We start from the raw sequence: 144,179 nt of genomic DNA on the forward strand, positions 1-144,179 counted from the left end.
CTGACACTCTCACTGACACTCTCACTGACACTGACACTCTCACTGACACTCTCACTTACACTGACACTGACACTCTCACTGACACTCTCACTGACACTACCAGTGACACTCTCACTGACACTTTTACTGACACTCTCACTGACTCTCACTGACACTGACACTCTCACTGACACACTAACACACTGACTGACACTCTCACTGACACTCTCACTGACACTCTCACTCACACTCTCATTCACACTCACTGACACTCTCACTGACACTCTCACTGACACACTGAAACTGACACTCACTGACACTGACACTCTCACAGACACTCTCACCGATGATGACACTGCCACTCTCACTGACACTGACACTCTCACTGACACTGAAACTCTCACTGACACTCTCACTGACACTCACTGACACTCTCACTGACACTCCCACTGACACTCTCACTGACACTCTCACTGACACTCTCACTGACAATCACTGACACTCTCACTGACAATCACTGACACTCTCACTGACACTCTCACTGACACTCTCACTGACACTCTCACTGAAAATCACTGACACTCTGACACTACCACTGACACTTTCACTGACACTCTCACTGACACTCTCACTGACACTTACACTCTCACTGACACTCTCACTGACACTCTCACTGACACTCTCACTGACACACTGAAACTGACACTCTCACTGACACTCTCACTGACACTCACACTGACACTCTCACTGACACTCTCACTGACACTGACACTGACGCTGACACTCTCACTGTTACTGGCACTCTCACTGACACTGACACTCACTGACACTCTCACTAACACTCTCACTCTCATTGACACTCACTGACACCATCACTGACACTCTCACTGACACTCACTGACACACTCACTGACACTCACTGACACTGACACTCTCACTGACACTCTCACTGGCACTGCCACTGACACTCTCACTGACACTAAATGACACTCTCACTGACACTAAATGACACTCTCACTGAAACTGACACTCCCACTGACAGTCTCACTGACACTGACACTCTCACTGACACTCACTGACACTCTCACTGACACTCTCACTGACACTTTCACTGACACTCTCACTGACACACTCACTGACACTCTCACTGACACTCTCACTGACACACTGAAACTGACACTCTCACTGACACTGACACTGACACTCTCACTGACACTCTCACTGACACTCTCACTGAAACTCTCACTGACACTCTCACTGACACTCTCACTGGCACTTTCACTGACACTGACACTCTCACTGACACTTTCATGGACACACTTACTGACACTCTCATTGACACTGACACTCTCACTGACACTCACTGACACACTCACTGACACTCTCACTGACACTGACACTCTCACTGACACTCTCTCTGACACTGACACTCTCACTGACACTCTCACTGACACTGACACTGACACTCTCACTGACACTAAATGACACTCTCACTGTCACTCACTGACACTCACACTGAAACTGACACTCCCACTGACAGTCTCACTGACACTGACACTCTCACTGACACTCTCACTGACACTCACTGACACTCTCACTGACACTCTCACTGACACTGACACTGACACTCTCACTGACACTAAATGACACTCTCACTGACACTCACTGACACTCACACTGAAACTGACACTCCCACTGACAGTCTCACTGACACTGACACTCTCACTGACACTCTCACTGACACTCACTGACACTCTCACTGACACTCTCACTGACACTCTCACTGACACTTTCACTGACACTCTCACTGACACACTCACTGGCACACTCACTGACACTCTCACTGACACTGACACTCTCACTCACACTCACTGACACTCTCACTCACACTGACACTCTCACTGACACTCTCACTGACACACTGAAACTGACACTTTCACTGACACTGACACTCTCACTGACACTGACACTCTCACTCACACTGACACTCTCACTGACACTCTCACTGACACTCACTGATACTCACTGACACTCTCACTGACACTCTCACTGCCACTGCCACTCTCACTGACACTCTCCCTGGCACTCTCACCGACACTCTCACTTACACTGACACTGACACTCTCACTGACGCTCTCACTCACACTCACTGACACTCTCACTGACACTGACACTCTCACTGACACACTAACACACTCACTGACACTCTCACTGACACTCTCACTGACACTGACACTCTCACTGACACTCTCACTGACACACTGAAACTGACACTCTCACTGACACACTCACTGGCACACTCACTGACACTCTCACTGACACTCTCACTGATACTCACTGACACTCACTGACACTCTCACTGACACTCACTGACACTCTCACTGACACTCTCACTGATACTTTCACTGACTCTCACTGACACTGACACTCTCACTGACACACTCACTGACACACTTACTGACACCCTCACTGACACTCACTGACACTCTCACTGACACTGATACTCTCACTCACACTCACAGACAATCTCACTGACACTGACACTCTCACTGACACCCTCAGTGACACTCTCACTGACACTCTCACTGACACTCTCACTGACACTCTCACTTTCACTGACACTCTCACTGACACTCTCACTGACACACTCACTGACACACTCACTGACACTCTCACTGACACTGACACTCTCACTCACACTCTCACTCACTGACACTCTCACTGACACTGAAACTCTCAGTGACACTCTCAGTGACACTCTCACTGACATTCTCACTGACAATCACTGACACTCACTGACACTCTCACTGACACTCTCACTGACACTCTCACTGACACTCTCACTAACACTGACACTCTCACTGACACTCTCACTGACACTCTCACTGACACTCTCACTCTCACTGACACTCTCACTGACACTCTCCCTGATACTCACTGACACTCTCACTGACACTCTCACTGTCACTGACACTCTCACTGACACTCTCACTGACACTGACACTCTCACTGACACTCTCACTTACACTGACACTGACACTCTCACTGACATTCTCACTGACAATCACTGACACTCTCACTGACACTGACACTCTGCCTGATACTCACTGACACTCTCACTGACACTATCACTGCCACTGACACTCTCACTGACACTCTCACTGACACTGACACTCTCACTGACACTCTCACTTACACTGACACTGACACTCTCACTGACACTCTCACTGACACTACCAGTGACACTCTCACTGACACTTTTACTGACACTCTCACTGACTCTCACTGACACTGACACTCTCACTGACACACTAACACACTGACTGACACTCTCACTGACACTCTCACTGACACTCTCACTCACACTCTCATTCACACTCACTGACACTCTCACTGACACTCTCACTGACACACTGAAACTGACACTCACTGACACTGACACTCTCACAGACACTCTCACCGATGATGACACTGCCACTCTCACTGACACTGACACTCTCACTGACACTGAAACTCTCACTGACACTCTCACTGACACTCACTGACACTCTCACTGACACTCCCACTGACACTCTCACTGACACTCACTGACACTCTCACTGACAATCACTGACACTCTCACTGACACTCTCACTGACACTCTCACTGACACTCACTGAAAATCACTGACACTCTGACACTACCACTGACACTTTCACTGACACTCTCACTGACACTCTCACTGACACTTACACTCTCACTGACACTCTCACTGACACTCTCACTGACACTCTCACTGACACACTGAAACTGACACTCTCACTGACACTCTCACTGACACTCACACTGACACTCTCACTGACACTCTCACTGACACTGACACTGACGCTGACACTCTCACTGTTACTGGCACTCTCACTGACACTGACACTCACTGACACTCTCACTAACACTCTCACTCTCATTGACACTCACTGACACCATCACTGACACTCTCACTGACACTCACTGACACACTCACTGACACTCACTGACACTGACACTCTCACTGACACTCTCACTGGCACTGCCACTGACACTCTCACTGACACTAAATGACACTCTCACTGACACTAAATGACACTCTCACTGAAACTGACACTCCCACTGACAGTCTCACTGACACTGACACTCTCACTGACACTCACTGACACTCTCACTGACACTCTCACTGACACTTTCACTGACACTCTCACTGACACACTCACTGACACTCTCACTGACACTCTCACTGACACACTGAAACTGACACTCTCACTGACACTGACACTGACACTCTCACTGACACTCTCACTGACACTCTCACTGAAACTCTCACTGACACTCTCACTGACACTCTCACTGGCACTTTCACTGACACTGACACTCTCACTGACACTTTCATGGACACACTTACTGACACTCTCATTGACACTGACACTCTCACTGACACTCACTGACACACTCACTGACACTCTCACTGACACTGACACTCTCACTGACACTCTCTCTGACACTGACACTCTCACTGACACTCTCACTGACACTGACACTGACACTCTCACTGACACTAAATGACACTCTCACTGACACTCACTGACACTCACACTGAAACTGACACTCCCACTGACAGTCTCACTGACACTGACACTCTCACTGACACTCTCACTGACACTCACTGACACTCTCACTGACACTCTCACTGACACTGACACTGACACTCTCACTGACACTAAATGACACTCTCACTGACACTCACTGACACTCACACTGAAACTGACACTCCCACTGACAGTCTCACTGACACTGACACTCTCACTGACACTCTCACTGACACTCTCACTGACACTCTCACTGACACTCTCACTGACACTTTCACTGACACTCTCACTGACACACTCACTGGCACACTCACTGACACTCTCACTGACACTGACACTCTCACTCACACTCACTGACACTCTCACTCACACTGACACTCTCACTGACACTCTCACTGACACACTGAAACTGACACTCTCACTGACACTGACACTCTCACTGACACTGACACTCTCACTCACACTGACACTCTCACTGACACTCTCACTGACACTCACTGATACTCACTGACACTCTCACTGACACTCTCACTGCCACTGCCACTCTCACTGACACTCTCCCTGGCACTCTCACCGACACTCTCACTTACACTGACACTGACACTCTCACTGACGCTCTCACTCACACTCACTGACACTCTCACTGACACTGACACTCTCACTGACACACTAACACACTCACTGACACTCTCACTGACACTCTCACTGACACTGACACTCTCACTGACACACTGAAACTGACACTCTCACTGACACACTCACTGGCACACTCACTGACACTCTCACTGACACTCTCACTGACACTCTCACTCACACTCACTGACACTCACTCACACTGACACTCTCACTGACACTCTCACTGACACACTGAAACTGACACTCTCACTGACACTGACACTCTCACTGACACTGACACTCTCACTCACACTGACACTCTCACTGACACTCTCACTGACACTCTCACTGATACTCACTGACACTCTCACTGACACTCTCACTGCCACTGCCACTCTCACTGACACTCTCCCTGGCACTCTCACCGACACTCTCACTTACACTGACACTGACACTCTCACTGACGCTCTCACTCACACTCACTGACACTCTCACTGACACTGACACTCTCACTGACACACTAACACACTCACTGACACTCTCACTGACACTCTCACTGACACTGACACTCTCACTGACACTCTCACTGACACACTGAAACTGACACTCTCACTGACACTCTCACAGACAATCTCACTGATGATGACACTGACACTCTCACTGACACTCTCACTCTTACTGACACTCTCACTGACAATCTCATCGACACTCGGTGTGGGTGGGGTTGTGTGTGGGGGGTTGTGTGTTTGGGGGGGGTTGTGTAGAGGGGTTGTGTGTGGAGGGGTTGTGTGGGGGGTATTGTGTGTGGGGGGTTTTGTACATGGGGTCGTGTGTGTGGGGGTTGTGTGCATGTGGATTAGTGTGTGTGTGGTGATGTGTGTGTGGGGGTTGTGTATGTGTGGTTTTGTGTATGTGGGGTGTTGTGTGTGTGGGGGGTTGTGTGTGAGGGGTTGTGTGTGGGGTTGCATTTGTGTGGGATTGTGTTAGGGGTTGTGTGTTAATGGATGTGTGTGTGGGTTGTGTGTTTGTGTGTGGGGGGTTGTATGTGTCGTGTGTGGGATTGTGTGTGGCATTGTGGGGGGGTGTATTTGTATGTATGTGTGGGGGTAGTGTGTGTGGAGTTATGTGTGTGGTTGTGTGGGTTTGTGTGCATGGGGTTGTGGTGTTGCTTGTGGGGATTGTGTGTGACTGTACTAAAAGCATCTCAAAATAAAGGAACACAAACATCGAGTTTGTGGGAAGAAAGTGTATGTGGTTGTGTGTTGTGTGTGTGTGGTTTTTTTGTGGTTGTGTGTGTGTGGGTTTTTGTGTGTGTGGGGGTAGTGTGTGTGGGGTAGTGTGTGTGTGTGGGGTGGGGGTGGGGTTGCGTGTGTGTGGGGTTGTGTGTGTGGGGGGTTGTGTGTTTGTGGGGGTTGTGTGTTTGTGGGGGTTGTGTGTGTGTGGGGTTGTGTGTGTGGGGGTGTGGGGTTGCATGTGTGCAGGTTTGTGTGTGGAGGATTGTGTGTGGGGTTCTGTGTGTGTGCGGGTTGTGTGTGTTAGGGGTCTTGTGTGTGTGGGGTTGTCTCTGTGTGGGGCTGTGTGTGTGTGGGGGGGGTGTGTGTGGGGGTGGTTGGGTGTGTGTGGGGGGGGTTTGTGTGTGTGTTGGTTGCCTGTGTGTGGGTTTGTGTGTGGGGGGATTGTGTGTGTGGGGTTGTGTGTGGGAGGTTGTGTGTGGGGGTTGTGTGTGTTAGGGGTTGTGTGTGGGGGGTTGTGTGTTTGTGTGTGTGAGGGGAGGTTGTGTGTGGGGGGTTGTGTGTGTGGTGGGTTGTGTGTGAGTGGGGTGGTGTGTGTGGTTGTGTGTGGTGTGTGTGGTTGTGTGTGGAGTGTGGGGTGTGTGTGGTGTGTGGAGTTGTATGTGGGTGTGGGTTTGTGTGTGGGGGGTAGCATGTGTGTGGGGTTGTGCGTGTGGGGGGGGGGTGTGGGGTTGTGTGTGGGGTAACAGAATGGGATGGGAGGGGAGGGGGAGTGACAGAAGGGGAGAGGATTAAAGAGGTAAAGAAGAAAGTAATGGAAATAAAGGGGGGGACATGGAGGGAGAGGGGTAGTTGGAGGGTGGGGTAAAGGGAAAGAAGGGATGGGTTTGGGAAGGGCGGGGGCAGGGAATGGAAAGGAAAGGAAGAATGATGGGAAGAAGGCGGAAAAGAGAAAGGAGGAGAAAGGCAGGGATAGGAAAGGAGAATGGAGGGGAGAGGGCAAATGAGAGAGAGGGAGGTGAGGGGAAGGGTAATGAGGGGAAGGGATGGGTGAGGGGAAAGGGGAGGGAATGGTGAAGAGGAAGAATAAAGAAGAAAGGATGGGTAAGTGAAAGGGGAGCAGAAAAGGAGCAGAGGCGATGGGAACAGATTGGAAGGGAAAGAGGCTGTGAATGGGAGGGAATGGAGGGGAAGAGAAGGGAAGGGGTGGAGATGGAGATGGAAAAGGAGATAGGAGAGTGCACTATGGGACCGGAATGGGTTGAATGGGAAGGGGAGGGGAGTGACAGAAGGGGAGAGGATTAAAGAGTGATGGAGAAAAGGGGAACTTAAAAGAAAGGGCGACATGGGGATATGAGAGGAGAGATGGGAATGTAAGGCAGAGAATGAAAAACGGGAAAAAGAAAGGAAGAGGGAAGGGAAGTTTCAAGTCAGTATCAAGTCAGTATCAAGCCAGTATCAAGTCAGTATCAAGCCAGTATCAAGTCAGTATCAAGTCAGTTTAAAGTTTGGATTCAAGTTCGGTTTCAGTTTGGTTTCAAGTTCGGTTTTCATTTGCTTTCTATACTCACCGTGTTCCTTTCACCCAGCCCCGTCCAGTTCTTTTTGGAGCCTGTGAGGCCCCGGCCCCCTGGCCTTTCGGGGGCCTCGGCTCCGGCCGCCAGCAGTGGTCCTCTCCGTCCGGTGCTCATGAGTGCAATGCCGCGGCTGCCTGGTTACCAGCCTTGTATACCACGTACACGTCACAATAGACATTCAACCTGTCATCATGCATCACAGGCTTATGGGCGATGACAAGTGTTGCAGTGTAAGGGGGGGGGAGGCAGCCGAGACACGGATATTAATTCAATTACCTAAAAAAAAAAAAAGCAAACCTATTCAGTCACAAAAGGATCCTGCGATGAACCTCAAAGACGATCTAATCCTGCCCGACCTTCTGCCCCCTCAGGGGCCTCTCCTTGTCTCTGCTCCGGCGGAGGCCTCCCCTCTGCACTTAGCCTCGACCTCGTGACATCACAGTGCAGGGCCTGGCACGTCACAGAGGTTCCATCCACAGGATTCCCCTGCTGCTGCTAGCCTCGACCTCGTGACGTCACAGTGCAGGGCCCGGCACGTCACAGGTGTTCCATCCACAGGATTCCCCCTGCTGTTTCTAACCTCGACCTCGTGACGTCACAGTGGAGGGCCTGGTACGTCACAGGTGTTCCATCCACACTATTCCCCTGCTGGTGCTAGCCTGGACCTCGTGACATCACAGTGCAGGGCCTGGCACGTCACAGGTGTTCCATCCACAGGATGCCCCTGCAGGTGCCAGCCTGGACCTCGTGACATCACAGTGCAGGACCTGGGACGTCACAGGTGTTCCATCCACAGGATACCCCTGCAGGTGCAACCTGGACCTCGTGACATCACAGTGCAGGGCCTGGCACGTCACAGGTGTTCCATCCACAGGATTCCCCTGCTGGTGCTAGCATGGACCTCGTGATATCACAGTGCAGGACCTGGCACGTCACAGGTGTTCCATCTACAGGATTCCCCTGCTGGTGCTAGCCTGGACCGTGTGACGTCACAGTGCAGGGCCTGGCACGTCACAGGTGTTCCATCCACAGGATTCCCCTGCTGGTGCTAGCCTGGACCTCGTGACATCACAGTGCAGGGCCTGGCACGTCACAGGTGTTCCATCCACAGGATTCCCCTGCTGGTGCTAGCCTGGACCTCGTGACATCACAGTGCAGGGCCTGGCACGTCACAGGTGTTCCATCCACAGGATTCTGCTGCTGGGAAGGCGGGGCCCTAAGGCTGTCACAACTTGCACACACACAGACATCCATACAAGCACGTGCGAAGACACTCACACAGGGGGGTCATACGCTACAATTTATTATGAATTTTAACAAGAGAGCCCTATAGGGCCACTCTTCATTGGTCACAGTGAGATAACTTCGAACCAATCACACCCGGGAGCAGTTGTTGCGTCCCTGCTGATAGATGGGTCACCCCTCGTGGACGGTATATCATTCACAGCAGGAGCTCTCATTCTTCACCAGGCTCGTGACGGGTCTCACTTGTGTGAATTTCTAGAACAATCTTTACTGTGTGTTGCTCCGGGGTGCTTCTACTTGTGAGTCTTATCATAACTGCCAAGTTTCTTCGGCCGTTGTGTGGTGTGCGGCTCCAGTCCAGGTTTTTCCCTCTGAATTATGGGACATGTAGTCCTGTTTTATAATGAAATAAACAAGACTACAAGTCCAAGAATTCAAGGAAAAAACGTAGACCGGAGCAGCACACCACGGATGGACCTGAAAAACTTGGCAACCCTGCAAAAAACTTGTGCTCAGGAGAGCAACTAGACCCAATCTTTTTTTTTTGGGGTGGGGGGGGGGCTCGGTAGGGGAAGGGGGGGGGGGCTTACACTTGCAGCAAGTGGAGCGGGCCAAACATTTCAGGCAATGCGTGCAGACCCACCTTGATAGCCAATATGAGGGAAAGAAGTGACACATTTAGCAGTTTAGGCACATTGGACAAACATAATCTGATTATGATTGAAAGATTGGAGTCCATGTTTACCCCTATATTCCTCCCTAGGGTTGAGTTACGTGGGGGGCTAGGTACTAAGGCCAAATTGTTCATAGCAGTATTTGATCCTTTTGCTGCACATACATATTTTGATTTGTGACATGTTAATTTATTGTTAGAAATGGGGTTCTCTACTTGGCAGAGGTAGGTACCTTTGTCCAAATTGGGACCGTTGCTTCTAGTCAGGGTAAGGGGGATACACACCTAAGATAACCCCTGAGCACCCCCTGGGTAGCTAGGCACGACAGACATCCCAAAGGCAAGCGTTTTCAGCATTGATGAATTCTTCTATGGTTAGGAAGGTTAAAGGTGATTTCATGTTTTGTTTTATGGTGAACTGGGCTGTGCTGCTAGAATTGTGGTTGAGCAGTGGGAAGGCAAGGAGGAAGACTGACACAGGTGAGTGGGAATTATTTCAGGTGTGTCCTGCAGACCGCCAGGGTCAGGGGTGTGAAGGCCTTTTTAGTGTGTTGCGAAGGAACCAAAACGTCTTTAGATACTACCACCTCAGGTATTGCGGTTGAAGGAACCTTTCTGCTCTGAACTCTTCTAGAGGGGCTGTTGCTTTTGACTTACAGGCCCCTTGTCAGGTTTACAGGCCACTCAGCAGCTCTCTCTATTCAGATTTCCTTTCTTGTGTTCTGGGCTCTCGGCTGCTGTCCACTCTCCAAGCTGCAGCTCACCTCCCCAGGTCAAAGGGCAGGTCTCCTTGAAGCAAGGAAGTCCTCAGGTATCGCTTCAGACAGCTTTCTTCACGACCTTCTTCAGAAGGAAATAACATAAAACATCCTCATTGTTTACCATTTACAGGCTGAAGAGCAGCTATTACCGCATGTGTGCATGGAAATAATGTATGTTTATAACAGTGACTATACACTGAGCCACACATGGGCACTTGTTTAGTATCCACAAAACATCAGATTTACACCTGCAGAGTGGAAAGACCATAAGGGAAGCCATATTAACTTAGGAAAACATAATATTGCCTGAACATGCTATTGGGATGGGAATATTCCCTGTGAGGTACAAGTCATGATGCCCTATTTATTTATTTATTTATTTATTTATTAAGAGTTTTGTATAGCGCGAACAAGACCCTTGGGAATCAGAGCGCTTCACATTACATGAGGTAGTTAAAGTCCTGTATTGTTATCGTAACTTTACAATATTATGAGGTAGGTACATATATGATACATAAAGCGACTATATCAATAACATTTCTACAAAGAGTAATAGCATATAGTATGACACAGGTTTAGTATATAGTAAAATATAATGTGCAATAGAATCAATCGATCCTAATGGTCTATTTCCTGTGTATGTTTCAGCTCCAGTCATTAAACATGAATTCTGACTTCCCGTGTCTCGTCTATTAATTAATTAATTAATTAATTAATTAATTAATTATGGAAGGAATTTACTCATTAGGAAGATCTTAGTTTCCCCCTTAAAGGATGCTGTATCTTCAATCTTTCTAATGTTTGACGGAAGTGAATTCCAGATTCTAGGGTCTGCTCCTGAGAAAGCCCTGTCGTCAGTTTTCTTCTTCTGGAAGATGGCAGGTCTCAGCATTAGCTCATTTGTGCTCCTGGCTGGTCTGTTACCTCCAGATAACTTGATTTCCTGAGCAAGGTATTTGGGTGTATTGTGGTGGAGCGCCTTGTGGGTTATGCATGCCATTCTGGCTTTGTACGGAAGCCAGTTTAATGCCTTCAAAAGTGGCGAGATATGGTCAAATTTCCTTGATCCGGTGATCAGTCGTGCGGCTGCATTGAGACATGTTTTCAGAGGTGCTGTTGAAATTTTTGGTAGACCTGCTAGTGTTGTGCATCCATATTCAATCCTCACGATAACGAGACTGAACTGCCAGTTTGAGGTCTGCTTTGGATATGAATGGTTTGAATTTTCTGATGTAGTTCAGATGGTAGCGGGCGCTTTTTGCCATTGCGTTGATATGGGCTTTCATGTTTAGTTTCTCATCTAGAGTGATTCCTAGAGATTTCGCTGAGCCAACTAGGGTAGGGGTGCAATTTAATGCTGTGATCATATTGGACCATTCCTTCACTTCTGTGTGTTTCTTTGGTGGAGATATTAGTAAGAATTCAGTTTTAAAACACAGCATCCAAATCTCTTTAATAACTTTATTCATAGAGAGATGAATGACTGCAATTGAGATTAAAAAGGCTGGTAGCTATTCATGCATACCATTACCTATTGTTTTAAGCACTTGTTTATGTTATTTGTTTGTCACTAGCAGATTGCCTCTGCTTCCACTGTTCGTTGCACTGTTTTGTTTGTTGTTTTGTTCCTCCTGTTTCTTTGAGAATCGGATGACAACCGATGATGAGACAGGGGCCTGTCTGGAGATTACATACCAGTTACCCTGTTGGTGGTGTTTCCGTGAGGTGTCATTCGTTTCTCGCACATTTTTTTCTAAGTAGAACTTGGTCTAACACTGATGGTGTGGATGCTTGGTATTGATTAGAAGTATCAGACATTTCTGTATGGTGTTCTGTGTAGCTGTCAAAGAGGTCTGGCCTTTGTTTTTTATTCCTAATTGTAAGAAAACTATGGACGAGGTGCAGTGAAATGTCCCCTTATCAGAACAAAAGTATGTAGGGGAGGATAATAGTTATCAGTACGTTTAGACTGTCCTATTATATAAGTAACTGACACAAGTGGCGTCCTTTGGACAGGGTCTTTTGTTGTTGGCCCATTATGTCAATGCCAATCCTTTCCCATGGCATGGATGGACATTGTATTGGATGCAAAGGTGGTTTAAAAGTTACTTGTGCCTTGTCAGAGTTCATGCACAACTTACAACATCTAACCTTTCTTTCTACATCCAGGCTGACACCAGGCCACCAATACATGTTTTTCACTCTGTTTTTGCTTTTAGTGATGCCCAGGTGTCCTTCATGGGGAGTTTGCAAAAACAACAGGTGATGGACCGAATGAGGATCAATGTCACACATTCAACCCAGTCAAAGGATCTGGGTCCTAATCCATCGTTTTTTTGCACTCCACACCACCCTGGGTTAGACAATGGCGATATGCAAATCAGCTCTGACCCTGTGCCCCATGGGAACAGTCCAGTCCGAACTACAAAAGCCATGTCCTTCCCAGAACGGAATCAAGCATCCGAGGACCGGACCGGTTTCGAGGTAACACCTCTCATCAGCCCGTCTAGCTTGACTCCAGTGGTGTGGAGTGCCTGGGACCCACGTCTGGGCATCCCCAGTACACTTATAGCGAGTTTGCAAAAACAACAGGTGATGGACCGAATGAGGATCAATGTCACACATTCAACCCAGTCAAAAGATCTGGGTCCTAATCCATCGTTTTTTTGCACTCCACACCACCCTGGGTTAGACAATGGCGATATGCAAATCAGCTCTGACCCTGTGCCCCATGGGAACAGTCCAGTCCGAACTACAAAAGCCATGTCCTTCCCAGAACGGAATCAAGCATCCGAGGACCGGACCGGTTTCGAGGTAACACCTCTCATCAGCCCGGCTAGCTTGACTCCAGTGGTGTGGAGTGCCTGGGACCCACGTCTGGGCATCCCCAGTACACTTATAGCGAGTTTGCAAAAACAACAGGTGATGGACCGAATGAGGATCAATGTCACACATTCAACCCAGTCAAAAGATCTGGGTCCTAATCCATCGTTTTTTTGCACTCCACACCACCCTGGGTTAGACAATGGCGATATGCAAATCAGCTCTGACCCTGTGCCCCATGGGAACAGTCCAGTCCGAACTACAAAAGCCATGTCCTTCCCAGAACGGAATCAAGCATCCGAGGACCGGACCGGTTTCGAGGTAACACCTCTCATCAGCCCGGCTAGCTTGACTCCAGTGGTGTGGAGTGCCTGGGACCCACGTCTGGGCATCCCCAGTACACTTATAGCGAGTTTGCAAAAACAACAGGTGATGGACCGAATGAGGATCAATGTCACACATTCAACCCAGTCAAAAGATCTGGGTCCTAATCCATCGTTTTTTTGCACTCCACACCACCCTGGGTTAGACAATGGCGATATGCAAATCAGCTCTGACCCTGTGCCCCATGGGAACAGTCCAGTCCGAACTACAAAAGCCATGTCCTTCCCAGAACGGAATCAAGCATCCGAGGACCGGACCGGTTTCGAGGTAACACCTCTCATCAGCCCGGCTAGCTTGACTCCAGTGGTGTGGAGTGCCTGGGACCCACGTCTGGGCATCCCCAGTACACTTATAGCGAGTTTGCAAAAACAACAGGTGATGGACCGAATGAGGATCAATGTCACACATTCAACCCAGTCAAAAGATCTGGGTCCTAATCCATCGTTTTTTTGCACTCCACACCACCCTGGGTTAGACAATGGCGATATGCAAATCAGCTCTGACCCTGTGCCCCATGGGAACAGTCCAGTCCGAACTACAAAAGCCATGTCCTTCCCAGAACGGAATCAAGCATCCGAGGACCGGACCGGTTTCGAGGTAACACCTCTCATCAGCCCGGCTAGCTTGACTCCAGTGGTGTGGAGTGCCTGGGACCCACGTCTGGGCATCCCCAGTACACTTATAGCGAGTTTGCAAAAACAACAGGTGATGGACCGAATGAGGATCAATGTCACACATTCAACCCAGTCAAAAGATCTGGGTCCTAATCCATCGTTTTTTTGCACTCCACACCACCCTGGGTTAGACAATGGCGATATGCAAATCAGCTCTGACCCTGTGCCCCATGGGAACAGTCCAGTCCGAACTACAAAAGCCATGTCCTTCCCAGAACGGAATCAAGCATCCGAGGACCGGACCGGTTTCGAGGTAACACCTCTCATCAGCCCGGCTAGCTTGACTCCAGTGGTGTGGAGTGCCTGGGACCCACGTCTGGGCATCCCCAGTACACTTATAGCGAGTTTGCAAAAACAACAGGTGATGGACCGAATGAGGATCAATGTCACACATTCAACCCAGTCAAAAGATCTGGGTCCTAATCCATCGTTTTTTTGCACTCCACACCACCCTGGGTTAGACAATGGCGATATGCAAATCAGCTCTGACCCTGTGCCCCATGGGAACAGTCCAGTCCGAACTACAAAAGCCATGTCCTTCCCAGAACGGAATCAAGCATCCGAGGACCGGACCGGTTTCGAGGTAACACCTCTCATCAGCCCGGCTAGCTTGACGATGGATTTGGGCCCAGATCTTTGGACTGGGTTGAATGTGTGACATTGATCCACATTCGGTCCATCACCTGTTTTGTTTGCAAATTCCGCCCTAAGTGCGCTGGGGATGCTCAGACGTGGGTCCCAGGCACTCCACACCACTGGAGTCAAGCTAGCCGGGCTGATGAGAGGTGTTACCTCGAAACCGGTCCGGTCCTCGGATGCTTGATTCCGTTCTGGGAAGGACATGGCTTTTGTAGTTCGGACTGGACTGTTCCCATGGGGCACAGGGTCAGAGCTGATTTGCATATCGCCATTGTCTAACCCAGGGTGGTGTGGAGTGCAAAAAAACGATGGATTTGGGCCCAGATCTTTGGACTGGGTTGAATGTGTGACATTGATCCACATTCGGTCCATCACCTGTTTTGTTTGCAAATTCCGCCCTAAGTGCGCTGGGGATGCTCAGACGTGGGTCCCAGGCACTCCACACCACTGGAGTCAAGCTAGCCGGGCTGATGAGAGGTGTTACCTCGAAACCGGTCCGGTCCTCGGATGCTTGATTCCGTTCTGGGAAGGACATGGCTTTTGTAGTTCGGACTGGACTGTTCCCATGGGGCACAGGGTCAGAGCTGATTTGCATATCGCCATTGTCTAACCCAGGGTGGTGTGGAGTGCAAAAAAACGATGGATTTGGGCCCAGATCTTTGGACTGGGTTGAATGTGTGACATTGATCCACATTCGGTCCATCACCTGTTTTGTTTGCAAATTCCGCCCTAAGTGCGCTGGGGATGCTCAGACGTGGGTCCCAGGCACTCCACACCACTGGAGTCAAGCTAGCCGGGCTGATGAGAGGTGTTACCTCGAAACCGGTCCGGTCCTCGGATGCTTGATTCCGTTCTGGGAAGGACATGGCTTTTGTAGTTCGGACTGGACTGTTCCCATGGGGCACAGGGTCAGAGCTGATTTGCATATCGCCATTGTCTAACCCAGGGTGGTGTGGAGTGCAAAAAAACGATGGATTTGGGCCCAGATCTTTGGACTGGGTTGAATGTGTGACATTGATCCACATTCGGTCCATCACCTGTTTTGTTTGCAAATTCCGCCCTAAGTGCGCTGGGGATGCTCAGACGTGGGTCCCAGGCACTCCACACCACTGGAGTCAAGCTAGCCGGGCTGATGAGAGGTGTTACCTCGAAACCGGTCCGGTCCTCGGATGCTTGATTCCGTTCTGGGAAGGACATGGCTTTTGTAGTTCGGACTGGACTGTTCCCATGGGGCACAGGGTCAGAGCTGATTTGCATATCGCCATTGTCTAACCCAGGGTGGTGTGGAGTGCAAAAAAACGATGGATTTGGGCCCAGATCTTTGGACTGGGTTGAATGTGTGACATTGATCCACATTCGGTCCATCACCTGTTTTGTTTGCAGGTGTCCTTCATGGCATATTTCCAAAATTTTCTCCCTGATAACTGTCGGCGGTACATATCTTCCGCTTCTCATAAGTAGTCCATCCTCCATTGATAATTTGTTTCTAACTTCCCAGAAGGGTTTTGCTTGATAATTTAACTTGTTTTTGCTGGACCAACCTTCTTTGGTCATTTCTATTACCAATTCCATGTCTTTGTCCTGGTAAATTAAACTTTTCACTATCCAGCACCTCTAAGCGCTATGCGTTGTAATGGATTGCGATGTAAAAACCGCGTTGTAAAGACATGCGTGGTAAATGCATGCGTTGTAACGTCATACATCCCTTTGTCCTTGAAAATCAACAAAAGAAGCAGCAGCGGACCCTACAACGCCGCACCTAAAATCCAGTTCCAAAATAAGTCCTCTTTAACACTTTGTGCTGCCAACCCCAACGTCAGCTGCTGTTTGACTTTGCTGTGTTTTCCAGATCAAATAGATATTTTGTTCAATGTTTATGGGGGCGCACCAAATAGAAGTCCAAAGAGAGTTTCGTTTAAGTATGTAGAAAAGCTCTTTATTTGTTTTTGTCCATTCTTAAAATACAAAGCACCAGATATTTTACAAAAAGGTCAGCCAACGCGTTTCACTCCCTTCCAGGGAGTTTCTTCAGGGCTGAAAACAGAATAGATAAAAGAAAGCAAACATCAGTTTCATATGTCGACGGTCTTGTACATATTTCCCATTTCACAATTCATTTTAAAAAGGAAAGGCATATGATTAGATTGTTAGCTTTTCAAAAGAACGACACAGTATCCAGATTTAGGGAAAGACTGTTAAAAAACACAACAGCAAATTACATTGTGTGGATGTAGTCCAAAACAAAACACCTTGTGGTTATCTATAAACCACCTCTCTAAAATGTGCCGCCGCGGAAGGGGGATGAAATCAATTTTTACGCGGCAACACATAAAGAGAAATGGAAAATTGGCGATCGATTATCAAAACCACAGACAGATCTTATTTAGGCTTCAATTGACACACTTTAAAACAAACAAACATCAGACAGGTTTCAAATCATATACTACATTGTCACTGATAATACATTATTCCCTATCTGTTCAGGGTCATTTCACAGCTTCATAGTATATTTTCAATAGATTTCATACATATTGTGGTTTCCCATCATATTCCTGTCTTTTAGAGTACAGATTCCACATTAATCGTCAATGGATAGGCAATGCCCCAATTAAGATTTATTTTTGTGTGTATATTTTGGGCATTTTGGGACTTTTCAAAGTGAGAGGAAGAGAGAGAGAGGAAGGAGGGGTAGGCAGAGGCAGACAAAGAGTATTGTCAAAAGAACTTGAGAGAGAAACAGTTGTAGTAATAGAAGCCAGTTTTTTTGCATGGGATACCAAACGGTACTATTTCTTCAAAGAAAGGGGAGTATTTCCTATTTGCGCATTCTTATAGATACCTAAGGATCGCTCAAGTTACACCTTAAGGTATCCAAATCCTATTTACATATATGGGGACAGTATAGTGATTTGGTGCAAATTATTACCACAACGATCTTTTTCCGCTAGTATACTAATTCATCTTGCATATACCTCACAGTGCTTCTTGAATTATCCAAGTCCTATTCGCATATGTTTATTTTTTTTTTTTTTTTTTTTTTTGCGCAAGACTTTTATTGAAAATCAAGCATTTGACACAGCATGAGCCTACAACCCGGAGGCCGGCTCGCTACGTTTATTCCATTAACCATCATTGTGATCGAATGTTACACACGTCTCAGAATATTGCAGGGTATCGTATGCATGGTTAATAGCTGGCATTAGAACTGAGTCTCACTTTTTCTCTTTTAATAACAAGAACAATAAAACAACATACCCCAATTCAGACCGTACAGTGTAATCTTAATGTACTACCTAGCAGTAGTGTTGACATACTTAGGGTCCCCCTCTTCCCGCCGTCATCTCACACCCGTCCCATCAGCACTCATGCAGTCATGCAACCCGTTCAGTCCATGGGTGGAAGTTCCTCATCATCCTGCAGGGAGGTCAGATAATCCTCCAGATAAACCCACATATTTTTTGGTCGCGACTTAACTGGCAGCAGTTCTTCATAAGTTTGTAACTTGTCACGACAGGTGGACATGTCATGCAACCATGTTTTTAACTTCGGCACTTTGCGACTATGCCAGCATTGTGCCACTTGTCTCTTAGCCAATAAGAGTGCTATCGCACAGAACTTCCTCTTCAAGGCCCTGAACTGCGGTACTATCCCCAGTAAGCAGACTTTGGGTGTACAGTGTACCTCCTCCTCCAGCATAACAGATAAAGTGGCAGTTACCTCCCCCCAGTATCCTTCCACCTTGGCGCAGTCCCACGCCAAATGTGCAAAGCCCGCACCTTCCTGGTTACACCTTTTACATCTGTCCTCCTCCTGAAGCCCAAATTTAAACAATTTCTCTGGTGTGTAATACACTTGATGGAGGAATTTAAAGTGAATTAACCTCAGATTACCATTTGGTGTAAGTATCTGTGTCAGAGCGCATGTGCTAGCCCATTCGTCCTCAGACAATGGTGTGTCCAGTAGTGCATCCCACCGCCCCTTCGCCTTCAACACTTGTCCGTCTAGTTCCGATTGTGCGGCTGAATACAGCCTAGACACCAGGTGTGACAAATCATTAGTTGTGATTAACAGTTGCAGTGGTGCAAGGCATTCCGGCTCCGAAGGGAACGTAGGGTAGTGCTCCCTCAGGGCTCTAGTGAGTCTGAAATATGTGAAGCGAAACATGGATGTTTGGTTATGAACATAACCCAGTTTGTCTAAGCCCACGAACTCGCCATCTTGGAACACGTCCCCCATCCTATCAATACCGGCTTTGGCCAGTAGAGACATTCCGACGCTTTCCCCAGTTACCGAGAGCTCCTGGTGATGGTGTAGCATCATGGCTGGTGCATATAGTGGGGTCTTGTGTGCTAGTTGCCCTAATCTATGCCAGGCTTTGACCGTAGCATCCACCGTGTTGATATCTCTAGCATGCAGCGGGGGGCGGGTGTGTGAGATTATTGCTGTGAGTGGAATAGGGTGTGCGTCGCTCTCCTCTATAGCGGTGTGAGTGAGGTACGGAACTGCGTGATACCAATACGCCGCGTATTGTGCCTGTGCGCACAAGTAATACAGGAGGAAGTCAGGTACCCCAAAGCCGCCCCGTGCAAGTGGAAGTGTCAGAGTCCGCAAATCCACACGGGCCTGTTTACCCGCCCAAATCAAGGTCCGCACCAGGGAGTTTATGTGTCGGAAGACAGCCTGCGGTGGAGTGATTGGTATGTTGTTAAACAGGTATAGTAGCTTGGGCAGTATGTTCATTTTGACAATCGCTATCCTGTCTGCCAATGAAAGGGGCAGATGTATCCAACGTTTTACACTGTCCTCCAGTTTCGACAGCACCACTCCGTAGTTTGCCCTAAGCACCTCATCCGGATCCCTGTGGTACATGACCCCTAGGTATCTGATAGGGTCCTGTTGCCATCCCAGCGGAAAGTCCACCACAAACGTAGAAGTGGTGTCCGTGAGGGGTATTATAGATGATTTGGACCAATTTATGGCCAGACCCGAATGCCCCCCGAACCTTATGTATTCCCTGAGTATGGCGTTTAAGTGAGTCTCCGGGTCCCGGACGTATAGCAACATGTCGTCCGCATATAAGGATATGTGAAGCGGCCTGGCTATGAAGTGCAGTGCTGATTCCTTGTAGTTCTGTCGTATCAGACACGCCAAAGGTTCTAGTGCTAACGCAAATAATAGCGGCGAGAGTGGGCAGCCTTGCCGCGTCCCTCGCTCAATCGCAAATTGATCCGAAATATACCCATTAATTCTGACCCTGGCATTTGGTTGCGTGTAAAGCAGGGTGACCCATTGCACAAAACGTTTAGGGAACCCCATTCTATTGAGGACAGTGATCATATACCTCCATTCAATGGAGTCAAATGCCTTCGCCGCGTCTAACATGACCGCTACAGCTTTGACTGAAGGTTGCAGATAGTGCGATAGTGCAAATAGAGTCCGGGTGTTATGTGCTGTCGATCTGGAGGGTACAAAGCCGGACTGATCTGGCAGCACCAGACTGGTCATCAGTGGTGACAGCCGCTTGGCTATAAGCTTCGCAAGAATTTTCGAGTCTACGTTTATTAAAGATAATGGTCGGTACGAGTCACATTCCTCCGGATCTTTAGATGGTTTCAGGAGAGCGATAATCATGGCTTCGCGTAACGTGGGGGGGAGCATGCCTTTCTCAAAGGAGGTGCCATACATATCTACTAAGTGTGGCGCTAGTATGTCTGCATATTGTTTGTAAAATTCCGGGGTGAACCCATCCGGGCCAGGTGCCTTGCCATTCGGAAGTGAGCCTATGATCTCTGTAACCTCATCAGCTGTGATAGGCCTTGCTAAGTACTCCCTGTGCGCATCTGACAGCCACCCTATCGCTACATCGTGCAGGTATTCATAGGTGTCATCTGCCGGAGCAGTGGGCTGGGATTTGTACAGGGATCCAAATGAATTAACAAAGCATTTCAGTATGTCATTAGCATGGGTTTGTGTGTCACCCTCCCCGTTCTTCACCCTAAGGATCGCAGTCGGGCCGCGACCTGTACAGATCTTCTGAGCTAAGACAGCCCCCGGTCTACCTCCTTCCCCAAAGGCTCTAGCCACATGCGTGCGGTTTAAATATTTCATTTCAGAGTCTAGAAAGGTCTCGTGTTCTGTGTGTATTTCGCGGAGTTTGGCCAGGTGTATGATATCCTGAGTGGACTCATATAGGGATTCCAGGTCTCTCATTTGCTGTTCACACCTGCGTATCTGAGTTCTAATATCCTTCAGAACCCCCACTGTGGTGCTAATACAGACCCCTCTAATCGTGGCCTTGAATGCTTCCCAGAGGATGCCAGGGTCATCAGTCGATGGGGCATTAAGGTCAAAGTAATCTTTAATCGCCTTCTTAATCGTGTCTGCATAAATTGCATCAGTTAGAGCACGTGCGTTAAAGCGCCATTGGAAGGGGGGGGTGCGTATCGTGGAATGTCCAGCTGCAGGAGGACAGGATTGTGATCAGACAGCGTGCGAGGGAGCACCTGTAGGTGTCGCACCCATAGCGCCAGGTCAGAGGAGCCCAGCCAATAATCCAGCCTGGACCAGCTGTTGTGGGAAGCATTAATGTGCGTGGCCCCAGGTGCGTCGGTGTTCCTCAACCTCCAAAGATCCTCTAGACCCAGATCCTTCATCATGTGTCCCACCATTGTGCGTGAGTGTTTGTGCTGTTCCACCGAGTTAGCTGAACGGTCCAAACCGTCACGTAGTGTCACGTTCCAATCACCACCACACAATATATGTGCGCTATTGTGTTTCTGTAGGTGTCCCCATACCTCCCTGAAGAAATCCGGGGCATCTGTGTTAGGACCGTATACATTCAGCAATGTCACCTTCTGCCCCCTCAATGTACCTGATACCATTAGAAACCTGCCTGAAGGGTCCTGTGTTACTGTGTGATTCACAAAGCCCACCCCTCGTTTCACCAAAATGATCACCCCTCTAGAGTAAGAAGAGTACGAGGCCCTGAAAACCTCCTCCGCCCATCTTGCCCCCAGTTGTGCATGCGAGTGTGGGGCCAGGTGAGACTCCTGTAGGAACGCTATATCCACATTCCACCTTGTCAGGCTTGCAAAAATCTGCCGTATTTTACGTGGCTGTGAGAACCCTCTAATGTTCCAGGTTAGAACGTTTAAACTGTGTCTACCCGCCTCCCTGGTCCCCATCAAAAGCCAATGACATAAAGTCCTATTCGCATATGTACGTGCAATACTGACAATACAATATTTACGTGCAGAATCTTACCACAACGGTCTTTTTCCAGTAACGTGGGATTGAATCCTTCCTTTTCCCAATTAGTTTCCTTTTAGTCCTGCCCACTTGGTTGTTCTTATATTGGTCTATACAGAAAAAGAGAATACTTTTAGGTCTCTACAATTGCTATTTAAGGGGATCCTTTAGTTTTTTGTTTGTATTCTTTCATGCATGCCTGTTATCAATGTGATATATTCTTCCCCATATAAGTTTCCACGCTTCTGGTGTTGGGAGTTTTTACCACAATTAGTCCAGGAAGTTCAATCTCTTCCTTTCCCTGACCGTGTCGGTGTAAAGTTGTCGCAATTCTAATATTGAAGAGACCAACAGTATTGGTTAGACGGTCTCCCATAAACATGGGTACTTGTCTATCACAAGAGGTATCTTTTAGCTGCACTATATTTAAGCACACTATATTCAAACTATATTCAAATATTACCTCCCATTTGTGAACCCAGTTAATATGGCCAAGTAACTAAACTGGTGGCATTTTATTTATATGTTGCCCCAAGCATAGAATATTTTCTAGTTTGACAGTTTATACTGTATTTGTACAGATTACAATCAATTATGACCCCCCACATGCCCTGTACCTGGTGAATAGTAAAGCACAGTTAAGGTGACCAAGTAGTCTAACAGTCGGCACTTCATTTCTATCTTGCCCCACAGGAAGGATGTTCACCATATATTTGCCCTATATTTGTATACTCAGTTGAGAACACTGCGGCGTTCGGTTAGAGCAGCGCGGCGTTCCCTAAAGGTTACGGGTTCAGTAAGGCGCTAGCGTATCTTGCAGCCACCTTTGGATATCAGTCAAAAGGTTCACCATGTGTTTGTATACATGTTTGTGAACCCCGCGGCGTTCGGTTATCGCAACGCGGTGTTCCCTAGAGGTTACGGGTTCAGTGGAGCGCTAGCGTATCCTGCAGCCACCTTCTGACATGTGTCAACAAAATCGTTCAGAGTTTATAAGTTACCACGTGTACTCTTACTCTTCCTTACTTTAAACCCAGAGCAAGACAGTCGTTACATTTAAAATGAAGATATGGACCCCCCTTGCCAGGTCCCCAAAACAAATCACAATAGAGCCTGATGTAATGCAGAAAAGGGAGGGTTCCCCTTAACCACATACAATAGTCCTGCCCCCTTTTCCCTCACCTGTATCTGTCGGCGTAGATGTATCACCGTAGCGGCATGGATGGTCCCAAGCTGGAGCCGCCATGTCGGAGACCGCCTTATATTCTAAATTCCAAGCCACCAATTAGGTAGCGACGCTAACCCCGGAAATGCATCTCCCTTGGTTCCTGCATGATCGCGGGCGCTATATTTGAATAGGCAATAATCGCATGGGTATTGTTTAAAATAAATAAAGAAATGTGTACTTAAACGGAAATGAGTTAATTTACGCTATCTAGGAGTCTTGTGACAGGAGATACATTAATCAACCCGACGTGTGTTACACCTAGAGTTAAAGCTCTCTCGGTTGGTGACATCTTTTAATGTTGTTTACGCTATAAAAAGGCATGCTACATACTGGTGTATCCCCAGAATATGCGTTGGGAGCATGTTTACCATTTAACATTTGTTCCCACTGTTGTGAGAGCTTACGATGGTAAAATCACGGATCCTATCCTTAAGGCATAGTTTACCCAAACATAGATCTCTAAATGGGCGCCATCTTTAGATGGTGTTTGCGCTATAGTGCGATTCAGACAATGCTGTTCATTTCTTTTTATCGAGTTTTTTACATTGTTAGTGGTCTTTAAAAAGGGGCATCTCAATTTCTTTTTCGGGTATTGTAGTCTATGATATCACCAATCTATATAAGGCAGACCCATTTTAGAACATACTGTTAGATATAGGGTTTGTGCTAGTTTTCTTGGGGGAATTAAAAAAAATATATATATATATAAGGTCTCCTTGTGTATCGTATTGATTATTACTAGGTTGAGAGTCTAATGTTGTCAATCCAGTTAAATCTTCATGATCAATCGCATTTCTCAAAGCGTAAGGATAGGTATGTGGTATACCCTAACTACTTTTAAGGGATAAAAGGTCTCCAAATTAGGTAGTTCCTAAAGTTGTGTATTGACTGTATGGCCCACATAGCCCACAGTTCTCAACGTTTTATGGAACTTAGGAGTGGGAGTGAAGCCTAAATAAGATCTGTCGTTGGTTTTGATAATCGATCGCCAATTTTCCATTTCTCTTTATGTTTTCCAGCGTAAAAATTTATTTCATCCCCCTTCCGCGGCGGCACATTTTAGAGAGGTGGTTTATAGATAACCACGAGGTGTTTTGTTTTGGACTACATCCACACAATGTAATTTGCTGTTGCGTTTTTTAACAGTCTTTCCCTAAATCTGGATACTGTGTCGTTCTTTTGAAAAGCTAACAATCTAATCATATGTCTTTCCTTTTTAAAATGAATTGTGAAATGGGAAATATGTACAAGACCTTCGACACATGAAACTGATGTTAGCTTTCTTTTATCTATTCTGTTTTCAGCCCTGTAGAAACTCCCTGGAAGGGAGTAAAACGCGTTGGCTGACCTTTTTGTAAAATATCTGGTGATTTGTATTTTAAGAATGGACAAAAACAAATAAAGAACTTTTCTACATACTTGAACGAAACTCTCTTTGGACTTTTATTTGGTGCGCCTCCATAAACATTGAACAAAATATCCCTTTGTCCTTGTCCTGTTCTTTCAACCATTCTTCCTTTTGTTATCCCATTCGTGCATTCCCACAAATTCGCTATGCACGAATCTTCCATTTCATTGGTTTCCGTGTTGCTTTTTGATTCCAGTGGCATTCTGCTTAAAAAGTCCGATACTACGTTCTTTACACCTGGAACATATTGTATGTTATACATGTAATCGAACAGGTGCATCGAAATTCTTGCCAGTCATGGAGAGGCTGTGTGTAGACCCTTCGTGTTGAGTACCTTCGTTAAAGGATTGTGGTCCGTGCAAAGATTTACCTTCCTACCCCAGATGTACTGTCGGAAGTGCTCGAGGGCCCAGACACAGGCTAAGGCCTCACGTTCAATTACTGAAAATTTTTCCTCTGCTGACGTTAAGGATCGTGACGCAAAAGGGATAGTATACTCCGCTCCTTTTGCATCTTTTTGTGTTAGTACGGCTCCAATGCCTTTGTTGCTTGCGTCAGTTGTCACGTAGTTTTGGAGAGTGGGATCAAATCCTTGTAAAGGTAACGTTTTGCACATGTCCCGTTTCAGGTCTTGAAAGGTTTGTTCACATTCCTCAGTCCAATCAAATTTGTCTTTTAGTTTCAATTGCTGTCTTAATGCGTAAGTTTTGGTGGAAAAGTTCCTGATGAACTTTGCGTAGTACTCCACCAATCCAAGGAATGACCTTACTTCGTCTTTGTTGGTGGGTACTGGTGAGTCTTTTATAGCTTGAATTAGATCGTTTTTAGGACTGATACCTTCACCGGTTATCTGATGGCCCAGATAGCGGACAAAATTGCATGCAAATTTACATTTTGAATGCTCGGCTGTTAACCCTTTTTCATTCAATTTGTCTTGACTTGCTCCACTCGACTGTCATGTTCTTCTCTTGTTTTCCCCATCACTAGGATGTCATCTTGAAACAACAATATTCCAGTGACACCTTCAAATATACTATTCATTAAGCTTTGGAACATTGCAGCCGCAGAGGCTAAACCGAATGGAACGCGGGTGAATCTAAAACATCCAAACGGTGTTACAAAGGTGGTCAATGACTTGCTCTCACGGTGTAGTTGTACTTGATGGTATGCAGATTTTAAGTCGATGGTGGTAAACCACTTGACACCCTTGGTGGTGGACAGCATCTCATTTATCTTGGGGAGTGGGTACTGTTCCACTACTATGTTTTGGTTCAGGTCTCGAAGGTCAATGCAAAGTCTAAGTTTTCCATTGGGGCGTTTAGCCACGACGAGTGGTGCAACCCACTCTGATGCCTCTACCCTCTCTATTATTCCGTCACTTAGTAATTTGTCAAGTTGATTTCTGACCTCATCTCTTATTGCAAATGGTATGTTCCTTGCTTTGTGCACTGTAGGTGTGGTGATGGGTTTCAATTTTATTTTATGCTGGTATCCCTTAAGTACTCCTACATTGCCACTGAATACTTTGGGGTATTTTGCTAGTATTTGGCTAGCATAGTTGTCAGTGTTCAACAGACTCAGCACCGGTTCATAGCTGCTTGGATCAAGCTTGATTCCTAGACTTCTCTGGTCCATCCATCCGAGTACAGATGGTCCTACTTTTGAAACATAGAGCTTACATTTGGCTTCTCTACCTTTGTATATAAACTTAAGACTTCTCTAACCCCATACTTCTATAGGTTTACAATTGAATGATTTTATTGCAATGTCTGGTTTATTGAGTCTTACTCCAATTTTTTCTTTAAATTTGGCCTCCCAGACCTTCTCGTTCACGATGGTATAAGGCAGGGGTCTCCAACCGGTCGATCGCGAGCTACCGGTAGCTCGCCGAACCTCCATGAGTAGCTCGCGCCTTGCATTTAAATTTGTAGCCTGTTAGTGTCATTTATTATTCTTGGGCCTTTTTTTACAGCCGTTGCCTGCCTTCACCAAACCCAACTGCTCAGATTGGCCTAACTGAGCTTAGTGGGGGCGGGGCAGGCCAAACATGATGACGCTATTGACGATCTCCGTCTCCAGTCCACGTTACTGGCCTTTCACACCTAGTGACCTCGGAGGCAGTGACAGGGGGGAAGGCGAGCCCGGGCTCAGGGCTGCCCGAGCTTCAGAGGAGGTGGACTGCAGAGGCTTCTTCCGACCTGTCTGAGGCGGTGCACCGAGGAAGAGCAGGCAGCCCTCAGGCCAGGCTCTGCCCGGGCTCCAGAGGGGGGGTGCTTTGGAGATAGAGGCCAGCGCAGGTCCAGCAGGGTTACTCCGCACTCTGGGGCAGTGACGCCGAGGGATGCCGGGCGGCCTTCAGCCCAGGCTCTGCCCAGGCTCCAGAGGAGGCGCCCTGGGTAGATAGCCCGTGCCAGTCCAGCGGAGTAACTCCGCCGTCTAAGCCTCTGAGGTAGTGGCCCCAGAGTAGAAAAGGAGGCTCGGCCTCTGCGCTGGCTCCAGAGAAGGCGGACTGTAGACTGCCAGGCCCACGCCTTACTATCGTGGCCTCGGAGGCAGACAAGTGATAAAATAAGCGGCCCCGGACTCGGCTCTGTCTGGGCCTCAAAGGCAGACCCATCAGGACAGAGGCCTTTAACTGCCCGGCCGGAGGGTGGGCAGATGTGAGTGTTGTGATCGCCTGAAGCTGTGAATGCAGTGAATACTCCCTGGGGTACCCAACCCAAAGGCTGCTGAGATGGAGTCACCCTGCTCCGATTCACCCCATGTCTAGGCCCTGCCCCGGTTCACCCCAAGCCTGCCGGCTATTCTGAGTCTGCCAGTGAGGGGGGCTGGTAACTGCGTGAGCAATATTTACCTTAAACTAAACCCACCCTCAAAAGATTGGCCGATTATTGTTTAAATATGTTAAACATAATCTGTTTCAAAGCGCTTCAAGTTTCGGCAGATGAGGAATGCAAGGCAATGAGCGTTAAACTGTTTTGCCACAGATCACAAGATTTTGGGAAAGCGGTAAAGCCGGGATCAGACCCAAGTATCTTGGTTCTAAAGACCAAGAACAGCCACAAGAATACGTGTGCTCCAGTCAGTAAATAAACAGCAGGTGTCCGAGTGGAACCCGGATCTTCTATGCGCTTAAGTGGTGGTGTGGCCTATGGGCCAGAGTGGTTGTGTGGTAGTTGTGCCCTGCAGTGTATGTGTGATAGGGGGTCCCCATGTCGCGCAGTCTGTCTGGTTCTACCTTGCATCCTGGCATAGAGGGAGCACAGCTGCTTTCTCTCAGACGCCCAGGAGGAGCTCTCCCTGGCAGGCCAGTCAGTGCCTGCAGGTCTCATCACAGGGGCAGGACACATGGTGCATAGCGCGGTGCGATGGGCCTGCTGATAAAATACACTGTCCGGAGTGGCCAGCGGGGACAGTGAAGCGATGGGTAGTGCGAGTGGTGAAGGGGTCTAAATACCAGCTGAGGGGAGGGAGAGAACAAAGAAGAATGAGAAGGGTGGTCGAGGCAGATTGGGCTGCGTGGAAGTTCGAGAAGGAGGTAGCTGTGAGAGGGAAGGGCGGAGGAGGAAGAAACGCAGATGAGAGTGAGAGACAAGCGAGGAGCAGATCAATCGGTAAGCATTATACCTCCTAATGCGCTGTTCTCCAGACTGGAGCTGTGATGTGGGCCTTCTGTACTGTAAACGTAAAAGCTGGTATGCCACGGGTCTTGTTTATAGCGAAGTCTGAGCCTGCCTTGTCCCATCTGCTCCCGAACTATCTATGCTAAATAAATTGTTGCTAATACTAACTACATATCTGGGGATGTAAGAGTGAAAGAGGCCCAAAGGATGCCTTCAGCAACATTGCCTGACAACTAACAGACACAATCGAGAATGTATTTTTTTGCTTTCCAGCTCTGGGTTTTATATCAGGAGAAGCAGGGTGTTGCCAAGTTTCAGTTTCTTTTACCAAAGGCACAACATAAAAAAAAATACCCTGTCTGAACTCCTAAAAAGAATATAAGTTGTTCCACTCTTCAGAGCTTTGAATTTCTGATCCAGTTTTAACTCTTTCAATCCCCTCTTTGGACAAGCCATTGACAGCATAGGCACGCTCGTCAACATTATAAATGGGTTTATATTTAACATTCAGGGATAGTGATGTGTGTTTTAAATGCTTAACACAGCAGCAGCTCACTAACATTACTGCAAATAATCTCTATGCCACCATCACATTTCTAATATATGATGTCCTTTTTCGATCCATTCTAAATGAATCATTTTTATGGATGTTGCATGAAACATAACACAACATTTCTCTGCAAATACTCTGTAATAGACTCACATATCAGCCACATTAAAAAAAAATAAAGGAAAATGATATATAAATCAATCAGTTTAAAAATTATTAAAGGTCATCCGGGCAAGGCTCTCTGCAGAACAACACTGGCTACAACTCTGGTTGTATCAGGGTACCTGAATGGGTGGAGCTCTGAGCCAGAGTCCAATTTGTCCATGCCTGGCTTAAAACGTCTCTGTTCTCTGTGCATAAGGCAATCAACACCAACACTGCAGCAGTTTCTTTGGGTAGCACAGTTCCGGATCATGAACAGATCTGGAGTATTCCGAATAAAACCCTTAATGAATAACACTAGTTAAAAATTATTTGAACCTGAACCAGGATGGGACATTATAAAACTGTATAAAAAAGAGTATGTGGTGAAGGGGAAATAATTGAGGTTGTTCACAATAAAATTAGTCTCTTTTTTGAAATCTAGTGACTGCCCATCTAAGCCAGACTTTAATAATTCACATTTGGTATGGAAGAAATGTTGAGGTTTAACTTTTGCAGTGCGTGAACAATTTAGATCGAGGATAACCAAAGCAGGTCATAGGCTTGTATCTTGCAGTATTTCGTTACACTTTCCAGGAATGCTTCCAAGCAAGACAAGCTTTTGCTTAAGGTAGCACAACTTGCAGCTGTCTGTACCTTCAAAAGAGGTAGAGTGCCCCCTTTTGTTCAAACCACCTAATGGGCTTGGAAGAAATGAGGCTTAAAGTCAATGAAACTGGGCGTGGGAGGGGTTTCTCGAAAAAATGTGCGAGTTTCCTAGCCTTCAGTAGCTCACGACAATTTTCACTGCTCAGAAGTAGCTCTCACTACAGAAAAGGTTGGAGACCCCTGGTATAAGGTGACCCTTAATCTGCCACTATGTTTATTTCCACTCCACCGATTTTCATGGGGCAAACCGTTTTTTTGTCTGAGCGTTCAATTTTGTTCCATTGTCTTTTTCTTGTTCATCATCTATGTTGAGAATGTACATGTTGATGTCTTCATCGTCCTCATCATTTAACTCTTCTTCTTCATCTTCCACTGCTTTTACACGTTGGGGTCTCTTCCTATTGCATGCTTTGTTAAAAGGTCCAATCAGACCACAAAATGTGCATTTTGCTTCACGGGCAGGGCACTTAAAGTCGTATGCCATGTGAGCAATGCTGAGGCATTGATAACAATATCCCCTACCTCGTGTCTCATTCCTCCTGTAAGTTTGTGTGGTGTCTTTTGTTTTCACATTCTGCTTATTAACTTTCCAACTCCCTTGATCAGACACCTTGTTGACATTCTCGCCTTCCTTCTTTACTTTGTCTTCTTTTAGCACCGCTTTTGCGCATCGTCCCGTGAGTTCAGCCTTCCTAGGTATATCTATTATGTTCTGCAGGGGATACTCACCCTTAGCCCAAAGATTGTCTTGAATATTTTCGGTTGAGCCTTGCATTACAATTTGATCCCTTATTAATTCATTGTGAAGTTGTCCAAACTGACAGTTTATAGCTAAGTCTTTAAGAGCAGACACATAGTCATCTATTGACTCTTCCTTTCCTTGTTTCCTATGAAAGAATTTGTACCTATCTACTCCAACGCAAACCATCGGTTTACAATATGCATTTAAATCATCAATTGCATTGGTGAATGCATCACCTTCATTTTCCCCTCTTATTTTCTTGTTTATAGAATTGTAAACTTTTATTCCTCCTGCCCCTAAGTTGTGCATCAGCATTTTGTACTTCTTTTCAGGTTTTATTTCTGATCTTCTTCAAGGGTGGATATGTAGTTGAGGAAATATTCCCTCCACTCTTCCCACTTTAACACTGGTTCACTGCCTGCACGCAGAAATTACTCAGTGGGTGAAAGGTTCCATATACAGCCAGTTGCCATGTCACTCATTTGTATTCTTCGGTTTATACAGTTTTTGGGTAAATTGCAGCTGTATATTGAGTGCAAAGTGCTATACTTATGACCCCTGAATGCGTCCTATTGTTCGTTTTAGTTTTTGTTGGTGTAATACCTTCCACAAGAATGAATTAAAAGCACTCTGCATAAACTTTAAAATATTATTAATTTTTTTTATATAGTTTTAATTACCGTCTGATCCTCTGTTTGCTGAGATTCACAAGGCTTTTCTTTGTGGTTGTTTTATATCGAGCGCACAGTCCGCGTTGTCTTTTGCAAGTGGATCGCTTCCTGGACGTCTTTTCCACATAGACTGCACCGCTTTTTACAAATGCATGTATTTTCCTCTTCAAAATGGCCGCCGACATCAATCACGTGTGACGCGATGACGTGGGAGGCGGCTGATGGTGATCACAGCTGTCCTGGTTGCAGTTGCAGAATGACGGTTGGAGTTTGCCGTTGATCCAGTTGACCAGTATTATTTATTCCTTATGCGCCACACGTTCCTCAATCTGTTTCGTGCACACGTCAGTAGGTGGTCAACATGCACAATTCAGTCATGAAATTGAAGTCAATTTTCCTTGAAGATATTTCCAGTCAGTTTACACATTGCGCACACCAATTTCCTATGCCTCGCAATAAGCCACTTAGCAGTTGGTTAGGTACTGGTTAACTTGTTTCCTTGCCACACTCGTAAATTATCTGTTTTAGTCAGATTCCAGCAAACTACTCACTCCGCATCCATGGCAGGTTCTTCCTTCTTCTTCTTATTTTTTTTTTTATCTTCCGATTGGCAAAAGTCTTTTTTTCCAATTACTTGTTCCTTTGGGCCTGGTTTATTTTTTTTCGTTCCTTTCAAACCCCATCTGCAGCACAATGACGAGTAGCGTGGTTTTTCACTCGATCTTTTTCAATTTACTCTTTCATATTCCGTAGGTTCTGTGTTGGCTCATCGTCGCCAGTATTGTTATTAATTACTCCACCAAGCTTAGAAGATAATTCTTTTATTAATACGAGCCAACACGCATGCTCCTACAGCCGTCGGAGCTGAGCTGCAATCAGGTTGGCGATCAGCTGGGAACTGTCACTTCTGACAGTTACCAGCTGATGACCTCACTGCTGGTACGGTGTCCTCGCAGGGACACCGACAAGCACATCAGGTATGGTGTCCCGCAGGGGACACAAGCATTCTAAACACAACACTATTATCAATAAACGTGTTAAAAACTGTTAAAGGTTATTCACCACCCCCCTCCTTGCTTTTATCTTAGATTTGAAAACTGAGTTAGGGGGTCTAAAATCCATGATTACATCACTGCTCAATTCTTTGAAACAGCTTCTAGCTCTTTGCAACAAGCATGCATTTATTGGGCAAATTGATCTACCTGGAACCATCTCCAGACCATCTGCTGCTGTAACCAGATGGTGACTCCTGTGAATAAGGGTGCCGATCCCATATTCGATGAAGTTCCCACTGCTAATCATGATCAGCAAATTCCCAGTCATGTGCCCTTGTGGCCGCTTAACTACAACGGGGTAACTTCCAATACCTCGAGTACTCAAAGCTTAGGCGCTCATACTGGGCACTTGACTCTGGATAATTTTCCCTCTTCTTCTTCCTTTGGGGCCTATCTCGGTCATGAACCTAACAACTCCCTGTGACCCACTAAAAGTAGACCTGCCCGTGCTGATTCCATCATGATGATTGGTGTTCCTAAGCCAGGCTTCTCCAATGAGTAGCTCGTGAGTTACTGGCAGCTCTCCAACCACCTGTAAGTAGCTCTCCTGTGTACAGCCCAACCTACTAAATTAGACACTTTTGGATAGTTAAATTAGTCGTGTTGACCAAAATTTTAAAGTGTCTATTCAACACAAAAATACTTGTATTTTTAAACCTCATAATTTCGTAAACATATTTAAAGCTGATATTTCAGTGATAAATCAGGGGGCAATGGGGAGACGTAGTACTACTATTAATACCTTGGTGCCAGCTGCATTGCATCTATGGCTGTTATGTTTTATCCATGTAGAGCAGAGGTCTTCAAACATTTTCACTCTGAGCCCCACGTAAGCAAAATGTTTTGAGGTCAGGCCCCCTCTTTAAAACATTATGGCAAGGATTGGGGGAGCGGGAGGGACATGGTTTGTGCAAGGAGCTGGGCTTATGAGACGATTTCAAGAATACTTTTTCTATAGCTTATGAACTGCACTAAATATGAGACTTATAAGACAGCAAATGCATCATACAAAAACAGACATTATCCCAAACAAAACTGCTCCCCATAGTTGGGGTGTTGTGAGCCTCTCATACTCTTTGACCCCAAAGCAACTATACCTGCTGCACTAATGATAACCGCAGTCCTGAGTAGCAGGCCATCTCCTCTGCATCTTTTACCTCTTCCCCACCATGATGGATCATCACCTCTGTCCTAATGATTGAAAGGAAAATAAGCTCCAATGCCCCTTTTTTAAAGGTAGACAGTCATACCCTCAAATTCCTGGGCCGCAGTCCTGATGCATCTGCTTCCTTATTGATAACCAGCATTGTCTACTTACACACTTGGCAGCAGTACCATCTCCACTAATGAATGTCCCTAAAGAAAAAAAAACTCCTATTGTCCCCTTCTTTGGGGTATATCTCTGAAGAAGCTGTCTCTGGCCATTTGTAACATAAAAATAATTCAACATACAGTGCTCCCTATTCTGGGCCTTCTCTGTGACAAAATCTATGAATCTCGCTCCTTTCCTTTGTCTCCTAGACCATTACTGTGAGGCCCCAGGGATCGAGAGGATTAGAGCTCTGCATTTGAATGCAACCCTGCTTGCCTTCTACCTGCCACCCAATTGACTCAGCATTCACAAAAAAAACTGCCCCTGAATGGTTAATACTGACTTTGAGGTGCCTCTGCCTGAAAGCGAAGGGTGTGGTGGTAGTGCAAATAGTTTAAAAAAAACAGCCTTCTTACCAGCTATTAATTGATTGAGTCACTTAAAGCCAGGGCCACTGGAATTACGAGTTTCTGCATCAGCAGTGTTTTCCACATAATTATAGTTTTACTGCATTTGCTCCCTAATCTGCAGATTTGAACTAAAGAAACATGATTCTAGCTCAAACGGAGCAAAAGTTACTTAAAGCATGACAAAGATTCCGGATAATTGGAAGACCCTTTGCAAAGATTCACTGGTTGTCTTGTAGTTGCTTACTGCTGTATTTGGGTGTTAAACTGGTAATAATGAGGTGAAATATTTCCAGTGACAGCGTTACCTTGAGCTAAAACGACAAAATAATGAAGTAATGCTAACCACAAAATGTGGCACATTGTGCTGCATAATTTACCTTTTCTTGCTGCATAATTTAGTCAAGCATGCCGCATAATGAGGTCCTCTTCTGCTGAATAATTCCAGTGGCTCTGCTTAAGGCTTCATGGTGGCAAAGATGCATTCTTTTTGAGATGTAATGTAAGGGTGTTATCAGCCGAGATCTGGAATAGGGGAGACACAAAAATGTCTGTATTGGATACATATGCAGCAACCTAGCTTAGAGTATGTAAATATTGTTTTAAAATAATGACTTACATATTCACAGTGCTTTCTGCCACATGCTGAGACCTCATAGCACTATAAACAGGGGGCCACTGGAATTATTACGCAGGAGAAGGCGAAATTATGCAGCAGGGTTGACTAATTTCTGCAGCAAGTAAAGGCGAATTATGCTGTATAATGCTGCATATTTCGTCATTAGCATTACTGCATTATTTTGCAATTTGTACACTTGTGAACACTGCCCTGGGTTTTATTGGCCCTCATAAGTACCACATTAATGCCCACATATAGCAATAAGCAACAGAAAGGAGATCAGTCAATCTTTAGAAAGGGCCTTCCACTGTGAGGTAATGTGTTGCTGCATTTTTAGTAACTTTTGAACCATTTGAGCTAGAAACAAGTTTTTTTTTAAATCTGCAATTTATGTAGCAGACAGTGGATTATGTGGCAAATGCGGGAAATCCATAATTATGCACAAAATGCCCAAACCGCACAATTGCATAATTCCAGTGGCCCTGACTATAAGTACAAAGGTCACTATTCCTCTGCACCAACTAGGGTTCAATTATGTGTTGCTTAGCTTTAACACACACAGACATCTGCAGTGATGGTAGTCACGAACTGAGGTTTCATATCCTAAAAGAGTGCAGTTATCACCAGTTAGTTTAACTTGCATTTATTATCCAATTAAGTTGTTATTGCATTATTTTATACACACCTGCAAGACTGTGAAAACACATAACGCTTAGGCTTTTCATTTTATTTTTAGCAACCACTTTGACCCTGCCAGCACACCAGGGTCGCAACTAGACCCGAACTTCGGGGGGCTAACACTCCCAGCCAGGGCTGGCCCTAGCACTGGCCGCACACAGTGTAACAGTCTTTTTTGGTGCCCCTCCCCCATTTTCGCCTCCATGATTTCCCTCACTACTACTTACCAGCAATGCACCTCATCTCTTTATAGCCGCTTTCAGACAAACATTTCATTTTTTAATAGCACTACTCATAGTTTACTCACACTCAGTTCTGTGATCCACATGGCACCCGTTCTTTGTAGCAGGCACATTAACCCTCTGCGCTGTGTGGGTGGTAGGAGTGCCTATGTGAGTGCATGGTGAGCGATGTGACAGTGAGAGAGTAGGGTAAAAGGAGTGACTGCAGGGTGAGTGAGGTGACCATATGATTTTGGGTGCGGATATAAGTGCAGAGTGGGACGAATGAATGCATGGTTAGTGATGGGCTTGTTTGAGTGAGATTGCAGATTGAGCAGTGAGGGGGACAGGTGAGTGAAGTATCACATGAGTGAAAGATGAGTAGTGTGCTCGTGTGACTGCAGGGTGAAATACAGGGTGAACAGCGCAAGTGCATTGTGAGTGCAGGGTTTTCACTGTGAGTGCAGGGGAGCGGGTAAATGATGTGAGTGCATGGTGATCACTGTGAGTGCATTGTGATCGCTGTGAGTGCAGGGTGAACGTGAAAGTAAAGGGCAAGAATGAGGAGTGAGTTGTCTGAATGCAGGGTGCATTCCTAGACACTTGAAGTAACGCAGCATGTTATTGATGGCGGCATAGGGTTTCAGATATAAGTTAAACTATTGCTTTTTTTTTTTGTAACATTCTTTTTTTTGCAGTACCAAATCTCTGTGTATACATTACAACAATAAGTATGTTATCAATGCATTAGTGAAATATAGAGTGTGCCTGAGCGACACAGTTACACAGCCTGTATGCCCACATCCAGAAGGTCGGGTGGCGCCGGTGACATATTCATCCTCTGCATTTTCCTCCAGTGCACGTTGGCTTGGGCATTAGGATAACGTGGTCCGCTTTTATATTTTCACACCGCCCCCTCCCCCTAACAGCAACCCCCCAAACTCCCAAACCCCCCGTGTCTGCGCTACAATGGATTACTAGATAACGTAAGTTCCGGTGTGTGCGAGGCAGAATGTAACATTCGCTACTAGTGTGTGCCTGGTGTACTATTGGGTTCATCCATGTCAGTGTCTGTGTGTTCGCCCTCCTCCTCTCCAGTGCCATCTCAGAGTGCCTGCACTAGTGTCTCCCACGCTGTCGCCTTTTCTAATGCCTTCTTGTCTGCAGCCCGTCTAGCTAGTTGATATCGCAAGGTGCTTTCGCTCGCCGCCCACTTTAGGCATTCATTGTACCATCGCTTGTACGTGGGCCCCCTCTTGGATTTCCAATTCCTAGTGATTTCCCTCTTCGCTAATATCAGCCCCATATCTATAAACTTACTTATTTTTGGGCGTGTGAGGAAACCAGTGCAGCACTCCCACCGCTTTAGTATATTGCAATTCCCTGTCTGTAGCATTGTTCAGTGCTTCTCCGATCTCTCGCCAATAATCCCTCAGTTGGGGGCAATCCCATAACATATGACCGAGGTCCACCTCCATTGTGTTACATCTAGGGCACGCCGCCTGTTCTACTCCAAACTATTGCTTCAGTTTCCCTGGTGTGAGGTATGCCTTGTGGAGAATGTAAAAGTGTATCAGTTGGAATCTGGCGTTTCTCGTGCTCTTCCTCGCCCTCCGCAGCAGCTGACCCCAGGTGGTGTCGAGGATCTCCATTTGGAGGTCCAGTTCCCACTTAGCTTTCAGGGCAGTAAGTGGCTGCAGGGTTTCCCGCAGCATTCGGGAATACAGGCAGGTCACCGCTTTAAAAGTGCCTGCTGCCATCATCGTATATTGGCAGGCCATAGTAGTTGTAGGTTCCTGCAGTCCCTCACCCCAATGTTCCTGCATGGCTCCGATTACTATAGCGTGCATCAGATAATCCCCCCGGGGTAGATCGAACCGTTCTTGCAGAGTCTGGAACGGGAGCAATACCCCGTCCTCATAGAGGTCACCTAACATCTGTAGCCCAGCATCCTCCCAGCCCTGGAGTTTCGACCAATCCCCACCGTGAGGTAGCGCCGTGATCATTCCCAGCGGAATCTCCGGTGCATACATCCGCTGAATCCCCGCTCTTCGGCGTGCACGGTTCCAACAAAGTCTAAACGTCTGCTCCTCTGACGATAAATCTCTGACGAGGAGTCTTTGGTGAAGGGTAATGTACGCGAGCACATGGCGTGGGGTACTCTCGTCTCTGTTCTGTTCTGGACCTCGGTAGACCCTTGCAATCTCCTGAGTAATGGATTGTAACTGTGCCGCCAAATAATAGCACTCAAAATCAGGCACTGCCATCCCGCCCTCATCCTAGGACCACAAGAGGGTGGACAACGCTCTCCGTCGCCTGCCCGTACCCCACAGAAATGCTATCACTAGCGATCTTAATCGGCAGAAGATGGAACTCGGAATCCATATCAGTAATGTGCGGAAGTAGTATAGCAGCCGTGGAAGCGCTATCATCTTCAGCAAGGAGGCGCGGCCCGTCATCGAGAGTGGTAGAGTGGCCCAAAAGTCCATGCTCCCCTTCAGTGCATTAATGCAACGGGTGACGTTTCCATCTAACATCTCCGCTGCAGTATGATATACATAGACACCTAAATAATGGAGGCAGTGAGGCTCCCATCTGAGCTCCTGGGTGTTGAGAGGGCGCAACTCCCCCTGTCGCAACGGGAATAGGCAGGATTTGGCCCAGTTAACCTTTAGACCCGACAATCTCCCGAAAATTCTGAGAAGTCGCTTCGCTCCCTCCAATTCCTCATCCGCGTTAGCTAAAAACAGCAGAAGGTCGTCCACGTACAGCGAGATGGCCTGTGGTCTCGCTCTATAAACTAGTCCCTTATAGTAGCGCCCTGATCTGGCTTCATCCGCAAACGGTTCCATCGCCAACGCGAACAGTAGGGGGGACAACGAACACCCCTGTCTGGTTCCACGTCGCACCTGATACTGACTCGAGATAAGCGAGCCCACTCGAACTCTCGCCGTGGCCGCCGTGTATAACACTTTGGTCCAACTGATATAGCCATCTCCCAGCCCAAAGTGTCGCATCACTTTATAGAGATAGTCCCATTCCAGGCTGTCGAATGCCTTCTCAATATCTATAGAGAACACCAGGGGCGCCGACGCCTCCGACAATTGGTCGCCAAGCAGTCGAGTCAGCCTTCGAATGTTGTTCGTAGTGTTCCGTGTAGGTATAAAACCCGATTGATCTTTATGGATTAGGCCCGTCATATGGGTCAGCAACCTATTAGCTAATATTTTACTCAGGATCTTGTAATCTGTTTTCAACATGGATAGTGGACGATACGAAGAGAGGTCACTACTCACCCTACCCGGTTTCAACAGAGGGATCACAAGAGCCTCACACATAGATTGAGGTAGTCTCCCTCTCGATTTCGCTTCATTATAGACCGTCTGCAGCTGCGAGGCTAGGGACTCTAGATATTTACTATAGAACTCTATTGGTAGACCGTCTAGTCCCGGGGTTTTATTCCGAGCCATCTGTTTCACCGCACTCCCTATTTCCCCTATCGTGATGTTGCGGCCCAGTTCCTCTGCCTCTGCTTGTTCCAACTGTGGTAGCTGCAGCCCCCCAAGGAAGGCGTCAAGCTCAGCCTCTCCACCTACCGGCCCGCTCTCATATAATCCTTCGTAGTACGTCCTAAACCTATCCAGGATCCCAGCTTGGGTGTGACAAAGCCCGCCCCCTTCCACCTCGACGGACAAGATTGGACAGCTGCGCCTACTCGGGTTGGCAAGCCAGGCCAGCATTGTCCCCGCCTTATCGCCTTCCGCATGCGCCTTAGTCAGATAGACCTTGTGATCAAAGCTCCGCAGTCGCTCCAGTTTCACAGCCACTGCTTCCTTGGCCTTACCAACCTCCTCCTGAAGCTCGGGATGATTCGGGCGCTGACGTTCTAATTTTCGCAGCCCCCGTTCTGCCCGTTCAAGATCATCTAATAATGTCTTACGGGCGCCCGCAGTGGCCCCAATGCAGTGTCCTCGGACCACAACCTTAAAGGCATCCCACTCTGTTGCCCTAGTGGACGCCGTGCCACTGTTCTCCTCAAAGTAACGAGTCAATCGCTCGCCCAGAGCCTCCCTAACCAATTAATCATCCAGGGTGTCCGGTTGTAATCGCCAGGTCGGAACGCATGAGACATCAATCATCCAATTCAGTGACAACAATAGGGGGTTGTGGTCAGACAATGTGCGAGCCAGGTACTCCGCACTCCCCACTGCTGGGAGTATAAGGGAAGAGCACAAGAAGACATCCAACCGGACATGTAGGTTGTGTATACTAGAATAAAATGAGTAATCCCTTGTGGTGGGGTGTAATGTTCTCCATGCATCTCCCAGATCCCAACTCTCCTGCCATTCCAATCTACGCTTTGCTAGTCTATGCACTGGTGGCGTATGCAATGGTGGGTGAGATCTATCCAGTGTGATGTCTGCTACTGAATTAAAATCCCCTCCCATGATTATTGGGCCCGTCAAATAGCTCGCCAACTTGCCTGAGAGCTTCGTCAGAAAGGCGGGTAAATCTACGTTAGGAGCATAGACGCTACACAGCGACACAACCCGACCCCTGAGCCTCCCTTCCACAGCTACGAATCTGCCCTCCGGATCTATCATCTGTTTGGTCACCTGAAAGGGACCCCAGCATGTATTCATATCATGGCGCCCCTTGCGAAGGCCAAATACGTTGTATTGAACAGCTGCCCCCTCCATCTTCTCTGCAGCGCCACTCCCTCCTGTTTTGTGAGGTGCGTTTCCTGGAGCAATGCTATGTGTACCCCTCTACGGATCAAGTAGGCATGTATCTTGTGTCTACGCACCATAGTATGCAGGCCCCGCACGTTCCAGGTCACACATTTTAAAACTCCTGTGTTAGCCATTGCCCCCTGCATTCCCGAACACAACAACAACAATTTTCATCCATGCGCATATGCTGACACAATTCTGACCCCCCTCCCTCTCCCAACAACTAATCCCCAAACCCCGCCAACCCCAACTTGAGTCTCCCAAACTACTCTCGGTTCCCACCCCCCCAGGACAGGCCCTATCTCAGCCAGAGTAGTACCCATCCAAACTGTAGCAACTGGGTGAACCCCTCTCAAATAGGCACACTATAATTCGCAGTCTCCACTGTGATGACCTTATGGGCCAGTAGGGCGCGGTCTGATTCCGAGGATACTCGTTATACTAGGATAGCCCCGCGTGTTCCGCCCCACAATCCCCCCATGATCACTCACGAGTCTCCATGTTTCTGCCTAACAACACACGGCATCCACGGGCATGGCCCCCTGTTTCCAGTCCACCACTCCGTTCCCCAAGTTTCTGTCCTCAGGCTTCAACGATCTCTCCTGACGTTTGTGGCGTCACAATCGGGCCTCTGCCGCTACCAAGTTCCGAAAGGTCTTTTCTGACCCCGTAGCCTGTTCCTCAGAGTCTGAGCCCTTACCGGATTGGCTCCGTACCGTCCCTGATAAATCCACCACCGCTTGAAGAGCAGCCCTCCGTTCCTCCTCCGTCTGTGACAATGTTGGTTTCCCATTCCTGTGCCGGCGTTTCCGGATACGCTGCGACTTTCTGGTCGGCTGTTTCCGTTGTGCTTCCTCCGCTCTGAATCTGGCCCCATCCGTCCCGGCCTTATAAGTGTCCCACCATGCCCAGGCATCCGCCGATGTGGTAAAGAAGAGAATTTTGTCATCCACCACTATCCTGAGTTTTGGTGGGAAAAGGAGGGAGTATTTAATGCCTTCTACACGGAGCTCTTGTTTGATCGAGAGGAAGCTGGCTCGGAGCTTCTGTGTCTCAAACGTGTAATCCGGAAACAGGGTAACCTTGTCGTTGCCAAACTGGAAGGGGCCTACCTCCCTAACTCTCTGCAGCAACCAGTCTTAGTCCTTGTAGTGTAAAAGTTTGATCACCACAGGGCGGGGGGGTAGTCCAGGGGCCGGCGGCCTGGCCGGGACTCTGTGAGCTCGTTCCAGAGAAAAGAATGGGGAACCCCTCCGGTGCCACTTCAGTACGGAGCCATTGATTAAGATAGCCCACCATATCATTGCCCTCTGTTTTTTCCGGAAGGCCCACCAGGCGGACGTTGTTGCGCCTACTACGGTTTTCAGCGTCCTCCGCTCGCCTCTCCAGCACCTTTATTCGGTCTAGAGCATCTTCCATCCGGCCTTCCATAGATTTGTGCGCCGGGGCTTTTTCCTGTAGGGTTATCTCCGCGTTCTTGACCCTATCTTTAAGTTTATCGTGTTCGGCTTTCAGGAGCCCCAGGCCTGTCGCCACCTGGGCAATGTCCTGCTGCAGGGCGTCTTTCGTGGCTGAGATAGCATCCAGGATGCGGTCTTGCATACGTTGGAGGTCAGTGCGGCCTTGATCCGCTCCGTCCATCGCTTCAGAGCCAGCTGCTCCGTCCCCCTTTCCCTTTGTCTTTCCCATCTCGGTGTGGTCGAGTCAGGGGCGAGATAGCCAACGGCTATAGGCGCAGGCAGCTGTAGGCCACGACAGCCTGATCGTCCGTAATGTGCGGCCTGCTTCCAATCCCCGGTCAGCCTTTCCGTATTTCAGGACCAGTTGTTCCGGATAATTCCCCAGGGCGGCATAGACTGTGAGTCCGGGTTGGTCTTGGGGCACAGATCTCTGCGCAGGCCCATCTTTATGGGGTGAGTCAGCTCCCTCTAGTCAAAGCAGTGGCGATGGGGCCTCCGTCACCTCGACGGTACACAAGGACCGCCGCTGTTGATTCATGGGGCTGCCGCCATTTTAGGTCCGCTCTGAACAAATTTCCCCACTCCACCGTCGTAGTTTCACCAAGGCGGGAAGGAGGGTTGTATGAGCTACCTCTCAGATCCGACGCCGATCTTCCGCTCCAACAATCGCCGCTGTTATAAGATCTTTAGAGGTGCGGATCAGCGGGCCCCCTTTGTTCTCCACGTCACCAACGCAGGTCCCGGGCCGCCATCTTAGATCGAGGCTTCTCGTGCCGCCGGTGCTTTCCGATTTCAATTTTCTCTGTGGTTCACGGCAGGTGACTGCGAACCCAGGGCGCCAATGCCTCCGTGGCGCCTTCAGCCAGTAGATTGTTCGATTTCCGTCGGAATTCGTGCGATTTATCAGGATTTTATCCGGGATCGGGCGCGGAGCTCCGGGCTCACGCTGCCTACCTCCTCGGCATCCAAGCCACGCCCCCCTTAAACTATTGCTTTTATGGCAGTATTCAGGGATCGAGGGTGGAGGAAACAAATGATGTGCTGATTCTGCAGCAAACTTACAGTCTTATGATTAGGGTTGCCAGCTCATTATTTTGATGTTGCAGACAGTAGAAAAATAAACAGGTGCACACTTCGAACAGCACATATAAATAGAAAGCACTTTTAATTGTGTTCCTGGCATGGCCTGAATGATTCCCGACTGATAATTAAAGGGAATAAAGACAGAAAAGTCACATTACAAATGAATACATACTTTTTATTTATAACCCTATTTAGTGTCAAGATGAGATCTTTGCAGGTTCTTTAAACAACATATGGCTGGCATTTATCTTTTGGCAACCCTACTTTATATTCCTTTTCATGAAATGCATGCTCACACTAGTAAATGTAAAATACAAATGTAAGGAATAGGGGGTTCTGGAACCAGAAAAATAACAGAGGCATACAACGGTATGTAAATATACAAATGGTCTTTAAAGACCTGTGAAAAACTCGGGTGTGCCAGAGATAAGACTCCAGACACTGCCCAGCCAAGCCGGCAGCACCACACTCACTGACATACGGCCCCACAGCACTCTAATCTCACTTCAAGGGTTTCAGAGTAAATGAAGACAGCCTGGAAATGCGGCAAATAAACATCGCTGCACTTCCAGGCCATCTTCATTTACATGTACTTGCAGAGGCATTTAAGGCCCTCTGGAGGCACACTACACAGTTTGAAGACTTCTGATGTAGAGGCATTCCGAACTGATAAAGGTTTATTAACATTATTGCCGGCAATCCTGACTGATGCACTGATGAGATCACTGTTAGTCATCTTGCATATGGAGACCACTAATGTAATCTTGTCTGATATGGTCACTATTATAACACTCGTACTATTATTAGCTCAGGATGACCTTCATTGAACATAAGTAGCTATTATTACTGAAAGGTTTGGAGGCCCCTGTCCTAAGCTAACCCATTAAATTGGCCATGAAAAGGAAAAATATATAAAGAACAATGACACACTGGATATGTTACGTCAGGGGTTGTCATTCACTTATCCGAGATGACATTATCTGTGCCAAAACGATAGTCATCCCTGATTCCAACTTTGGCGCGATATACCTAATTCTCATTTACAAAGCTATGGTTGAGAATTTGGTGGCCCTTGCTGTTAGGACAAGCCCCCCAGTCATTCCAGTATTCTATTTAAGTATCCCAGGACAGTACAGTTCCCTGGTGAGAGATCCCAGAGGGTGTCTTTCAATTCCATCTCACATCTTAGTGATAATGACTGACTCAGGGGGTGGCTGTTCCACCTTCTGACCCATCAATATTGCTTATATTCAATTCTGCTCTGCCTGGCTGTCCAATGGATGCTAGGGGGTCTGACCATCCAACTCATTCCTGTTCCTCCGAGGTGTTGATCATGTCTGCTACTAACTTTAATCCATAGCTTGCTTGTGAATATTCCTCTAGTGGTCCTAACAATTACGTCCCTTTTGTGTCCAATAGTGCCATCTCAGTTGAGTTGTCTGAGAATGGTGCTCAGTGCCAGACTGGCCGGAGTAGTCACCGGGCATTTACCCAGTGGACCGCCAGGGTGGGGACTAACCCTGGGCGAAGCACTACGCTACGCTCGCGGAGTTTGCGAAGTTTGCGCAACTTCGCACTACGCGAGCTGCACGTAGCACAGTGCGAACACGCGTAGTGCAGCGTAGCGTAGTGCAGCGGTCATTTTTTGCTTGTTCGCGGTCCTCAACGTCATGTTCGTGACCGCGAGCAAGCAAAATGACATCCCGGCGAGATTTTCAACGCGGGGAGGTCAGGTTTCTCATTGTGAGTGGTTGCGCATGCTCGCGACCGCTCTCAATGAGAAACTACCAGTTTGCGTTGAGAAAGCTGCCGCTCGAGTAATAATCTACTCGAGCAGTAGAAAACTACAGCTCGCAATGTGCAAGATGCCATTTTCAATGATTGCACAGTGCCGGATGCTTGTTCGCACTGTGCAATCATTGAAAATGCATCTTGCACAGTGCGAACATGCTACTACGCACCTCGCGTAGTGCTACGTGAAGTTCACGTAGTGCGAAGTGCACTTCGCGTAGTTTCGCGTAGCGCTACTTCGCGAACTACGCCTACCCCTAGTGGGGACCCATTTTGGACCCCAGGGAGGCCGTTTTTTGTTACCGGGGGTGGTTTTGCAACATAGCTGCAATATCGGCCCATTGTAAACTGCAGCAGTGAGATGGGAGTGGTGCTCTAAACTAGCACGCCCAGGGGCCGTACGAGGTGTTTGCCAGGGCCCTTTTTGGTTCCCAGTCCAGCCGTGATGGTGTTATACACAAGGGACCTCCATCTTCTAAGCCCAGCGAGCTGCTCTTTGTCTCCTGGAATGTGACAGAGCATAGATCCAAAGTAACCCTTCTAGACTGGAACCAATTTATGGACAATTTTGATGAATGTCTAGTACAAGAAACCTGGCCACTAGATTCAATCCACAGGTAGGATTATCTTATTTTTTTCATTCTTGCAATTCCTAACCAGAGGGGGTCTAGTTATCTGGGTATAGCCTCACTAAACTGTTGAATACGTCAACTTAACATGAATTCTCCTGACATCTTGGGTATCTTGTTGAACACTAGAAATAACCACGGGATAACCATCTTTAATGTCTATGTAGGAGGGGTCAGGGACAGTATGGTTTCGCAAATGCTACAGGTTCTTGAAAACTTTCTTGAACAGCGCTCTTACCAACACTGTCTTATTGTAGCGAGTGACTTTAACATAACTTTCGAGCCACTCGACAATGATGACGTTTATTTAACCAGGCATGAAGATTATGCTTGGGCTATTCCTTTGTTAGATATTCCACCAATAAACAGATGGACAAAATCCGGTCTCCAATTAAAGGCACTTACAGTGGAACATGGCCTCAGTGCCCTTAATGCTAGAAATAAATCTGATTTAAAAGGTGTCCACACTTACAACAAGTCACATCACACAAGCCGAATTGACTATATATTAGTCGACTTAAGGCTGTAGTCATCTGTAATCAATATGATTGTTTTAGAAAGATCAGAAAGCAATCACAACCCCCTCTCTTTGACCACCCATGCCTTTTGTGAGAGCATCCCTTCAGATCTTGATCTGCCCTCTTACACCAGGGATATTACCTTGACTGCTGACAAGCGTTACCTGAAATGACATCAGGTAGCTGCTCTTCCTGATATATTATCTGTCATAGATATGGACCTTAAAACAGTCCGGCTCAAATTAAGATTGACCAGTTAGACACACCAGGCCAATTGATGGATATTCATAAGGCCCCCTTTGAGCGCATTTTAGGTAATTTCACCATCCCTGTTTCACGCATCAGGAAACTTACTGATAAGAATCGATTCTGGTTTAATAAAGAATGCTGCAAACTCAATCATTCCCTAGTTACAGCCATCACATCTAAAGAGTATTCAACTTCATACACCCAACCCATTACGCCAGCTTTACAAGGCCAAAGCACTGGGTTCCACCATATACAGGGCGGAACTATGGGGATTTTCCAACCATTTAGAATTAACCATAACTGAAAATAAATTCTTTAGAAATCTTGACTATCTTCCTCCTAGCACTCCACTCTGTTTGCTTTTAATGGACCTGGGAGTAAATAGGGTTCGGTTAAACTCCTTCTAAGCCCCATATTTTATTGGAGATGCCTATGGACCACCCCTAAACTTGTCCACTATGTGATTTGTCTTAAGGATGTCATGAAGGCTGACCACTTCAGTAAGGTCCCCTAGTTCACGAGAATCAAGGAGGCGTTACACTGACTTGGGATGCCTGAGTTGTGGGATCAGCCAGATTCCACTCATTTCCTGTCCAAAGATTTTCTGTAAAAGCATTACTGGGCAACACTAATGGGCAATAAATCCAGAAAAGCTGCCTCCTCTAAGCTAACTAATGATTAGATTGATTTCAAGCCCACTTGCGGGTTTGAGCTCTTCTGGGATCAGGTGTCTGTTGTGCTGGACAGGAAGCTTTACTTCCAGGTCCGAGTGGGGACCCTCCCACTGAGAGTTTTCACTTCCAATTAGGCAGCTGGGGGAGCTTTGCCGTGCCCCGCTTAGATCTCTACAGTCAAGAGCATTCCGCATGTTTCTTTGTGTGTCCAGTAACCCTGGGCGGAGTTGGCAGAGCGGGACTACGTGGAGGTCCACGGAGTTAGGAACAAATTCTGTGGAACTCCGCTCCGTCACCCGCATCTAATCCCCTAATGAGAATTAATTAAAAATTAATTAAAGGTAAAAGAAAAAAGACTTACCTTGACTGTGGCGACCCCAGGCTGCTGTCCTCCTCTTCCTCGCCGTCTCAGGGTGATCTGCGCATGCGCCTTTTTCTCGCAAGGACGCCCCTGTTCGCTGCAGTCAAGGTACGCTTTTTTCTTTCACCTTTAATGTATTTTGAATTAATTCTTAATAGGCGGGTGGAGACGGGGGCTGGTCATCTCCGCTCCGCTGTGGAGTGAGCGGAGATTTGCCTTCTCCACGTTCTCCGTGGAGTAGGCAAATCTCTGCACACTCCGCGGGCGGAGCAGAGCGATCCGCTAGCACTTGTGTCCAGCTTACGCCTCCCCTGCCGCACCTGGCTAGCTACTATATGTATGCTGCCAGACATACGTAATTATTCCGCACCCTTGACATTTTCAGGGTGGATAGCCGTCCGGTTGTTGCCATATCTGTTGCCAAATCCTTGGCTGCTATAAGGGGCCTTAGAAGGAAGGTACCCCTGTATTTGCCTGATATCACATGGACTATTTATCCTGGGGAAATCCTGCTGTCGTATCTATGTGCACTTCTTATTTCAAATCCGTGATTAACATTGCACTTAGCTTTTATTTTTTAGGTCTCGCCTGTCCATCCCAAAGGAAAGATAGGCGAGATTTATAGTAAGCAGACCTAAAAGGTCTACCCACTGCGGATCACGTACAGTTTATGTGAGCCAGGCGCGTGCACAGCAATTCGCTCCCCCTACCCCTCCCACAAAGCAAGACAAGACAAGAACATCAAAGCGACCGCGGCCGCTCTGATTCCATTTGCCAACACTTTATCCCATGGGGTGGCTACACACCCTCACCTCCACTTCCTCACTTCCACCCTCCCAAGTTTTAGAGGCAGCCTGCCAGGCTTGTGACGAGTGATGGCGTTCTTGCGCTTCTCTGGTACCAGCTCTGCACTGACAAGTGGGGTTGCCGTCGGCCGAGCGCTTTACGTCTCACAATGAGTTTGGTAAGGAGCCAAGCGCTATATGAATTCAAGCAAAGTACAAAACACGTGCTCGGGCAATCGGATCTCTTTTGCTGCCTCACTGAAAGCTACCTCACAATCCATTGTAAAGGTGACAATGAACACACTGAGAGGACTGTGCATGTAACCTGCACGCTGTGACAAATCTTGTTACACTTCCGGTGTTTGATCCTATATTTCAAGTTTGTTTTCCACTTAATGGCACCTTTCTTTTGATCTCTTGATGAACGGGTGCACGCATGTGCTTGCTTAGGGCAGGTCTCGGGAGTTTGCCCTGGCTCGACATTCGCCAGCATCTTTCATCACTGCAGTCATCTGCCTCCTGAGTTACGCCTTTGTAACTTGCACACATGTCACTTTTCCTCCTGTAATGCACCGTTTGCTACCTCTTGTATTTTGTTTGCTCACAATTGTCACTTTTACCTCATGTAACCCGCCCCCGCCACATCAATGCCGAGAACTTGGTTTTCTTTGGATCCATTTCATGAGGCGGTGCATGTTGCCTTCCTCCTCTCCCGGATAAAACTACTGCCGCAGGCCGCTTTCGTCTCACTCCTGCGGATTCGGCAGTAATTAACCTAACACTCCACGAGGGTGACAACGCCCAGCTTTTCCGCCGAATAAACAGAATTTACATTTCAGAATGTTATCTCCCTACTTGTTTTAACGCACTATCATCGTGATGCATTTGTGGCCCGCCAGTGCCCCTCCCCCTGTTATTTATCACGTGCAAGAAACTAACTACAGAAACCGCATCTTTTTCCAGTACAAACTGGGCGCAACCACTTTACCCCATGGGGTGGTTACACACCCCCGCCTCCACTTCCTCACTTCCACCCTCCCAAGTTTCAGAAGCAGCCTGCAGGGCTTGCGACGAGTGATGGCGCTCTTGCACTTCTCTGGTACCAGCTCTGCACTGACAAGCGGGGTGGTCGTCGGCCGGGCGCATTACGTCTCACAATGAGTTTGGTAAGCAAGCTATATGAATTCAAGCAAAGTACAAAACACGTGCTTGAGCAATCGGATCTGTGTTGCTGCCTCACTGAAAGCTATCTCACAATCCATTATAAAGGTGACAATGAACACACTGAGAGGACTGTGCATGTAACCTGCACGCTGTGACAAATCTTGTTACACTTCAGTGTTTGATCCTGTATTTCAGGTTCATTTTCCACTTAATTGCACCTTTCTTTGGCTCTCTTGATGAATGGGTGCGCGCATGTGCTTGCTTAGGGCAGGTCACAGGAACACAGGACAGCTCTCCAACAAATGTCTGTCCAGGCCCAGCACCACTCACGGTGAATATTCAAATGACATGCCTCTGCCCTGGAAGAGTGGACTTGGTTCTTATAAAAACATAACTTTTTGTGTTTTATATCTTGAAACACCAGAATATTTGTCTATTCCGATTTACTTTCAAGCAAGATATGGGCAGCTGAGCAGTCACAGTTCACAGCTGTACTATTTGAAACTAACTGTAGACGTGCTCTCCGTCGCTCCCTCTTCTAATATTTTGCTCCTCTCTCCCTATTCGACCTTTTTTACTGTCTATTCTGCATTTCTCATCTCTTTTATTACCTCCTTTTCTCCTTCACTATCTTCACTTCTGTCTTTTTCTGCTCTCAACTCTCGTTTCTTCCTTTCAGTTAATTCTCTCCTGTATTCCATCCTCCATCTATGTATAGGCCAGTTGCCTGCTTCAACTCTCTGCTATTTTTTTTTCTCTCTCACGCTCTTTCCTACACCTCTGTTTCGGTCCCTTCCAAAATGTGCCCCCTTTATTTTCTTTCTCTAATCTTCTCTTTTATTTAATTGCTCATAACATTTCCACCTGCCTTTCTCCCTGTTTCAACCCTGCCTTTGCTTCACTGTCTGCCTTTAACAATTTATTTTTCCTTCGAATATCTACATTTAATGGTATCTATCTTTGTAACTCTCTCCAGACTGCCAACCGCTAGTTCTTTCTGGCTCACTCCCCACTCAACCACACACACAACCACACACACAACCACACACACAACCACACACATAGAACCACACACACAACCACACACTCAACCACACCATCAGTGCACACTTTCACCAGGCACAGACACCATCAGTCGTCAGTGCAGACTTTCAACGGGCACAAACACCACCAGCCGTCAGTGCACGCTTTCACTGGGCACAAACACCACCAGCCGTCAGTGCATGCTTCCACCAGGCACACACCACCAGACATTCGTCCACGCTTTCAGGCACACACACAACACCAGCCATCGGTGCACGCTTTTACCAGGCACACACACACCACCAGACATCAGTGCACACTTTCACCAGGGACACACACACCACCAGCTGTAAGTGCACGCTTTCACCAGGCACACACCAACAGCCAGTAGTGCACACTTCCAAAAGGCACACACACCACTAACCATCAGTGCACAATTTCTACAGGCACACACACCACCAGCCACCAGTGCACACATCAATTGTTTACGCATCCACAATTAATTATTGTAGCAATCGCAGTATGCCACACTTTACTAAACATATTCATCTAAAGCGCAGCATGCCACCATTGCTAAAAAAATAGATTCACATTTTTTTGGCCTACAATTTATAGACATTTTTTGCAATTGGTGTTGCAATATTTAGCAATGCCAATAGCTCAAACTTAATTAATGCGAGACCTATTGCATTGCAAATGCTTGTTTAATGTAGCTCTGGTCTGTAACTATGTTTTTATGAATTATGTTATCTATTTATTGTTGCTTTAACTTGTTTGTACTTTTATGGCCATGGTGGCCAAAAGATAAAGTGATTTGAGTGGCTGACTGACACAAGAGGAGTGACTTTGGGGAAACGGGGAAAAAAGGGCATTATCCCAAAGCACAGTAGTTCATGCTGCAATGTATATTATTGCACTTGCTACTAATACCTATGTTTCACCCCATTTATAGTGAGTTCTCAATGTATCCAATTTAAGCCCTGTACTGGGCAAACAAATTGTTCTGCTGGGTGGTTAAGTTCTGAGTTTGTACACCCCACACTACCTCCCTGAGAAGCCTGTGACTGTTTCCCAAGGATACCACTGAAGTGAGGCAGGGGATGTATTTGACCCAGTTTTTACAGCCTTGATAGGATGGCTTTCTGGACATCAGAGGCAAACAACTCCAGCCCTAAAAGTGAGGTCTAAGTAACCCATGCTTACACCACGCCCCCTGAAAGGGTCTGACGCATGTCCTCTAATAGAAAGAATATGTACTCAAACTGACCAACTATGCACTGTGTGACTCCTAACTCTATATAGTCACTGCGATTCACTCAATACTACATTGCCAATAGTAGTCAAGGGCACAATGGATGCAGAAACAAATGGTGCAAATTTCTTGGCACTAAAGACTTAAATCAAAGGAGTGAGAACAGGGGGATTTTAAATTAAACTAATACTGTTATTTAAAATACTTTACTGATGTTCACCAGTACTCCCCGCCACATGATATAACTCCATGCTTAATTGTCGAAGAGTTAATGCACTTGAATAGTGCTTTAGGTTGTTTTTCAGCACCTTCATGGGTGTATTTCAGTACTTCAGAGACTTACTTTTTTGGATTTGGCTTGATAGTGCAGCTGCAGCCAGTACCTGTGTGATCAAAAGAAAAGGACCTATGAAGGGCGCAACTAAGAGAAGGTGTTGGCTCAACTCATGTTGGTTACCTTGAGTAAAGCACGTGATTGGGCAAGTATTATATGCTGCTGCAGAAAAAGATTCAGAAAAGGGGGTGGTGATGAACAGAGTGTCTGAATTAAGCATACCACTCTTACCCAGTCCAAAGATCAGGGCTTGATCCATCACCGTTATTTAGCACACTGCACCATCCCAGCTCAGAACCTGGCTATATGCAAATTAGTCTGTCCCTGGCCCAGTGCATCATGGGAACTGGGCAGACCAAACTACCAAGCCAATTCTTCACCAGAAAGGAGACAAGCTTCCGGGGACCGGTTTCTGGCATTTCAGCCGTCGTCGGCCCGGCTTGCTTGAATCCTGATGGTGCAGTGAGCAAGGGACTCATGTCTGAGCATACCCTGCCATACCTATAGTGGACAAAAACGATTCAGAAAGGGGGTGGTGATGAACAGAGTGTCTGAATTAAGCAGACCACTCTTACCCAGTCAAAGATCAGGGCTTGATCCATCACCGTTATTTAGCTCACTGCGCCATCCCAGCTCAGAACCTGGCTATATGCAAATTAGTCTGTCCCTGGCCCAGTGCATCATGGGAACAGGGCAGAACAAACTACCAAGCCAATTCTTCACCAGAAAGGAGACAAGCTTCCGGGGACCGGTTTCTGGCATTTCAGCCGTTGTCGGCCTGGCTTGGTGGAATCCTGATGGTGCAGTGAGCAAGGGACTCATGTCTGAGCATACCCTGCCACACCTATAGTGGCCAAAAACGATTCAGAAAAGGGGGTGGTGATGAACAGAGTGTCTGAATTAAGCAGACCACTCTTACCCAGTCCAAAGATCAGGGCTTGATCCATCACCGTTATTTAGCTCACTGCACCATCCCAACTCAGAACCTGGCTATATGCAAATTAGTCTGTCCCTGGCCCAGTGCATCATGGGAACAGGGCAGACCAAACTACCAAGCCAATTCTTCACCAGAAAGGAGACAAGCTTCCGGGGACCGGTTTCTGGCATTTCAGCCGTCGTCGGCCCGGCTTGCTTGAATCCTGATGGTGCAGTGAGCAAGGGACTCATGTCTGAGTATACCCGGCCACACATATAGTGGCCAAAAACGATTCAGAAAAGGGGGTGGTGATGAACAGAGTGTCTGAATTAAGCAGACCACTCTTACCCAGTCCAAAGATCAAGGCTTGATCCATCACCGTTATTTAGCTCACTGCACCATCCCAGCTCAGAACCTGGCTATATGCAAATTAGTCTGTCCCTGGCCCAGTGCATCATGGGAACAGGGCAGACCAAACTACCAAGCCAATTCTTCACCAGAAAGGAGACAAGCTTCCGGGGACCGGTTTCTGGCATTTCAGCCGTCGTCGGCCCGGCTTGCTTGAATCCTGATGGTGCAGTGAGCAAGGGACTCATGTCTGAGCATACCCTGCCACACCTATAGTGGCCAAAAACGATTCAGAAAAGGGGGGTGGTGATGAACAGAGTGTCTGAATTAAGCAGACCACTCTTACCCAGTCCAAAGATCAGGGCTTGATCCATCACCGTTATTTAGCTCACTGCACCATCCCAGCTCAGAACCTGGCTATATGCAAATTAGTCTGTCCCTGGCCCAGTGCATCATGGGAACAGGGCAGACCAAACTATCAAGCCAATTCTTCACCAGAAAGGAGACAAGCTTCCGGGGACCGGTTTCTGGCATTTCAGCCGTCGTCGGCCCGGCTTGCTTGAATCCTGATGGTGCAGTGAGCAAGGGACTCATGTCTGAGCATACCCTGCTACACCTATAGTGGCCAAAAACGATTCAGAAAAGGGGGTGGTGATGAACAGAGTGTCTGAATTAAGCAGACCACTCTTACCCAGTCCAAAGATCAGGGCTTTATCCATCACCTTTATTTAGCTCACTGCACCATCCCAGCTCAGAACCTGGCTATATGCAAATTAGTTTGTCCCTGGCCCAGTGCATCATGGGAACAGGGCAGACCAAACTACCAAGCCAATTCTTCACCAGAAAGGAGACAAGCTTCCGGGGACCGGTTTCTGGCATTTCAGCCGTCTTTGGCCCGGCTTGCTTGAATCCTGATGGTGCAGTGAGCAAGGGACTCATGTCTGAGCATACCCTGCCACACCTATAGTGGCCAAAAACGATTCAGAAAAGGGGGTGGTGATGAACAGAGTGTCTGAGTTAAGCAGACCACTCTTACCCAGTCCAAAGATCAGGGCTTGATCCATCACCGTTATTTAGCTCACTGCACCATCACAGCTCAGAACCTGGCTATATGCAAATTAGTCTGTCCCTGGCCCAGTGCATCATGGGAACAGGGCAGACCAAACTACCAAGCCAATTCTTCAGCAGAAAGGAGACAAGCTTCCGGGGACCGGTTTCTGGCATTTCAGTCGTCGTCGGCCCGGCTTGCTTGAATCCTGATGGTGCAGTGAGCAAGGGACTCATGTCTGAGCATACCCTGCCACACCTATAGTGGCCAAAAACGATTCAGAAAAGGGGGTGGTGATGAACAGAGTGTCTGAATTAAGCAGACCACTCTTACCCACTCCAAAGATCAGGGCTTGATCCATCACCGTTATTTAGCTCACTGCACCATCCCAGCTCAGAACCTGGCTATATGCAAATTAGTCTGTCCCTGGCCCAGTGCATCATGGGAACAGGGCAGACCAAACTACCAAGCCAATTCTTCACCAGAAAGGAGACAAGCTTCCGGGGACCGGTTTCTGGCATTTCAGCCGTCGTCGGCCCGGCTGGCTTGAATCCTGATGGTGCAGTGAGCAAGGGACTCATGTCTGAGCATACCCTGCCACACCTATAGTGGCCAAAAACGATTCAGAAAAGGGGGTGGTGATGAACAGAGTGTCTGAATTAAGCATACCACTCTTACCCAGTCCAAAGATCAGGGCTTGATCCATCACCGTTATTTAGCTCACTGCACCATCCCAGCTCAGAACCTGGCTATATGCAAATTAGTCTGTCCCTGGCCCAGTGCATCATGGGAACAGGGCAGACCAAACTACCAAGCCAAATCTTTACCAGAAAGGAGACAAGCTTCCGGGGACCGGTTTCTGGCATTTCAGCCGTCGTCGGCCCGGCTTGCTTGAATCCTGATGGTGCAGTGAGCAAGGGACTCATGTCTGAGCATACCCTGCCACACCTATAGTGGCCAAAAACGATTCAGAAAAGGGGGGTGGTGATGAACAGAGTGTCTGAATTAAGCAGACCACTCTTACCCAGTCCAAAGATCAGGGCTTGATCCATCACCGTTATTTAGCTCACTGCACCATCCCAGCTCAGAACCTGGCTATATGCAAATGAGTCTGTCCCTGGCCCAGTGCATCATGGGAACAGGGCAGACCAAACTACCAAGCCATTTCTTCACCAGAAAGGAGACAAGCTTCCGAGGACCGGTTTCTGGCATTTCAGCCGTCGTCGGCCCGGCTTGCTTAAATCCTGATGGTGCAGTGAGCAAGGGACTCATGTCTGAGCATACCCTGCCACACCTATAGTGGCCAAAAACGATTCAGAAAATGGGGTGGTGATGAACAGAGTGTCTGAATTAAGCAGACCACTCTTACCCAGTCCAAAGATCAGGGCTTGATCCATCACCGTTATTTAGCTCACTGCACCATCCCAGCTCAGAACCTGGCTATATGCAAATTAGTCTGTCCCTGGCCCAGTGCATCATGGGAACAGGGCAGACCAAACTACCAAGCCAATTCTTCACCAGAAAGGAGACAAGCTTCCGGGGACCGGTTTCTGGCATTTCAGCCGTCGTCGGCCCGGCTTGCTTGAATCCTGATGGTGCAGTGAGCAAGGGACTCATGTCTGAGCATACCCTGCCACACCTATAGTGGCCAAAAACGATTCAGAAAAGGGGGTGGTGATGAACAGAGTATCTGAATTAAGCAGACCACTCTTACCCAGTCCAAAGATCAGGGCTTGATCCATCACCGTTATTTAGCTCACTGCACCATCCCAGCTCAGAACCTGGCTATATGCAAATTAGTCTGTCCCTGGCCCAGTGCATCATGGGAACAGGGCAGACCAAACTACCAAGCCAATTCTTCACCAGAAAGGAGACAAGCTTCCGGGGACCGGTTTCTGGCATTTCAGCCATCGTCGGTCCGGCTTGCTTGAATCCTGATGGTGCAGTGAGCAAGGGACTCATGTCTGAGCATACCCTGCCACACCTATAGTGGCCAAAAACGATTCAGAAAAGGGGGTGGTGATGAACAAAGTGTCTGAATTAAGCAGACCACTCTTACCCAGTCCAAAGATCAGGGCTTGATCCATCACCGTTATTTAGCTCACTGCACAATCCCAGCTCAGAACCTGGCTATATGCAAATTAGTCTGTCCCTGGCCCAGTGCATCATGGGAACAGGGCAGACCAAACTACCAAGCCAATTCTTCACCAGAAAGGAGACAAACTTCCGTGGACCGGTTTCTGGCATTTCAGCCGTCGTTGGCCCGGCTTGCTTGAATCCTGATGGTGCAGTGAGCAAGGGACTCATGTCTGAGCATGCCCTGCCACACCTATAGTGGCCAAAAACGATTCAGAAAAGGGGGTGGTGATGAACAGAGTGTCTGAATTAAGCAGACCACTCTTACCCAGTCCAAAGATCAGGGCTTGATCCATCACCGTTTTTTAGCTCACTGCACCATCCCAGCTCAGAACCTGGCTATATGCAAATTAGTCTGTCCCTGGCCCAGTGCATCATGGGAACAGGGCAGACCAAACTACCAAGCCAATTCTTCAGCAGAAAGGAGACAAGCTTCCGGGGACCGGTTTCTGGCATTTCAGCCGTCGTCGGCCCGGCTTGCTTGAATCCTGATGGTGCAGTGAGCAAGGGACTCATGTCTGGGAATACCCTGCCACACCTATAGTGGCCAAAAACGATTCAGAAAAGGGGGTGGTGATGAACAGAGAAAGAGGCCCCAATTCACAATGGTAAAGAAGTCTAAGTTTAGACCTGAAGTCTAAAAGCCCAATTTACAAAGGTAAAGTTAGACCTGAAGTCTAAGTTTAGACCTGAAATCTAAGGGCCCAGTTCACAAAGGGAAAGTTAGACCTCAAGTCTAAGTTTAGACCTCAGGTATGAGGGCCCAATTCACAAAGGTAAAGTTAGACCTGAAGTCTAAGGGCTGAGTTCACAAAGGTAAAGTTAGACCTGAAGTCTAAGTTTCGACCTGAAGTCTAAGACCGATTTCACAAACGTAAAGTTAGACCTGAAGTCTAAGTTTAGAGTTAGACCTGAAGTCTAAGTTTAGACCTGAAGTCTAAAGGCTGAGTTCACAAAGGTAAAGTTAGATCTGAAGTCTAAGTTTAGACCTGAAGTCTTAGGGCCCAGTTCACAAAGGTGAAGTTAGACCTGAAGTCTACGTTTAGACCTGAAGTCTAAGGGCTGAGTTCACAAAGGTAAAGTTAGACCTGAAGTCTAAGCTTAGACCTGAAGTCTTAGGGCCAAGATCACAAAGGTAAAGTTAGACCTGAAGTCTAAGTTTAGACCTGGAGTCTAAGGGCTGAGTTCACAAGGGAAAGTTAGACCAAGTCTAAGCTGAGTCCTGAAGTCTAAAGGCCCAGTTCACAAAGGTAAAGTTAGACCTGAAGTCCAAGTTTAGACCTGAAGTCTAAGGGCCAAGTCACAAAGGTAAAGTTAGACTTCAAGTCTAAGTCTACCTTTGTGAATTTGGCCCTTACACTTAAGGTCTGAATTTACCTTTGAGAATTGGGCACTTACACTTCAGGTCTAAAAGTACCCTTGAGAATTGGCCCTTTAGACCTCAAGTCTAAACTTAGACTCCAGGACTACGTTTACCTTCGTGAATTAGCTGCAGAGTGTTTTCTGCACTCCTATTGCTCCTTAGGGTTATTACCTTACCTAACATGACTGCCCCATAAAACTGACATGGTAGTGTGCAAGAGGAACACCCCAAAATCATGGTGTGATAGTACTGGCTAACAGTATTGCTCTGTGAGCCGTTAGCAGTATGACTGGTAGGAGTATTGGTGAATAGAGCTTTCCGATAAGGTTTTGTCCCACATTAAAATGGTTGCTGCACAAATTGTGATGAAGTCTGAGCTTCTTTATGTTTTTTCTTCCCCATCTGCATTTATGAAGTCCAGAAAACACACCTACCCACCCTTTCCGGCAATCCAATTAATGTGCTGTTTGCTGCAGCCATAGCCTATGGGTTGCCATCTCAAAAAGCCTCCTACCAACACTCACTCCTCCCACACCAACTCACAGCCTCAGTTCACTCTCTCCAAATACACCAGCTCCTCAGTGCTTAATTTGAGCCAGTGGTTTCTGGTCCTCAGCACTGAAATGTAATCATCAACACCGGCTCAGTAGTTTCATGAGCGCCAGTAAAGGACACATTCATTTTTGGTAGGCACAGGAAGATTATGTGATTTGCCCTGAATCACAGGATGTTGAGCTGATGTCAAAACCCGAACCTGGTTCCCCAGCTCCGAGGTCCGCAGCTCTGGTCACTATGCCACACCCTTTCCCCACTGCCTAGTTAGTAGTTGGCTCTGTTTCAGGCAGTGTTACAGAAGAAATGGGCTGGTGCAGGCTGCCACCTGACGAGAGCCCCTGCACGTATTTTTTTTTACAAATTAACCACTGCGGCTCCTCCATAACCATCTCCCCTGTCTCACGCTAATCCCTACAGCCTCAGCTCAATCTTCCCTCCAGTAGCAGCCCCTGCAGAGCACTACCCCTATGCAGGGCAATGGGTACAGATGCTGGTCTACATTGTGGCTTCAGAAGCAGTGAAAACAAGTCTGGCCACTGGTACCCCTAACTCTTTCCTTCACAGCAGAAAGCATGAAGGGGGAGAGAATGTGGCCTAACAGCTAGGGCGGTCGACCTCAGAGTTGGGGACTCGGGTTCGAGTCTCAGCAGGGACGCTCAACATTCTGTGATTCTGGGCAAATCGCTTAATCTCCCCGTGCTTAACAAAAATGTATGTGTCCTTCTGTAACCTAACTAGTGCTCAGGTAAAGCGCTCTGATACCTTCGGGTCTAGTTTGCGCTATATAAAACTTCCCAAAAATATATATATATATTGTTGGACTTTGCCCTTCTGGCAGGTTCACCCCTAAACTTTTTGCTTTTAATGGGGACCTGGTGATGGTGATTTTTGGGTTCTGCGCACTTTCACTGTGTCCCAGTGGAAAGTGGGTGCGCACTCTGAGTGCATGGAGTAAGGGTGGCCTGCCCTCCCATAGGAATGCATGGGGAATATCTGTGTCCCTGGTAGTTCCTGATGCGTGGGGTGTACAGGCTCGAGTCTGGTATGTGCAGACTCGTGTGATTGAATGCTGCGAAATGATGTATGCGGCGTGTATGTGTCTAGTGTGGAAGTGCCACTTCTAGACATGGCTGTGCGTGTGCTGTAAAAGTGCTGTTGTGTGATTGGCTGGGGCTGCTGGTGAGCCTGGCTCCAGGAGTCTGGATGGGTCTGCCCGGTGGTGAGTGTGGAGATTAGCATGCTGATGGCTGGGGAGGAAATTAAATGAAAAGTAGATTTGTAGAGCGCGGTTGCTGCCCAGAGGCGTCCAAGCGCTAAAGACCAGAATAGAAATTGCTTGACAAGGGTAACTTGCAGAATTTAACAAGGAGTGTTAAACAAAAAAGTCTTCAGCTGTTTTCGAAAGGAGGAGAGGTTAGGGTTGGATCTGAGATGAAGAGGAAGTGTGATCCAGATCTTGGCGGCATTATAGGTAAACGTCCTGCCGCCCGCCCTTGCCTTTTTTATTCTCGGAGCTATAGCCAAACAGGCCTGGCTAGAGCGAAGGTTTCTGCCAGGTTGGTACTGATTTACTAGGTCCCGGGTAATCATTGGTCCTGTGTCCCAAAATGCCTGATGGGCAATACACATGGCCTTAAAGATGACTCTCCGTCGCACTGGCAGCCAGTGCAGGCCAATCAGACCATGTCTGGCTGATTGTCTGCGTGGCAGCTGTAACAGTGTGCGGGCCGCACAGTTCTGCACTCTCTATAGTCTACGCAAGGTGTATTCCGGGGCGCCAAGGTAGAGGACATTGTTGAAGTCTAAGCGGGACTGTATCAGACCTTGGATGGCCACCTGCTTTGCCTCCATAGGCAAAAGAGGGAGGGCTTTCTTTAGCATCCTGAGAAGTCTGAAGCAGGTGGCCGAGAGTTTTGTAGCCTGGATGTTAAACGAGAGGGTCTTGTCCAGCCACACCCCAAGGCTCTTAATATTGTCCTTGGGTACTGGGGGGGTACCTAGACAAGGAGGCCACAAGTAGTTGAAAAAGGTGGGGTTTGAGGGACCCAGGAGCATCAGCTCCGTTTTGTCCCCATTGAGCTTAAGAGATGAGGAGGTCATCCAGCCCTTTACCTCCTCTAGGCACTTTATTAGTCCACCTGACGACGGTAGAGCGGCCTCCTGCGCCAAGGAGACCCCCAGCTGGGTGTCGTCCGCGTAAGAAATAATCTTAACCCCAAACGGACGAACAACCTCAGCCAGTGGTCTCATATAGATGTTAAAAAGCGCGGGGCTTAAAGAGGAGCCTTGTGGGACTCCACACCTCAACGGCCTGCTCATGGATACAGTGTCTCCATCAAAAACTTGGAATGATCTGTCACTCAAGAAGGATTTGAGCCTTAGCCAAGCTCCATCCACTATTCCGACATTCAAGAATCGGGTCAGCAGAGTGTCATGGCTGACCGTATCGAATGCCGCGCTTAGGTCAAGGAGGATCACTGCCACTGACCCCCCCCTGATCTAGGATTTTTCTGGTTTCCTCCGTGACTGCTAGAAGGGCAGTCTCTGTTCCGTGTCTGGGTCTAAAACCCGTCTGGGTGGCATCTAACAGCTGGTTGTTTTCAAGAAAATTCACCAGCTGGAGATTGATGTATCTCTCAAGGATTTTGCTCACCCAGGGGAGCAGAGAAATCGGCCGATAGTTGCTAAAGTCAGAGGGATCCAGATTGGGATTTTTTAGCAGTGCTCGGACCATGGCCCGCTTCCAAGCGGGAGGGACGGTGCCAGAGGTGATGGAGGCATTCAGGAGGTCCAAATAGTTGGTAAAGTGACCTGAGATGCCAACATCATGGCTTCTGGAGGTGCTGGATCACATGGAGACCCAGATTTTACCTTGCGGGCAATAGAATCCAAAGATTCAAGGTCTAGTGGAGGGAAGTGGTCCAGTGTTAGCAAGGGTTCTAATGAAGTATCCCCCAGATTTGTTTGATCCTGAGCTATGGGGACAATTGCTATAGAGGGGAGAGATGAATATATTTTATTAACTTTCTGGTGGAAAAATTCTGCCAGGTCATTGCAGTGGGCTGTTGTTTTTTCCTCGTGCAAGATAGAAGGGGGAAGTTTTGTGAGTTTTTTCAGTATTTGAAAAATTTCCTTAGGCTTGGACTTAGCTTGTAAGATTTCATCAGAGAAGTATACAGATTGGGCAGATTTAACCTCGGTTTTGTAGATTTTAATTGCCTCTGGGTATCGGGTTTTTTCCTCCAATGAGTAATCTAAACGCCATCGTCTTTCTATTTTCCTGCATTGGCGTTTCTTTTCCCTGAGAGCCTCTGAGTACCAGGGGGCAGTTTTTTGGAAAAGTTTCAGTATTATCTTACTCAGGGGGAGAGTGGCTTCAAGGGATTGTGTGATCCAGTCTTCACATTCCTGGTTGGCCAAACATGGGTCCTCATTATAGGAGGGTTGGTCAGTCGCGAGTCTACTTGCCCAGTCATTGACTGGTAGCCGCGCCCAGGATCTGGCATGCCTTACAGTGGGTCTCGAAGGGAGTGGCTTAAATGTGGTCCAGGTGAAAGGCACCAGTAGATGATCAGTCCACGGGAGGGAGATTGGTAGCCCAACCACAAGGTCTGCACAATTACTGAACACAGGGTCCAGTAAGTGGCCCTTAACGTGAGTCAGTGCGTTCACACGTTGGACTAATTGTAGAGCAGCTAGGTCGTCTACAAGTGTCATAGCTGTATGATCCAGGGCAGTATCAAAATGAGAGTTGAGATCCCCTAGCAAAGTATAATTAGAGGCAGTGCTAACACGTTCAGCCACGATCGGCGGAAGGAGATTGTGAAACTGTTTGGTGGGTCCTGGGGGGCGATATACCACCGTACCTGAAAAGCAATTGTTAGGGGAGAATTCCAGAGTGAATGCTAAGCTCTCACAATCTGGAATTACTTCAGAGATTACTCGACAGTGGTATTGCTCCTTATATATAATGGCTAGGCCTCCTCCTCTCCCTTCAGGACGATCTTGCCGAATAATTTGGAAACCTGGAGGAAGGGCTGTCACTAAGACAGGGTCGGAGTCCGACGCAAGCCACGTTTCAGTGAGAAACACTGCATCTGGCATGCGTTCCTCTAACAAAAGGGCAATTTCCACCCTATGTTTTGGCAGGGACCTGCAGTTTAACAAAAACATACATTAATCCTGTTTCGCATCACGAACCTGCTTAGGTTTGAGGATTTGTTTAAATTTTGGGCAGATCACTGGGAGCTCTGTAGCGTGATAACAGTGCAAGCCACAATCAGTTCCTAAAGGGCTTATGCTGAGGAGAGCTTCCGCACTATATTGCCTGGTCTTTTGTGGCCTAGATGTAAGGGGCATGGCCCTCGGCCCGGTCCCGGCGCGGACGGGCGCAGACGGGCTTGCCTTAGGCACGCCTTCGGCGCGCAAACGGCGCGCCCGCTGCGCTCGCCCGCTGCGCGACCGGAAGATACACATTTTTTATACCGGGAAGGATAACCCGGCGGGGGCATGGCCTCTCGAAAAAGGGGCGTGGCCTGTGTCCGCGGCGGGAATGGCGTCCCTGTGTTTAGCGGTTTGAAACTGCAACCAGCGCTTAGATCGGCTGTGCGGTTTAGGTCCAGAGCGTGTGAGCCCAGAGCAGGGTACAGGGGAAGTGTGCAGGAGAATTAAAACAGGTAATGAAAGTGACACTAAGTTATTAAAATTGTGCAACCTACTCCCGGCTTCCGCCTCAGGAGAAATTTCTATCTATGTGACGCTTGTATTCAGCGTCCTTTAGTAGTGACGCCCGGCGGGGGCGTGGCCTCTCGAAAAAGGGGCGTGGCCTGTGTCCGCTGTGGGAATGGCGTCCTTGTGTTTAGCGGTTTGAAACTGCAACCAGCGCTTAGATCCGCTGTGCGGTTTAGGTCCAGAGCGTGTGAACCCAGAGCAGGGTACAGGGGAAGTGTGCTGGAGAATTAAAACAGGTAATGAAAGTGACACTCAATTATTAAAATTGTGCAACCTACTCCCGGCTTCCGCCTCAGGAGAAATTTCTATCTATGTGACGCTTGTATTCAGCGTCCTTTAGTAGTGACGGCCGGCGGGGGCATGGCCTCTCGAAAAAGGGGCATGGCCTGTGTCTGCAGCGGGAATGGCGTCCCTGTGTTTTGCGGTTTGAAACTGCAACCAGCGCTTAGATCCGCTGTGCGGTTTAGGTCCAGAGCATGTGAGCCCAGAGCAGGGTACAGGGGAAGTGTGCAGGAGAATTAAAACAGGTAATGAAAGTGACACTCAATTATTAATATTGTGCAACCTACTCCCGGCTTCCTCCTCAGGAGAAATTTCTATCTATGTGACGCTTGTATTCAGCGTCCTTTAGTAGTGACGGCCGGCGGGGCGTGGCCTCTCGAAAAAGGGGCGTGGCCTGTGTCCGCGGCGGGAATGGCGTCCCTGTGTTTTGCGGTTTGAAACTGCAACCAGCGCTTAGATCCGCTGTGCGGTTTAGGTCCAGAGTGTGTGAGCCCAGAGCAGGGTACAGGGGAAGTGTGCAGGAGAATTAAAACAGGTAATGAAAGTGACACTAAATTATTAAAATTGTGCACCTGGGTCCTGAATAGGGCTGGGCTTTCCCCACACAATGCTGGCTCCGCCCCCTGTGGTGCGCCTAATGACCCTAACCCTGCCAGTGAATAGAGTGAGGGGCTGAGCACATCAAGGGTGCTCCCAGACCAGCTGCAACTGGTTCTTCCCCCACCCTACCCACAGACAAAGGAATTTACAGTATAAGAAGGGGCTGTGTCCCCTTGCAATTTGTTCTCTTCCAGGATCCTTTTGCTGAGGGGGTTGTTGCTGTTAGGCACCAGGAGGACCGCCACTTGGACTGCCTCCCTGCCTGGAGGCCTAGTGAGCTGGCTCTGGGCCCAGCCTTGCCCCCCTGCCTGCCTCCAAAACTTTGCTGGACTTGTGGGCCTCTAAGCGCCTGTGAGCGCTTTATTTGTACCCTAGCGCTGGGGAGCGCTTTATCCTTGCTGCTAGCGCTTGGGAGCGCTTTAATTGCCTTCTGAGCACCTGGGGGCGCTTTATTCACTTTGGCAGGTGCCCACCCGGCATTGGACCCGTTTTTGCAGGTTTCATACCCCTGGCAGGTGCCCACCCCGGCCAGGGACCTGGTGCCATTTTTGGGACCCCAATCGAGTGCCCACCTCGATTTAATATTTATGTAAAAGGAGCCGGTGCCCACCCGGCATTTGACCCGGATCGGGCCACCAGCTGCTGTCCTCCCCGCCGGGCCGTCCCGCTGCCAGCGACGACCCGGAAGCCGAAGGGGCGACCTGGAAGTCCCGCCCCCGCAGCACGAGGAGAGGAGCAGGGCGGTGGAGAGAGCAGGCGGGGCTCCAGTGTCGCAGGAGAGACCCGCGCCGGCACAAAGAAGCAACTGGTGTTTTCCCCCATCGGGGCTCCCGTGAAAGGAGGGAGAGCCCTGCAGCCCAGGAGCCGATAGGAGACACCGCCGAGGGGAGACACCGCCTACTACCGGTGAGTGCGGGCCTCCCCGTGGGTCCCTCCTCAGCCCCGTGAAAGGCTCTTGGGCCTTATGGTATACAGAGCCCTTGTCAGAGTCCCCAGGAGGGGGACTCCAACAACGGCGCATTGATGCTGAGAGCCACGAGAGGCTCACAGCGCCACATTTGTATTTACGAGGCTCGAGGTGGCATTTCTCTTGTCTTAGAGTCCCCAGGAGGGGGACTCCAACGACGGCCCATTTGTTTAGTTAGAGCTTGAAGGGTTCTGGGGGCATTTGTTCAGAAGCCCACGAGGGCTCCGGGGGCCATTGTCGTTTTTGAGTCCCCAGGAGGGGGACTCCAGCCAAACAGGCAGCAGTTGTTTTCAGAGCCCAGAGAAGCTCTTGGGCATTGCTTGTTTTTGAGCCCAGCAAGACTCCAACAAAGGCCGCAGTTTGTGTTCGAGCATGAAAGGCTCTTGGCGGCATTTCTTTACTTGGAGCCCAGAGAGGCTCCAGGCCTTCCTTAAGTTGCGAGCCCTGAGAGGCTCGTGGGGGCATTTAATTCTTCAGAGCCTGAGAGGCTCAGGGGGCATTGTATTTGTTTAGGGCCACAAGGCTCCAGCGTTGGCCCCAGTGTCTCCACAGCTGCCCAGCACTTCGTGGGCAGCTGCTACGTTTAGGCTCCCCCTGACTTTGGAACACAGGGCGTTCTATCCCCCACAAGGCCAGTTGGCCTATGGACAGTCACAGGTGGTGACTTATGTGAGTTTTTGTGCAATTGCTGCATAATTTGCAGATTTTAACAACAACAAAAAAATATGTGTCTAGCTCAAACCATTTGCGGCCCATGCAGATAAGCACGTTGCAGCAGTAATTGGTTTTATTTATTTATTTATTTTATTTGCCCTACTCCGTCGTTTGTCACTTTCACTTCCGCCCACCCTGCCCCACCCCACCATGCGTACCTGCATGGGCCGCGACTGGCTCAAATGGTTTAAAAGTTCATAAAAACGCAGCGACATGTGTTGCAGTGCAGTCGAAGGCTCATTTGAAATGTTGACTTGTCACGTTTCTGTAGCATATGTTTTTTTGGGGGGGTGTTAAACTGGGGATGTACATTGTTACAACGCATGCTTTTACTACGCATGCTTTTACAACGCAGGTTTTTCAACGCAGGGTGCTGGATAGTGAATAGTTTAATGTACTATTCCAACTCCAGTCCCCGTGGATAGTAGGGAAGGTGTTGGATAGTAAATTAAACTATTACCTATCCTAGAGCGCCCCCCAGCGCAATTTGTTGTAATGACTTGCGTTGAAAAACCTGCGTTGTAAAGGCACTGCGTGGTAAAAGTTGCGTCGTAAAGGATGTTTCCCTTAAACTGGTACTAATGACTTGCAATTAATGCACAGAGAGTGATAATAAGTTTAAAAATGACAAAATATTGTAGTATTACTCTCCCAAAATGTGCCGCATAATGCCTCATAGTTTGTCTTTTCTCACCCAATTTACTCATCCCTGCTGCATAATTCGGCCCTCCCCTGCTTCATAATTCCAGTGGTTCTGGCTATAAGGGGACGCTTCTTCATTGAGTTGAATCTGATACTGAAATGCTCTGTAGTTAAAATGCACCGTACATTACTAGCATGTTGGGACCACAAAGAGTAAGGGACTTGTACTAATGCACCAGGAGTATTTAGTAGTGATATTGATACATCATTATTGATAAATTCGCAGACTGATCGTTTTCGCCCAGGGTAGTCACTTTAATTTTCAATTGGCACATCCAGACAGGCACTGTTACTACTACATTATACATGATAGTTCAGTTTATGCCAAAGGCCTCTCCCCAGAAGATTTGTGGAGAAAGCGGGATTCAAAAGGAAAGCCGCAGGTGTTTAATTGAATCCAGGGAAGGATACATGGGATAAGTAAGAGGGTGAGGAACAAGTGCATTTGAAATGCCCACTCTATCACTAACTCTGCCTGAGAGTGGAATAGAGGAAGACTCTGGAGTTTCTGTGTGTGTATATATATATATATATATATATATATATATATATATATATATATATATATATATATATATATATATATATATATATATATATATATATATATATATATATATATATATATATATATATATATATTCCCCAAAAAAGCATCAGATAAACATGGGCACAGGGCAGCCCACCATCATCTTCCTGGCAAAACAAACAAGGTGAGGCGCAATATAGTAGAAACTGGCTTTATTTCCAAAGTCTAACGTTTCGGCGTCATGCCTTGCTCACAGACTGGATCACAAGGACCCAGGTGTGCCCGAGCCTGATTTAACACGGTGCACCACATGACTGTAATGATGAACTACTGCTCCCAAAGTGCATTGTGCGTGATATATGTATTCGGAGCAGTGTAGGCAAGAAGTGGCGCTGCACTCGCAGCGTGATTATAAACGTTCTGCCAAAGTGGGCGTGCCATGTAGTGCACTCTGGTATTTAAAGTTCTGTTATTTCAATACCCTTCGTGGGTTACCTCCCATTGTGCTTCTGATACTTTCTCATCCTTTAGTAGGTATGCATAAACACTGGGTAAGTAAACTGCCTTCTGTTTCGCAACCAATAGTCCCACGTTGCTCTCCTGGCACTTACTTGGCTTGTCAGTGCCTGAGACTCACAGTTATCGGCGAGGGGGCTTTCCGTGACCCAGGCAGCCCACTGGGCCGGAGGATATTTCATGCGCTGCGAGTGCGGCGTAAGACTATTGCAGCGGTGCCTCATTTGATGCCAGAGATCAAGGGCATGATGGCCCGAAACATGTTTGGTGAACCTGGGGTTTGGAGGCAACATCTGGTTCCCTGCTACTTACCAAATAAAGAAGGTGACAAACACGGCTGTGTGCGGCTTCTCAATTCAGGGTTCTTTGCGTTTGGATATTGTTGCGGCCCGGCCAGGGTCGCGATAAGCCCCGCTGCGTAGTAGTTCCATCGGTACGCCTCTGCCCACAACCTCCCCAAAACCCCAAATGAAACACAGACAAGTATGTTGGGATGAAGAAGTTGCAGGTTTATTTGTTGTACTAATAACAGGATGGGTTAACTGACAGGCGACCCCCTCCACCCCGCAACCCCTTGTTGCAGGGAGTCTGAAGTTGAGCCAAAGTAACAGACACGAGCGGCCATAGCCCGGTGTGTTACCTAGGAGGAAACTCCTCCCACCGGCTGAACTATCGTCCACCCACCCCACCCTCCGGACAAGGGAGAGTTAACTCACACCTTACCCATCCGGGCGGTGCGCTATCGGCAAGCCCCCGGTTGCTCAGGCTTACAACCGCCCTAAGAACTAACGGGGCGCCGTCGAAACCAAGTCCCCAAGAAGGGCCCCTTGGATTATGTATGACTCAGCACGGTGCGTTTCGCACTGGGGCTTCAGGTCCTGTTCCTGCGCCTGTCCTGTGTGGGGATCGCCTTGTAACTCCTCCTGCAACAAGAGAAAACATTAATACATTATTACTGTCCCCCCCTCCCCACTTCCCCCCTTTCAGCGGGTGAGCGGCACGGAGGAGAGCTGAAAAGTGCGGCCCTCGCGTCCGACGGGGAAGGGGAGGGGGCGGGGGCAACCTACGACCCTACGGCTGGCGAGGAGCAGCCAGAGGAGCGAACTAACTGGTGTGGGTACAGCAGTAAAGAGGGCGCATGGAAGGAGGGGCTACCCTTATATCCTGCCCCGCGGCCCGCCCTCTCAACCCGCCCCCCCTTATCGTTGACGCCCCCCAACTCCCGCACCCCACCCCCGGAATGGGCGGCCGGCTGCCCACGGACTTACTACGGGGTCTGCCCTCCAATGGGGTCCCCTGCAGGGACCGCGGGCCTCCTGCATAGTAGTTCCATCGGTACGCCTCTGCCCACAACCTCCCCAAAACCCCAAATGAAACACAGACAAGTATGTTGGGATGAAGAAATGCAGGTTTATTTGTAGGACAAATAACAGGATGATTTAACTGACAGGCGACCCCCTCCACCCCGCAACCCCTTGTTGCAGGGAGCCTGAAGTTGAGCCAAAGTAACAGACACCAGCGGCCATAGCCCGGTGTGGTACCTGGGAGGGAACTCCTCTCACCGGCGGACCTATCGTCCACCCACCCCACCCTCCCGACAAGGGAGAGTTAACTCACACCTTACCCATCTGGGTGGGGCGCTATCGGCAAGCCCCCGGTTGCTCAGGCTTACAACCGCCATAAGGACTAACGGGGCGCCGTCGAAACCAAGTCTCCAAGAAGGGCCCCTTGGATTATGTATGACTCAGCACGGTGCGTTTCGCACTGGGGCTTCAGGTCCTGTTTCTGCACCTGTCCAGTATGGGGATCGCCTTGTACCTCTTCCACAGCCCTGGGCGTGGCACCCACTGCACCCAGAGCCCCCACTACCTAGCCCCTTATTCTCCTCTACTTGCATCCTGCTGTTTCCAGTGCTTCCCCTAAATCTAGTAGGAATATTGGCATGCCTACCTTGGACAAATGCACCCCGTCAGATTCCCAGCAACCAATGGATTTCGCGTGCATTAGGCCGTGCCTGATGTAACCCACCCCTCGCATATCTGCATATTTACGCATAGCTTCGTTTACACGCCTGCGGGTAACTTCCAGCGCCTCCTGCGAGATCGCTCCATGCCATATAGGTCTGGGAGTTATTTCCGACCACCATATGCTGCATGGTCCCAGCTCACTGCTCAGGATGCTCAAGTCCTTCCTCATCGCATCTAATAGTCGTCTCTTGCCTAATGATACCAGGTCATTCCCCCCTAAATGCACCACGAAGATGTTTGGCGGTCGTCTATTCTCCCTCAATGTCTTACGCAGCGTCGCTAAGAGTGCAGGCCAGTGCATTCCAGGGAGGCCAAACCAGGATATACTAGTGTTGGTGAAGCCATGCTTCCACGTGCTTGCATTCACCCATCTCGCCAATCTTGTGACATAAGAGTGCCCCATCACCCACACCTCTGTGCCTGCAATAAAACACAATGTGTTGCAAGATTATAGTTTATTTGAACACTTCAAAGCACTGCAAAGTAAAACAACCACCAAAACGTGGCAACTGTAGTTTATAATTCACATTGCACTACAAACCAGAAAAGGCCACGTAACCGTGGCATACGCAAACATATTCTCTCTTTGCTTACACGTTCCCTACTTCACTTCTGCTAAAAGGGGGTATTGCACTAACTGGTCTCACATATCTTTTGAAGCAGTTGGAGTCCCACCGCCCTACCCTCTTAATTGCCTCGGCTGGCAGACCTTCCTTGAAAGCTGTGGTGGCCGCCCCTATCCTAAAAGAGTGGGAGCTGAACTTGGCCCCTTTTGTTGTATAGCCAGCCAAGAATAGGCACCCTTGCATCACATGCTCCACATGGTATTTAGTAACCGGGGAGCCGTCTAAGTGTATCAATAGCAGCCCTTCTGTACATGGGCGGCAAGACAAGAAGGCGGCTAGCAGGGCCACCGGGCAGTAGCTGTTGTTGCCCAGGCGATGTAATGAGATGCTCCTACCCCTGCCTGCTTGGTCTGTCTTTGAGAATTGTAAGTAAATCTCTACTGATTCAGCTGTAAGTCCCACGTCCTTCATCAGGAGGGCCCTAGAGTTCATCTCTTTCTTGGAGCAGGCCACCAACTCCCCTATTCTAAAGGCTCCAAAAAATGCTAAGCTGAATGTCACTGCGAAGAGGGATGCTTCGTAGGCAGAGTGGGTGACCGTGGGAAGGGCGTCTATCATGCTTTTTAATGTCTCGTAATCAATGGGGGCTCTTTGGTCTACTGATTTAGGCATCACTCTTGCCCAACCTTTGAGCGCTGCCCTGGTCGTAAATAATGTGGTGGGGTCCTTCTGACCTAACAGCCTGGCATGATGCCCGATGGCCGACAGGTGACCCGCCATCCACGAGTGGCTCTTCCCCTCATCTTTCGCCCAAATCATGAATGCTTGCACCTTGTCAATCTGAATGGAAGCCTCCTTCTCCCAAGGGCCCCGGGCCCGCCCGTGTTACACTCTTCCCGAGGGCCACGCTATCAGCGTCCCCGGAGGGGACTCCGACGACTGGGAGCAGTGAAGCGGCATCCTGACACGCTAAGCAGCTCTTTTAAGCATAGAGAGCACAGCATGCGGTTGATAACCTGATTAAAACGCTAACGGCCTATCGCAGTCTCGGTCGCTCGAAATGCCGGCGGGGACCACGCTCTAGACATTCAGCCGCATATTACCGCCTCAGCTGCTGTAAATAAATTACCATATAGATTACAGGCCGACATCTCATTGAAAACAACCTATACCGCAAAGCTAGCCGCATGGCCGGTTGCGCGGTCCTCATTCAACAACTCCACGGTCTACGGCCCAACACCCTGACCTCCGGTGCACCCACACAAGGCAAAACGCCTGGCTGAGCTCGCGGCCCATATTTACATCGCACACGGTTGTTGCCCTCACACCCGCCTGCCGCTCGCATTTCGGTACCCCACACCCCCACAACAAGCCCCCTACCCGTAACACGATCACGGATCTCCTGCCCCCCGTTTCATAGCCACGGAGCCCTGTCGACTTGGGTTTTGCCCAAGGACGGGGCCCAGGGGGAGGCAGTGTACTCCGCTTACCTTATCAGAGCTGAAAAGCGCGGCCCTCGCGTCCGACGGGGAAGGGGAGGGGGCGGGAGCAACCTACGACCCTACGGCTGGCGAGGAGCAGCCAGTGGAGTGAACTAACTGGTGTGGGGGCAGCAGCAAAGAGGGTGTGTGGTAAGAGGGGCTACCCTTATATCCGGCCCCGGGGCCCGCCCCCTCAACCCGCCCCCCATTATCGTTGACGCCCCCCAACTCCCGCCCCCCACCCCCGGAATGGGCGGCCGGCTGCCCACGGACCTACTACGGGGTCTGCCCTCCTATGGGGTCCCCTGCAGGGACCGCGGGCCTCCTGCAAAAGAGCGGCTCCATTAGTGCAATGAACTTTGAAGTGCTTAACAGAACAGCGTGAACCGGTTTTGGTGAGCGACACAAGCAGGGACCCAGCCGTGCTTTCTACATGCACAAACTACTTGAGTTTTCACACAAGGAGAGACATTGCTGCATTTCATTATGGCTGATGAATTTTTAGAACTACAGAGACCAGAATGCAAATGTGACAAGCCCACTGGGCCGGAGGATATTTCATGTGCTGCGAGTGAGGGTAAGACTATTGCAGCGGTGCCTCATTTGATGCCAGAGATCAAGGGCATGATGGCCCGAAACATGTTTGGTGAACCTGGGGTGTGGAGGCAACGTCTGGTTCCCTGCTACTTACCAAATAAAGAAGGTGACAAACACGGCTGTGTACGGCTTCTCAATTCAGGGTTCTTTGCGTTTGGATATATATATATATATATATATATATATATATATATATATATATATATATATATATATATATATACATATATAACAGAGTGACGCTAGCCACTCTGCAGTTATAGTTAGGATTCCCAGAGGTAGGAATTCGTCAGATTTTTGCTTGCTAATAACTGTCACGGTTTGATGAATCTCCACAAAACTTAGCAGACCTATTCTTTTTTCTACATTGGCAGCCAACACAAAGTTTTGTGATGATTAGTTAAGACAGTGCAAATAAAAAACGATGGGTCCCAAAACAGGTTTATCCACCTATGTTTTTTCCATAGACTTTTTAGACGGGGGTAGCGACAAAATGACTGAACAGATGTACATGAATCTGGCATGAATATAGATTATGGGGTGGGAAGGGTCTTTTTTGTTATGTGATCTGAATTTTTTCACTTGTTTTTCAGTAATAAGGCACAGTATACTGTGGTACCTTGGCGGTATACCACGGTACATGTGAATGAAGACACCCAGTATGATTGGTTAATCTAACCCCTTGAAAAATAAAAAGGCAGCTGTATTGGTTAGACCACACTGTGTTTGTACTGTGTTTCAATGGGAAATCTACTTCATTATTCTTTTTGGAATGTATAGGAAAAAAGATGAGTCAGTTTCAGGGGTGTGGACGTCTTTTAAAAATCTACTTGCCTAAAGGGCAAAATTATTCAGAAATCTGCTTGCCCTTCTAGAGAAATCCACTTGTCCTACTTAATAACCAAATCTTACATGAACCACAACAGACAAGTTCAAAACTTTTTATAGTAGCAAAAACATGTCAGTTCGTACAGATTGAGGTGATCTTGGGCGTGAAATGGTGCAATTTAGTATGTTTTAATATATTTGTTCAAGTTCTCTCATTTTAATCCCTATACCCTGATACAAAGCTCCTACTGCCAGTAAACTGATGGAATGGAGCTACGTTTTTAGAATTGGAATTTTTGATACAAAGGTAACACAGATATGTGCAGAATCTGAGTTTACCCACTTTCATAAAGGAGGAGGATCAGAACCTGGGACAAATAAATTACAAATAATCTCTGCATATGGTGCATTCCCCCCCCCATAAAAATCGCCACTCAACAGCAAATTACACCTATAATTCTCTAAAAGGTCACTATCACGAGGCACCTAAATCACATTTTTAACACACACTTTTTGCAATTGATAAATAATGTTCCTTCTTTTCCCTTTCCTGCCCATATTCTCGAGTTCTGGCTCCTTCGCTTACATACTAATGTTTTTCATATTTTTGCTGAAATCTTCTGTCTACTTTACCTACCTTTTCATTCTTATCTCAGTTTTTTCCCTCCTCTGGTCTCTTCTTGCTTTTCCGGCTCTCTCAGCTTGTTCTATCCTTCCAGTTGAAGTGAGCAGAATTTCTTCAAGAGCTGCTACTTTTGAGCTACTGATACTGATCCTAAATATCTCTCCAGAGAGGAGAGTCCCAGAAGAGCGTCTGACAACCCCTGGAACATCTGCTAAGACAGGCCCTCTGCAAAGCGGTAGGCCCAAAAAACACTGCAAACACGCCTCATACAGACACACACACTGAATTCATTTTGGTCACTCCCTCTCTCCTGCTTTGCTTCTCTGATCCTACCTCCCATCACACAAGAACTTGATTTTTTGCAACTATACCCACTAAACTACACCTTGCCAACTAGATTAATTATCTTTATTTTCTCAAACACAAAAGATAGCTTCACTGACTGCACATGAGAACCCCAAAGTCATATCCTTCAATCAATCAGACGGTATTTGTATAGCGCTGCTTATCACTCTGGGGGTATCCAGGCGCTGTATACAGTTGGCAAAGTGCTGCCAGCTTGACAGCTCTACCCAAGTAACACATCAACATACGCCTTGTAGGCATTCAGATAATCTTAACCTAAATCTACTACACACATTGCATCAGTAACTTTTACCAGAGTAGTGATGCTGCCAGAAAACAATCTCCCTTGGCCGGGCCAATGGACAACTGACCACCCAGCTCAATAAAATCCACAAAAGTGCTTCAGCACACCACAAACTCCGACCACTAAAAAGGCCTTTACTAGAATCAGCTCATGCTAGTTTCATGTTAAGTAACAATAAACTTTACTAAACAAGACCTTTAAAGAATTACTACTAACCATCACAATCAAACACAACCAAACAATTAACAATTGATTGAAGGAAATCTGCAAATGTATGAAAGGGCACAAATGTGAAAACACTACAATACCACAGCGGCGGCTCCTTTGATAAGGGCGAGAAGTGTCGACCCCCCCCCCCCCCCCCACAGACCCCCTCACCCTGCCGGCTGTCTCAAAATGGCAGGAAAGGAATAGTAAAACGATAATAAATACTTTTTATTATTGTTTTATTTTTCCTTTACTGACCAGTCTTTGGGGGTGGGCAGGGGGAGTTACAGGCACCGTGGGGTAGTGGTGGGCCCTGCCTTCAGTGAGCAAGACGGTTTGGCCGGCCAAACCCACATGCGCACTGAAGCTGTCTCTATCCCGAGCTGCATTGCCGGGCTGGAGAAAGCAGGCACAGGCTCCCAGTCGCACTGGAAGCGTAAGTTCATGGCGCTCAGGACAATCCTGACACTGCTTTCATGCTGCAACCAGCAGCATGAGAGCAGCGTCCAGATTGGCCGCAGTGGAGTCTGGGAGCCTGTGCTTGGAGGAGAGGAGAGGAGCAAAAGAGTGTGAAGCGGCAGGTCGAAGGTACATTTTTTTTCCATCTCCCCACCCGCCAATCTTGGTCAACACCAACCGCTATTGCAATACCATACTAATGGTACAGGCCTAGCAGAGCAGATAACATGACAACATAACATTAGAAAACCAGATACCTACACATTACACACATTAACCCTTTGCTGCCAAGTCTAATGCCCCTTGACATACACTACTAACTCAGCATGGCACATATTCGCCCATTTTTTACAACCCAATAGAAATGTACTCACTTGCCCCATTTCCACAATGTCACAACAATGCACATATTACCACAACATAGCACAATTCATTGACACACGGGCGGAGGAATGCACCCCATACCGAGAGGCTGGGGAATCAGCAGAAGGGTAGATAGATGTGGTGGACAGGCAGAGGTTGGCAGGAAAAAGTTTGAGAAAATAAGCTTTCTGCTATGCAACACACATTGGGAATGGGCATGCCCACTCCATAAGCTGGTACTTGTATGTGGGGGGCTTGAACCCGGTTCCTCCCCGTGCTACTCCTTCATTTACCACCAGACCCAACGACGACAACCAACAGTGGACAATGCAGTCAGTTAGAACTGGCCCACACTGGCTGTCAGTCTAGCACTGAGGGACAGCACTGGCCCTCTATTCCAGCCTCCAATTATTCTGCCCTTGCACCACAGCCTCCCTTTATTTTCACACTCATCAAACTGATGACATCTTCTGACTTCACTACCTCTCTAATCCCCCCAAAGCTAATCCTCAACCCCAGTCAAACCCATGACCACATCGTCATCGTAGCAGCTCGTCCTTTGCTTGATAAACATGCCACAACTCTCTCTCCCTAAACCCACAACTCCTTCCTCTGACTCACTAAGCTCTACCCATCCCTTAACTCTCCCCGAGGTCTCCCTTCATCTCACTCCCCAGCCTCTACCCGTCCCTTGACTCTCCCCGAGGTCTCCCTTCATCTCACTCCCCCTCCTCTACCCACCCCTTGACTCTCCCCCGAGGTCCCCCTTCATCTCACTCCCCCGCCTCTACCCATCCCTTGACTCTCCCCGAGGTCCCCCTTCATCTCACTCCTCCGCCTCTACCCACCCTTTGACTCTCCCCGAGGTCTCCCTTCATCTCACTCCCCAGCCTCTACCCGTCCCTTGACTCTCCCCGAGGTCTCCCTTCATCTCACTCCCCCGCCTCTATCCATCCCTTGACTCTCCCCGAGGTCCCCCTTCATCTCACTCCCCAGCCTCTACCCATCCCTTGACTTTCCCTGAGGTCCCCATTCATCTCACTCCCCAGCCTCTACCCATCCCTTTACTTTCCCCGAGGTCCCCCTTCATCTCACTCCCCAGCCTCTACCCATCCCTTGACTCTCCCTGAGGTCTCCCTTCATCTCACTCCCCCACCTCTATCCACCCCTTGACTCTCCCCGAGGTCTCCCTTCATCTCACTTCCCAGCCTCTATCCAACCCTTGACTCTCCCCCGAGGTCTCCCTTCATCTCACTCCCCCGCCTCTACCCACCCCTTGACTCTCCCCGAGGTCTCCCTTCATCTCACTCCCCAGCCTCTACCCATCCCTTGACTCTCCCCGAGGTCCCCCTTCATCTCACTCCCCCGCCTCTACCCGTCCCTTGACTCTCCCCGAGGTCTCCCTTCATCTCATTCCCCCGCCTCTACCCATCCCTTGACTCTCCCGAGGTCTCCCTTCATCTCACTCCCCAGCCTCTACCCGTCCCTTGACTCTCCCCGAGGTCCCCCTTCATCTCACTCCCCAGCCTCTACCCATCCCTTGACTCTCCCCGAGGTTTCCCTTCATCTCACTCCCCAGCCTTTACCCGTCCCTTGACTCTCCCCGAGGTCTCCCTTCATCTCACTCCCCCGCCTCTATCCATCCCTTGACTCTCCCCGAGGTCCCCCTTCATCTCACTCCCCAGCCTCTACCCATCCCTTGACTTTCCCCGAGGTCCCCATTCATCTCACTCCCCAGCCTCTACCCATCCCTTTACTTTCCCCGAGGTCCCCCTTCATCTCACTCCCCAGCCTCTACCCATCCTTTGACTCTCCCTGAGGTCTCCCTTCATCTCACTCCCCCACCTCTATCCACCCCTTGACTGTCCCCGAGGTCTCCCTTCATCTCACTTCCCAGCCTCTATCCAACCCTTGACTCTCCCCCGAGGTCTCACTTCATCTAACTCCCCAGCCTCTACCCATCCCTTGACTCTCCCCGAGGTTTCCCTTCATCTCACTCCCCAGCCTTTACCCGTCCCTTGACTCTCCCCGAGGTCTCCCTTCATCTCACTCCCCCGCCTCTACCCATCCCTTGACTCTCCCCGAGGTCTCCCTTCATCTCACTCCCCAGCCTCTACCCATCCCTTGACTCTCCCCGAGGTCTCCCTTCATCTCACTCCTCCGCCTCTACCCACCCCTTGACTCTCCCCGAGGTCTCCCTTCATCTCACTCCCCAGCCTCTACCCATCCCTTGACTCTCCCCGAGGTCTCCCTTCATCTCATTCCCCCGCCTCTACCCGTCCCTTGACTCTCCCCGAGGTCTCCCTTCATCTCACTCCCCAGCCTCTACCCGTCCCTTGACTCTCCCCGAGGTCCCCTTCATCTCACTCCCCAGCCTCTATCCATCCCTTGACTTTCCCCGAGGTCTCCCTTCATCTCACTCCCCCGCCTCTATCCATCCCTTGACTCTCCCCGAGGTCCCCCTTCATCTCACTCCCCAGCCTCTACCCATCCCTTGACTCTCCCCGAGGTCCCCCTTCATCTCACTCCTCCGCCTCTGCCTATCCCTTGACTCTCCCCGAGGTCCCCCTTCATCTCACTCCTCCGCCTCTACCCACCCCTTGACTCTTCCCGAGGTCTCCCTTCATCTCACTCCCCCGCCTCTACCCACCCCTTGACTCTCCCCGAGGTCCCCCTTCATCTCACTCCCCAGCCTCTATCCATCCCTTGACTCTCCCAGAGGTCTCCCTTCATCTCACTCCCCCGCCTCTACCCGTCCCTTGACTCTCCCCGAGGTCTCCCTTTCTCTCGTTCCCCAGCCTCTACCCATCCCTTGACTTTCCCCGAGGTCTCCCTTCATCTCACTCCTCTGCCTCCACCCACCCCTTGACTCTCCCCGAGGTCTCCCTTCATCTCACTCCCCCGCCTCTACCCATCCCTTGACTTACCCTGAGGTCTCCCTTTCTCTCGCTCCCCAGCCTCTACCCACCCCTTGACTTTACCCGAGGTCCCCTTCATCTCACTCCCCCGCCTCTACCCGTCCCTTGACTCTCCCCGAGGACTCCCTTCATCTCACTCCCCAGCCTCTACCCGTCCCTTGACTCTCCCTGAGGTCCCCCTTCATCTCACTCCCCGCCTCTACCCGTCCCTTGACTCTCCCCGAGGTCTCCCTTCATCTCACTCCCCAGCCTCTACCCGTCCCTTGACTCTCCCTGAGGTCTCCCTTCATCTCACTCCCCCGCCTCTATCCATCCCTTGACTCTCCCCGAGGTCTCCCTTCATCTCACTCCCCTGCCTCCATCCATCCCTTGACTCTCCCCGAGGTCCCCCTTCATCTCACTCCCCCGCCTCTACCCATCCCTTGACTCTCCCCGAGGTCCCCCTTCATCTCACTCCTCCGCCTCTACCCACCCTTTGACTCTCCCCGAGGTCTCCCTTCATCTCACTCCCCCGCCTCTACCCACCCCTTGACTCTCCCCGAGGTCCCCCTTCATCTCACTCCCCAGCCTCTATCCATCCCTTGACTCTCCCCGAGGTCTCCCTTCATCTCACTCCCCAGCCTCTACCCGTCCCTTGACTCTCCCCGAGGTCTCCCTTTCTCTCGCTCCCCAGCCTCTATCCATCCCTTGACTCTCCCCGAGGTCCCCCTTCATCTCACTCCCCGTCCTCTACCCACCCCTTGACTCTCCCCGAGGTCTCCCTTCATCTCACTCCCCCGCCTCTACCCATCCCTTGACTCTCACCGAGGTCTCCCTTTATCTCGCTCCCCAGCCTCTACCCATCCCTTGACTCTCCCCGAGGTCTCCCTTCATCTCACTCCCCCGCCTCTACCCATCCCTTGACTCTCCCCGAGGTCTCCCTTCATCTCACTCCCCAGCCTCTACCCACCCCTTGACTCTCCCTGAGGTCTCCCTTCATCTCACTCCTGCGCCTCTACCCACCCCTTGACTCTCCCCGAGGTCTCCCTTCATCTCACTCCCCAGCCTCTACCCACCCCTTGACTTTCCCCGAGGTCTCCCTTCATCTCACTCCTCCGCCTCTACCCGTCCCTTGACTCTACCCGAGGTCTCCCTTCATCTCACTCCCCAGCCTCTACCCACCCCTTGACTCTCCCCAAGGTCTCCCTTAATCTCACTCCCCAGCCTCTACCCGTCCCTTGACTCTCCCCGAGGTCTCCCTTCATCTCACTCCTCCGCCTCTACCCATCCCTTGACTCTCCCCGAGGCCCCCCTTCATCTCACTCCCCAGCCTCTACCCATCCCTTGACTCTCCCCGAGATCTCCCTTCATCTCACTCCCCTGCCTCTACCATGCCTTGACTCTCCCCGAGGTCTCCCTTTCTCTCGCTCCCCAGCCTCTACCCACCCCTTGACTTTCCCCGAGGTCTCCCTTCATCTCACTCCCCAGCCTCTACCCGTCCCTTGACTCTCCCCGAGGTCTCCCTTCATCTCACTCCCGCGCCTCTACCCACCCCTTGACTCTCCCCGAGGTCTCCCTTCATCTCACTCCCGCGCCTCTACCCACCCCTTGACTCTCCCCGAGGTCTCCCTTCATCTCACTCCCCCGCCTCTACCATGCCTTGACTCTCCCCGAGGTCTCCCTTTCTCTCGCTCCCCAGCCTCTACCCACCCCTTGACTTTCCCCGAGGTCTCCCTTCATCTCACTCCCCAGCCTCTACCCGTCCCTTGACTCTCCCCGAGGTCTCCCTTCATCTCACTCCCGCGCCTCTACCCACCCCTTGACTCTCCCCGAGGTCTTCCTTCATCTCACTCCCGCGCCTCTACCCACCCCTTGACTCTCCCCGAGGTCTCCCTTCATCTCACTCCCCCGCCACTACCATCCCTTGACTCTCTTCGAGGTCTCCCTGTCTCTCGCTCCCCAGCCTCTACCCACCCCTTGACTTTCCCCGAGGTCCCCCTTCATCTCACTCTCCAGCCTCTACCCGTCCCTTGACTCTCCCCGATGTCTCCCTTTCTCTCACTCCTCCGCCTCTATCCATCCCTTGACTCTCCCCGAGGTCTCCCTTCATCTCACTCCCCCGCCTCTATCCACCCCTTGACTCTCCCCGAGGTCCCCCTTCATCTCACTCCCCAGCCTCTACCCATCCCTTGACTTTCCCCGAGGTCCCCCTTCATCTCACTCCCCAGCCTCTACCCATCCCTTGACTCTCCCCGAGGTCTCCCTTTCTCTCGCTCCCCAGCCTCTACCCATCCCTTGACTCTCCCCGAGGTCCCCCTTCATCTCACTCCCCAGCCTCTACCCATCCCTTGACTTTCCCCGAGGTCCCCCTTCATCTCGCTCCTCCGCCTCAACCCATCCCTTGACTCTCCCCGGGGTCTCCCTTCATCTCACTCCTCCGCCTCTACCCACCCTTTGACTCTCCCCGAGGTCTCCCTTCATCTCACTCCTCGGCCTCTATCCATCCCTTGACTCTCCCCGAGGTCTCCCTTAATCTCACTCCCCAGCCTCTACCATCCCTTGACTCTCCCCGAGGTCTCCCTTCATCTCACTTCTCCGCCTCTATCCATCCCTTGACTCTCCCCGAGGTCTCCCTTCATCTCACTCCCCCGCCTCTATCCATCCCTTGACTCTCCCCGAGGTCTCCCTTCATCTCACTCCCCCGCTTCTATCCATCCCTTGACTCTCCCCGAGGTCTCCCTTCATCTCACTCCTCAGCCTCTACCCATCCCTTGACGCTCCCCCCCCCCCCGAGGTCTCCCTTCATCTCACTCCCCAGCCTCTACCATCCCTTGACTCTCCACCGAGGTCTCCCTTCATCTCACTCCTCCTCCTCTACCCATCCCTTGACTCTCCCCGAGGTCTCCCTTCATCTCACTCCCCCGCCTCTACCCACCCCTTGACTCTCCCCGAGGTCTCCCTTCATCTCACTCCCCCGCCTCTACCCATCCCTTGACTCTCCCCGAGGTCTCCCTTCATCTCACTCCTCCGCCTCTATCCATCCCTTGACTCTCCCCGAGGTCTCCCTTCATCTCACTCCTCCGCCTCTACCCATCCCTTGACTCTCCCCGAGGTCTCCCTTCATCTCACTCCCCCTCCTCTACCCATCCCTTGACTCTCCCCGAGGTCTCCCTTCATCTCACTCCCCCGCCTCTACCCACCCCTTGACTCTCCCCAGAGGTCTCCCTTCATCTCACTCCCCCGCCTCTACCCATCCCTTGACTCTCCCCGAGGTCTCCCTTCATCTCACTCCCCCGCCTCTACCATCCCTTGACTCTCCCTGAGGTCTCCCTTCATCTCACTCCCCCGCCTCTATCCATCCCTTGACTCTCCCCGAGGTCTCCCTTCATCTCACTCCCCCGCCTCTATCCATCCCTTGACTCTCCCCCGCGGTCTCCCTTCATTGCGCACCTGGTGCAGAACAATGCAGCTAATGTCGAAAATATTTATTTTAAACGAAGAATACGAAAACCACATTTAAAATTCATATAAAAGGCCCGTGCAATCCCAGCAGCAGAATCCTGTGAATGGCACACCTGTGACGCGCTAGGCCCTCCACTGTGACGTCACGAGGTCGAGGCTAGTAGCAGCAGGGGATTCCTGTGGATGGAACACCTGTGACGTGCCAGGCCCTCCACTGTGATGTCACGAGGTCGAGGCTAGCAGCAGAAGGGGATTCCTGTGGATGGAACACCTGTGACGTTCCAGGCCCTCCCTCCCCTGTGATGTCATTAGGTCGAAGCTAAGTGCAGAGGGGAGGCCTCCGCCGGAGCAGAAACAAGGAGAGGCCCCTGAAGGGGGAGAAGGTCGGGCAGGATTAGATTGTTTTTGAGGTTAATCGCAGGATCCTTTTGTGACTAAATAGATTTTTTTTCTTTTTTTAGGTAATTGAATCAATATCCGTGTCTCGGCTGTCCCCCCCCCCCCCCGCCCCCTCCCCCTTACACTGCAACCCTTGTCATCGCCCATAAGCCGGTGATGCATGATGACAGGTTAAATGTCTATTGTGACGTGTCCGTGGTATACAAGGCTGGTAACCAGGCAGCCGCGGCATTGCACTCATGAGCACCGGACGGAGAGGACCACTGCTGGAGGCCGGAGCCGAGGCCCCCTCACAGGCTCCAAAAAGAACTGGACGGGGCTGGGTGAAAGGAACACGGTGAGTATAGAAACCAAATGAAAACCGAACTTGAAAACAAACTGAAACCGAACTTGAATCCAAACTTTAAACTGACTTGATACTGGCTTGATACTGACTTGATACTGGCTTGATACTGACTTGATACTGGCTTGATATTGACTTGATACTGGCTTGATACTGACTTGATACTGACTTGATACTGGCTTGAAACATCCCTTCCCTCTTCCTTTCTCTTTCCCGTTTTTCCTTCTCTGCCTTACATCCCTATCTCTCCTCTCCCATCCCCTTCTCCCCCTTTCTTTTAAGTTCCCCTTTTCTCCTTCACTCTTTAATCCTCTACCCTTCTGTCAATCCCCTCCCCTTCCCATTCAATCCATTCCGGTCCCACCCTGCACTCTCTTATCTCCTTTTCCATCTCCACCCCACCCCTTCCCTTCTCTTCCCCTCCATTCCCTCCCATTCACAGCCTCTTTCCCTTCCAATCTGTTCCCATCGCCTCTGCTCCTTTTCTGCTCCCCTTTCCCCTCACCCATCCCTTCTTCCATACCATACCCTACCCCTCATTACCCTTTCCCTCACCTCCCTCTCTCTCATGTACCCTCTTCCCCTCCATTCTCAATTCCTTTCCCTGCCTTTCTCCTCCTTTCTCTTCTCCGCCGTCTTTCCCTCATTCTTCCTTTCCTTTCCTTTCCTTTCCTTTCCTTTCCTTTCCTTTCCTTTCCTTTCCTTTACTTTCCTTTCCTTTCCTTTCCTTTCCTTTCCATTACATTCCATTCCCCAACCCATCCCTTCTTTCCCTTTATCCCACCCTCCAACTACCCCTCTCCCTCCATGTCCCCCCCTTTATTTCCATTACTTTCTTATTTACCTCTTTAATCCTCTCCCCTTCTGTCACTCCCCCTTCCCTTCCATCCCATTCACTGACTCACCTCCCCTCCCATCCCATTCTGTTACTCCACACACACAACCCCCCCACACACAACCCCACACAACCCCCCCCCCACACACAACCCCACACACAACCCCCCACACACATAACCCTACACAAAAAACCCCCACACAACCCCCTCACACACACAACCTCACACACACAACCCCACACACACACAACCACACATACACACAACCCCCCACACACACAACCACAACCCCCCCACACAACCCCACAAACACACTCCCCCACACACACCCACACATACAACCCCACACACAACCACACCACACACACTACCACACCACACACAACCCTCCACACAACATCCCACACACACACACAAAACCCCCCACACATACATGACACACACACACACAACCACAACCCACACACACAACCACAACCCCCCACACACACAACCCCACAAACACACCCACCCACACATACAACCCCACACACACAACCACACCACACACAACCCCCTACACACAACCCCCCACACAACATCCCATGCACACACACAAAACCCCCCAAACATACATCACACAACCCCCACACACAACCCCACACACACAACCACACTAACCCCCCAGACACACAACCCCACACACCGCACACAACCCCACACACCACACAACCACACACCCCCCACAAACACACACAACCCCACATACACACAACCCCAAACAAACACACACCCCCACACACACAACCCCCACACACACACTCACTGTCACCCACACACTCACTGTCACTCACAATCACTGACACACTTACTGACACACTCACTGACACTCTCACTGAAACTGACACTCTCACTGACACTCTCCCGGACACTCACATTGACACTCTCACTGACGCTGACACTCTCGCTGACACTGACACTCTCACTGACACTAACACTGACACTCTCACGGACACTCTCACTGACACTGACACTCACACTGACACTCACACTCACACTCTCACTCACACTCACTGACACTCTCACTGACACTGACACTCTCACTGAAACTGACACTCACTGACACTCTCACTGAAACTCTGACACATACACTCTCACTGACACTCTCTCTGACACTTCCACTGACACTCTCACTGACACTTCCACTGACACTCTCACTGACACTCTCACTGACACTCACTGACACTCTCACTGACACTCACTGACACTCTCACTGACACTCTCACTGACACTGACTCTGACACTCTCACTCACACTCTCACTGACACTCTCACTGACACTCTCACTGACACTCTCACTGACACTCTCACTGACACTCACAGTGAAACTGACACTCTCACTGACACTCTCACTGATGCTGACACTCTCACTGACACTCTCAATTACACTGACACTCACTGACACTCTCACTAACAATCTGATCGACACTCTCACTGACACTCTCAATGACACTCACTGACACTCTCAATGACACTCACTGACACTCTCAATGACACTAACTGACACTCTCACGGACACTCTCACTGACACTGACACTCTCACTGACACTCTCACTGACACTCATGGCCACTCTCACTGACACTCTCACTGACACTCACTGAAACTCTCACTGACACTCACTGACACTCTCACTGACACTCTCACTGACACTCACACTCTCACTGACACTTTCTCTGACACACTCACTGACACTCTCACTGACACCGACACTCTCACTGACACTCACTGACACACTCACTGACACTCTCACTGATACTCTCACTGACACTGACACTCACGGACACTCTCACCGACACTCACACTGACACTCTCACTCACACTCACTGACACTCACTCACACTTTCTCTGACACACTCACTGACACTCTCACTGACACACTCACTGACACTCTCACTGACATCAACACTCTCACTGACACACTCACTGACACACTCACTGACACTCTCACTGATACTCTCACTGACAATGACACTCTCACGGACACTCTCACCGACACTCTCACTGACACTCTCACTGACACTGACACTCTCAATCACACTCACTGACACTCTCACTGATACAGACACTCACTGACACTCTCACTGAAGCTCTCACTGGCACTCTCACTGACACTTTCACTGACACTCTCACTGACACTCTCACTGAAGCTCTCACTGGCACTCTCACTGACACTTTCACTGACACTCTCACTGACACTGACACTCTCACTGACACTCTCCCGGACACTCACACTGACACTCTCACTGATGCTGACACTCTCGCTGACACTGACACACTCACTGACACTAACACTGACACTCTCACGGACACTCTCACTGACACTGACACTCACTGTCAATCTCACCGACACTCTCACTGACACTCACTCTCACTGACACTCTCACTGACACTGACACCCTCACTGACACACTCACTGACACTCTCACTGACACTGACACTCTCACTGACACACTCACTGACACTGACACTCTCACGGACACACTCACTGACACTCTCACTGACACTCTCACTGACACTGACACTGACACTCACACTCTCACTCACACTCACTGACACACTCACTGACACTCTCACTGACACTGACACTCTCACTGACACTCTCACTGAAACTGACACTCTCACTGACACTCTCACTGACACTTCCACTGACACTCTCACTGACACTGACACTCTCACTGACACTGACACTCTCACTGACACTCTCACTGACATTCTTACTGACACACTCACTGACACACTCACTGACACTCTCACTGACACTCTCACTGACACTGACACTCTCACTCACACTCACTTACACTCTCACTGACACTGACACTCTCACTGACACTCTCACTGACACTCTCACTGACACTCACAGTGAATCTGAGACTCTCACTGACACTCTCACTGATGCTGACACTCTCACTGACACTGACACTCTCACTGACACTCTCACTGACACTTACACTCTCACTGACACTCTCAATTACACTGACACTCTCACTGACACTGACACTCACTAACAATTCCATCGACACTCTCACAGACACTCTCACTGACACTGACACTCTCAATGACACTCACTGACACTCACACTGACACTCTCGCTGACACTGACACTCTCACTGACACTCTCACTGACACTCACGGCCACTCTCACTGACACTCACTGACACTCTCACTGACACTCACTGACACTCTCACTGACACTGACACTCTCACTGACACTTTCTCTGACACACTCACTGACACTCTCACTGACACACTCACTGACACTCTCACTGACACCCTCACTGACACTCACTGACACACTCACTGACACTCTCACTTATACTCTCACTGACACTGACACTCTCACTGGCACTCACGGCCACTCTCACTGACACTCACTGACACTCTCACTGACACACTCACTGACACTCTCACTGACACCGACACTCTCACTGACACTCACTGACACACTCACTGACACTCTCACTGATACTCTCACTGACACTGACACTCTCACCGACACTCTCACCGACATTCTCACTGACACTCTCACTGACACTGACACTCTCACTCACACTCACTGACACTCTCACTGATACTGACACTCACTGAAACTCTCACTGACACTCACTGACACTCTCACTGATACTCTCACTGACACTCTCACTGACACTCTCACTGGCACTCTCAATGACACTTTCACTGACACTCTCACTGACACTGACACTCTCACTGACACTGAAACTCTGACTGACACTCTCACTGAATCTCTCACTGACACTGACACTCTCACCAACACTCTCACTGACACTGACACTCTCACTGACACACTCACTGACACACTCACTGACACACTTACTGACACCCTCTCTGACACTGACACTGACACTCTCACTGACACTGACACTCTCACGGACACACTCACTGACACTCTCACGGACACACTCACTGACACTCTCACTGACACTCTCACTGACACTGACACTGACACTCACACTCTCACTCACACTCACTGACACACTCACTGACACTCTCACTGACACTGACACTCTCACTGACACTCTCACTGAAACTGACACTCTCACTGACACTCTCACTGAAACTCTGACACTGACACTCTCACTGACACTCTCACTGACACTCTCACTGACACTTCCACTGACACTCTCACTGACACTGACACTCTCACTGACACTGACACTCTCACTGACACTCTCACTGACATTCTTACTGACACACTCACTGACACACTCACTGACACTCTCACTGACACTCTCACTGACACTGACACTCTCACTCACACTCTCACTCACCCTCACTGACACTCTCACTGACACTGACACTCTCACTGACACTCTCACTGACACTCACAGTGAATCTGACACTCTCACTGACACTCTCACTGATGCTGACACTCTCACTGACACTGACACTCTCACTGACACTCTCACTGACACTTACACTCTCACTGACACTCTCAATTACACTGACACTCTCACTGACACTGACACTCTCACTAACAATTCCATTGACACTCTCACAGACACTCTCACTGACACTGACACTCTCAATGACACTCACTGACACTCACACTGACACTCTCGCTGACACTGACACTCTCACTGACACTCTCACTGACACTCACGGCCACTCTCACTGACACTCACTGACACTCTCACTGACACTCACTGACACTCTCACTGACACTGACACTCTCACTGACACTTTCTCTGACACACTCACTGACACTCTCACTGACACACTCACTGACACTCTCACTGACACCGACACTCTCACTGACACTCACTGACACACTCACTGACACTCTCACTTATACTCTCACTGACACTGACACTCTCACTGACACTCTCACTGGCACTCACGGCCACTCCCACTGACACTCACTGACACTCTCACTGACACACTCACTGACACTCTCACTGACACCGACACTCTCACTGACACTCACTGACACACTCACTGACACTCTCACTGATACTCTCACTGACACTGACACTCTAACCGACACTCTCACCGACACTCTCACTGACACTCTCACTGACACTGACACTCTCACTCACACTCACTGACACTCTCACTGATACTGACACTCACTGAAACTCTCACTGACACTCACTGACACTCTCACTGATACTCTCACTGACACTCTCACTGACACTCTCACTGGCACTCTCACTGGCACTCTCAATGACACTTTCACTGACACTCTCACTGACACTGACACTCTCACTGACACTGAAACTCTGACTGACACTCTCACTGAATCTCTCACTGACACTGACACTCTCACCAACACTCTCACTGACACTGACACTCTCACTGACACACTCACTGACACTCACTGACACACTCACTGACACTCTCACTTATACTCTCACTGACACTGACACTCTCACTGACACTCTCACTGGCACTCACGGCCACTCTCACTGACACTCACTGACACTCTCACTGACACACTCACTGACACTCTCACTGACACCGACACTCTCACTGACACTCACTGACACACTCACTGACACTCTCACTGATACTCTCACTGACACTGACACTCTCACCGACACTCTCACCGACACTCTCACTGACACTCTCACTGACACTGACACTCTCACTCACACTCACTGACACTCACTGAAACTCTCACTGACACTCACTGACACTCTCACTGATACTCTCACTGACACTCTCACTGACACTCTCACTGGCACTCTCACTGGCACTCTCAATGACACTTTCACTGACACTCTCACTGACACTGACACTCTCACTGACACTGAAACTCTGACTGACACTCTCACTGAATCTCTCACTGACACTGACACTCTCACCAACACTCTCACTGACACTGACACTCTCACTGACACACTCACTGACACACTCACTGACACACTTACTGACACCCTCTCTGACACTCTCACTGACACTCTCACTGACACTGATACTCGCACTCACCCTCACTGACACTCACACTGACACTGACACTCTCACTGACACTCTCACTGACACTGACACTCTCACTAACACTCTCACTGACACACACTGACACTCTCACTGACACTCTCACTGACACTCACTGACACTGAAACTGACACTCACTCTCACTGACACTCTCACTGACACTCTCACTGATACTCACTGACACTCACTGACACTCACACTGACACTCACTGACACTCTTACTGACACTCACTGACACTCTCACTGACACTCTCACTGACACTCACACTGAAACTGACTCACTGACACTCTCACTGACACTGACACTCTCACTGAAACTCTCACTGACACTCTCACTGACACTCTCACTGACACTCACTGACACTCATGGCACTCACTGACACTCTCACTGACACTCCCACTGACACTCTCACTGACACTCCCACTGACAGTCTCACTGACACTCTCACTGACACTCACTGACACTCTCACTACCATTTTCACTGACACACTGACTCTGACACTCTCAATGACACTCACAGAAACACTCACTGACACACTCACTGACACTCACTGACACTGACACTCTTACTGACACTGACTCTCTCACTGACACTCTCACTGATACTCACTGACACTCACTAACACTCTCACTGACACTCACTGACACTCACTGACACTCTCATTGACACTCTCACTGACACTTTCACTGACACTGACACTCTCACTGACACACTCACTGACACACTCACTGACACACTCACTGACACATTTACTGACACCCTCTCTGACACTCTCACTGACACTCTCACTGACACTGATACTCACACTCACACTCACTGACACTCTCACTGACACTGACACTCTCACTGACACTGAAACTGACACTCACTCTCACTGACACTCTCACTGATACTCACTGACACTCACTGACACTCACTGACACTCACTGACACTATCACTGACACTCTCACTGACACTTTCACTGACACTCTCACTGACACTGACACTCTCACTGACACACTTACTGACACACTTACTGACACCCTCACTGACACTCTCACTGACACTCACTGACACTCTCACTGACACTCTCATTGACACTGACACTCTTACTGACATTTTCTCTGACACACTCACTGACACTCTCACTGACACACTCACTGACACTCTCACTGACACCGACACTCTCACTGACACTCACTGACACACTCACTGACACTCTCACTTATACTCTCACTGACACTGACACTCTCACTGACACTCTCACTGGCACTCACGGCCACTCTCACTGACACTCACTGACACTCTCACTGACACACTCACTGACACTCTCACTGACACCGACACTCTCACTGACACTCACTGACACACTCACTGACACTCTCACTGATACTCTCACTGACACTGACACTCTAACCGACACTCTCACCGACACTCTCACTGACACTCTCACTGACACTGACACTCTCACTCACACTCACTGACACTCTCACTGATACTGACACTCACTGAAACTCTCACTGACACTCACTGACACTCTCACTGATACTCTCACTGACACTCTCACTGACACTCTCACTGGCACTCTCAATGACACTTTCACTGACACTCTCACTGACACTGACACTCTCACTGACACTGAAACTCTGACTGACACTCTCACTGAATCTCTCACTGACACTGACACTCTCACCAACACTCTCACTGACACTGACACTCTCACTGACACACTCACTGACACTCACTGACACACTCACTGACACTCTCACTTATACTCTCACTGACACTGACACTCTCACTGACACTCTCACTGGCACTCACGGCCACTCTCACTGACACTCACTGACACTCTCACTGACACACTCACTGACACTCTCACTGACACCGACACTCTCACTGACACTCACTGACACACTCACTGACACTCTCACTGATACTCTCACTGACACTGACACTCTCACCGACACTCTCACCGACACTCTCACTGACACTCTCACTGACACTGACACTCTCACTCACACTCACTGACACTCACTGAAACTCTCACTGACACTCACTGACACTCTCACTGATACTCTCACTGACACTCTCACTGACACTCTCACTGGCACTCTCACTGGCACTCTCAATGACACTTTCACTGACACTCTCACTGACACTGACACTCTCACTGACACTGAAACTCTGACTGACACTCTCACTGAATCTCTCACTGACACTGACACTCTCACCAACACTCTCACTGACACTGACACTCTCACTGACACACTCACTGACACACTCACTGACACACTTACTGACACCCTCTCTGACACTCTCACTGACACTCTCACTGACACTGATACTCGCACTCACCCTCACTGACACTCTCACTGACACTGACACTCTCACTGACACTCTCACTGACACTGACACTCTCACTGACACTCTCACTGACACACACTGACACTCTCACTGACACTCTCACTGACACTCACTGACACTGAAACTGACACTCACTCTCACTGACACTCTCACTGACACTCTCACTGATACTCACTGACACTCACTGCCACTCACACTGACACTCACTGACACTCTTACTGACACTCACTGACACTCTCACTGACACTCTCACTGACACTCTCACTGACACTCTCACTGACACTCACACTGAAACTGACTCACTGACACTCTCACTGACACTGACACTCTCACTGAAACTCTCACTGACACTCTCACTGACACTCTCACTGACACTCACTGACACTCATGGCACTCACTGACACTCTCACTGACACTCCCACTGACACTCTCACTGACACTCCCACTGACAGTCTCACTGACACTCTCACTGACACTCACTGACACTCTCACTACCATTTTCACTGACACACTGACTCTGACACTCTCAATGACACTCACAGAAACACTCACTGACACACTCACTGACACTCTCACTGACACTCACTGACACTGACACTCTTACTGACACTGACTCTCTCACTGACACTCTCACTGATACTCACTGACACTCACTAACACTCTCACTGACACTCACTGACACTCACTGACACTCTCATTGACACTCTCACTGACACTTTCACTGACACTGACACTCTCACTGACACACTCACTGACACACTCACTGACACACTCACTGACACACTCACTGACACATTTACTGACACCCTCTCTGACACCCTCTCTGACACTCTCACTGACACTCTCACTGACACTGATACTCACACTCACACTCACTGACACTCTCACTGACACTGACACTCTCACTGACACTGAAACTGACACTCACTCTCACTGACACTCTCACTGATACTCACTGACACTCACTGACACTCACTGACACTCACTGACACTATCACTGACACTCTCACTGACACTTTCACTGACACTCTCACTGACACTGACACTCTCACTGACACACTTACTGACACACTTACTGACACCCTCACTGACACTCTCACTGACACTCACTGACACTCTCACTGACACTCTCATTGACACTGACACTCTTACTGACATTTTCTCTGACACACTCACTGACACTCTCACTGACACACTCACTGACACTCTCACTGACACCGACACTCTCACTGACACTCACTGACACACTCACTGACACTCTCACTGATACTCTCACTGACAGTGACACTCTCACGGACACTCTCACCGACACTCTCACTGACACTCTCACTGACACTCTCACTGACATTCTTACTGACACACTCACTGACACACTCACTGACACTCTCACTGACACTCTCACTGACACTGACACTCTCACTCACACTCACTTACACTCTCACTGACACTGACACTCTCACTGACACTCTCACTGACACTCTCACTGACACTCACAGTGAATCTGAGACTCTCACTGACACTCTCACTGATGCTGACACTCTCACTGACACTGACACTCTCACTGACACTCTCACTGACACTTACACTCTCACTGACACTCTCAATTACACTGACACTCTCACTGACACTGACACTCACTAACAATTCCATCGACACTCTCACAGACACTCTCACTGACACTGACACTCTCAATGACACTCACTGACACTCACACTGACACTCTCGCTGACACTGACACTCTCACTGACACTCTCACTGACACTCACGGCCACTCTCACTGACACTCACTGACACTCTCACTGACACTCACTGACACTCTGACACTGACACTCTCACTGACACTTTCTCTGACACACTCACTGACACTCTCACTGACACACTCACTGACACTCTCACTGACACCCTCACTGACACTCACTGACACACTCACTGACACTCTCACTTATACTCTTACTGACACTGACACTCTCACTGGCACTCACGGCCACTCTCACTGACACTCACTGACACTCTCACTGACACCGACACTCTCACTGACACTCACTGACACACTCACTGACACTCTCACTGATACTCTCACTGACACTGACACTCTCACCGACACTCTCACCGACACTCTCACTGACACTCTCACTGACACTGACACTCTCACTCACACTCACTGACACTCTCACTGATACTGACACTCACTGAAACTCTCACTGACACTCACTGACACTCTCACTGATACTCTCACTGACACTCTCACTGACACTCTCACTGGCACTCTCAATGACACTTTCACTGACACTCTCACTGACACTGACACTCTCACTGACACTGAAACTCTGACTGACACTCTCACTGAATCTCTCACTGACACTGACACTCTCACCAACACTCTCACTGACACTGACACTCTCACTGACACACTCACTGACACACTCACTGACACACTCACTGACACACTTACTGACACCCTCTCTGACACTCTCACTGACACTCTCACTGACACTGACACTCTCACGGACACACTCACTGACACTCTCACGGACACACTCACTGACACTCTCACTGACACTCTCACTGACACTGACACTCTCACCGACACTCTCACTTACACTGAAACTCTCACTGACACTCTCACTCACACTCACTGACACTCTCCCTGATACTGACAATCTCACTGACACTCCCACTGACACTCTCACTGACACTCACTGACACTCTCACTGACACTACCACTGACACTCTCACTGACACTGACATTCTCACTGACACTCTCACTGACACACTGAAACTGACACTCACTGACACTGAGACTCTCACTGACACTCTCACTGACACTCTCACTGACACTCTCACTAACACTGACACTCTCACTGACACTCTCACTGACACTCTCACTCTCACTGACACTCTCACTGACACTGTAACTGAAACTGACACTGACACTCTTACTGACACTCTCACTGACACTCTCACTGACACTCAATGACACTCTCACTGACACTCACTGACACTCTTACAGACACTCACTGACACTCTCACTGACACTCACACTGAAACTGACACTTTCACTGACACTCACTGACACTCTCACTTAAACTCTCACTGACACTCACTGACATTCTGACACTCACTGACACTCTCACTGACACTCACTGACACTCTCACTGACACTCAAACTGACACTCTCACTGACACTCTCACTGACAATCACTGACACTCTCACTGACAATCACTGACACTCTCAATGACACTACCACTGACACTCTCACTGACACTTTCACTGACATTCTCACTGACACTCTCACTGACACTGACACTCTCACTGACACTGACACTCTCACTGACACTCACACTGACACTCTCACTGACACACTCACTGGCACACTCACTGACACACTCACTGGCACTCTCACTGACACTCACTGACACTGACACTGACACTCTCACTCACACTCACTCACACTCACTGACACTCTCACTGACACTCTCACTGACACTCACTGAAACACTGAAACTGACACTCTCACTGACACTCTCACTGACACTCACACTGACACTTTCACTGACACTCTCACTGACGCTGACACTCTCACTGACACTCTCACTGACACTCTCACTAACACTGACACTCTCACTGGCACTCTCACTGACACTCTCACTGACACTCTCACTCTCACTGGCACTGCCACTCTCACTGACACTCTCACTGACACTGACACTCTCACCGACACTCTCACTTACACTGACACTCTCACTGACACTCTCACTCACACTCACTGACACTCTCCCTGATACTGACAATCTCACTGACACTCCCACTGACACTCTCACTGACACTCTCACTGATGCTGACACTGACGCTGACACTCTCACTGACACTCTCACTGACACTGACACTCACAGTGAAACTGACACTCTCACTGACACTCTCACTGACACTCACACTGACACTCTCACTGACACTCCCACTGATGCTGACACTCTCACTGACACTGACACTCTCACTGACACTCTCACTGACATTCTCACTGACACTCACTGACACTCTCACCGACACTCCCACTGACACTGACACTCTCACTGACACTCACTGACACTCTCACTGATGCTGACACTCTCACTGACACTGACACTCTCACTGACACTCTCACTGACACTGGCACTCTCACTGACAATCTCATCAACACTCTCACTCACACTCTCACTGACACTCACACTGACACTGACACTCTCACTGACACTGAAACTCTCACTGACACTCTCACTGACACTCACTGACACTCTCACTGACACCTTAACAGACACTCAAGGACACTCACTGACACTCTCACTGACACTCACTGACAGTCTCACTGACACTCTCACTGACACTCTCACTGACACTGACACTCTCATGGACACTTTCACTGACACACTCACTGACACACTCACTGACACTCTCACTGACACTGACACTCTCACTGACACTGACACTGACACTCTTACTGACACTCTCACTGACAATGACAGTCTCACTGACACTCACTGACACTCTCACTGACACTCTCACTGACACTCTCACTCTCACTGACACTCTCACTGACACTCTCACTGACACTCACTGACACTGACACTGACACTCTCACTGACACTCTCAATCACTCTCACTGACACTCTCACTAACACTGATACTCTCACTGACACTCTCACTGACACTCTCTCTCACTGACACTCTCACTGACACCTTAACAGACACTCAAGGACACTCACTGACACTCTCACTGACACTCACTGACACTCTCACTGACACTCTCACTGACACTGACACTCTCATGGACACTTTCACTGACACGCTCACTGACACACTCACTGACATGCTCACTGACACTCACTGACACTGACACTCTCACTGACACTGACACTGACACTCTTACTGACACTCTCACTGACACTGACAGTCTCACTGACACTCACTGACACTCTCACTGACACTCTCACTGACACTCTCACTGACACTCTCACTGACACTCTCACTCTCACTGACACTCTCACTGACACTCTCACTGACACTCACTGACACTGACACTGACACTCTCACTGACACTCTCAATCACTCTCACTGACACTCTCACTAACACTGATACTCTCACTGACACTCTCACTGACACTCTCTCTCACTTACACTCTCACTGACACTGACACTCTCACTGACAATCTCAATGACACTCTCACTGACACTGACACTCTCACCGACACTCACTGACACTCTCACTGACACTCTCACTGACACTCTCACTGACATTGACACTCTCACTGACACTCACTGACACACTCACTGACACTCTCACTGACACTCTCACTGACACTGACACTGACACTCTCACTCACACTCACTGATACTCTCACTGACACTGACACTCTCACTGACACACACTGAAAATGACACTCTCACTGACACTCACACTATCACTCTTGCTGACACTCTCACTGACACTTTCGCTGACGCTGACACTCTCACTGACACTGACACTCTCACTCTCACTGACACTCTCACTAACACTGACACTCTCACTGACACTCTCACTGACACTGACACTCTCACTCACACTCCCACTCACACTGACTGCCACTCTCACTGACACTGACACACTCACTGACACACTCACTGACACTCTCACTGACACTCACTCTGACACTCTCACTCACACTCACTCACACTCACTGACTTTCTCACTGACAATCACTGACACTCTCACTGACACTCTCACTGACACTCTCACTGACACTTTCACTGACAGTCTCACTGACACTCCCACTGACACTGACACTCTCACTGACACACTCACTGATACACTCAATGACACACTCACTGACACTCTCACTGACACTCTTACTGACACTGACACTCTCACTCACACTCACTCACACTCACTGACACTCTCACTGACACTGACACTCTCACTGACACTCTCACTGACACTCACTGACACACTGAAACTGACACTCTCACTGACACTCACACTGACACTCTCACTAACACTCTCACTGACGCTGACACTCTCACTGACAGTGACACTCTCACTGACACTCTCACTGACACTCTCACTGACACTGACACTCTCACTGATACTCACTGACACTCTCACTGACACTCTCACTGACACTGACACTCTCACTGATGCTGACACTCTCACTGACACTGACACTGACACCCTCACTAACACTGACACTTTCACTCTCACTGACACTCTCACTGACACTGATACTCTCACTGATACTCACTGACACTCACTGACACTACCACTGACACTTCCACTGACACTCTCACTGACACTCTTACTGACACTGACACTCTCACTCACACTCACTCACACTCACTGACACTCTCACTGACACTGTCACTCTCACTGACACTCTCACTGACACTCACTGACACACTGAAACTGACACTCTCACTGACACTCACACTGACACTCTCACTAACACTCTCACTGACATTGACACTCTCACTGACACACTCACTGACACACTCACTGACACTTTCACTGACACTTTCACTGACACTCTCACTGACACTCTCACTGACACTCTCACTCACACAAACTGACACTCTCACTGACACTGACACTCTCACTGACACACACTGAAAATGACACTCTTACTGACACTCACACTGACACTCTCACTGACACTCTCACTGACACTTTCGCTGACGCTGACACTCTCACTGACACTGACACCCTCACTGACACACTGAAACTGACACTCTCACTGACACTGACACTCTCACTGACACTATCACTGACTCTCACTAACACTGACACACTCACTGCCACTCTCACTGACACTCTCACTGACACTGACACTCTCACCGACACTCTCACTCACACTCACTGACACTCTCCCTGATACTGACAATCTCACTGACACTCCCACTGACACTCTCACTGACACTCACTGAGACTCTCACTGACACTCTCACTGATACTCTCACTGACACTCAAGGACACTCACTGGCACTCTCACTGACACTGACACTCTCACTGACACTTTCACTGACACACTCACTGGCACTCTCATTGACACTGACACTCTCACTGACACTCACTGACACACTCACTAACACACTCACTGACACTGACACTCCCACAGACACTCTCACTGACACTCTCACTGACACTCTCACTGACACTTTCACTGACACTAAATGACACTCTCACTGACACTCACTGACACTCACACTGAAACTGACACTCTCACTGACACTCTCACTGACACTGACACTCTCACTGAAACTCTCACTGACACTCTCACTGACAGTCTCACTGACAATCACTGACACTCTCACTGACACTCCCACTGACACTCTCACTGACACTTTCACTGACACTTTCACTGACACTGACACTCTCACTGACACACTCACTGGCACACTCACTGACACACTCACTGACACACTCACTGGCACTCTCACTGACACTCGCTCACACTCATTGACACTCTCACTGACACTCTCACTGACACTCTCACTGACACTCACTGAAACACTGACACTGACACTCTCACTGACACAGACACTCTCACTGACACTCTCACTGACACTCTCACTCTCACTGACACTCTCACTGGCACTGACACTCTCACTGACACTGCCACTCTCACTGACACTCTCACTGACACTGACACTCTCACCGACACTCTCACTCACACTGACACTGACACTCTCACTGACACTCTCACTCACACTCACTGACACTCTCCCTGATACTGACAATCTCACTGACACTCCCACTGACACTCTCACTGACACTCACTGACACTCTCACTGACAATCACTGACACTCTCACTGACAGTACCACTGACACTCTCACTGACACTGACATTCTCACTGACACTCTCACTGACACACTGAAACTGACACTCTCACTGACACTGAGACTCTCACTGACACTCTCACTGACACTCTCACTGATGATGACACTGACTCTCACTGACACTCTCACTGACACTCTCACTAACACCGGCACTCTCACAGACACTCTCACTGACACTCTCACTCTCACTGACACTCTCACTGACACTGACACTCTCACTGACACTCTCACTGACACTCTCACCGACACTCACTGACACTCTCACTGACACTCTCACTGACATTGACACTCTCACTGACACTCACTGACACACTCACTGACACTCTCACTGACACTGACACTGACACTCTCACTGACACTCTCACTCACACTCACTGATACTCTCACTGACACTGACACTCTCACTGACACACCCTGAAAATGACACTCTCACTGACACTCACACTATCACTCTCGCTGACACTCTCACTGACACTTTCCCTGACGCTGACACTCTCACTGACACTCTCACTCTCACTGACACTCTCACTAACACTGACACTCTCACTAACACTGACACTCTCACTGACACTCTCACTGACACTGACACTCTCACTCACACTCTCACTCACACTGACTGCCACTCTCACTGACACTGACATTCTCACTGACACACTCACTGACACACTCACTGACACTCTCACTGACACTCACTCTGACACTCTCACTCCCACTCACTCACACTCACTGACTTTCTCACTGACAATCACTGACACTCTCACTGATACTCTCACTGACACTCTCACTGACACTTTCACTGACAGTCTCACTGACACTCTCACTGACACTGACACTCTCACTGACACACTCACTGATATACTCAATGACACACTCACTGACACTCTCACTGACACTCTCACTGACACTGACACTCTCACTCACACTCACTCACACTCACTGACACTCTCACTGACACTGACACTCTCACTGACACTCACTGACACACTGAAACTGACACTCTCACTGGCACTCACACTGACACTCTCACTAACACTCTCACTGATGCTGACACTCTCACTGACACTGACACTCTCACTGACACTCTCACTAACACTGACACTCTCACTGACACCCTCACTGACACTCTCACTGACACTCTCACTGACACTGACACTCTCACTGATACTCACTGACACTCTCACTGACACTGACACTCTCACTGATGCTGACACTCTCACTGACACTGACACCCTCACTAACACTGACACTTTCACTCTCACTGACACTCTCACTGACACTGATACTCTCACTGATACTCACTGACACTCTCACTGACACTGACACTACCACTGACACTTCCACTGACACTCTCACTGACACTCTCACTGACACTCTCACTGACACACTCACTGACACTCTCACTGACACTCTCACTGACACTGACACTCTCACTCACACTCTCACTCACACTCACTGACACTCTCACTGACACAGACACTCTCACTGACAATCTCATCGACACTCTCAATGACACTCTCACTGACACTCTTACCGACACTCACTGACACTCTCACTGACACTCTCACTGACATTGACACTCTCACTGACATACTCACTGACACACTCACTGACACTCTTACTGACACTCTCACTGACATTTACACTCTCACTGTCACACTCACTGACACTCTCACTGACACTGACACTCTCACCGACACTCACTGACACTCTCACTGACACTCTCACTTACACTCTCACTGACACTTACACTCTCACTGACACTCTCACTGACATTGACACTCTCACTGACACACTCACTGACACACTCACTGACACTTTCACTGACACTCTCACTGACACTCTCACTGACACTTTCGCTGACGCTGACACACACTGAAAATGACACTCTTACTGACACTCACACTGACACTCTCACTGACAATCTCACTGACACTTTTGCTGACGCTGACACTCTCACTGACACTGACACTCTCACTGACACACTGAAACTGACACTCTCACTGACACTGACACTCTCACTGACACTCTCACTGATGATGACACTGACACTCTCACTGACACTATCACTGACTCTCACTAACACTGACACACTCACTGCCACTCTCACTGACACTCTCACTGACACTGACACTCTCACCGACACTCACTTACACTGACACTGACACTCTCACTGACACTCTCACTCACACTCACTGACACTCTCCCTGATACTGACAATCTCACTGACACTCCCACTGACACTCTCACTGACACTCACTGAGACTCTCACTGACAATCACTGACACTCTCACTGACACTACCACTGACACTCTCACTGACACAGACATTCTCACTGACACTTTTACTGACACACTGAAACTGACACTCTCACTGACACTGAGACTCTCACTGACACTCTCACTGACACTCTCACTGATGATGACACTGACACTCTCACTGACACTCTCACTGACACGCTATCTAACACTGACACTCTCACTGACACTCTCACCGACACTCTCACGCTCACTGACACTCTCACTGACACTGACACTCTCACTGACAATCTCAATGACACTCTCACTGACACTGACACTCTCACCGACACTCACTGACACTCTCACTGACACTCTCACTGACACTCTCACTGACATTGACACTCTCACTGACACACTCACTGACACACTCACTGACACTCTCACTGACACTGACACTGACACTCTCACTGACACTGTCACTCACACTCACTGATACTCTCACTGACACTGACACTCTCACTGACACACACTGAAAATGACACTCTCACTGATACTCACACTATCACTCTCGCTGACACTCTCACTGACACTTAAGCTGACGCTGACACTCTCACTGATACTGACACTCTCACTGACACTCTCACTGACACTCTCACTGACACTGACACTCTTACTGACACTCTCACTGACAATCTCACTGACACTCTCACTCACACTCTCACTCACACTGACTGCCACTCTCACTGACACTGACACTCTCACTGACACACTCACTGACACTCTCACTGACACTTACTCTGACACTCTCACTCACACTCACTCACACTCACTGAATTTCCCACTGACACTGTCACTCACACTCACTGATACTCTCAGTGACACTGACACTCACTGACACACACTGAAAATGGCACTCTCACTGACACTCACACTATCACTCTTGCTGACACTCTGACACTTTCGCTGACGCTGACACTCTCACTGACACTCTCACTTTCACTCTCACTGACACTCTCACTAACACTGACACTCTCACTGACACTCTCACTGACACTCTCACTGACACTCACACTCTCACTCACACTCTCACTCACACTGACTTCCACTCTCACTTACACTGACACTCTCACTGACACACTCACTGACACACTCACCGACACTCTCACTGACACTCACACTGACACTCTCACTGACACTGACACTCTCACCGACACTCTCACTTACACTGACACTGACACTCTCACTGACACTCTCAGTCACACTCACTGACACTCTCCCTGATACTGACAATCTCACTGACACTCCCACTGACACTCTCACTGACACTCACTGACACTCTCACTGACAATCACTGACACTCTCACTGACACTACCACTGACACTCTCACTGACACTGACATTCTCACTGACACTCTCACTGACACTGAGACTCTCACTGACACTCTCACTGACACTGACACTCTCACTGACAATCTCAATGACACTCTCACTGACACTCTCAGTGACATTGACACTCTCACTGACACACTCACTGACACACTCACTGACACTCTCACTGACACTGGCACTGACACTGACACTCCCACTGACACTCACACTATCACTCTCGCTGACACTCTCACTGACACTTTCGCTGATGCTGACACTCTCACTGACACTGACACTCTCACTCTCACTGACACTCTCACTAACACTGACACTCTCACTGACACTCTCACTGACACTGACACTCTCACTCACACTCTCACTCACACTGACTGCCACTCTCACTGACACTGACACTCTCACTGACACTGACACTCTCACTGACACTCACGGACACACTCACTGACACTCACTCCGACACTCTCACTCACACTCACTCACACTCACTGACTTTCTCACTGACACTCTCACTGACACTGACACTCTCACTGACACACTCACTGATACACTCAATGACACACTCACTGACACTCTCACTGACACTCTCACTGACCCTGACACTGACACTCTCACTGACACTTTCACTGACAGTCTCACTGACACTCTCACTGACACTGACACTCTCACTGACACACTCACTGATACACTCAATGACACACCCACTGACACTCTCACTGACACTCTCACTGACACTGACACTCTCACTCACACTCACTCACACTCACTGAAACTCTCACTGACACTCACTGACACTCTCACTGACACTCACTGACACACTGAAACTAACACTCTCACTGACACTCACACTGACACTCTCACTAACACTCTCACTGATGCTGACACTCTCACTGACACTCTCACTGACACTCTCACTAACACTGACACTTTCACTGACACTCTCACTGACACTCTCACTGACACTCTCACTCTCACTGACACTGACACTCTCACTGACACACTCACTGACACTCTCACTGACACTGACACTCTCACTGACACACTCACTGACACTCTCACTGACACTTACTCTGACACTCTCACTCACACTCACACTCACTGAATTTCCCACTGACACTGACACTCTCACTGACACTCTCACTTACACTGACACTGACACTCTCACTGACACTCTCACTCACACTCACTGACACTCTCACTGACACTGACACTGACACTCTCACTGACACTCTCACTCACACTCACTGATACTCTCACTGACACTGACACTCACTGACACACACTGAAAATGACACTCTCACTGCCACTCACACTATCACTCTTGCTGACACTCTGACACTTTCGCTGACGCTGACACTCTCACTGACACTGACACTCTCACTTTCACTCTCACTGACACTCTCACTAACACTGACACTCTCACTGACACTCTCACTGACACTCTCATTGACACTGACACTCTCACTCACACTCTCACTCACACTGACTGCCACTCTCACTTACACTGACACTCTCACTGACACACTCACTGACACACTCACCGACACTCTCACTGACACTCTCACCGACACTCTCACTTACACTGACACTGACACTCTCACTGACACTCTCACTCACACTCACTGACACTCTCCCTGATACTGACAATCTCACTGACACTCCCACTGACACTCTCACTGACACTCACTGACACTCTCACTGACAATCACTGACACTCTCACTGACAATAACACTGACACTCTCACTGACACTGACATTCTCACTGACACTGAGACTCTCACTGACACTCTCAGTGACATTGACACTCTCACTGACACACTCACTGACACACTCACTGACACTCTCACTGACACTGGCACTGACACTCTCACTGACACTCACTCACACTCACTGATACTCTCACTGACACTGGCACTGACACTCTCACTGACACTCACTCACACTCACTGATACTCTCACTGACACTGACACTCTCACTGACACACACTGAAAATGACACTCCCACTGACACTCACACTATCACTCTCGCTGACACACTCACTGACACTCTCACTGACACTGGCACTGACACTCTCACTGACACTCACTCACACTCACTGATACTCTCACTGACACTGACACTCTCACTGACACACACTGAAAATGACACTCCCACTGACACTCACACTATCACTCTCGCTGACACTCTCACTGACACTTTCGCTGACGCTGACACTCTCACTGACACTGACACTCTCACTCTCACTGACACTCTCACTAACACTGACACTCTCACTGACACTCTCACTGACACTGACACTCTCACTCACACTCTCACTCACACTGACTGCCACTCTCACTGACACTGACACTCTCACTGACACACTCACTGACACACTCACTGACACTCACTCTGACACTCTCACTCACACTCACTGACTTTCTCACTGACTTTCTCACTGACACTCTCACTGACACTGACACTCTCACTGACACACTCACTGATACACTCAATGACACACTCACTGACACTCTCACTGACACTCTCACTGACACTGACACTCTCACTGACACTTTCACTGACAGTCTCACTGACACTCTCACTGACACTGACACACTCACTGATACACTCAATGACACACTCACTGACACTCTCACTGATACTCTCACTGACACTGACACTCTCACTCACACTCACTCATACTCACTGAAACTCTCACTCTCACTGACACTCACTGACACTGACACTCTCACTGATACTCAATGACACTCTCACTGACACTCTCACTGACACTGACACTCTCACTGATGCTGACACTCTCACTGACACCTTCACTAACACTGACACTCTCACTCTCACTGACACTCTCACTGACACTGATACTCTCACTGATACTCACTGATACTCTCACTGACACTACCACTGACACTCACTGACACTTCCACTGACACTCTCACTGACACTCTCACTGACACTGACGCTCTCACTGACACTGACACTCTCACTGATACTCACTGACACTCTCACTGACACTCTCACTGACACTGACACTCTCACTGATGCTGACACTCTCACTGACACTGACACCTTCACTAACACTGACACTCTCACTCTCACTGACACTCTCACTGACACTGATACTCTCACTGATACTCACTGACACTCTCACTGACACTGACACTATCACTGACACTCACTGACACTTCCACTGACACTCTCACTGACACTCTCACTGACACTCTCACTGACACTCTCACTCTCACTGACACTCTCACTGACACTGACACTCTCACTGATACTCACTGACACTCTCACTGACACTCTCACTGACACTGACACTCTCACTGATGCTGACACTCTCACTGACACTGACACCTTCACTAACACTGACACTCTCATTCTCACTGACACTCTCACTGACACTGATACTCTCACTGATACTCACTGACACTCTCACTGACACTGACACTCACTGACACTTCCACTGACACTCTCACTGACACTCTCACTGACACTGACTCTCTCACTGACACTCTCACTGACACTCACAGTGACACTCTCACTGACACTCTCACTGACACTTTCGCTGACGCTGACACTCTCACTGACACTCTCACTGACACTCTCACTGACACTGACACTCTCACTCACACTGACACTCTCACTCACACTCTCACTCACACTGACTGCCACTCTCACTGACACTGACACTCTCACTGACACACTCACTGACACACTCATGACACTCTCACTGACACTCTCACTGAAACTCTCACTGACTCTCTCACTGACACTGACACTCTCACTGACACACTCACTGGCACACTCACTGACACTGACACTCTCACTCACACACATTCACTGACACTCTCACTGACACTGACACTCTCACTGACACTCACTGACACACTGAAACTGACACTCTCACTGACACTCTAACTGACACTCACACTGACACTCTCACTGACGCTGACACTCACTGACACTGACACTCTCACTGACACTCTCACTAACACTGACACTCTCACTGACACTCTCACTGACACTCTCACTGACGCTGACACTCTCACTGACACTCTCACTAACACTGACACTCTCACTGACACTCTCACTGACACTCTCACTCTCACTGACACTCTCACTGACACTGACACTCTCACTGAAACTACCACTGACACTCTCACTGACACTCTCACTGACACTGACACTCTCACTGACACACTCACTGACACTCTCACTGACACTGACACTCTCACTCACACTCTCACTCACACTCACTGACACTCTCACTGACACTGACACTCTCACTGACAATCTCATCGACACTCTCAATGACACTCTCACTGACAATGACACTCACCGACACTCTCACCGACACTCTCACTGACACTCTCACTGACACTCTCACTGACATTGACACTCTCACTGACACACTCACTGACATTCTCACTGACACTGACACTCTCACTGACACTCTCACTGACACACACTGAAAATGACACTCTCACTGACACTCTCACTGACACTCTCACTGACACTGACACTCTCACTGACACTCTCACTGACACTGACACTCTCACTCACACTCTCACTCACACTGACTGCCACTCTCACTGACACTGACACTCTCACTGACACACTCACTGACACTCTCACTGACACTCTCACTGACACTGACACTCTCACTGACACTCTCACTGACACTGACACTCTCACTCACACTCTCACTCACACTGACTGCCACTCTCACTGACACTGACACTCTCACCAACACTCTCACTGACACTGACACTCTCACTGACACACTCACTGACACACTCACTGACACACTTACTGACACCCTCTCTGACACTCTCACTGACACTCTCACTGACACTGATACTCGCACTCACCCTCACTGACACTCTCACTGACACTGACACTCTCACTGACACTCTCACTGACACTGACACTCTCACTGACACTCTCACTGACACACACTGACACTCTCACTGACACTCTCACTGACACTCACTGACACTGAAACTGACACTCACTCTCACTGACACTCTCACTGACACTCTCACTGATACTCACTGACACTCACTGCCACTCACACTGACACTCACTGACACTCTTACTGACACTCACTGACACTCTCACTGACACTCTCACTGACACTCTCACTGACACTCTCACTGACACTCACACTGAAACTGACTCACTGACACTCTCACTGACACTGACACTCTCACTGAAACTCTCACTGACACTCTCACTGACACTCTCACTGACACTCACTGACACTCATGGCACTCACTGACACTCTCACTGACACTCCCACTGACACTCTCACTGACACTCCCACTGACAGTCTCACTGACACTCTCACTGACACTCACTGACACTCTCACTACCATTTTCACTGACACACTGACTCTGACACTCTCAATGACACTCACAGAAACACTCACTGACACACTCACTGACACTCTCACTGACACTCACTGACACTGACACTCTTACTGACACTGACTCTCTCACTGACACTCTCACTGATACTCACTGACACTCACTAACACTCTCACTGACACTCACTGACACTCACTGACACTCTCATTGACACTCTCACTGACACTTTCACTGACACTGACACTCTCACTGACACACTCACTGACACACTCACTGACACACTCACTGACACACTCACTGACACATTTACTGACACCCTCTCTGACACCCTCTCTGACACTCTCACTGACACTCTCACTGACACTGATACTCACACTCACACTCACTGACACTCTCACTGACACTGACACTCTCACTGACACTGAAACTGACACTCACTCTCACTGACACTCTCACTGATACTCACTGACACTCACTGACACTCACTGACACTCACTGACACTATCACTGACACTCTCACTGACACTTTCACTGACACTCTCACTGACACTGACACTCTCACTGACACACTTACTGACACACTTACTGACACCCTCACTGACACTCTCACTGACACTCACTGACACTCTCACTGACACTCTCATTGACACTGACACTCTTACTGACATTTTCTCTGACACACTCACTGACACTCTCACTGACACACTCACTGACACTCTCACTGACACCGACACTCTCACTGACACTCACTGACACACTCACTGACACTCTCACTGATACTCTCACTGACAGTGACACTCTCACGGACACTCTCACCGACACTCTCACTGACACTCTCACTGACACTCTCACTGACATTCTTACTGACACACTCACTGACACACTCACTGACACTCTCACTGACACTCTCACTGACACTGACACTCTCACTCACACTCACTTACACTCTCACTGACACTGACACTCTCACTGACACTCTCACTGACACTCTCACTGACACTCACAGTGAATCTGAGACTCTCACTGACACTCTCACTGATGCTGACACTCTCACTGACACTGACACTCTCACTGACACTCTCACTGACACTTACACTCTCACTGACACTCTCAATTACACTGACACTCTCACTGACACTGACACTCACTAACAATTCCATCGACACTCTCACAGACACTCTCACTGACACTGACACTCTCAATGACACTCACTGACACTCACACTGACACTCTCGCTGACACTGACACTCTCACTGACACTCTCACTGACACTCACGGCCACTCTCACTGACACTCACTGACACTCTCACTGACACTCACTGACACTCTGACACTGACACTCTCACTGACACTTTCTCTGACACACTCACTGACACTCTCACTGACACACTCACTGACACTCTCACTGACACCCTCACTGACACTCACTGACACACTCACTGACACTCTCACTTATACTCTTACTGACACTGACACTCTCACTGGCACTCACGGCCACTCTCACTGACACTCACTGACACTCTCACTGACACCGACACTCTCACTGACACTCACTGACACACTCACTGACACTCTCACTGATACTCTCACTGACACTGACACTCTCACCGACACTCTCACCGACACTCTCACTGACACTCTCACTGACACTGACACTCTCACTCACACTCACTGACACTCTCACTGATACTGACACTCACTGAAACTCTCACTGACACTCACTGACACTCTCACTGATACTCTCACTGACACTCTCACTGACACTCTCACTGGCACTCTCAATGACACTTTCACTGACACTCTCACTGACACTGACACTCTCACTGACACTGAAACTCTGACTGACACTCTCACTGAATCTCTCACTGACACTGACACTCTCACCAACACTCTCACTGACACTGACACTCTCACTGACACACTCACTGACACACTCACTGACACACTCACTGACACACTTACTGACACCCTCTCTGACACTCTCACTGACACTCTCACTGACACTGACACTCTCACGGACACACTCACTGACACTCTCACGGACACACTCACTGACACTCTCACTGACACTCTCACTGACACTGACACTCTCACCGACACTCTCACTTACACTGAAACTCTCACTGACACTCTCACTCACACTCACTGACACTCTCCCTGATACTGACAATCTCACTGACACTCCCACTGACACTCTCACTGACACTCACTGACACTCTCACTGACACTACCACTGACACTCTCACTGACACTGACATTCTCACTGACACTCTCACTGACACACTGAAACTGACACTCACTGACACTGAGACTCTCACTGACACTCTCACTGACACTCTCACTGACACTCTCACTAACACTGACACTCTCACTGACACTCTCACTGACACTCTCACTCTCACTGACACTCTCACTGACACTGTAACTGAAACTGACACTGACACTCTTACTGACACTCTCACTGACACTCTCACTGACACTCAATGACACTCTCACTGACACTCACTGACACTCTTACAGACACTCACTGACACTCTCACTGACACTCACACTGAAACTGACACTTTCACTGACACTCACTGACACTCTCACTTAAACTCTCACTGACACTCACTGACATTCTGACACTCACTGACACTCTCACTGACACTCACTGACACTCTCACTGACACTCAAACTGACACTCTCACTGACACTCTCACTGACAATCACTGACACTCTCACTGACAATCACTGACACTCTCAATGACACTACCACTGACACTCTCACTGACACTTTCACTGACATTCTCACTGACACTCTCACTGACACTGACACTCTCACTGACACTGACACTCTCACTGACACTCACACTGACACTCTCACTGACACACTCACTGGCACACTCACTGACACACTCACTGGCACTCTCACTGACACTCACTGACACTGACACTGACACTCTCACTCACACTCACTCACACTCACTGACACTCTCACTGACACTCTCACTGACACTCACTGAAACACTGAAACTGACACTCTCACTGACACTCTCACTGACACTCACACTGACACTTTCACTGACACTCTCACTGACGCTGACACTCTCACTGACACTCTCACTGACACTCTCACTAACACTGACACTCTCACTGGCACTCTCACTGACACTCTCACTGACACTCTCACTCTCACTGGCACTGCCACTCTCACTGACACTCTCACTGACACTGACACTCTCACCGACACTCTCACTTACACTGACACTCTCACTGACACTCTCACTCACACTCACTGACACTCTCCCTGATACTGACAATCTCACTGACACTCCCACTGACACTCTCACTGACACTCTCACTGATGCTGACACTGACGCTGACACTCTCACTGACACTCTCACTGACACTGACACTCTCACTGACACTCTCACTGACACTCACAGTGAAACTGACACTCTCACTGACACTCTCACTGACACTCACACTGACACTCTCACTGACACTCCCACTGATGCTGACACTCTCACTGACACTGACACTCTCACTGACACTCTCACTGACACTCACTGACACTCTCACTGATGCTGACACTCTCACTGACACTGACACTCTCACTGACACTCTCACTGACACTGGCACTCTCACTGACAATCTCATCAACACTCTCACTCACACTCTCACTGACACTCACACTGACACTCTCACTGACACTCCCACTGATGCTGACACTCTCACTGACACTGACACTCTCACTGACACTCTCACTGACATTCTCACTGACACTCACTGACACTCTCACCGACACTCCCACTGACACTGACACTCTCACTGACACTCACTGACACTCTCACTGATGCTGACACTCTCACTGACACTGACACTCTCACTGACACTCTCACTGACACTGGCACTCTCACTGACAATCTCATCAACACTCTCACTCACACTCTCACTGACACTCACACTGACACTGACACTCTCACTGACACTGAAACTCTCACTGACACTCTCACTGACACTCACTGACACTCTCACTGACACCTTAACAGACACTCAAGGACACTCACTGACACTCTCACTGACACTCACTGACAGTCTCACTGACACTCTCACTGACACTGACACTCTCATGGACACTTTCACTGACACACTCACTGACACACTCACTGACACTCTCACTGACACTGACACTCTCACTGACACTGACACTGACACTCTTACTGACACTCTCACTGACAATGACAGTCTCACTGACACTCACTGACACTCTCACTGACACTCTCACTGACACTCTCACTCTCACTGACACTCTCACTGACACTCTCACTGACACTCACTGACACTGACACTGACACTCTCACTGACACTCTCAATCACTCTCACTGACACTCTCACTAACACTGATACTCTCACTGACACTCTCACTGACACTCTCTCTCACTGACACTCTCACTGACACCTTAACAGACACTCAAGGACACTCACTGACACTCTCACTGACACTCACTGACACTCTCACTGACACTCTCACTGACACTGACACTCTCATGGACACTTTCACTGACACGCTCACTGACACACTCACTGACATGCTCACTGACACTCACTGACACTGACACTCTCACTGACACTGACACTGACACTCTTACTGACACTCTCACTGACACTGACAGTCTCACTGACACTCACTGACACTCTCACTGACACTCTCACTGACACTCTCACTGACACTCTCACTCTCACTGACACTCTCACTGACACTCTCACTGACACTCACTGACACTGACACTGACACTCTCACTGACACTCTCAATCACTCTCACTGACACTCTCACTAACACTGATACTCTCACTGACACTCTCACTGACACTCTCTCTCACTTACACTCTCACTGACACTGACACTCTCACTGACAATCTCAATGACACTCTCACTGACACTGACACTCTCACCGACACTCACTGACACTCTCACTGACACTCTCACTGACACTCTCACTGACATTGACACTCTCACTGACACTCACTGACACACTCACTGACACTCTCACTGACACTCTCACTGACACTGACACTGACACTCTCACTCACACTCACTGATACTCTCACTGACACTGACACTCTCACTGACACACACTGAAAATGACACTCTCACTGACACTCACACTATCACTCTTGCTGACACTCTCACTGACACTTTCGCTGACGCTGACACTCTCACTGACACTGACACTCTCACTCTCACTGACACTCTCACTAACACTGACACTCTCACTGACACTCTCACTGACACTGACACTCTCACTCACACTCCCACTCACACTGACTGCCACTCTCACTGACACTGACACACTCACTGACACACTCACTGACACTCTCACTGACACTCACTCTGACACTCTCACTCACACTCACTCACACTCACTGACTTTCTCACTGACAATCACTGACACTCTCACTGACACTCTCACTGACACTCTCACTGACACTTTCACTGACAGTCTCACTGACACTCCCACTGACACTGACACTCTCACTGACACACTCACTGATACACTCAATGACACACTCACTGACACTCTCACTGACACTCTTACTGACACTGACACTCTCACTCACACTCACTCACACTCACTGACACTCTCACTGACACTGACACTCTCACTGACACTCTCACTGACACTCACTGACACACTGAAACTGACACTCTCACTGACACTCACACTGACACTCTCACTAACACTCTCACTGACGCTGACACTCTCACTGACAGTGACACTCTCACTGACACTCTCACTGACACTCTCACTGACACTGACACTCTCACTGATACTCACTGACACTCTCACTGACACTCTCACTGACACTGACACTCTCACTGATGCTGACACTCTCACTGACACTGACACTGACACCCTCACTAACACTGACACTTTCACTCTCACTGACACTCTCACTGACACTGATACTCTCACTGATACTCACTGACACTCACTGACACTACCACTGACACTTCCACTGACACTCTCACTGACACTCTTACTGACACTGACACTCTCACTCACACTCACTCACACTCACTGACACTCTCACTGACACTGTCACTCTCACTGACACTCTCACTGACACTCACTGACACACTGAAACTGACACTCTCACTGACACTCACACTGACACTCTCACTAACACTCTCACTGACATTGACACTCTCACTGACACACTCACTGACACACTCACTGACACTTTCACTGACACTTTCACTGACACTCTCACTGACACTCTCACTGACACTCTCACTCACACAAACTGACACTCTCACTGACACTGACACTCTCACTGACACACACTGAAAATGACACTCTTACTGACACTCACACTGACACTCTCACTGACACTCTCACTGACACTTTCGCTGACGCTGACACTCTCACTGACACTGACACCCTCACTGACACACTGAAACTGACACTCTCACTGACACTGACACTCTCACTGACACTATCACTGACTCTCACTAACACTGACACACTCACTGCCACTCTCACTGACACTCTCACTGACACTGACACTCTCACCGACACTCTCACTCACACTCACTGACACTCTCCCTGATACTGACAATCTCACTGACACTCCCACTGACACTCTCACTGACACTCACTGAGACTCTCACTGACACTCTCACTGATACTCTCACTGACACTCAAGGACACTCACTGGCACTCTCACTGACACTGACACTCTCACTGACACTTTCACTGACACACTCACTGGCACTCTCATTGACACTGACACTCTCACTGACACTCACTGACACACTCACTAACACACTCACTGACACTGACACTCCCACAGACACTCTCACTGACACTCTCACTGACACTCTCACTGACACTTTCACTGACACTAAATGACACTCTCACTGACACTCACTGACACTCACACTGAAACTGACACTCTCACTGACACTCTCACTGACACTGACACTCTCACTGAAACTCTCACTGACACTCTCACTGACAGTCTCACTGACAATCACTGACACTCTCACTGACACTCCCACTGACACTCTCACTGACACTTTCACTGACACTTTCACTGACACTGACACTCTCACTGACACACTCACTGGCACACTCACTGACACACTCACTGACACACTCACTGGCACTCTCACTGACACTCGCTCACACTCATTGACACTCTCACTGACACTCTCACTGACACTCTCACTGACACTCACTGAAACACTGACACTGACACTCTCACTGACACAGACACTCTCACTGACACTCTCACTGACACTCTCACTCTCACTGACACTCTCACTGGCACTGACACTCTCACTGACACTGCCACTCTCACTGACACTCTCACTGACACTGACACTCTCACCGACACTCTCACTCACACTGACACTGACACTCTCACTGACACTCTCACTCACACTCACTGACACTCTCCCTGATACTGACAATCTCACTGACACTCCCACTGACACTCTCACTGACACTCACTGACACTCTCACTGACAATCACTGACACTCTCACTGACAGTACCACTGACACTCTCACTGACACTGACATTCTCACTGACACTCTCACTGACACACTGAAACTGACACTCTCACTGACACTGAGACTCTCACTGACACTCTCACTGACACTCTCACTGATGATGACACTGACTCTCACTGACACTCTCACTGACACTCTCACTAACACCGGCACTCTCACAGACACTCTCACTGACACTCTCACTCTCACTGACACTCTCACTGACACTGACACTCTCACTGACACTCTCACTGACACTCTCACCGACACTCACTGACACTCTCACTGACACTCTCACTGACATTGACACTCTCACTGACACTCACTGACACACTCACTGACACTCTCACTGACACTGACACTGACACTCTCACTGACACTCTCACTCACACTCACTGATACTCTCACTGACACTGACACTCTCACTGACACACCCTGAAAATGACACTCTCACTGACACTCACACTATCACTCTCGCTGACACTCTCACTGACACTTTCCCTGACGCTGACACTCTCACTGACACTCTCACTGACACTCTCACTAACACTGACACTCTCACTAACACTGACACTCTCACTGACACTCTCACTGACACTGACACTCTCACTCACACTCTCACTCACACTGACTGCCACTCTCACTGACACTGACACTCTCACTGACACACTCACTGACACACTCACTGACACTCTCACTGACACTCACTCTGACACTCTCACTCCCACTCACTCACACTCACTGACTTTCTCACTGACAATCACTGACACTCTCACTGATACTCTCACTGACACTCTCACTGACACTTTCACTGACAGTCTCACTGACACTCTCACTGACACTGACACTCTCACTGACACACTCACTGATATACTCAATGACACACTCACTGACACTCTCACTGACACTCTCACTGACACTGACACTCTCACTCACACTCACTCACACTCACTGACACTCTCACTGACACTGACACTCTCACTGACACTCACTGACACACTGAAACTGACACTCTCACTGGCACTCACACTGACACTCTCACTAACACTCTCACTGATGCTGACACTCTCACTGACACTGACACTCTCACTGACACTCTCACTAACACTGACACTCTCACTGACACCCTCACTGACACTCTCACTGACACTCTCACTGACACTGACACTCTCACTGATACTCACTGACACTCTCACTGACACTGACACTCTCACTGATGCTGACACTCTCACTGACACTGACACCCTCACTAACACTGACACTTTCACTCTCACTGACACTCTCACTGACACTGATACTCTCACTGATACTCACTGACACTCTCACTGACACTGACACTACCACTGACACTTCCACTGACACTCTCACTGACACTCTCACTGACACTCTCACTGACACACTCACTGACACTCTCACTGACACTCTCACTGACACTGACACTCTCACTCACACTCTCACTCACACTCACTGACACTCTCACTGACACAGACACTCTCACTGACAATCTCATCGACACTCTCAATGACACTCTCACTGACACTCTTACCGACACTCACTGACACTCTCACTGACACTCTCACTGACATTGACACTCTCACTGACATACTCACTGACACACTCACTGACACTCTTACTGACACTCTCACTGACATTTACACTCTCACTGTCACACTCACTGACACTCTCACTGACACTGACACTCTCACCGACACTCACTGACACTCTCACTGACACTCTCACTTACACTCTCACTGACACTTACACTCTCACTGACACTCTCACTGACATTGACACTCTCACTGACACACTCACTGACACACTCACTGACACTTTCACTGACACTCTCACTGACACTCTCACTGACACTTTCGCTGACGCTGACACACACTGAAAATGACACTCTTACTGACACTCACACTGACACTCTCACTGACAATCTCACTGACACTTTTGCTGACGCTGACACTCTCACTGACACTGACCCTCTCACTGACACACTGAAACTGACACTCTCACTGACACTGACACTCTCACTGACACTCTCACTGATGATGACACTGACACTCTCACTGACACTATCACTGACTCTCACTAACACTGACACACTCACTGCCACTCTCACTGACACTCTCACTGACACTGACACTCTCACCGACACTCACTTACACTGACACTGACACTCTCACTGACACTCTCACTCACACTCACTGACACTCTCCCTGATACTGACAATCTCACTGACACTCCCACTGACACTCTCACTGACACTCACTGAGACTCTCACTGACAATCACTGACACTCTCACTGACACTACCACTGACACTCTCACTGACACAGACATTCTCACTGACACTTTTACTGACACACTGAAACTGACACTCTCACTGACACTGAGACTCTCACTGACACTCTCACTGACACTCTCACTGATGATGACACTGACACTCTCACTGACACTCTCACTGACACGCTATCTAACACTGACACTCTCACTGACACTCTCACCGACACTCTCACGCTCACTGACACTCTCACTGACACTGACACTCTCACTGACAATCTCAATGACACTCTCACTGACACTGACACTCTCACCGACACTCACTGACACTCTCACTGACACTCTCACTGACACTCTCACTGACATTGACACTCTCACTGACACACTCACTGACACACTCACTGACACTCTCACTGACACTGACACTGACACTCTCACTGACACTGTCACTCACACTCACTGATACTCTCACTGACACTGACACTCTCACTGACACACACTGAAAATGACACTCTCACTGATACTCACACTATCACTCTCGCTGACACTCTCACTGACACTTAAGCTGACGCTGACACTCTCACTGATACTGACACTCTCACTGACACTCTCACTGACACTCTCACTGACACTGACACTCTTACTGACACTCTCACTGACAATCTCACTGACACTCTCACTCACACTCTCACTCACACTGACTGCCACTCTCACTGACACTGACACTCTCACTGACACACTCACTGACACTCTCACTGACACTTACTCTGACACTCTCACTCACACTCACTCACACTCACTGAATTTCCCACTGACACTGTCACTCACACTCACTGATACTCTCAGTGACACTGACACTCACTGACACACACTGAAAATGGCACTCTCACTGACACTCACACTATCACTCTTGCTGACACTCTGACACTTTCGCTGACGCTGACACTCTCACTGACACTCTCACTTTCACTCTCACTGACACTCTCACTAACACTGACACTCTCACTGACACTCTCACTGACACTCTCACTGACACTCACACTCTCACTCACACTCTCACTCACACTGACTTCCACTCTCACTTACACTGACACTCTCACTGACACACTCACTGACACACTCACCGACACTCTCACTGACACTCACACTGACACTCTCACTGACACTGACACTCTCACCGACACTCTCACTTACACTGACACTGACACTCTCACTGACACTCTCAGTCACACTCACTGACACTCTCCCTGATACTGACAATCTCACTGACACTCCCACTGACACTCTCACTGACACTCACTGACACTCTCACTGACAATCACTGACACTCTCACTGACACTACCACTGACACTCTCACTGACACTGACATTCTCACTGACACTCTCACTGACACTGAGACTCTCACTGACACTCTCACTGACACTGACACTCTCACTGACAATCTCAATGACACTCTCACTGACACTCTCAGTGACATTGACACTCTCACTGACACACTCACTGACACACTCACTGACACTCTCACTGACACTGGCACTGACACTGACACTCCCACTGACACTCACACTATCACTCTCGCTGACACTCTCACTGACACTTTCGCTGATGCTGACACTCTCACTGACACTGACACTCTCACTCTCACTGACACTCTCACTAACACTGACACTCTCACTGACACTCTCACTGACACTGACACTCTCACTCACACTCTCACTCACACTGACTGCCACTCTCACTGACACTGACACTCTCACTGACACTGACACTCTCACTGACACTCACGGACACACTCACTGACACTCACTCCGACACTCTCACTCACACTCACTCACACTCACTGACTTTCTCACTGACACTCTCACTGACACTGACACTCTCACTGACACACTCACTGATACACTCAATGACACACTCACTGACACTCTCACTGACACTCTCACTGACCCTGACACTGACACTCTCACTGACACTTTCACTGACAGTCTCACTGACACTCTCACTGACACTGACACTCTCACTGACACACTCACTGATACACTCAATGACACACCCACTGACACTCTCACTGACACTCTCACTGACACTGACACTCTCACTCACACTCACTCACACTCACTGAAACTCTCACTGACACTCACTGACACTCTCACTGACACTCACTGACACACTGAAACTAACACTCTCACTGACACTCACACTGACACTCTCACTAACACTCTCACTGATGCTGACACTCTCACTGACACTCTCACTGACACTCTCACTAACACTGACACTTTCACTGACACTCTCACTGACACTCTCACTGACACTCTCACTCTCACTGACACTGACACTCTCACTGACACACTCACTGACACTCTCACTGACACTGACACTCTCACTGACACACTCACTGACACTCTCACTGACACTTACTCTGACACTCTCACTCACACTCACACTCACTGAATTTCCCACTGACACTGACACTCTCACTGACACTCTCACTTACACTGACACTGACACTCTCACTGACACTCTCACTCACACTCACTGACACTCTCACTGACACTGACACTGACACTCTCACTGACACTCTCACTCACACTCACTGATACTCTCACTGACACTGACACTCACTGACACACACTGAAAATGACACTCTCACTGCCACTCACACTATCACTCTTGCTGACACTCTGACACTTTCGCTGACGCTGACACTCTCACTGACACTGACACTCTCACTTTCACTCTCACTGACACTCTCACTAACACTGACACTCTCACTGACACTCTCACTGACACTCTCATTGACACTGACACTCTCACTCACACTCTCACTCACACTGACTGCCACTCTCACTTACACTGACACTCTCACTGACACACTCACTGACACACTCACCGACACTCTCACTGACACTCTCACCGACACTCTCACTTACACTGACACTGACACTCTCACTGACACTCTCACTCACACTCACTGACACTCTCCCTGATACTGACAATCTCACTGACACTCCCACTGACACTCTCACTGACACTCACTGACACTCTCACTGACAATCACTGACACTCTCACTGACAATAACACTGACACTCTCACTGACACTGACATTCTCACTGACACTGAGACTCTCACTGACACTCTCAGTGACATTGACACTCTCACTGACACACTCACTGACACACTCACTGACACTCTCACTGACACTGGCACTGACACTCTCACTGACACTCACTCACACTCACTGATACTCTCACTGACACTGGCACTGACACTCTCACTGACACTCACTCACACTCACTGATACTCTCACTGACACTGACACTCTCACTGACACACACTGAAAATGACACTCCCACTGACACTCACACTATCACTCTCGCTGACACACTCACTGACACTCTCACTGACACTGGCACTGACACTCTCACTGACACTCACTCACACTCACTGATACTCTCACTGACACTGACACTCTCACTGACACACACTGAAAATGACACTCCCACTGACACTCACACTATCACTCTCGCTGACACTCTCACTGACACTTTCGCTGACGCTGACACTCTCACTGACACTGACACTCTCACTCTCACTGACACTCTCACTAACACTGACACTCTCACTGACACTCTCACTGACACTGACACTCTCACTCACACTCTCACTCACACTGACTGCCACTCTCACTGACACTGACACTCTCACTGACACACTCACTGACACACTCACTGACACTCACTCTGACACTCTCACTCACACTCACTGACTTTCTCACTGACTTTCTCACTGACACTCTCACTGACACTGACACTCTCACTGACACACTCACTGATACACTCAATGACACACTCACTGACACTCTCACTGACACTCTCACTGACACTGACACTCTCACTGACACTTTCACTGACAGTCTCACTGACACTCTCACTGACACTGACACACTCACTGATACACTCAATGACACACTCACTGACACTCTCACTGATACTCTCACTGACACTGACACTCTCACTCACACTCACTCATACTCACTGAAACTCTCACTCTCACTGACACTCACTGACACTGACACTCTCACTGATACTCAATGACACTCTCACTGACACTCTCACTGACACTGACACTCTCACTGATGCTGACACTCTCACTGACACCTTCACTAACACTGACACTCTCACTCTCACTGACACTCTCACTGACACTGATACTCTCACTGATACTCACTGATACTCTCACTGACACTACCACTGACACTCACTGACACTTCCACTGACACTCTCACTGACACTCTCACTGACACTGACGCTCTCACTGACACTGACACTCTCACTGATACTCACTGACACTCTCACTGACACTCTCACTGACACTGACACTCTCACTGATGCTGACACTCTCACTGACACTGACACCTTCACTAACACTGACACTCTCACTCTCACTGACACTCTCACTGACACTGATACTCTCACTGATACTCACTGACACTCTCACTGACACTGACACTATCACTGACACTCACTGACACTTCCACTGACACTCTCACTGACACTCTCACTGACACTCTCACTGACACTCTCACTCTCACTGACACTCTCACTGACACTGACACTCTCACTGATACTCACTGACACTCTCACTGACACTCTCACTGACACTGACACTCTCACTGATGCTGACACTCTCACTGACACTGACACCTTCACTAACACTGACACTCTCATTCTCACTGACACTCTCACTGACACTGATACTCTCACTGATACTCACTGACACTCTCACTGACACTGACACTCACTGACACTTCCACTGACACTCTCACTGACACTCTCACTGACACTGACTCTCTCACTGACACTCTCACTGACACTCACAGTGACACTCTCACTGACACTCTCACTGACACTTTCGCTGACGCTGACACTCTCACTGACACTCTCACTGACACTCTCACTGACACTGACACTCTCACTCACACTGACACTCTCACTCACACTCTCACTCACACTGACTGCCACTCTCACTGACACTGACACTCTCACTGACACACTCACTGACACACTCATGACACTCTCACTGACACTCTCACTGAAACTCTCACTGACTCTCTCACTGACACTGACACTCTCACTGACACACTCACTGGCACACTCACTGACACTGACACTCTCACTCACACACATTCACTGACACTCTCACTGACACTGACACTCTCACTGACACTCACTGACACACTGAAACTGACACTCTCACTGACACTCTAACTGACACTCACACTGACACTCTCACTGACGCTGACACTCACTGACACTGACACTCTCACTGACACTCTCACTAACACTGACACTCTCACTGACACTCTCACTGACACTCTCACTGACGCTGACACTCTCACTGACACTCTCACTAACACTGACACTCTCACTGACACTCTCACTGACACTCTCACTCTCACTGACACTCTCACTGACACTGACACTCTCACTGAAACTACCACTGACACTCTCACTGACACTCTCACTGACACTGACACTCTCACTGACACACTCACTGACACTCTCACTGACACTGACACTCTCACTCACACTCTCACTCACACTCACTGACACTCTCACTGACACTGACACTCTCACTGACAATCTCATCGACACTCTCAATGACACTCTCACTGACAATGACACTCACCGACACTCTCACCGACACTCTCACTGACACTCTCACTGACACTCTCACTGACATTGACACTCTCACTGACACACTCACTGACATTCTCACTGACACTGACACTCTCACTGACACTCTCACTGACACACACTGAAAATGACACTCTCACTGACACTCTCACTGACACTCTCACTGACACTGACACTCTCACTGACACTCTCACTGACACTGACACTCTCACTCACACTCTCACTCACACTGACTGCCACTCTCACTGACACTGACACTCTCACTGACACACTCACTGACACTCTCACTGACACTCTCACTGACACTGACACTCTCACTGACACTCTCACTGACACTGACACTCTCACTCACACTCTCACTCACACTGACTGCCACTCTCACTGACACTGACACTCTCACCAACACTCTCACTGACACTGACACTCTCACTGACACACTCACTGACACACTCACTGACACACTTACTGACACCCTCTCTGACACTCTCACTGACACTCTCACTGACACTGATACTCGCACTCACCCTCACTGACACTCTCACTGACACTGACACTCTCACTGACACTCTCACTGACACTGACACTCTCACTGACACTCTCACTGACACACACTGACACTCTCACTGACACTCTCACTGACACTCACTGACACTGAAACTGACACTCACTCTCACTGACACTCTCACTGACACTCTCACTGATACTCACTGACACTCACTGCCACTCACACTGACACTCACTGACACTCTTACTGACACTCACTGACACTCTCACTGACACTCTCACTGACACTCTCACTGACACTCTCACTGACACTCACACTGAAACTGACTCACTGACACTCTCACTGACACTGACACTCTCACTGAAACTCTCACTGACACTCTCACTGACACTCTCACTGACACTCACTGACACTCATGGCACTCACTGACACTCTCACTGACACTCCCACTGACACTCTCACTGACACTCCCACTGACAGTCTCACTGACACTCTCACTGACACTCACTGACACTCTCACTACCATTTTCACTGACACACTGACTCTGACACTCTCAATGACACTCACAGAAACACTCACTGACACACTCACTGACACTCTCACTGACACTCACTGACACTGACACTCTTACTGACACTGACTCTCTCACTGACACTCTCACTGATACTCACTGACACTCACTAACACTCTCACTGACACTCACTGACACTCACTGACACTCTCATTGACACTCTCACTGACACTTTCACTGACACTGACACTCTCACTGACACACTCACTGACACACTCACTGACACACTCACTGACACACTCACTGACACATTTACTGACACCCTCTCTGACACCCTCTCTGACACTCTCACTGACACTCTCACTGACACTGATACTCACACTCACACTCACTGACACTCTCACTGACACTGACACTCTCACTGACACTGAAACTGACACTCACTCTCACTGACACTCTCACTGATACTCACTGACACTCACTGACACTCACTGACACTCACTGACACTATCACTGACACTCTCACTGACACTTTCACTGACACTCTCACTGACACTGACACTCTCACTGACACACTTACTGACACACTTACTGACACCCTCACTGACACTCTCACTGACACTCACTGACACTCTCACTGACACTCTCATTGACACTGACACTCTTACTGACATTTTCTCTGACACACTCACTGACACTCTCACTGACACACTCACTGACACTCTCACTGACACCGACACTCTCACTGACACTCACTGACACACTCACTGACACTCTCACTGATACTCTCACTGACAGTGACACTCTCACGGACACTCTCACCGACACTCTCACTGACACTCTCACTGACACTCTCACTGACATTCTTACTGACACACTCACTGACACACTCACTGACACTCTCACTGACACTCTCACTGACACTGACACTCTCACTCACACTCACTTACACTCTCACTGACACTGACACTCTCACTGACACTCTCACTGACACTCTCACTGACACTCACAGTGAATCTGAGACTCTCACTGACACTCTCACTGATGCTGACACTCTCACTGACACTGACACTCTCACTGACACTCTCACTGACACTTACACTCTCACTGACACTCTCAATTACACTGACACTCTCACTGACACTGACACTCACTAACAATTCCATCGACACTCTCACAGACACTCTCACTGACACTGACACTCTCAATGACACTCACTGACACTCACACTGACACTCTCGCTGACACTGACACTCTCACTGACACTCTCACTGACACTCACGGCCACTCTCACTGACACTCACTGACACTCTCACTGACACTCACTGACACTCTGACACTGACACTCTCACTGACACTTTCTCTGACACACTCACTGACACTCTCACTGACACACTCACTGACACTCTCACTGACACCCTCACTGACACTCACTGACACACTCACTGACACTCTCACTTATACTCTTACTGACACTGACACTCTCACTGGCACTCACGGCCACTCTCACTGACACTCACTGACACTCTCACTGACACCGACACTCTCACTGACACTCACTGACACACTCACTGACACTCTCACTGATACTCTCACTGACACTGACACTCTCACCGACACTCTCACCGACACTCTCACTGACACTCTCACTGACACTGACACTCTCACTCACACTCACTGACACTCTCACTGATACTGACACTCACTGAAACTCTCACTGACACTCACTGACACTCTCACTGATACTCTCACTGACACTCTCACTGACACTCTCACTGGCACTCTCAATGACACTTTCACTGACACTCTCACTGACACTGACACTCTCACTGACACTGAAACTCTGACTGACACTCTCACTGAATCTCTCACTGACACTGACACTCTCACCAACACTCTCACTGACACTGACACTCTCACTGACACACTCACTGACACACTCACTGACACACTCACTGACACACTTACTGACACCCTCTCTGACACTCTCACTGACACTCTCACTGACACTGACACTCTCACGGACACACTCACTGACACTCTCACGGACACACTCACTGACACTCTCACTGACACTCTCACTGACACTGACACTCTCACCGACACTCTCACTTACACTGAAACTCTCACTGACACTCTCACTCACACTCACTGACACTCTCCCTGATACTGACAATCTCACTGACACTCCCACTGACACTCTCACTGACACTCACTGACACTCTCACTGACACTACCACTGACACTCTCACTGACACTGACATTCTCACTGACACTCTCACTGACACACTGAAACTGACACTCACTGACACTGAGACTCTCACTGACACTCTCACTGACACTCTCACTGACACTCTCACTAACACTGACACTCTCACTGACACTCTCACTGACACTCTCACTCTCACTGACACTCTCACTGACACTGTAACTGAAACTGACACTGACACTCTTACTGACACTCTCACTGACACTCTCACTGACACTCAATGACACTCTCACTGACACTCACTGACACTCTTACAGACACTCACTGACACTCTCACTGACACTCACACTGAAACTGACACTTTCACTGACACTCACTGACACTCTCACTTAAACTCTCACTGACACTCACTGACATTCTGACACTCACTGACACTCTCACTGACACTCACTGACACTCTCACTGACACTCAAACTGACACTCTCACTGACACTCTCACTGACAATCACTGACACTCTCACTGACAATCACTGACACTCTCAATGACACTACCACTGACACTCTCACTGACACTTTCACTGACATTCTCACTGACACTCTCACTGACACTGACACTCTCACTGACACTGACACTCTCACTGACACTCACACTGACACTCTCACTGACACACTCACTGGCACACTCACTGACACACTCACTGGCACTCTCACTGACACTCACTGACACTGACACTGACACTCTCACTCACACTCACTCACACTCACTGACACTCTCACTGACACTCTCACTGACACTCACTGAAACACTGAAACTGACACTCTCACTGACACTCTCACTGACACTCACACTGACACTTTCACTGACACTCTCACTGACGCTGACACTCTCACTGACACTCTCACTGACACTCTCACTAACACTGACACTCTCACTGGCACTCTCACTGACACTCTCACTGACACTCTCACTCTCACTGGCACTGCCACTCTCACTGACACTCTCACTGACACTGACACTCTCACCGACACTCTCACTTACACTGACACTCTCACTGACACTCTCACTCACACTCACTGACACTCTCCCTGATACTGACAATCTCACTGACACTCCCACTGACACTCTCACTGACACTCTCACTGATGCTGACACTGACGCTGACACTCTCACTGACACTCTCACTGACACTGACACTCTCACTGACACTCTCACTGACACTCACAGTGAAACTGACACTCTCACTGACACTCTCACTGACACTCACACTGACACTCTCACTGACACTCCCACTGATGCTGACACTCTCACTGACACTGACACTCTCACTGACACTCTCACTGACACTCACTGACACTCTCACTGATGCTGACACTCTCACTGACACTGACACTCTCACTGACACTCTCACTGACACTGGCACTCTCACTGACAATCTCATCAACACTCTCACTCACACTCTCACTGACACTCACACTGACACTCTCACTGACACTCCCACTGATGCTGACACTCTCACTGACACTGACACTCTCACTGACACTCTCACTGACATTCTCACTGACACTCACTGACACTCTCACCGACACTCCCACTGACACTGACACTCTCACTGACACTCACTGACACTCTCACTGATGCTGACACTCTCACTGACACTGACACTCTCACTGACACTCTCACTGACACTGGCACTCTCACTGACAATCTCATCAACACTCTCACTCACACTCTCACTGACACTCACACTGACACTGACACTCTCACTGACACTGAAACTCTCACTGACACTCTCACTGACACTCACTGACACTCTCACTGACACCTTAACAGACACTCAAGGACACTCACTGACACTCTCACTGACACTCACTGACAGTCTCACTGACACTCTCACTGACACTCTCACTGACACTGACACTCTCATGGACACTTTCACTGACACACTCACTGACACACTCACTGACACTCTCACTGACACTGACACTCTCACTGACACTGACACTGACACTCTTACTGACACTCTCACTGACAATGACAGTCTCACTGACACTCACTGACACTCTCACTGACACTCTCACTGACACTCTCACTCTCACTGACACTCTCACTGACACTCTCACTGACACTCACTGACACTGACACTGACACTCTCACTGACACTCTCAATCACTCTCACTGACACTCTCACTAACACTGATACTCTCACTGACACTCTCACTGACACTCTCTCTCACTGACACTCTCACTGACACCTTAACAGACACTCAAGGACACTCACTGACACTCTCACTGACACTCACTGACACTCTCACTGACACTCTCACTGACACTGACACTCTCATGGACACTTTCACTGACACGCTTACTGACACACTCACTGACATGCTCACTGACACTCACTGACACTGACACTCTCACTGACACTGACACTGACACTCTTACTGACACTCTCACTGACACTGACAGTCTCACTGACACTCACTGACACTCTCACTGACACTCTCACTGACACTCTCACTGACACTCTCACTGACACTCTCACTGACACTCTCACTCTCACTGACACTCTCACTGACACTCTCACTGACACTCACTGACACTGACACTGACACTCTCACTGACACTCTCAATCACTCTCACTGACACTCTCACTAACACTGATACTCTCACTGACACTCTCACTGACACTCTCTCTCACTTACACTCTCACTGACACTGACACTCTCACTGACAATCTCAATGACACTCTCACTGACACTGACACTCTCACCGACACTCACTGACACTCTCACTGACACTCTCACTGACACTCTCACTGACATTGACACTCTCACTGACACTCACTGACACACTCACTGACACTCTCACTGACACTCTCACTGACACTGACACTGACACTCTCACTCACACTCACTGATACTCTCACTGACACTGACACTCTCACTGACACACACTGAAAATGACACTCTCACTGACACTCACACTATCACTCTTGCTGACACTCTCACTGACACTTTCGCTGACGCTGACACTCTCACTGACACTGACACTCTCACTCTCACTGACACTCTCACTAACACTGACACTCTCACTGACACTCTCACTGACACTGACACTCTCACTCACACTCCCACTCACACTGACTGCCACTCTCACTGACACTGACACACTCACTGACACACTCACTGACACTCTCACTGACACTCACTCTGACACTCTCACTCACACTCACTCACACTCACTGACTTTCTCACTGACAATCACTGACACTCTCACTGACACTCTCACTGACACTCTCACTGACACTTTCACTGACAGTCTCACTGACACTCCCACTGACACTGACACTCTCACTGACACACTCACTGATACACTCAATGACACACTCACTGACACTCTCACTGACACTCTTACTGACACTGACACTCTCACTCACACTCACTCACACTCACTGACACTCTCACTGACACTGACACTCTCACTGACACTCTCACTGACACTCACTGACACACTGAAACTGACACTCTCACTGACACTCACACTGACACTCTCACTAACACTCTCACTGACGCTGACACTCTCACTGACAGTGACACTCTCACTGACACTCTCACTGACACTCTCACTGACACTGACACTCTCACTGATACTCACTGACACTCTCACTGACACTCTCACTGACACTGACACTCTCACTGATGCTGACACTCTCACTGACACTGACACTGACACCCTCACTAACACTGACACTTTCACTCTCACTGACACTCTCACTGACACTGATACTCTCACTGATACTCACTGACACTCACTGACACTACCACTGACACTTCCACTGACACTCTCACTGACACTCTTACTGACACTGACACTCTCACTCACACTCACTCACACTCACTGACACTCTCACTGACACTGTCACTCTCACTGACACTCTCACTGACACTCACTGACACACTGAAACTGACACTCTCACTGACACTCACACTGACACTCTCACTAACACTCTCACTGACATTGACACTCTCACTGACACACTCACTGACACACTCACTGACACTTTCACTGACACTTTCACTGACACTCTCACTGACACTCTCACTGACACTCTCACTCACACAAACTGACACTCTCACTGACACTGACACTCTCACTGACACACACTGAAAATGACACTCTTACTGACACTCACACTGACACTCTCACTGACACTCTCACTGACACTTTCGCTGACGCTGACACTCTCACTGACACTGACACCCTCACTGACACACTGAAACTGACACTCTCACTGACACTGACACTCTCACTGACACTATCACTGACTCTCACTAACACTGACACACTCACTGCCACTCTCACTGACACTCTCACTGACACTGACACTCTCACCGACACTCTCACTCACACTCACTGACACTCTCCCTGATACTGACAATCTCACTGACACTCCCACTGACACTCTCACTGACACTCACTGAGACTCTCACTGACACTCTCACTGATACTCTCACTGACACTCAAGGACACTCACTGGCACTCTCACTGACACTGACACTCTCACTGACACTTTCACTGACACACTCACTGGCACTCTCATTGACACTGACACTCTCACTGACACTCACTGACACACTCACTAACACACTCACTGACACTGACACTCCCACAGACACTCTCACTGACACTCTCACTGACACTCTCACTGACACTTTCACTGACACTAAATGACACTCTCACTGACACTCACTGACACTCACACTGAAACTGACACTCTCACTGACACTCTCACTGACACTGACACTCTCACTGAAACTCTCACTGACACTCTCACTGACAGTCTCACTGACAATCACTGACACTCTCACTGACACTCCCACTGACACTCTCACTGACACTTTCACTGACACTTTCACTGACACTGACACTCTCACTGACACACTCACTGGCACACTCACTGACACACTCACTGACACACTCACTGGCACTCTCACTGACACTCGCTCACACTCATTGACACTCTCACTGACACTCTCACTGACACTCTCACTGACACTCACTGAAACACTGACACTGACACTCTCACTGACACAGACACTCTCACTGACACTCTCACTGACACTCTCACTCTCACTGACACTCTCACTGGCACTGACACTCTCACTGACACTGCCACTCTCACTGACACTCTCACTGACACTGACACTCTCACCGACACTCTCACTCACACTGACACTGACACTCTCACTGACACTCTCACTCACACTCACTGACACTCTCCCTGATACTGACAATCTCACTGACACTCCCACTGACACTCTCACTGACACTCACTGACACTCTCACTGACAATCACTGACACTCTCACTGACAGTACCACTGACACTCTCACTGACACTGACATTCTCACTGACACTCTCACTGACACACTGAAACTGACACTCTCACTGACACTGAGACTCTCACTGACACTCTCACTGACACTCTCACTGATGATGACACTGACTCTCACTGACACTCTCACTGACACTCTCACTAACACCGGCACTCTCACAGACACTCTCACTGACACTCTCACTCTCACTGACACTCTCACTGACACTGACACTCTCACTGACACTCTCACTGACACTCTCACCGACACTCACTGACACTCTCACTGACACTCTCACTGACATTGACACTCTCACTGACACTCACTGACACACTCACTGACACTCTCACTGACACTGACACTGACACTCTCACTGACACTCTCACTCACACTCACTGATACTCTCACTGACACTGACACTCTCACTGACACACCCTGAAAATGACACTCTCACTGACACTCACACTATCACTCTCGCTGACACTCTCACTGACACTTTCCCTGACGCTGACACTCTCACTGACACTCTCACTGACACTCTCACTAACACTGACACTCTCACTAACACTGACACTCTCACTGACACTCTCACTGACACTGACACTCTCACTCACACTCTCACTCACACTGACTGCCACTCTCACTGACACTGACACTCTCACTGACACACTCACTGACACACTCACTGACACTCTCACTGACACTCACTCTGACACTCTCACTCCCACTCACTCACACTCACTGACTTTCTCACTGACAATCACTGACACTCTCACTGATACTCTCACTGACACTCTCACTGACACTTTCACTGACAGTCTCACTGACACTCTCACTGACACTGACACTCTCACTGACACACTCACTGATATACTCAATGACACACTCACTGACACTCTCACTGACACTCTCACTGACACTGACACTCTCACTCACACTCACTCACACTCACTGACACTCTCACTGACACTGACACTCTCACTGACACTCACTGACACACTGAAACTGACACTCTCACTGGCACTCACACTGACACTCTCACTAACACTCTCACTGATGCTGACACTCTCACTGACACTGACACTCTCACTGACACTCTCACTAACACTGACACTCTCACTGACACCCTCACTGACACTCTCACTGACACTCTCACTGACACTGACACTCTCACTGATACTCACTGACACTCTCACTGACACTGACACTCTCACTGATGCTGACACTCTCACTGACACTGACACCCTCACTAACACTGACACTTTCACTCTCACTGACACTCTCACTGACACTGATACTCTCACTGATACTCACTGACACTCTCACTGACACTGACACTACCACTGACACTTCCACTGACACTCTCACTGACACTCTCACTGACACTCTCACTGACACACTCACTGACACTCTCACTGACACTCTCACTGACACTGACACTCTCACTCACACTCTCACTCACACTCACTGACACTCTCACTGACACAGACACTCTCACTGACAATCTCATCGACACTCTCAATGACACTCTCACTGACACTCTTACCGACACTCACTGACACTCTCACTGACACTCTCACTGACATTGACACTCTCACTGACATACTCACTGACACACTCACTGACACTCTTACTGACACTCTCACTGACATTTACACTCTCACTGTCACACTCACTGACACTCTCACTGACACTGACACTCTCACCGACACTCACTGACACTCTCACTGACACTCTCACTTACACTCTCACTGACACTTACACTCTCACTGACACTCTCACTGACATTGACACTCTCACTGACACACTCACTGACACACTCACTGACACTTTCACTGACACTCTCACTGACACTCTCACTGACACTTTCGCTGACGCTGACACACACTGAAAATGACACTCTTACTGACACTCACACTGACACTCTCACTGACAATCTCACTGACACTTTTGCTGACGCTGACACTCTCACTGACACTGACACTCTCACTGACACACTGAAACTGACACTCTCACTGACACTGACACTCTCACTGACACTCTCACTGATGATGACACTGACACTCTCACTGACACTATCACTGACTCTCACTAACACTGACACACTCACTGCCACTCTCACTGACACTCTCACTGACACTGACACTCTCACCGACACTCACTTACACTGACACTGACACTCTCACTGACACTCTCACTCACACTCACTGACACTCTCCCTGATACTGACAATCTCACTGACACTCCCACTGACACTCTCACTGACACTCACTGAGACTCTCACTGACAATCACTGACACTCTCACTGACACTACCACTGACACTCTCACTGACACAGACATTCTCACTGACACTTTTACTGACACACTGAAACTGACACTCTCACTGACACTGAGACTCTCACTGACACTCTCACTGACACTCTCACTGATGATGACACTGACACTCTCACTGACACTCTCACTGACACGCTATCTAACACTGACACTCTCACTGACACTCTCACCGACACTCTCACGCTCACTGACACTCTCACTGACACTGACACTCTCACTGACAATCTCAATGACACTCTCACTGACACTGACACTCTCACCGACACTCACTGACACTCTCACTGACACTCTCACTGACACTCTCACTGACATTGACACTCTCACTGACACACTCACTGACACACTCACTGACACTCTCACTGACACTGACACTGACACTCTCACTGACACTGTCACTCACACTCACTGATACTCTCACTGACACTGACACTCTCACTGACACACACTGAAAATGACACTCTCACTGATACTCACACTATCACTCTCGCTGACACTCTCACTGACACTTAAGCTGACGCTGACACTCTCACTGATACTGACACTCTCACTGACACTCTCACTGACACTCTCACTGACACTGACACTCTTACTGACACTCTCACTGACAATCTCACTGACACTCTCACTCACACTCTCACTCACACTGACTGCCACTCTCACTGACACTGACACTCTCACTGACACACTCACTGACACTCTCACTGACACTTACTCTGACACTCTCACTCACACTCACTCACACTCACTGAATTTCCCACTGACACTGTCACTCACACTCACTGATACTCTCAGTGACACTGACACTCACTGACACACACTGAAAATGGCACTCTCACTGACACTCACACTATCACTCTTGCTGACACTCTGACACTTTCGCTGACGCTGACACTCTCACTGACACTCTCACTTTCACTCTCACTGACACTCTCACTAACACTGACACTCTCACTGACACTCTCACTGACACTCTCACTGACACTCACACTCTCACTCACACTCTCACTCACACTGACTTCCACTCTCACTTACACTGACACTCTCACTGACACACTCACTGACACACTCACCGACACTCTCACTGACACTCACACTGACACTCTCACTGACACTGACACTCTCACCGACACTCTCACTTACACTGACACTGACACTCTCACTGACACTCTCAGTCACACTCACTGACACTCTCCCTGATACTGACAATCTCACTGACACTCCCACTGACACTCTCACTGACACTCACTGACACTCTCACTGACAATCACTGACACTCTCACTGACACTACCACTGACACTCTCACTGACACTGACATTCTCACTGACACTCTCACTGACACTGAGACTCTCACTGACACTCTCACTGACACTGACACTCTCACTGACAATCTCAATGACACTCTCACTGACACTCTCAGTGACATTGACACTCTCACTGACACACTCACTGACACACTCACTGACACTCTCACTGACACTGGCACTGACACTGACACTCCCACTGACACTCACACTATCACTCTCGCTGACACTCTCACTGACACTTTCGCTGATGCTGACACTCTCACTGACACTGACACTCTCACTCTCACTGACACTCTCACTAACACTGACACTCTCACTGACACTCTCACTGACACTGACACTCTCACTCACACTCTCACTCACACTGACTGCCACTCTCACTGACACTGACACTCTCACTGACACTGACACTCTCACTGACACTCACGGACACACTCACTGACACTCACTCCGACACTCTCACTCACACTCACTCACACTCACTGACTTTCTCACTGACACTCTCACTGACACTGACACTCTCACTGACACACTCACTGATACACTCAATGACACACTCACTGACACTCTCACTGACACTCTCACTGACCCTGACACTGACACTCTCACTGACACTTTCACTGACAGTCTCACTGACACTCTCACTGACACTGACACTCTCACTGACACACTCACTGATACACTCAATGACACACCCACTGACACTCTCACTGACACTCTCACTGACACTGACACTCTCACTCACACTCACTCACACTCACTGAAACTCTCACTGACACTCACTGACACTCTCACTGACACTCACTGACACACTGAAACTAACACTCTCACTGACACTCACACTGACACTCTCACTAACACTCTCACTGATGCTGACACTCTCACTGACACTCTCACTGACACTCTCACTAACACTGACACTTTCACTGACACTCTCACTGACACTCTCACTGACACTCTCACTCTCACTGACACTGACACTCTCACTGACACACTCACTGACACTCTCACTGACACTGACACTCTCACTGACACACTCACTGACACTCTCACTGACACTTACTCTGACACTCTCACTCACACTCACACTCACTGAATTTCCCACTGACACTGACACTCTCACTGACACTCTCACTTACACTGACACTGACACTCTCACTGACACTCTCACTCACACTCACTGACACTCTCACTGACACTGACACTGACACTCTCACTGACACTCTCACTCACACTCACTGATACTCTCACTGACACTGACACTCACTGACACACACTGAAAATGACACTCTCACTGCCACTCACACTATCACTCTTGCTGACACTCTGACACTTTCGCTGACGCTGACACTCTCACTGACACTGACACTCTCACTTTCACTCTCACTGACACTCTCACTAACACTGACACTCTCACTGACACTCTCACTGACACTCTCATTGACACTGACACTCTCACTCACACTCTCACTCACACTGACTGCCACTCTCACTTACACTGACACTCTCACTGACACACTCACTGACACACTCACCGACACTCTCACTGACACTCTCACCGACACTCTCACTTACACTGACACTGACACTCTCACTGACACTCTCACTCACACTCACTGACACTCTCCCTGATACTGACAATCTCACTGACACTCCCACTGACACTCTCACTGACACTCACTGACACTCTCACTGACAATCACTGACACTCTCACTGACAATAACACTGACACTCTCACTGACACTGACATTCTCACTGACACTGAGACTCTCACTGACACTCTCAGTGACATTGACACTCTCACTGACACACTCACTGACACACTCACTGACACTCTCACTGACACTGGCACTGACACTCTCACTGACACTCACTCACACTCACTGATACTCTCACTGACACTGGCACTGACACTCTCACTGACACTCACTCACACTCACTGATACTCTCACTGACACTGACACTCTCACTGACACACACTGAAAATGACACTCCCACTGACACTCACACTATCACTCTCGCTGACACACTCACTGACACTCTCACTGACACTGGCACTGACACTCTCACTGACACTCACTCACACTCACTGATACTCTCACTGACACTGACACTCTCACTGACACACACTGAAAATGACACTCCCACTGACACTCACACTATCACTCTCGCTGACACTCTCACTGACACTTTCGCTGACGCTGACACTCTCACTGACACTGACACTCTCACTCTCACTGACACTCTCACTAACACTGACACTCTCACTGACACTCTCACTGACACTGACACTCTCACTCACACTCTCACTCACACTGACTGCCACTCTCACTGACACTGACACTCTCACTGACACACTCACTGACACACTCACTGACACTCACTCTGACACTCTCACTCACACTCACTGACTTTCTCACTGACTTTCTCACTGACACTCTCACTGACACTGACACTCTCACTGACACACTCACTGATACACTCAATGACACACTCACTGACACTCTCACTGACACTCTCACTGACACTGACACTCTCACTGACACTTTCACTGACAGTCTCACTGACACTCTCACTGACACTGACACACTCACTGATACACTCAATGACACACTCACTGACACTCTCACTGATACTCTCACTGACACTGACACTCTCACTCACACTCACTCATACTCACTGAAACTCTCACTCTCACTGACACTCACTGACACTGACACTCTCACTGATACTCAATGACACTCTCACTGACACTCTCACTGACACTGACACTCTCACTGATGCTGACACTCTCACTGACACCTTCACTAACACTGACACTCTCACTCTCACTGACACTGATACTCTCACTGATACTCACTGATACTCTCACTGACACTACCACTGACACTCACTGACACTTCCACTGACACTCTCACTGACACTCTCACTGACACTGACGCTCTCACTGACACTGACACTCTCACTGATACTCACTGACACTCTCACTGACACTCTCACTGACACTGACACTCTCACTGATGCTGACACTCTCACTGACACTGACACCTTCACTAACACTGACACTCTCACTCTCACTGACACTCTCACTGACACTGATACTCTCACTGATACTCACTGACACTCTCACTGACACTGACACTATCACTGACACTCACTGACACTTCCACTGACACTCTCACTGACACTCTCACTGACACTCTCACTGACACTCTCACTCTCACTGACACTCTCACTGACACTGACACTCTCACTGATACTCACTGACACTCTCACTGACACTCTCACTGACACTGACACTCTCACTGATGCTGACACTCTCACTGACACTGACACCTTCACTAACACTGACACTCTCATTCTCACTGACACTCTCACTGACACTGATACTCTCACTGATACTCACTGACACTCTCACTGACACTGACACTCACTGACACTTCCACTGACACTCTCACTGACACTCTCACTGACACTGACTCTCTCACTGACACTCTCACTGACACTCACAGTGACACTCTCACTGACACTCTCACTGACACTTTCGCTGACGCTGACACTCTCACTGACACTCTCACTGACACTCTCACTGACACTGACACTCTCACTCACACTGACACTCTCACTCACACTCTCACTCACACTGACTGCCACTCTCACTGACACTGACACTCTCACTGACACACTCACTGACACACTCATGACACTCTCACTGACACTCTCACTGAAACTCTCACTGACTCTCTCACTGACACTGACACTCTCACTGACACACTCACTGGCACACTCACTGACACTGACACTCTCACTCACACACATTCACTGACACTCTCACTGACACTGACACTCTCACTGACACTCACTGACACACTGAAACTGACACTCTCACTGACACTCTAACTGACACTCACACTGACACTCTCACTGACGCTGACACTCACTGACACTGACACTCTCACTGACACTCTCACTAACACTGACACTCTCACTGACACTCTCACTGACACTCTCACTGACGCTGACACTCTCACTGACACTCTCACTAACACTGACACTCTCACTGACACTCTCACTGACACTCTCACTCTCACTGACACTCTCACTGACACTGACACTCTCACTGAAACTACCACTGACACTCTCACTGACACTCTCACTGACACTGACACTCTCACTGACACACTCACTGACACTCTCACTGACACTGACACTCTCACTCACACTCTCACTCACACTCACTGACACTCTCACTGACACTGACACTCTCACTGACAATCTCATCGACACTCTCAATGACACTCTCACTGACAATGACACTCACCGACACTCTCACCGACACTCTCACTGACACTCTCACTGACACTCTCACTGACATTGACACTCTCACTGACACACTCACTGACATTCTCACTGACACTGACACTCTCACTGACACTCTCACTGACACACACTGAAAATGACACTCTCACTGACACTCTCACTGACACTCTCACTGACACTGACACTCTCACTGACACTCTCACTGACACTGACACTCTCACTCACACTCTCACTCACACTGACTGCCACTCTCACTGACACTGACACTCTCACTGACACACTCACTGACAATCTCACTGACACTTTCACTGACACAGTGAAATTGACACTCTCACTGACACTCACAATGACACTCTCACTGACACTCTCACTGACGGATGACACTCTCACTGACACACTGACACTCTCACTAACACTGACACTCTCACTGACACTGACACTCTCACTGACAATCTCATCAACACTCTCACTGACACTCTCACTGACACTGACACTCTCACTGATACTGACACTCTCACTGACACTCTCATTGACACTGACACTCTCACTGACACTCACTGACATTGTGTGTGGGTTTGTGTGTGGGGGTAGTGTGTATGTGTGGGGGGGGTGTGGGTGTGTGTGTGTGGGCGGGGTTATGTGTGTGGAGTTGTGTATGTGTGGGGGTTGTGTGTGTGGGGTTGTGTGTGGAGGGGTTGTGTGGGGGGTATTGTGTGTGGGGGGGTTGTGTACATGGGGTCGTGTGTGTGGGGGTTGTGTGCATGTGGAGTAGTGTGTGTGGGGTTGTGTGTGTGTGGTGATGTGTGTGTGGGGGTTGTGTATGTGTGGTTTTGTGTATGTGGGGTGTTGTGTGTGGGGGGTTGTGTGTGTGGGGGGTTGTGTGTGTTAGGGGTTTGTGTGTGGGGTTGCATTTGTGTGGGATTGTGTGTTAATGGATGTGTGTGTGGGTTGTGTGTTTGTGTGTGGGGGGTTGTATGTGTCGTGTGTGGGATTGTGTGTGGCATTGTGGGGGGGTGGACTTGTATGTATGTATGTGTGGGGGTAGTGTGTGTGGAGCTGTGTGTGTGGTTGTGTGGGTTTGTGTTTGGTTGTGTGTGTGTGGGTTTGTGTGCATGGGGTTGTGGTGTGTGTGGGGATTGTGTGTGTGACTAAAGGAACACAAACATCAAGTTTGTGGGAAGAAAGTGTATGTGGTTGTGTGTTGTGTGTGTGTGTGTTTTTTTGTGGTTGTGTGTGTGGGGGTTTTTGTGTGTGTGCGGGGTTGTGTGTGGTAGTGTGGTTGTGTGTGGTTGTGTGTAGAGGGGGTTGTGTGTGTGGGGGGTAGTGTGTGTGGGGTAGTGTGTGTGTGTGGGGTGGGGGGTGGGGTTGCGTGTGTGTGGGGTTGTGTGTTTGTGGGGGGTTGTGTGTGTGTGGGGTTGTGTCTGTGGGTGGGTAGTGTGTGTGTGGGGGGGGGTGGGGTTGCATGTGTGCAGGTTTGTGTGTGGAGGATTGTGTGTGGGGTTCTGTGTGTGTGAGGGTTGTGTGTGTTAGGGGTCTTGTGTGTGTGGGGTTGTCTCTGTGTGGGGCTGTGTGTGTGGGGGGGGTTGTGTGTGTGTAGGGTGGTTGGGTGTGTGTGGGGGGGTTTGTGTGTGTGTGTTTTGGTTGCCTGTGTGTGGGTTTGTGTGTGGGGGGATTGTGTGTGTGGGGTTGTGTGTGGGAGGTTGTGTGTGGGGGGGGTTGTGTGTGTTAGGGGTTGTGTGTGTGGGGTTGTGTGTTTGTGTGTGTGAGGGGGAGGTTGTGTGTGGGGGGTTGTGTGTGGTGTGTGTGGTTGTGTGTGGAGTGTGGGGTGTGTGTGGTGTGTGGAGTTGTATGTGTGTGTGGGTGGGTAGCATGTGTGTGGGGTTGTGCGTGTGGGGGGATTGTGTGTGGGGTTGTGTGTGGGGTAACAGAATTGGATGGGAGGGGAGGGGGAGTGACAGAAGGGGAGAGGATTAAAGAGGTAAAGAAGAAAGTAATGGAAATAAAGGGGGGAGGGGGGACATGGAGGGAGAGGGGTAGTTGGAGGGTGGGGTAAAGGGAAAGAAGGGATGGGTTAGGGAAGGGCGGGGGCAGGGGATGGAAAGGAAAGGAAGAATGATGGGAAGAAGGCGAAAAAGAGAGAGGAGAATGGAGGGGAGAGGGCAAATGAGAGAGAGGGAGGTGAGGGGAAGGGTAATGAGGGGAAGGGATGGGTGAGGGGAAAGGGGAGGGAATGGTGAAGAGGAAGGGAGGTGAAGGAAGGAAGAATAAAGAAGAAAGGATGGGTAAGTGAAAGGGGAGCAGAAAAGGAGCAGAGGCGTTGGGAACAGATTGGAAGGGAAAGAGGCTGTGAATGGGAAGGAATGGAGGGGATGAGAATGGAAGGGGTGGGGTGGAGATGGAAAAGGAGATAGGAGAGTGCACTATGGGACCGGAATGGGTTGAATGGGAAGGGGAGGGGAGTGACAGAAGGGGAGAGGATTAAAGAGTGTTGGAGAAAAGGGGAACTTAACAGAAAGGGGGAGATGGGGGTATGAGAGGAGAGATAGGAATGTAAGGCAGAGAAGGAAAAAAACGGGAAAAAGAAAGGAAGAGGGAAGGGAAGTTTCAAGCCAGTATCAAGTCAGTATCAAGTCAGTATCAAGTCAGTATCAAGCCAGTATCAAGTCAGTATCAAGCCAGTATCAAGTCAGTTTAAAGTTTGGATTCAAGTTCGGTTTCAGTTTGGTTTCAAGTTCGGTTTTCATTTGGTTTCTATACTCACCGTGTTCCTTTCACCCAGCCCCGTACAGTTCTTTTTGGAGCCTGTGAGGCCCCGGCCCCCTCGGCACCTCAGCACCGGCCGCCAGCAGTGGTCCTCTCCGTCCGGTGCTCATGAGTGCAATGCCGCGGCTGCCTGGTTACCAGCCTTGTATACTACGTACACGTCACAATAGACATTCAACCTGTCATCATGCATCACAGGCTTATGGGCGATGACAAGTGTTGCAGTGTAAGAGGGGGGGGGGCAGCCGAGACACGGATATTAATTCAATTACCTAAAAAAAAAGCAAACCTATTTAGTCACAAAGGATCCTGCAATGAACCTCAAAGACGATCTAATCCTGCCCGACCCTCTGCCCCCTCAGGGGCCTCTCCTTGTCTCTGCTCCGGCGGAGGCCTCCCCTCTGCACTTAGCCTCGACCTCGTGACATCACAGTGCAGGGCCTGGCACGTCACAGATGTTCCATCCACAGGATTCCCTTGCTGCTGCTAGCCTCGACCTCGTGACGTCACAGTGCAGGGCCCGGCACGTCACAGGTGTTCCATCCACAGGATTCCCCTGCTGCTGCTAGCCTCGACCTCGTGACGTCACAGTGGAGGGCCTGGCACGTCACAGGTGTTCCATCCACAGGATTCCCCTGCTGGTGCTAGCCTGGACCTCGTGACATCACAGTGCAGGGCCTGGCACGTCACAGGTGTTCCATCCACAGGATGCCCCTGCAGGTGCTAGCCTGGACCTCGTGACATCACAGTGCAGGGCCTGGCACGTCACAGGTGTTCCATCCACAGGATACCCCTGCAGGTGCTAGCCTGGACCTCGTGACATCACAGTGCAGGGCCTGGCACGTCACAGGTGTTCCATCCACAGGATGCCCCTGCAGGTGCTAGCCTGGACCTCGTGACATCACAGTGCAGGGCCTGGCACGTCACAGGTGTTCCATCCACAGGATTCCCCTGCTGGCGCTAGCCTGGACCTCGTGACATCACAGTGCAGGACCTGGCACGTCACAGGTGTTCCATCCACAGGATACCCCTGCAGGTGCAACCTGGACCTCGTGACATCACAGTGCAGGGCCTGGCACGTCACAGGTGTTCCATCCACAGGATTGCCCTGCTGGTGCTAGCATGGACCTCGTGACATCACAGTGCAGGACCTGGCACGTCACAGGTGTTCCATCTACAGG

This window comes from Lissotriton vulgaris, chromosome 6 (genome assembly GCF_964263255.1).
Source record: "Lissotriton vulgaris chromosome 6, aLisVul1.2, whole genome shotgun sequence".
NCBI classification, from domain to species: Eukaryota; Metazoa; Chordata; class Amphibia; order Caudata; family Salamandridae; genus Lissotriton; species Lissotriton vulgaris.